This window comes from Ptychodera flava, chromosome 13 (genome assembly GCF_041260155.1).
Source record: "Ptychodera flava strain L36383 chromosome 13, AS_Pfla_20210202, whole genome shotgun sequence".
NCBI lineage: Eukaryota > Metazoa > Hemichordata > Enteropneusta > Ptychoderidae > Ptychodera > Ptychodera flava.
Genome location: NC_091940.1, coordinates 5,854,889 through 5,999,067, shown reverse-complemented (window position 1 = coordinate 5,999,067; position 144,179 = coordinate 5,854,889). Strand labels below are relative to the sequence as shown.

General features: G+C 36.0%; 3 protein-coding genes across 5 annotated transcripts in view; 1 reads left to right on the top strand and 2 right to left on the bottom strand.

Annotated features, from left to right (window-relative positions):
• The window catches only part of LOC139147226 (glutathione synthetase-like), a 20,573-nt gene extending 6,976 nt beyond the window's left edge, over window positions 1-13,597 (bottom strand). The window contains exons 1-6 of one of the 3 annotated variants that reach the window (XM_070718242.1): window positions 13,446-13,597; window positions 9,318-9,369; window positions 8,285-8,590; window positions 7,732-7,810; window positions 6,877-7,031; window positions 3,974-4,090 (exon numbers count right to left, since the gene is read on the bottom strand). In XM_070718242.1, the coding sequence (XP_070574343.1) occupies window positions 3,974-4,090; window positions 6,877-7,031; window positions 7,732-7,810; window positions 8,285-8,556 (623 nt within the window). In that variant the 5' untranslated portion in view covers window positions 8,557-8,590; window positions 9,318-9,369; window positions 13,446-13,597. Of the gene's footprint in view, window positions 1-3,973; window positions 4,091-6,876; window positions 7,032-7,731; window positions 7,811-8,284; window positions 8,591-9,317; window positions 9,370-10,853; window positions 10,877-13,410 lie in introns of those variants that run through there. The other 2 variants (XM_070718243.1, XM_070718244.1) reach the window with 2 other exon arrangements.
• A 10,665-nt stretch (window positions 13,598-24,262) lies between these two features.
• On the top strand, window positions 24,263-45,288 carry LOC139147225 (sphingomyelin phosphodiesterase 5-like). Its single transcript, XM_070718241.1, has 8 exons — window positions 24,263-24,630; window positions 32,198-33,124; window positions 33,989-34,064; window positions 34,305-34,451; window positions 37,791-37,880; window positions 38,482-38,735; window positions 39,608-42,007; window positions 42,148-45,288. The coding sequence occupies exons 2-7, from the start codon at window positions 32,264-32,266 to the stop codon at window positions 39,695-39,697; spliced, it is 1,518 nt and encodes a 505-aa protein (XP_070574342.1). The 5' UTR covers window positions 24,263-24,630; window positions 32,198-32,263; the 3' UTR covers window positions 39,698-42,007; window positions 42,148-45,288.
• Window positions 45,289-45,954: 666 nt separating this feature from the next.
• LOC139147246 (sphingomyelin phosphodiesterase 3-like) lies at window positions 45,955-143,251 on the bottom strand. Its single transcript, XM_070718271.1, has 6 exons — window positions 141,642-143,251; window positions 79,667-79,742; window positions 70,094-70,243; window positions 68,358-68,511; window positions 54,842-55,013; window positions 45,955-51,521 (listed from the first exon to the last, which is right to left on the bottom strand). The coding sequence occupies exons 1-6, from the start codon at window positions 142,986-142,988 to the stop codon at window positions 51,264-51,266; spliced, it is 2,157 nt and encodes a 718-aa protein (XP_070574372.1). The 5' UTR covers window positions 142,989-143,251; the 3' UTR covers window positions 45,955-51,263.
• Window positions 143,252-144,179: the final 928 nt, after the last annotated feature.

Here is a 144,179-nt window from a genome sequence, read left to right as displayed (position 1 = left end):
CTGGAGTGCGTTTTGGTACGGGAATTATGATGGATCTTTTGAACACATTGGAACGTGACTCGTTTCAATGACCAGTTAAATATCACACATAAGATTTCACAAAGTTCATCTTTACATGATCGTAACAGGCGAGGACAAATTCCATCTGGACCAGAAGCTTTCACGTTCAATGTACTTAAAGTGCGTCGGAGGTCCCCCAAGCATACTTCAAACGGAGGAGGCAGCGATTCACTTGTAACTGGTGGAATGTCGAAAGGACGGTCGAATCGCGCGTAAAATTCATTTAAACGATCCGGAAGGGTTTCATCATCCGTTGGAGCTGATTTTGACTTTGGTTTATACCCGGTGATTTTCTCAAAGCCTTTCCACAATTCCCGTGAGTCAGTTGCCAAAATATCATTTTCTAACTTGTCTCGATATAGACGTTTCGCATGTTTAATCGCCTTCACAACATCATATTTTGCCTCTTCATAGCTGAACTGTCGCCAGATCTGAAAGCAGCTTCTTTCGCGCGAAGATGGGTAGCTACGGTCCGATCAAACCAGGGTTTATCATTGGGATAAGATGTTACCAACTTCCTGGGAATACATAGCTCCTCGCAAAACTTGATGTAATCCATCGTGACCTCGGTGCACTCATCAAGGTCAGCTGCAGTTTCAATAAACAAGTCCCAATTCGTACACGCAAAACAGCCCTGAAGTCGCTGAATGGCTGCTTCTGTCCATCGAGGGACAAGGCGTTTTGTAGGTTTTTCACGTTTGAGTTGTTGTCTGTATGCGGGAACTAGATGAATCATATTGTGATCAGAGTTACCGAGAGGTGCACGTTTCAGAGACCGATAGGCATCTTTTATTGTCGTATAACAGTGGTCTAAGATCTTGTCATGACGGGTTGCACAATTCACGTGTTGATAGTATTTTGGTAGCCCTTTACGTAAATTTGCATGATTAAAGTCGCCTAAAAACAATGCAGGTTGACCCGGAATGTTTGTTTTCTTGTTGCGTAATTATAGCCGACAGCTGGTCAATAGCAACGTTTGAATTGGCATCTGGTGGCACATATGCAGCACACAAAAGTACAGATCCAATTCTCTGGGCAAATAAAATGGATGACATTTGATAACAAGAGTTTCCAACTCTGGTGTGCACGATTTGAGATAATCCTGGCATCAGTGCACCAAGCATTATTTAAAAGAAAACAGAGTCCGCCGCCAATAGATTTTTCCACTTCAGCAAATACACGATCCGACCGAAAGAGTGTAAATCCATCAGGCACTAGAATGGAATCAGGCACTGATGAATTTAGCCATGTTTCAGTAAAACAAAACACTGAGCAATCGCGATAGTCTTTCCTAGTGTGAATGAGACAAGATAGTTCATCAGTCTTATTTCGTAGCGAGCGTACATTTCCGAGGATTATACTGGGCAGTGGTGGGCGATTCTTACGCTTACGGAGACGCGTCAATACTCCGGCACGTTTTCCACGCTTCCGTGGTCGACGACTATGCGAACGGCTATGGGCAGGCTTCTGTTCACCAGCTGAGTTTGTGAGCAAAGATTTTTCGATGAAATTTTGACCCGAGATAAGTTCACCGCTCACCTCACCGCCGCTCTGGCGGAGCACCAGTAGTTCCTCTCTGTTGTAAGATAGCAGTCCGGATGATTCAATGATAAAGAAGCATAAGAACAGGAAAATTGTAAGAGCACGCAAAACCGTGTCGCCTTTGTTCGGCGCCATTGTTCAATTAGTCAACACAACCAGTGTTCTCCAAGGCGCCTTTTAAGTGGGCGGTGCGCCCACTTTAATTTCACGGCCGCCCAGATAAAATCTACGCCGCCCAGTTTAATTTTCGGCCGCCCATGCTCTTGAAACCCACCGTCAGCCTTTGTTCTGGGGTGGCGGGTTTGGTTCACGGCAATGTTTTTATGCCGTGCTTTTGTTTGTTTCTGTATTTAATTTCAATAAGGTGTTAATTTAAATCAATAAGGCACATTTTGCTGTTGTTGTATGTGTGAATTTGTCATTTTAATACCTCGTCAAGATATGTCACGACGACCATAGCGGAAGAAAGACCGCGAGAGAAGCTCGACCGACTTGTCAACCCATTCACACAATCACTGTCCCGCCACCAGGACGGTGACACAATAAACTGTGCAGTCACATCAAGATCTAAGTGTTGTCTCGATTGATTCTGCCGAATTTCCCCCAAAGAAAGTACACATTCTTTTAACACCCTCCACCGACCCATCCAAAGAAATTGTAAAGGACAGAAAAATTGATATAAAACCATAGTCAAAAGACAGCAAAAGTCAGCGACGATTTCTGCTCTTACTTGACAAAAAATTTGAAATCAAACTGATTACACATTCCCTAGATACAGAAGTGGCAATTTGGTGAAATTTCTGTTTGACTCACATCTTGAAATAAAAAGTAAACGTGGAACGAAGACATGTATGCTGCCGATCAACAGCGTAGCATGGCTTACGGAACTGTCTGTCACTGCACCGGCATGCGTTGGCTGCACGTAAAAGCAACTCAATTTTCCAAGATCGAACGGTCAGTATCTTGTGAAAACAGCAACATAGCAATGAAAATTGTTATAGTCAGCGGTAAAAACTCTTAACAGATGGAGCGTTACTTGCTTTAAACAAATGAAAATGCATGTGAAGAGAATAAAATCCCAGATCGCGTGCGTGAATGAAAATATGCCGTAAACAATGGCGGATATGACATCAGAGTGGGACTCTTCTATTTTGGTACCGGGGTGCGCATTGTCAGAGACCCCTGATAAACGTACTGAAAAACGTAGATTTTTCCTAGCGATGCTGTCACGGGAACTTCGATATCTCATTGTTTTACATCATTTGATCTGAGCAGTTTTACCAACTTTAACGGTATATTTTACTCTCCTAACCTTTCTTTATTTGAGTAAACAAGGGTAGGAGCTTATGCAACTTAGTGAGGATGTACTGAATTTTGAAAAAATCAGTGGGGGGGCTCTGCTCCATGAGTACACTGTTTTGTCAATTTTTGGTGAACACAAACTATATGTAAATATTATGCAAATGATTATGTTAATATTATGCAAAATGATTATGCAAATTAGCCACCGACTTAATTTTTTTATTTGTGGAGAACACTGACAACTAATTATGCTAATCCGTGGACTTATCAGGGATTTTACGGGTTGGTCAACATCGCGAAAGATAGGAATGGTTACTAATTAACATCACTATCTTTCCGATGTTGACCAACCTCTGATAAGTCCACGGATTAGCATAATTAGTTGTGTTGACTAATTAATTACAGCATGTGTGTATGAGAGATATACGCCCTTGCAATGGAGTGTAAAATAAATAAAGAGTCACAGAGGCTAGGTTAGGTTATAAAAACCATTTATTTTATTTATTTCGATCATTCAGAGCATGAAGAAAGAGGAGAAAATAATAGAGAAAACAGTGTGAAAAACTCAGAACTTATTGGGTCGCCTGTGTATAAACATAGATTATATAGATTGCAAAACTTTGAAAATTTTGACATGGTAGACACTAAGGTTTGTTTGATTTGCTACTCACAATTTTATGCAATTTTCAGTCTAAGGGACTTTTTTCAGTTCAATATATTCTGAATGATTACTACAGCAAGGCATCATAAATTTATGAAAGTGAAACACTTGTCATTATCTGACAATCATTCATTGATTGAAAGCAATGTTGTTTTATTCCAAATTCTCTCAGGGTACATAAATCTATCTTAAAATGCATTGACTTAACCAGAAGAATGTTGGGTCACACAGAACATCATTGCAGTACAACATTACACTGGAGGTTATTACAATTTATGAAGGATACCCTGAGATACGCAGATGACAACTCCATGATGACTTGGCCAAGTACTCTATAGGAAAATTGATTAATCATTGTGTTATTACCCTTATAAAAAAGATAAAAAATTACAAAGGAATAGTACATACTTTTCATTTCCATAAAGTTTCCAAGCTTCAACCAATCCTTTTGCCAAACCATCAACTGCTTTGTTCTCTGGAAGACTGGCAGCTTTCTCACTCTCTCCAATGTTTCGTAAATTATACCTGTGAATGATTAATTAAAGGGGCAGTCCTCAATACCTGCATCTCACAGCACTTGTTGACATTGGCGATGTATCTGATTCTAGCCCTTTTCTCCTTTGACAGTTGTGTCCGGTTAGTCTTATTGCTTAGATATAAAGCTTATAAAAATGAACATTACATGTACACTAGTAAAGCAGAAATCTAGCAAAATACATCCTCTGTAGTCTTGTTTCCTTCATTTAATCACCACAATGGCTATCACTTAGAGTGTGATACCCGTATTTACAAAGCTTAGTTATCATTATTATCAGTGAAAATGAGACTAAGTTATCAAAGTTTATCAATGAAAAGTACATGTAATAGCTGGTCATTAGCACAGACAGTGGTAACATGTAAATTACAGTAGATGGCTTTTTGATATTAGAACCTGACACAAGGTTTGCTCCAAAAATACCAAAAATCAAAAATTAACCAAAAGGTGGACAGTGATGTGAAAACAGAATATTTTCGAGCTTCACTCAACATTTTCATCCCACATTCAAAAATCCCCTTGTATCTGGCATTACAGCTTTAATCGAGTTGTTGACTTCTACCATGAAATGAAAATCACATATCTTCAAACTATTCTTTTCAAACAAAGGTAAAAACACAAACTTGTGTATCATATGTTGTTGTAAACAACTGAATTCAATTTCAGTACAGACTGAAATTGATTTTCTCAACGATATCACTGAATATGGTGAACAATGTGTTGTATTTGGAAAGCTAATATTTTGTAACTCAATACATTTGAGGGAGAAGAAGAAAAAAAATACTTGATTTCACAAACAAAACTAGTAAACAGGGTTCTCAAAAATTTTGAAGTAGGCGGAAAATTCAGAAAGTAGGCGGTTAGCTAATGTGTGCAACCAGGTTCCCTGGGGGGGCGGGGGGGGGGGGGGGGGGAGATAGTTCTAAGCAATTTCAAGCATTCTTATACAGTGTATAAAAGGCTATTCCAACATACACACAGGAGGGAGGGTTTCAGGGAGGGGGTCCCCTCCCTGAAAGCAAGAAATTTTTAAAATTTGAAGACATTTTGGAGTAATTTCATGCAGTATTGTACTGTATGAAAAACCATTTCAGCATGAGTGTTAAGGATTATTTTTAAATTTGAAGACATTTCTGAGCAATTTCATGCATTCTTATACAGTGTATAAAAGGCTATTTCAACATACACAAAGGGGGAGGGTTTCAGGGACGGGGGTGGGCAAGAAATTTTTAAATTTTGAAGACATTTTGGAGTAATTTTATGCATTCTTGTACAGTATTAAAGACCGTTTCAGCATACAGAATAATCATTATCATTGCCAATTACAACATATTTTCAAGGGATAAAGTTTTAAAAAAAGTCAGAAAAATTAATTGATATCACTTGGGCCTGTCAACTACATTCAGTTGACAAGGATAATAGCCAAATTTCACCAGACTGTTGTGTAGAATTATGTTTAGCTCATGACTTGAACAAACATTTTGAAATACATCATAGAATGGGGCCTAGGGTTTTCACAACCCAGGTAACGATCCGCTAGAATCCTGACCAGCCTGGCTGTACGAAGTGTTTTACTGATTTAAATACACTTGATTGAAGATACAGTAAAATCAAAGAGTTTATTCAATTCAATGAATTATAGGAACACAATTTTCAGTGATTTTAATTCACTGTACTAATTTCACAATAAAACGAATCCGCGAGCTGATTATTGATTTTTTGCTGATGTTGAATATAATTGAAAAAGAGAGCTAAATTTCAGTGTTCATGTTTGATAAAACCTCAAACTATAAACGACACTGAACGCCAGCCTGTACTACACTGGTAGTCAATTGTAACACAGTACACACAACGCGATATCGGTCAACCTGAAATTTGACACTGTGATCGACGTAGCGTTTCAAAAGTACGAAAAGTGAGACCAAGTAATTTTTTTATTTAGATTTGACCTAAACCTCCCATAACCAACAGACAAAGTCACAAAATCAAAGTTTTCAAGCGTCGACTTTCTCTTCCGCGATGCACACATGCACCACAGCCCCTCCACAAGCGCGATGTCGATCGACTTGAGTTGAATATTGACATCGTGATCGACCATGGATAGATTGACGTGGCGTTTCGAAAGTATGAACAGTGAGACTCAGTAACTTGTGGTCGCTTTAGATTTGATCAAAAACCTACCAAACCCATCAGACTAGGCCCTACTCTTACGCAGAAAACCAAAGCTCTCAAGCGTCGACTTTCTCTTCCGCGTTTGAGCGAAACAAAAGTCGGCTTCATTCGGAAATGGTCGGCTATTCGCGGGCATAACGTATTTGTATGTTAGTCCAATTTTCGGCTATACCCGATGTGAACGTCGGAATAATTCGGGCTGTGATCGGGCGAGCGAGGTTGACCTCGAGAGCGATGCCCAGTGTATAGTACAACACGTTCGCTGATCGCGGTACTACAGCAACAAGTTCACCGCGTAAATTGCTAGACTACATATAGCCACATCGGCACTTCTGAAATATTATCTGCGGCTTGCAAGACCACCAAAAAATCTAATTATTGTTATCAAAACCAGAATTTCCGGACCAGAGAGCGAAACAGTGCTGTAAAGTAGCCGGCCAAAATACGAAAGTAGCCGGTCAATTTGGCCGGCATCCGGCTAAAAAATGAACACGCTGATAAATGATCAAAAGTTGCAGCAACTGTCTCTTTAAGTGTGTGATATAACTCTTAAAATCTAAGTTATTGAGGCAATAAAGCAATTGTTTGATTTTTCTTTTCTCACCTGTGGAGCTCTGGTAGTTTAGATCCAAGTCCTGCAAAGCTACTGGCGATGGTATTGATTTCAATCTGACGTAGTTTCATTTCTTCAGCTGGTGTTTCTTTCCCCCTTGCAGTATCAAACATGTAGTCAGCCCGTAACATAGCGAAATTGATTGGCTGAAAGAAAATTCATAACTATCAAGTATTGAAACTGTAAACACACAATGGTGTAGAAATGATGATTTTTTGGGTTTCCTATCAAATTTACTTTTTGGATACTGTCCTTTTGGGGTTCTGAATTCAAAACCCTACAGTAGGCATGTGTGTAATATACTGATATTAATAAACATTGTTGCTGATTTTATTATTACAAATTGCCATACTTGTCCCCAGTTCATTTTAAAGATCTGTGATTAGTCACAACAATGTGTATAAAAAATTTCTACCAAATACCTGGGTGCCTTTTGCAGTCAAAATAAAACACAAGTTTCCTACTCAAACATGTCTCATACAAAGACAGACAGTCCAGAACAGACCCACAAATAGCATGTGATGCTAGCATGGGCACCTTTAGACACTAGCAAAATCAAAAAAGGCGAAAATTTGAACGCTGACCCCTGTTCACCTTTGACATCATGTGGAGATTTCCATCCAAGCTGAATTCAAAGGTTGAACAGGGACCTCTCTTAAAGGGCCAATCATGTCAAAGATATTTAAGTCTTAAAAAGTCCATTTTGCAATGTAGTCACTGTGAATTTAACAAGATATTGCAGATTAACAGGATGACAACAGGACGATGACATTAATTTCGTTTGATGGTGTAATTGTGAAAATAAATGAACTTTGTGTAAATTTAGGATATCCACTTTAAATATACCTGTGCAGGGTTTCCCTTGATGTGGACTTTTTCATAGATTTCATAAAGTTTCCTTGTGAAATCATCAACTTGTATTGCACTGAAAATAACAAAACAAAATGAATTAAAGAAATCATACATATAACATACATACATACATACATACATACATACATGCATGCATACATACGTTCATACACACACACATTCATACAAACAAACAAACAAACAAACAAACAAAATAAAAAAGTACATGTATAACTTAAGTAAGCCAGTTAGTACAAGGGAAGAAAGTATATATTAAGTGTATTGAGTAAAAGACCTGGGAATACGATATTCAATTAACCTTTCCACTGTTTTTAAAAACATCTTTTCCATGTTGTTTAATTGATCTGGACTGCACTGCACATCAGACCCTTCAAGACACTGGTAATGAAATGTTTGTTCATCAAATGACAGAGAAAGAGACTTTTCAAATTTTACAGAAATAAACCGTACAAAACTTGATAAAGCATATGCCTGTTGTCTCGTAGGAAAACTGAATAATAAAAGAGTGTAATTTTGATGATATTACCTTTTAAGAGCAGTCTCCAAAAACTCTTGATCCTGCGTCACTCCGTACATTAATAAATTGAAATCCTCCTGTGCTGCCAATGCTTGTTCAAATAAATGTTTTGGTACTGGTGATGGAAACAGGACATGGGGAGCATAGCTGATAACCTCGGAGGAATTTGGTTGCTCCCTGGTTCTCATGATGATTCCTTTTGTCAGGGCATAGTCTTTCCCTTGGGTGATGACGTCTTCCAAGAGATGCTGATCCACTGGAAATGCTACACAATTATCCATGGTTCACTGCCTTTGCTCAGGAAAATGACGATTCCTATCATATTTTGAGCAGAAATACCATAATTATTTTAACACTTTGACAATGCAAAGTAGACACAAAGTAAAGTTCAGAAGATTCATGACTGATTCTTTGCCTGATATTTACTGTAGTGGATTACTGAATGGATGTGATATGTTCCATATGCACAGCAGTAGCGGGTTTCTATTACTGTAACTAGCATGATCTATGCCGGTACAATAGAGATCACCAGTGAAATCTGTATCCAGAGGTCATGTCAGGTCAAGTAAAAATACCAAAATTACAGGTAATTAATGTTAATTAGTGCCAGCATGGCTGTGTTATTAATCTGTGACCTTTTGATTCATGTTGGTTATACATATGCAAATACTTTTGAAAGCCATCTTTTGTAGAAAATATTCGCTAATGCTGCAACTTGGCAACATACCATATATGTATTTATGAAAATAAATGTTTACAAATAAAATTGCAGATTTGTAGATTTTCACCAAAACATTTTCTGTATTCCTCTAAAAACATGGATTCTTCTGTATTTTTTAGATAATTTAGTTATGGCAAATTACACAATAAATATTGTATCTCTCTCCTGGATTTTAGGTAAACATGGTTAATTAATCACATTATCATAGTGGTGTTACTTTGAACAGCGTGAAACCACTGATGAGGGTGTAGATAATGTAATGTCTTGGAATTCATTCATTAGAATGTTGCATTGCTTTGTAAAGAGTTGTGCATATCTTACCTGACCAATTTTTCCCCACAGATTGTTGATTACTGTTTATTTCTAGCCGTTTCTGATCAAAATAGAAAGAGATAGAAAAGAAAAACAATAAAATATTCATTATAGGGCTCAAATTTGAAAACTACATCAACATCTCAATTTCTTTCATGGGCAATTTAGGTTTTCTTATCATGCACTGACCTTATTTGACCTTGGGATAAACAAATCAGTATTTCAATAGAATAGGGCATAGGTATCTACTAGTACAGGCTGACAATTGAGAGCTTTGGAATCATGGTTAGTCATGACCTTGAGAAAAATGCAAAGAAAAAATTGTGGAGCTGAGATTTTCTTGCAAATGTACTTGGAAAATTATCGATAAAACATTTCATTGGAAAAGAAAATGAAAACCATCATCTATGAGACTTCATTGAATTATTGTTTAGCAGTACAAAATCAGTGAGAAGTTTTTGTTTGTTTATGAAAAGGGAAAGTAAATAAAAGCCACTTTTCTTCTGAATAAGCAAGCATAGTTTACAAAATACCCCTGTACATTACAACTGAATTATTGACAGAAAAATTGCCATTATTGATATTCCCGGTGATTTATTATGATAATCCATCATAATATTAGTGCAGTCATATATCTGAAACATCAAAATTTTAAGGGAAAGCTGTTTGTGAAGTGACATCTTTGAAGTCAGCCAGCAGGCAACTTGAAAATGCCAAACCAATCAGCAGGGAGCAAACTTTAGTTATTTTTTTGAAGTTTTTGGAAAATGCATGTGGCAAAGAGTTGGCAAGGGTATCTTTTGTGGTAGGAGAGGGCAATGGGAGGTGGGGAGTGGGGAGATGGGGGAGCAGGGAGGTTTTCTGGTGGTGAATGGGGGGACTTATCGGCGGGATGGGAAATTTGCAGCTGGAAGGTAGCAGTGACAGTTATTATTTTCCCCATTAAATTTCAATTTTGTTCAAAATATCTTAAGGGGGCATATTTACATGGAAAGACACGTTCATGTGGGCAATGGTTACAATTTCTCATATTTGGCTGGATGTCTTGATGCCCCTGTAAACCTGGTAGTGTAATCAGGTGGTCACGTGTGTAAGTAAACGAAAGAGTCACTGAGATTTCTCAGCATAAAACAGTTTTCTTCTCCAATGAAAGAAGTGAAATGAAGAAGCCCCCTCCAGACACATTATATAGATAGTCAGCCTCTGAGCTTTACTGACTCTGGTTTTCTGCGAATCTTGCCTTTACATTTACCGAGGCCATTGGTCAACAGCTAAAGTGACATTACTCTTGCACAAGGTCAGGGACCGTGACTTAGGTCAAATTATGGAGTTTCTTTTACCTCCATGGTCAAATCATGGACGTACAAAAAAGACATGGTCAAATATACCATACAAGACTGTCATCACGGCTATTGACAAAGGTTGAGACGACCCAAACTAGCCAAAATTAGCCAAACCAGCATAAACCACCAAAACGACCCATATCATCAAGTAAACGACCTAAAACAAACATTCTAGGTATTCAGGGATACAATAAAACTCCACCTTCTGGAGAAACCGTCGACAGAATTGCGGGCAGCCATGTTGTTGGTACTATCAATTACCAAGTTGTGGGGCTCATTTCGATGACACAACTGAAAACGAAAATAACTTCAGCATCGTAACTGGGCTCACCGAAGGAGGGCGCTTTTTCAAAGCAGTTCTATCTTGCCATTTAATGCCATGTCTGCTGTGGGTAATATGTGTAATTGAAAAATGGATCCACTTTGAGTACATCCAGCCAAGTGAATGAAGAATTTTTTTTATTGTTTCATGTATTTTGAAGCACAAGTCTACTACATGTGTTATTCAGTCACCATGATAATTCAAACACCTCTATCAGGTGGATGCAGCTGTATTATTGATGATGACTTGTTTGTGAAAAAAATTAAAGCTTCAAACTTTTGAAATTAAAACCTTTATGCAGTTGAAAGTCCTGCGTGATGTTGATAATGCCACGTGCTTAGAGTCCGAGTCTACATTCATTATCTGTCAGCCTGCCTATGTATGTATGTATGTATGTATGTATGTATGTATGTATGTATGTATGTATGTATGTATGTATGTATGTGTGTGTATATGCATGCATGCATGTATATGTGTATGTATGTATGTATGTATGTATGTATGTATGTATGTATGTATGTATGTATGTATGTGTGTGTGTCGGATCTCCACATATAAATGTAGACATGCATGTTTCCTGTAATATGCCCTTGTATCAATATGGCCATGTGAGGGCGCTGTTTTTTAAAGCGACCACCCACTTAAGGTAAAGGGCGACGAATTCGGACGCGCACACGCTTTAGAACATTTCTGCGCAGATTTAACTCCAGTCTGCCGCAAATGCGTTATTTTGTAGCGCATGTATTTAACATCACCTGTCATTGTTGAAATTGCGCTTTTACTTAATTTTTTGACCCAGTCTCTTAGAAATACATGTGACATTTAACCTTGTCATATTTTAACCCCCTGGGAAGCTGGTTTGTATTCAATATGAGCGCAAAATTAACATTTGTCTCCCATTTACATGGCGCATATTACCCATTCACCTGGAGATATTGTAAAAAGTAGCGTGGTGACACCCTTTTATTAAAAGCGTAAACTAAATGGTATTATGTCAGGATTTTATTCGCCAAGTTTGGTCAAAATGACACCATTCAAAGCGACAGGAAGAAAGTTTGAAAATTATGTAGTGATATAATTTCGATATCGTCATTTTGTAATCGATACTTATGTTAAAATTTCTTTACAAACATCATGAAAACTATACATTCGATAGATATGGATCTTAATTCTTGGTATTTATTAAAATTAACTCATTTGCTAAGCGTTTTATAATTGCTTTCTTTAGTTTAAGTGAATTATATCATTTTTATTTATTTCTAACGACGCCATTTTAACGTCCGTTTCCATGGAAACGAGCGTGGTGACCCCCATTTTTTATTTCATTTTTGCACTTGCACAACTTCCCAGAATATTTGTGCAAAGTTTCAAGAAAATGACACCACAACCTAATTTTGACGTAATTCGTAGTACTTCACCTTAATCTGATATTTGCTAGATCTTCAACTTTCCATGTAACCTGCACGCACGCATATATATGTTTGTGTGCATGCATGCATGCATGCACATATATGCAGGTATGTGTATGTACATGTATGGAACCAGGGCCACGGCACATGTTATCTTAATATTTGGTTTGTAGAATTTATTCAAATAAATTAATGTTGGTATCAAAAAAAATGTGAATGAGCTGTAAAATGTAATAAACTAAAAACTTTGATCCCATTCCTTGGTAAGCCACTAAACACGACAACGGGGAAATTCCCTGTGCTACACTTTACGTTGTAAAAGCAGTAACAATCTTGCACAGCGCCCTCTATTGAAGAAACAAACCGAACCCCTTAACTCGTTGATGGCATGTATAGGAATTTGCAATGATCGAAAATGCCGGCTGGTTTTCGCCGTTTTTGGGGCGGTTTCTCCAGAAATCTGAGACATATTTCATCCCTGTGCTTATTTTAGGTCGTTTACTTGATGATATGGGTCGTTTATGGTGGTTTATGGTGGTTTGGCTAATTTTGGCTAGTTTGGGTCGTCTCAACCTTTGTCAATAGCCCTGTCATCACTGTGTGAGTCTCGCATAGCACATTGGCCCTCGATCGAGAACCTTTAACAGAACGATAGGAGTGTAGATAAAGTCAGGCCATAAATCAAATATTGTAGTTCGCCTCGTTATATGCAAAAATTAGCCCGTATGTTGCTCTTCCAAAAAATTGCACCGTCATCGATGACATGTAATTGTAAAGCAACGATCGCTTTGTAAGGTAACGGAAGAACATCTCACTCCTAACATCGACCATATGGAATGAACGTTACAAAAAGATGTAAACTAGACATATCAAATGATCGAACACAAAACTATTGAGGGATTCCCATGTACACACATGATACCTCTTTAGTTACCCTTCCATGCATACAACTCCCGGGTACAACTAGTACAAGAAGCACGGAACAGAAAGTTTTCCAGCCAGCTACAAATGGAGGTACCCAAGCTCACCGTGCTTAGTTGCTAAATACCAGACAGACATTCACCTGAACGATCAGTTACTTTTACAGTACATATCTTGCTTGTCTCACAACTATCGGCAGGCACTTTGTTCCCGGGGTGGCTTCATTCATAGTCAGCTGGGTCACATGTATCGATATCATGACCTGCTCGGTGAACTAGCCTGTGACCCCATTTGCGGTGGGTAAACAACACATGATCTTACCGTAGAGGGCCATGTCACGGATAGTGCATTCGTCGCGTGGAGCGATCGATACACCACACCGCACTCCACCCATATATTGATAATTTTTAATTGTATGCTCACTCTTTCTGAAAATCTTACAAAAAAATACAGAAAAAACAAATGAATGAATACCATACTCTAGCAACATCTCTCATGTAGTTTTATTTTCATGCAGTCAGCCAAGCAACACAAGTGACAGACTGTGCATGGAAGCACTTTCAAGCTGAAATGTTATAGGCCTACAGCCTATTAAATTCAAACAGTGTAAAACAATACAAACACGTGGCAAAAGGTGCATCATACTTCATACCCTCTCTTTTTTATCATCCTGAACAACCAAAGAAGACTACTTCGTATGAATAAATTGCATAACACATATGTCAACAAGTGGTAGTCCTATGGGACAACCATGTCCAGACTTGGTGGTCCCAAGGTTTGGTTGTCCCGGGAACAGGGACTGGGCCCCGGGACTGGGCCTACAATTAATTTAGACCTCTGTATCATGATAACCTCTACAGAAACATCTTTTAGGAATCCTATGGACAAAGTACCATGGGAATCACGTCTCCTTGTGTTCTGTGATTTAGAGAGCCGTCATTATTTACGGCGTCGGGGAGGGCGGGGGGGGGGGTCGGAGGATTTTCATCGGAAATTCCGGAATTTCGAGTAGGCCTAACCCCCTGCCAACCATGCTGAATTTGCGTAACCCCTTCTCTAACAGAAATGTAGACTGACACCCCCCCCCCCCCAGGTATTTGTAAAATTTATAAAAATCATACAGCAATCGCACAGACCTTTCAAGTCCCGGTGTAGTGCTTGATTATCATCGGTCATCTCATGACATTCTCGCAAGCCAGAGCATAATTTCCGCTCCGCTGACCTACGCAAAAAAAAAAAAAGAAAAAAAAAAAAAAAGGTAGCGCTAAGCTGTTGCCGTAAAGAGGCTAGTAGTTTACGACGATGTCTCATGACGGTTGATAAAGGTGAAACCAACAAAATGATGATGAGGATCATGACGAATCATGATGATAAGACATTGATGTGTGCAATGGTGCAATTTGACACATGTTTTTAAATATTTTTTTACTTAGAAAAACTGTTAGAACACCCCAAGGGGGAGAGCACGAGAGGTCCCCCTCACGCATCGAAAATTTTGAGAAATTGATGTGTGCAATGGTGCATGCAATCTGAGAGGCGTTTCAATTTATTTTGCACCAAAAATTGAGTAACTCCTCCTCTTTTCTCTCCAAATTTTTAGCAACTCCCCGTATAGCTTTCAATTTTTTGAGTGACCCCCTCAGATTTCTCCGACCCCAAGACCGTAAATAATGACGACTCCCTTATGTATTACATGCGACCTCTACACTACCGCTCATAAATATCTACGTTAATTATGCAAATTTATATGAGTCATGTTCATACGAAGAGAAATGAACACATTTTACTTGAACTCGTAAAGAAAACAATAGTTAAGTGGTTCGAGTGGGTTCTGGAGTAAAGTTCCAACCGTGGAGGTACGTGATCTTTATTTCCCTTGCAATCTACACTTGTCTCGAGATCCGTATCAGCATGGACGTAGTACCTTCATGGTGGTATACCATTGCGCCCTGTGCATTGATTTTATCAGGACGCACTTCAGGTTTTCGTTTCCTTTTGGGATCTTTCTAAAGATGAACTACAGGACAATTATCACCTCAACTATCATTGCTCGTATTTCGATACAAAATTTGTCTTCATTGTATCGTGTCAAACATCTTGAAACATTCCTTAAGTTCCTCAGTGTGCATGATACATACGTAGCATGGTGCACGTGTTGCAAAAATGATGGACACAAAATTATTCTTCGGAGTGTTTTTATTATAAAGTGACTCGTCAAAGTAAAAAGAACGTGACTTAACAGTATATAAGTAGCAGGAAGTATAGATCGCATGGACACCTACGGTCTTAGCCTAGACTCTAAACGGAGTGTTTTGGCCTTGTAGTTCTTTTGCCTTTTGCCTGGAGTGCGGCTAAGGGAAAAAGAAGTCCGAGGCCAAAACACTCCGTTTAAAGTCTAGGCTACTCCAATCTATAATTCCATTGTGACCTGTACTTCCACTTCGTATGATGCACTCTTCCTTTCGCTGCGATCTCACGGTTCATCAATGTCACCATAGCCTAACGCAGTTTAGTCTGTCATTGAATTTGGGTATCTCAAATTTCTACCATAAACGTCACCGCAGAAATATTGTATTGCGCGATTTTAAGTCACTTTTCGATCAATAAAAGATTGTTTTGTCTGGTGACAATTTCAAGTTCGGATTACGAAAGTCGCACGGTTTATTTTTACAGTCCGTGATGCTCTCAAGTTTTGTGAGTTGGATAAGATATCTGCATGGACTTGAGCTATTTTAAAAACGCAGTTCGTGTAGATCACAGGAAGTACAGACGCATGTACATCTGCGATACTTCACTTTCGATCTGCGATACTTCACTTTCCATTGCGCTCCATGCATAAATTATCGCTTTTATTAGAATGTAGCTTAAATTTCGTTTAAAATTGGCATCCTTAAAAAGATGGACGACAAACAAGCAATTATTATTCGTATTTTCGATTCAATACTTGTTTTCTCTCACCTCATAATTTTCAGTATATGTTTCAACATTCCTTCAATCACTGGATTTACACGGTAAGTAACAAGGTATTGCAAGGAACCAACTGGCACAAAATCATTCCTTTGAAAGTTTTTATTGCAAAGTGACGAAGAAAAACCAACAAACAATACACTTCTGCATGCCTTCAGTTTTTCTTCAGTGTTTTATTGGTTCTGCACATCATCTGCCAGGGCAGTTACGAACAGCTCAACTTTCCCCTCCAAAATTTAGGTCAAGGTCAAAAATGCCTAAAATCAGTGTATCTACCTTCGAAACATGTTTTGAGATGGTTTTGCGAAATTGATAAAATTTACCCGTTGGCGGCACCTGATCTGCATGCAGTCTTAAATCCTGCAAAGCATCATGCTTGTAGAAAATGTCCAGTACACGTAAGCTTATTCTGCTTGTCGACAGTTTATAACCATCATTTTTGTTGACAAATAAATTTTTGACCTTTAAATTCAGTTTTCTACAATAATAATACTCATTGTAAACCAACAGACTGTGTAGATAAGCGAAATACTGAGAAATTCGATCATCATGTTTGAGAAAATCGAATACAAAATTGCAGTTGCTCTACAGAACATTTTGACTTGAAAAAGCAGCCATTTGATTCTAAAGAATATCTAATTGTCAATATGTTACACGTACCGGTAATTAAAACCATATTGATACTTTAAGCTTGTCAAAAACATTGAGGGAGCTGAGAATTAATGGATCAAGTTTATCAAAGCATTGAGGGATGTAGTTAAGCCAATTTCATAATATTTTCACTTTTGTCACATTCGTGACCAGGGAAATTATAGAGCTTTAGTGTTTCAAATAGTTGAAAATGTCGTATTCTGGACATATTCTACCTCAGCTGTGTGAGAATAAAGTTCTAAATTGAACCCAATACTGTTTCCTGCCATAGTTTGGTACATGTAAGCTCAAGGGTGTTCTGATCACCAACTATTGAGCACATTTCAGTCACTAAAAACCTACACAGTGCTTGGAAAAGCACTTATTCAGTATGAACTTTCTTTGTTCCACGAAAGGACCCTATCGATCAAATTCAAATGAATGAAATTTTACAACAGCAAGAAGAATTCAGAACAAAATATTTGCAAGATCGATTGGGAAGTGACTGCCTTTGGTTAACTGTGTGGAGATTTTAGCTTGATAACACCAACTTGTAAAATCATTGATTGTTCTGAGTTGTCCAGTAACAGTAATGAAATGAACACAGTACTTGATTGTATGATCCAAAGGTACTTATATGTACTATTCGTTTGTTTTGTAAGTAAAGTCAGCACCCCTATGATAAACTGATTAACATTTTGCAGGATAAATGCATAATGCCAAAGTTTTTAGTATCTTTTTTAAATTGTAAACTTTAGTATTGTTTGTCACTTGAGATAATGGATATAGAGAAGGGAGAGCTCATAAACACTGATTGAATGATTGACAGTTAGTTATTATGGAAACTTTAGACTTTTTTTATAAACTTGGAGTTTCTTCTTCATTTCCATTGATGTATTCTGGGGGACACCGTTCCACAATATCTGACATGACACTGACATGACTTTGTCTCCTAATTGATGAAAGAGTTATACTGTCCTTTCTAAAAATTCTGCAGCACGACCACATTGTGAAAGTCTTCTTGAAAGCAGCTCTGTATTTAGAACTCACTGCATTGTAGATTAGTGGGTTAATGGCTGAATTGATGTACAAGAGAATGCTTGCTATAGGGTAGATTTCCCAGAATGCATCAATGTGCAGGAAAATAGGCCCACCTAAGTGAATGAAAATTGCTTGCAGATACAGCAAATGTTCCAAAAAGAGTAGGGTAAAGAAAATCAAAGTGGTGATTATCAAAAGTTTCACAACTTGCTTTCTTTCATTACAATATGGTAGTCCGAATTGTCCAGTTGTTACCATGACACCAATTTCTATAGTCTGTCGGCGCAATTTTAAAATAACAAACGTGTACAGAACAGATACAATGCAGAGAGTAATTACAAATGGAGTAATATGAAATATTAAAGTGGCTACGTACATGGCTAAGTTTTCATAAAAGCACTGCACGAAGAACACTGAAGAGGTAATGATGGCCAGTGTCCACACAACTGCAATTTGTATAATTGCTCGTTTTCGCGAGCACACTTTCTGGGCTTTTATTGGGTTGCAGATGGCATAGTAGCGCTCAATACTCATAATGCCGATGGTGAATGTGGAAGTGAACTGAGGAACAATGCTGAAAATTGTCCAAATGGCACAGAAGCAGTAACCCTGGTTCAGACTTGAAGTGTTAATGTAGAAAGAGTACATTTCCATTGGAATGGACACGACCAGGAAAGTTGTATCGGCAAAGCTGAGATTCATCAGATAATAGTTGACCACTATTCTTCTCATTGATCTGTTCCTTGACGTCACATACATGAATGCCATGTTACCAAGGATACCAAGCACCATGATTATCGGCAGAGATATTGTGTAGATGACTCTGGTGGTGTCAGATGGCATTGAAAACTTGTAACTAAGAAGGCTCTGCATGTGTCTGTCAGGTTGCGATGCATTCAGCATGTGCTCTTTATTGTGTTGGTACAACATTATTTCAAAGTTGCCAAAATTCATCATAAGCACTAGCAGGAGGGGACTTTCAACCAAAGGAAGTATCGCATAGAATACAACTTTCTGACCAAACCATTTCAAAAACCTGTCTTCCAAATCTGTAGATCAAATAAAGTACATCCATAAAAACATCCTTATTTTGATATTAAGCATATCAAAACATAGCAATGACAAATCATAAAATTGAAAGGAATTGATGCAGAAATTATTTTGTTTTGCTTTTAAGACATGTATAGTTTTTATGTGAATCATCAGCTAGAAATTTCTTGGTGATTTCTTTTTTTTTGTTCTGCTCATTTTCGAAATTTCAGTTGACCAACTGAGTAAAAGTACAATTTGAGTATGGTATCTTGATTAATCTTGAGGATATAACTACATGTCACATTTTGTGAAACAGCCTTGTACTACATGACTGGCCACTGCATGAGTTCATGAAATTACTGATCAAAGGCAAATGAGTATTCATCCATACCTTTTCCCATCAGCGTTTTGCAGATTTTTCATGTCTTTGCTGCACAAAGTCTCATCCGTTCGAGAAAGTGTCAGTCGGGTTTTTCCTCTTTTATAGTCTCGGGATTTTATGATCTCATTCATGGTTTGATTTATGACAGTAAAATCATAATTTAATGTAGAAAATCACTTTATATATCTTATATCATCAAAAGCTGCCTGCCATTTATAGTTAAAATTAATAAATGTTCCTTTTATTGACTTCCTATTTAAGTAACGTCAGTGATACGCAACCGGAAATTAAGTGTTTAAGCAAGCTCAATATCATTGCTTGTTTAAAGTGAAAAGACTACTCTTTCACAAATCAAATTTTGTGTGAAACAAGTGTTTTAAGTATCATTTAACGGAGCGAACTTCAAAATTTACCTGTGACCTTTGAAAATCGCTGTCAGGAAACAGTTACTTTTTACATTGTTGAGAAGTTAAAAGTGAGAGAGCATTTGGAAGTACCGACAGTACAATAATACATTCTGCATGTCTGTCCCTAACTCTGAAGTATACACGGGATTCTAGATGCTGAACAACCAAATTTTTGCAATTTGACAGAACGTTGCAGCACAATTATGTACATTGGCAATACATCTGGTGTTCGAGACTCGTGTCCTGGTTACGCAGTCCAAATCTGTAATTCTATGGACATAAATTCCGTTCCACTCATGCAACTGAAATTATTTGAAATCATTGATGCAAAAAAGTTCACACATATTTGCGAGCTGATTTATTTCGAAATTACGGTCACCGTAGCAGTTTAAAGGAGCCACAAACTTCAATTAAACAGCTGTGTGATCACTAATATAATCACACTAAACGCTGTCATTTCTTTCGTTCCAGTATATATTTCTTACTGTCATTATTTCTATCTCCTAATTGAACTTGAAAACAGTCATGCCAACACAACATATTGCGTACCCTGGGCAATGTTATTATTGACAAATGAATTCTAGTCTGTATTAAAATCAGTCGCTCACAATAAAAGTTTACTTTACACATATAAAGGATGTTTGACAAGTTAAACGCAATAAAAACACTAAAAAATAAATCAAAACTAACAGTTAATGGAGTTTTAACGAGAACACTAAAGAAGTCCAATATATAGGAAAATTTAGTATTCTATAGAAAGCATGTTTTTGTGAAAAAAAACTCATATTATTTATTATTGCATAGTTGTAGAAACTCTCTACTTATAGTGTTAGATCATGTCACGTGAAATCTTTATCAAAGACTAATTTTTGAGCCATGAGAGCCGTATACCTGCCTGATGCATGTCACGACACATGGAAAACACATCACGACACCAGGATATTCCCACCATAATCCATGTGAGAAGTCTGCAGGTGGATCCGACTTGGACTTGATTGATTGTAATGCATTTCCATGTAAATGTCCACACATACATGTGGTGCTGATTATGACCTTTCTTTGCACTTCTGTTGATCACAAGAAAGAGATAAATATTTGGAGTTGTGCTCTCACTGGTACGTCAAGAGTACTCAAAGCTAAAATCTCTTTCTCTATAAATATATAGATACAAATCCTCACAAGTGAATGTTTTATCTAATACCAAATGTTTGACACATATCATCAAGATGAGGAGGAATAACATTACCTATTTAAGACATAGCTACATGAAATACTGGAATATATAAAAGGGTAATTTTGAAAAAATGTCTCTTAAATGTAAGTTTCTCAAAAGGAATCAGAGAATATGACATCCATGAAGGTGATTTGATCCAGCACATCTAGATCAATCTATGACCATGAATATGCAAATGAGCTCATTATAATATGTCATGCTAATCAAACTTCCAGCAAGGGTCAATGTAAGTTAAACCAATGTACCTTACAAATTAGATCAAATTCAGTGCATTCACTTTTGACGGCTGGCTTAACTATAGAAATTAATTAAACGTGCAAATAAGCTGTTTCTCAATATGTAATGCTCATCAAAATTTCAGCATGAGCAGAACAATGAGTGACAAATGTACCATAGAAGTCCAATCACAATCAGTTCCTTCAGTTTAACTAGTTGTAAAATATGCATGATTCAGAATGTTAGAGAGGCATTTCCTGCCTATTCTCTCAAGATGTCCATTGCTACATTCTGACAAACTTGTTTCACTCATATTGTCTTTACTCACCTTTATATTCTTACTTGTGTATCACGATTTATTGAGCTATTTGAATATCTGATCATAGTGTTTAAACCACAGGCGTTATGTGGACCGATCGCGAGTGGTTTGTAAAAATGTAGTTTATGCTCCGTTCCGACGTTCTGATAAGTAGCCAAATCACAGGCTACGTATCAGTACGTCAGAACGTAGCATAAACCCACAGCATAAACTACACTTTCACAAACTACCCGGGTCCACATAACGCCTGTGGTTTAAACCGAAAGCTGTGGAATAAGCTACCAGAGGCCATTCGATCAACCAACATTTTTAATAATTTTAAATCGCAGGTCAAAACTTACCTTTTTAAAACAGCTTTTTAGACTTCTTACTGACAAAATGTTTTTTAAATTTTAAATTGTTTTACCTTTTTGTATATTTTTAGACTAGTGAACAAATGCATTGTATGTATTTTATTGTGTTGTGTAACTATTTTTTTCAGATTTTAACTGTACAGCGTATAGAGATGGTGTATTTCTATGTTATACGCTTTAGAAGAATAAATTATTATTATTATTATTATTATTATTAATTTAACATACCTGTACTATAAACAAGTCAAGTATTATGTCGAAAGCACATCATCAGTGTTCTTATGTTTATTTGTCCTTCAAGGTACGGAACAAAGGCTTAAACACTGTGGGACGAAGCCGTTTCAACCACATGCATTCGACTCAATGCAAGCAAGCCGTCACTGATGCAACCAGTTATTAACCTCTTCAGATTGTAATTTCTTCTTCAGATTTCAGCCATGCTCTGCAGATTCACAGGCTTTCGACTCAATGCAGGCATGGATGTACAAGAATAGATGTACATCCATGGTGCAGGCAAACCGCCACTGATGCAACCAGTTAGTGGCTGCATCAGTGACGGTTTGCTGGCATTGAGTCGAATGCCTGTGATTTCAACTCCCTGAGAAAATGAAACACGCTCTGAATGACCCTTAGATGAGGAGTCAGTACCCGTATGACGCAGACATTAGGGATGGGATGACACTCATCCTGATATACTGAGGAAAGAGAAAGCTTGGCAAAATGATGAAAACGTGTTGGATGTACTACGCATATAATATTATAGGTGTTAAAACAAATTAGTTCTTTTGCTTTAATACTAAAATAATGCCAAATGCAGTTGAATAACGTCAACTCATGGTCTCTTTTACAGTGACCTGTGGTTTCAAAATTTGCCATCACGGTGCACGAATTAAATTTGTCAAGGTTGTAGAGTTTAATGTATTTCCTTTAAAAAGTCATTTACTGTCAGACATGACAACTTCGCCATATTTTGCAACTGAAAGAATGTTCACCTATACAGCTATATAATTACATTTCACAAAACATTGTTTGAAACGTTTTGCCCTCCCCCAAATAAAACACAACGAAACCAAGGGGGAGGAGGGAACGGGGGACTACCATGGTAAGTACATGATGACTGTTGTCAACGTATTAGGCCTATGGCACTTATTTGTATGAGGGCTTTGATCTTGGAGGCGGAAGCGAGTCACCTCCGTGGCTTGATCTAGATGCGGCAGTACCAAAGACACAACCTTGCTATGCTTGGGCATCGCGCAAGCCGCACGACAGAGGCGCGAGGCCCAAGCCGCACTTACCAGCCCACCACTGCAGCTAAGGGAGCCGTTATTATTTACGGCTTGGGGTCACAAAAAAATTTGAAAGCTACAGGAGGGTGCTCAAAATGTGAGAGAAAGAACTGAAAGAAGGGGGATTAATCAATTTTGAATGCAAAATGAATTGAAACACTTCTCAGATTGCACCATTTCACACACCAATTTCTCAAATTTTTGATGTGATAGGGGTGCACCCCCTCTCGCGCTCTCCCCTTGGGGTGTTCTAACAATTTTACTTAAAGACACAAATTGAAAACGCCTCTCATATTGCACCATACTTCACCATTGCACACATCAATTTCTCAATTTTTTCCACAAAAGAAACCTCCTCTGACACTTTCCTCAACAGCCTATCCCGTGTTCTCTCCCCTGTACCTTCAAATTCTGCCCTGTCGGATATCTTCGTGAAAACCCTGCCATGATACAAATCCAACGTAAACAATACTGTAATTGTTGAATACTGGTTATAACGTTAGTTTTTATATCTACATTTTGTTGTGACTTTGAATTTTATTTTGTTGGTTTCACCTTTTTCAACCGTCATGAGATAACCGATGATACATGTAATCCAGCAGGTACACCAGGATATGAAGTCTTTAACACTTAGGCCTACTAAGCTAATTGCTGTATTTTTGCAAATTTTACAATAACATGTCTTGATATTTGACTTTTCTGAATTGGGGAGGGGGTCAGTCAAAATGTCTGTGTTAGAGAGGGGGTTACTCAAATTCATCAGGGTTGACAGGGGGATTACTCGAAATTTCAGTTTCCGATGAAATTCCTCTGACCCCCAACCGGTAAATAATGACGGCTCCCTACATGGAGACTGGGGAGCAGGTCGTCGTGGGGTCAAACTACCTTGCCAGTACTACCTTGATACCATACCAGTAATACAAAGAGAAAACCGCTCAATGTTTCCGTGGCATATTAAGTTGTGCGGCTAGCAAATATTCGCTGTACAGGTTCATTGCCAAGAAAACAGTAGAAACCCCGGGAAATCGACTTGTCCCATTCCCTATTTCTGAATCCGCTTGTATGACCTTGTGTGATTGTTGGTAACGACCTGAACTCTTTTCTAGAGCTAGTTCTACATCACGTATACTGGCCTACATGGTAGATATGGCCTGCTAAACATCAGTGACAGTGTATTAGTTTTTGAATTTGTGCGGCCGAAATAATCGAAGTGGTCCATTGCGCATTAGAGTATTACGTTTGTATTTGATAAAGGGTGTGACTGGACTCTGGAGCGGGTCACAAGAAGGGGTGTAAACGTACACGGATATCGCGGATATGTATATACAACTGTAGATTGACAGGGATACGTACATGTAGATCGAATGTACGAACGCGAAGCACTGCCACTGTCAGTCATGTCAGTGACGTCACGCCGTCCTAATGTACTTGGTAACGTGTAAACTTCACGCAGCGCACAGGTAAGCCCTTGGCCGACTGTCCTTCATGCATTATTACCTTTTTACTGGTCAGTTTGCAACAAAACCACATTCCACGTTGTTTGAAGGTCATGATTTACAGCAATCATGGTTCAGCGCGCGGTAGACAAGATGAGCCATGCCACATCAGTATGTAGCTTGCTCGTATTTGTGAGAAAACTCGCTTGACATACTACACAGTCGCTTGTGGTTCGATACACGGCGAATGCCGCTGCGCTGAGGCTTCCAGCAAGAGATGCTGGACGTCGTAAGCTGGGGCCGGACGGCGCGTCGCGTCGACGGTCCCGTCCGGTCAAGTATGCGTGTAGGCTTGTACTAGGGATATACCATTAAATATCACGGGGTGCGTGCATTGGGGAAACATGTCAATACAGGAGGACATGTTGTTGAACAAATTCCAGACCTTCTGCTTTTACGTATATATCACCATGATTAGCAAATGCATAAATGAACGTCTAAAGAAAAAGTATGTATGCCCTATCTATATTATGTATTGAAGGGAAAACACACACCATTTCAAATGGTTTATTCTTACTGTGAGCATTCAGCATCACTCGATAAGTGCAGTGTAGTCGAATGTCTGTCAAGTGTAGCGATGAGGGCACGGCCTTTACCACCTGGCTTTGTCCTTCCATGGATGTAAAAAATAGATTTTCCTTTGAACATCAAGGACAGCAAGCAGCTGGAGTTAAGAAGTGCATTCACACTCACAGGTAAATTATTGAGCGAGCACAGTGCGAGGTCGTTGTACCGGTATCTGTGCTGACCCCCATACAAAGTATCAGCTTGTGATCTACGGCTAATCTTGGTGCCCGACATCGAACACGGGTCTTTGCTTCTGTTTTGTGCAACAATTTTGTTTCTGGGACCGGACACATGGTATGAGACCGCTGTGCCTGCAGCTAAAGACATATATGGAACGTCTCTGTAGACGCTGTACCCACTGGTATGTGATATCACGGTTACTCTACGTGGGGTAGAGCATAGACTCGAGAGAAAAACTCTCGAGGGTCTATGGGTAGAGTAACCGTGGCGATATGGAAAATCTGATATTTTATGCTACAAATGATTAACTTGATTTGAAAGTCGGTAGAAATACATAACTTCATGGACTGAGTTGTTAAATATTTCCTGGTATATTGTTCAGTGTAGCATTACAAATACTTCCTCCATTAGATCCAAATTTTCTTTTCTTAGATTCCACATCATCATCATTGCGAAATTACAATCAGATCTCAATTCTCTTCTTCATCTTCATCACAGATCTTTTGTGTAGCAGCATTTTTTGCCAACAATTATATAATTACCATCTTTTTCTACCCTGAGCCTCCTACTTGCAAGAGATGGCACAATTTGCTCAAAATGTTTGAAAACTTCCTTTTCTTTGTATCTGCAATATGTTTGTTGTAGACAATATCTTCATTTTGCTGCGTTATTTTCTAATAAAACAGTTTTCCTTGTTGCTTCAGTCATGTACACAACTGTGTTACCTTTACTGCACCTGCTGGGTAAGGTTGTATGCATATGGCTCAAAATATATCGTACTTTAAACTCTAAGAGTCAGGTATCTGTGGGGATTTAGTTGAGTTTTTATGCAACTTAAATTTGCTCATGCTATATTCAGGCTGGTAGTCTCCCTCAAAACAGCTTGGCCAGGGAGACTACTACAGACTGGATGACGGTTTTAATATTACTGTCCGATCCTGGTATGTGATATCATGGTTACTCTACATGGAGTAGACTAACCGTGGTGAGAGAGCTTGGACATTTTTGTCAGCCTTTAGTTGGAAACTCATTTAGAGTAAGAATTAAACAGGTGTGCTATGTATGTAATACCACTTGGCAATTTTCAATGGCAGGGAAAATATATTTCAAAATTTTGACTAACAGGTTGTTGAATGAAATCAGCAATTCGGTCTAGGAAATTATTTCGGGAAGTTTGAAAACAAACATGTCAAGATGACATTGAAAGAGCAACTTTACTTCTGCCAGAAAGATAAACTATGACTTAGAAATGCCACAGTGCAATAATTTCAAACTTAAAACGTTCAATCATTGTGTCACCAAATAATCCTTCCTCATAACAAATCTCATCCAATTTTCCATTGACTTCTGCGTTATTAAATGTTAAATATGCATTCAAAACAATTATTGTCATTTGTCAATGTTTGACAACTTTAACAATTGTGATTTATGCAGTAATATATCAGGAGACAGCAACTAGTTGACCTTTGACCCTTACAGTGACCAAAGGTCCTTTGATAAGAGTGGAGGAGCAAAGTATAAGTGTAAACTGTAAAATTACAAAATGCTGTTGGTATATTTATTGTAACTGCCTATTGTGCATAAATCACTGATTGCATGATTTATCATTATTTTTCATTGTTGAAAAATTCTGGGTATATTTTAATTGGAAACAATTGAAATTAGTGTTCACTATGAAATAATTTCAGAATTAGAAATGATAATACTTAAGACCATTGTCTGTTGGTTATTTACATCAAAATGCTACAACTACTGGTATGCAATCTCTCTTTGACAAAGATATCTTCAGACAACATTAATATATTAATTTCAAGTCATAAAAACTAAATACAGTACTGCTGATGGTTATTTGATTACTGAAAATGGTTCTTTGATAAATAGTGATCTGTTCAGTTGATTTAACAATTATATTTTCCAACTGTTTCAGGTTGGCTTGACGTGTAAAATCTCTAACTTGATCTATAATCTTTGTTGATATGATTGTGTACTAAGCTGGTCAAACCTATTATTCATCTTTGATAAGCTAGCTGTTCTCAAAATGGACCAATCACTCTGGTTTGGCTCTTCCAATTTCAAATGCTGTTTTGTCGTGGAGAAGTATAGCGTTTTATAGTTTTAGACACAATTTTATAGATATCAACATGGTATCAACTCCTTGGATGAGAGAACTATTGCATGCAAATGTATACATGTGATTACTCACATCCATTCAAAATCTTTTCATGACCAAAATAATTGGGACAAATTTAATTATTTAATGTGCATGTAGATGATAGAAAGTTTCCATCACTCATGGAAACGGTTTGACACATGGCGCCTCAATAAGCCTTGCATATCGTGTCACATGCAATTATGTATTGGAACTTACATGTATACACCATGTCACTTTTTTGCCTGCACATGCATGTAGATTAAAATATTTCAATGTCATCCTAACAACAAAGATATCGTAGTAGACTATGATGCGCAAATGAGAAAGTAACACTGAGTTGAATTCTAGAATGGGACATGGCAACCAGGCTACTCTATGAAATGTAAACTTCATGTGTTAAAATTTATCAATTCTTCGCACAGTGCAGGGCCAGCTGAACCAATGACATCAATTTTTGAATATAGAATAATTCCACCTCATATCCAATCTTATTCTAGACAAGTCCAACACCTATAAATTCAAAAATAATACGTAGAAGCTTTAAATTTTCAAAATGATTCAAGCATTGAGCAAACTTTAGGATGGTATAGATCCCAATGACTGATGAAATTAATTACAGATTGATAATAGGTAATCTTTTACCATTGCAATAATTGTTCATTTATTCAGAAAAGACAATTTGGATATATGGTTGTCAACCATTTGGTCATCTGGGGATATTTTTTATCAGTACAACTGGTGGTATCTCACTGCAGGTAATTTGATTAGTTATGATTTTGGAAACAAATTAATTTGACATTATTGACAATGTAATGCTTCCACTAATCGACTCTGTGACGGTACTGGTGTACTGTTTTATTGTTGTGGTTGGCGCATGAAAGTAGTTAAAATTTTACAGTCATTGTATCATAATTTTCCTGTTGATGTAGCGGAGTATGAATTTAATTAATTCATATTTACCAATTCATCCATCTGAGTACTCTAAGATCTTGCTGGTCATTTTTGACTCTTCAAATTCTAGAATATAGATGCTGCGATGCCGCAGGTACATATAAATTGTAATGTTGTTTGGTTGTCAAGAACAAGAGCAGCCATCGGAAGTTCGCCCTCGTCTGATATTTTCCTTATGAGAACGCTACGCCCAATGCACTTATGTGTAGCAGAGATTCGGTGCTTTTAAACATTTGAACTTAGAAATATAAATTTTGTCTTTCCATCTGTTTCAGTGTACAACACATGCTACAAAATTGAATACTTGGACACTCCCCAAAACATAGCTGAACATTGTAGACTTTGCATAACATTCATGAAATATTAATTTCGATAGTCATTCAGGGCAATGACATTTAAAGATGTGACACAGAAGACATCATTCAGTCATTGCATGCAAGAGGGCTGTTCGTAGTTGCAGGTTGAATTGTACTAAATTTAGCTGCACGTGTGCGACATCAGACACTACTGCTTGAAATACCAGTGTTGCATGCATGGTTGTTGCAGCTTGTAGTCTGAGCCATTAGTTAGTTTTTCTAGTGTTCATGACAACATTGTCAGTCTATTATTAATTTTTTGTATCATTTTTACATGCACAATTTCCAAAAATGTGACGTAGATTCATGGACAAATATTTATTTTTACATTTAATAAGAGAACTTAGCAGCACTGACAAACAGCCGAATTGTATCATTCATGTAATTTTTTCTCAGCATAATAAGCTGGTAGATAAATACAATATCTCTCTTCGACAAATGATCATTGATGGCATCGGTGACATGGGGCCTTAGTTAGTGACAACTACCTATCTGACTTACAGATTGATATATGGCGGGTGCCACATGTGGGGCAGGATGCACTTACTATTTTCGAAACACCTGACATCACTTCTTGGTCTTTTGGCCAGAGGTCCATATATCTTTCTTTCATGAATTTGACTTTGTTTGTGTACCGTCTATTTACTGTCTGTTCTGTGCTGTTTTGTGTCCATGTTTACAACTATTGTCTTACAAATTTTGACCTAGTGTTATTGGATTATGGATTGGTATGATTGCAATTATTTCATCAGCTTGAATAATCTTACAGTTATGCTCAACGGAAAGTAGACGATGAGATTAAATGATACCTTACTCAATTACTAATTTACATCAGACACTTTATTTCTAAAACTACACTAGTACCTCACAATATTGCTTGCGAGCGGCAAGTTCTCAAAGACAAGAATAACAAATACCAGACCTAAATGATTCCTTAACATAACAGTCGCTTGCCTGCTTCTCTGCCGACATGAGTGCCTTATCTCTTTCCACTGGTTTATTGCCGTAATCTTATACCACGATACTAATTACACAGCGACAAAAGACAACTGTAAGTTGGCTGAAGCATGAAGTAACATATGTGCCTCTCAAAGAGATATATAAAAAGCAAATAATGAAACATCTTCATCATTCATGAATCAAACGTTTTGTCTGAAAAGCTCTTGCAAAGATATCTTGAGACAGACAATAATTATATGGTTTCTCTGGTTTGGCGAGTAAATCTTGTAGAGGATTATACAAATCTGTAATTGACCCTCATCAATTTTGAGCCATTGAATAACAGATAGACAAAGTCTCATTTGATTGGATATAATAAACACAAAACGTTAAACATCCCAATCAAATGTACTTGGAAGAGTATGCATGAGAATAGTTGCACCACTGTTTGACTGCTAGAAGAGATACACAGAACAGTGGACACATAGACAGTATTTCACATTAATCATCAGTAGCTTAGGAATTGTAAAGTTGGCGATATGGTACATAGCTAGAGACCCCCATGCGTGATAACATTGCCAAATTAAGTCAGTTGTATCCAAATGTTTTTGTCCACACTTATCTTCACTCTAGCACAAATTACAGAGTGGCAGTTGATTGTAACATTTTCACCACCATGGTTTGGCAAAATACCCATTGTTATCAATTGTAAGTGTGAACCTGTTTTACAAAGAATTAGGGGGGGGTTAGGTCGAGGCATTTTCATACAAAGAATTAGGGGTAATCAATTTTAAGGCATTTTAGTGTCAAAGAAAATGAAAATTGGCAAAAGCACTGAGAAGTCATGATTTTAAAGATTGAAAAATCCAATCTACTTGACACTTACTGAGCAGTGTCTCAACAATGTCGGCCGGTCTACCCCGGCGATGATGTTCATTTCAGCAAGAACTACAGTTGTCTTTTTGTCGCTGTGTAATTAGTATCGTGGTATAAGATTACGGCAATAAACCAGTGGAAAGAGATAAGGCACTCATGTCGGCAGAGAAGCAGGCAAGCGACTGTTATGTTAAGGAATCATTTAGGTCTGGTATTTGTTATTCTTGTCTTTGAGAACTTGCCGCTCGCAAGCAATATTGTGAGGTACTAGTGTAGTTTTAGAAATAAAGTGTCTGATGTAAATTAGTAATTGAGTAAGGTATCATTTAATCTCATCGTCTACTTTCCGTTGAGCATAACTGTAAAGGTTTAAAAGTATAATCTATATCACTTGCTATTAATATCAAACAAGAATTTCTTGTTTTTTTTCATCATTCTTCTTTCAAGTCTTTGCTGTTGTATTGTACAAAGTATTTTTCCAGGCTGGAGCCATGTTTCACCCACTGTATGCAGTATACTGTACTTGTTATAATGTCACTTGCCAGTCTTGCTGGCCTTATTTAACGGATGGACTTCTGTTTACTATATTTACAGGCAGTGGCATATGTTGCCATTATATCTGTATGATATCCTCTATTCATGACGTGTTTTCATTCATTTGCCATAGATTCGACTCACCTGTTTTCATGTCACTCAGTGTATGTTAAAAATAAATTTTCAAAGAGGACTTAAAGGTCATCTTTTGTGGGGGCACACCATTTTTCAACAAGCTAAACTGCAGTGTCAAGCATTTCTTGCAGAGAAAATTGTCTCATAAAATCATCGTATTTACACCTAGAAAGCTTCCACAAAATGTATTATAATTTTGTGACAAGAAAAAGACGGGAAAATAAAAAAATAAGAGTTCTCCTGTAAATTATGCAAATCTCATCTGCAGAAAGGAGTAACTTTGCTACAACACTGTGAGGTTTTGAGTGTCCAATATCTGGGTTGGACAAGAATTACTGTTGACATCTTGTGAATATCTCTGTACTGTTTCCTGTCCTAACAAATATCAAAATGTATTTGATGTGTATGCTGTGATGTCATTGGGAAATTATTAAGATTTCACTGGGCTCCCATTAGTGTTTGTAGGAAATTCGGAAAATGCCGAGTGGTATGGGTCAGTGTCAAGCGGTGCAAGGGACACTGACAGAAACATAATGTGTATTACAGATCAGTTGACTCTTTGTTTCTCATTTTGCATACTGACGTAGTGTTGCACCCAGTTTATGATAATTTATGTAGACACATATATATGACACATGCCTATAAATAGTTTATTACCAGTCATTTTTAGTGTGTTTTAGAGCCCAGAGGTGGTACTAAGTTCTGTGCAGGTCTGTAACATGGAAAATTACCATTCAGAAATCAATGGGCACACCATGACACTGCAACTGTTTTCACAGTCAGAAACAGCATTCATTTCTATGTTGCTCTCTTTATAATCCATTCCTTTTTTTTAATCCAGGAGCTGACCTAAGGAATCAGCTGGATTTGATCCCAGAGTGAGCCAAGTTCCGCTGTACTTGCCAATATGTCAACTAAAATCCATACCATGCTGGAGAAACAAAGGTTTCCAAACATTTTGCTGAGTATTTTACATGCAATTGCTGAACTATTTATACGACAAGCACTGTGGACAGTGGATAAACTGATGGTCTATTTTCATCCAGTTTCTGAAGAACGAAAAAAGCCAAATGTCCACATTCTAAAAAGCTCTATTCCAGTACTCATTTGGGGAGTCTTATTTATCCTCAGTGTTATTTGTGCATTGCCATGGTTACCACTGTGGCTTTTTCTCCAAAGCTGGAGGAGACCCTATCACATTTCTTACGGCAAAGAAAGGGCAAAATTTGAAGATGTGTCGATCAAGGACGAGTTCACCATATGCACTGCAAACTTGTGTATGATAAGTGACTTTATAGCCCGGATGAGCAATTTAAAAGACATTTCCAAGCGAGTCAATGAAATTGGAAAGCGGATCACTTTATCTCAGGGTGGTACCACTATGAATTCAACACAAGACAAAGCTAATGGAACTAAATTGACTAATGCAAACCCAAGCAAGTCTTTCAACCAGCACACCAATGCAAAGAACGATTTTCACTACGGAATTTCAGAAACATTTCCTCCAAATGTTGATTTTCTGTGTTTACAAGAAGTCTGTGACGATGGATTCCCTGTGGGTCAGAAGCTGTCCCAGCACCTCCATAGCTGTGGCTATGATTACATCCTTTATGACATCGGACCTTACCAATGGAAATTAAATCGGTTTCTTTTGAACAGCTGGCTTGCCTTTGCCAGTAAATATCCAATAGTTGATGTGGAATTTCGGCCATACACTTACAAATGCTATGGCCATAGCGTTGCATCCGTTGGCTTGCTACTTGTCAAGGTTAGTGTAACAGCATAACATTATGTTCAGAGTTCAGTGAAATATTAAAGTATGTACACACCCCAGTATTTTGCATAGACATTGTCTCCTTTCTTTCAATAAATTACTATGACAACTGCATTCGCTTCCACTATTTATGCAAATCTCAAATTTGGACACAGTACTTCTGGCCTGTCCCTTGAAGTCTTTTTGGTCACAGTACTATTCCATCTTTTATTGTCTATTAGGGTAGTATGCGCCTCAAAAATGAAAGAATTAAACTTATGCTCAACATTTGCTCAAATTTTTATCAGGCAAACTTTCAACAATTCTCTTTCAAACTCAGGAATAAACAACTAAAGGTCACCTTGCAAATTTTGCTACAATTACAACTTTTGCTACAAATTACCCAATATTTATCAATATTTTAAATTTAAAATGGCCGCCATCTTTGTGTTAACTCTGTGGGGAATAATAAAAATCTCAATTTTCGAAAACCTAAAGCAGGGTTCGAAAACCTAAAGCAGGGAAAATTTTTCTCTCTCCAAGAGCTTTAAAATGAACCCCCAGAAGTGGTAGATCAGAAACGAATTGTAAAAGTTTGGAAGTCCAAATATCTGCAGTGCCAGAGGTGCATTCTACCTTAAGCTAGACTGATATCTGACATTGATGGTAATTTCTGATTTAAAGCATACAGCAAAACAACATCAAATTACAGTTGTTGATCATTTCTCATTGCATTTCAAAATGAAATAAATAAAATCCCAGAATGGAATCCAATAGGCTAGCTAGGTGTGTTAGAATTGTTCATCTTGTTTCCACAAATATTTTGAATAGCAACAAACCTTTGATCACCAACACTTTACATGTCATGATTGTTTCAAGGTCTACCTAGGAAAAAGAGAAGATGGGAAATCTCTGGTTGGAATTATTGCAAATACTCATCTGCAGTCCTATGTTGGTAAGATCTGACTCCGGATTCATAGAATTTCCATATAACAATTCTATCTCTCAGACTACTGCTGTTTGCTAGACTATATTGCCTCATTAGATGTACTTCCCAAGCAACCAAGTAAGACTCTTATCAGGTTGTCTGATTGGTTGTCATGACTTTGCAATGTGCAGTGTTTCCTTCTACAACAGAATTTAGGTTTGGAGTAATTTCCTTCAGGATATGAAAACATACAAAATCTCTCCACAGATCCGGAGAAGTCTGATCTCCATGTGTACCAGCATGACTCCATATTGAAATGGGAAAAAGAATTCCGTGAGAAGACTCTCAAGTCAGATGAAGTTTGTAGCTTTAGTTTTCTGTGTGGTGATTTCAACTGTGACAATATGTCACCAGGTAAGTCCATGTATTGAATACAACTTTGTTACACTCTCCAAAATATATGAGAATGAGAGAGTGCATCGCATACATGTACAACTGCCTACCCATAATGTTCCATAGGGTTAGAGTATGGCATTTCATCGTGGCGGATGGCCGTTAGATTTCCTCTTGATCAGCTAAACAACCTATGACTATGGCATGCATATCTATCTAATAAATATTTCAAAAAGATAGAGTATTACAGTGTGAATACCGAGATTTGCATCATAATATCTAATCCAAAGTGGCTGATTTGTTTTTTGGTACTGATGGCACATTCACTTGCCTTTAATAGAATTGCTTAATCCTGGTAAATTTACAAAAAAATCATTAATTCTGGATCAAAGAATTATAATTATATTTCAATGTCCACTTCTGTAATACATATTCTGAAATATAATCAAAATCATCTACTTGAGGAGCTACTCTTCTTGTCATGCTTTTTATTTCAATTCACATCGTAAAGTGTCACTTTCTTGCTACCTTTAGACTTGCTGGTAATAGATGTTGTTTTCACCTTTCAGTTTTCCAAATGTTATTAGACAGGAAAGATCCCTCAGCTTGTCAGGCTAGACACAGTAGAGTAGATACCAGTGTAACATTTAGTGAGGGAAATGTTTATGTGAAAGGCAGACATAGGAAAGACCATTTACTGTAGGATATCGATCTGAAAGTATGAAGCTTGTCAGTTTCTGAGGTAAGGATATTGTAGTGAATTTTCTACGCTAATTTGAAAATACAGGAAGAAAGATGAGTTTTGCTTTATTTTAAATTGTCACAATAGTATGGAAGTGTATCTTAGGCACTCACTGTGATGCCTTGCATTTTGTAGAATTTCTACCTTCCTAAAAGTGGTTCAGGTGACTACTACAACTCAAAACAGGGATTTTGTTCATTATGGTGGATGACATGAAGATAGTTTATCTTGACAATGGTATTCTCAGAAGTAAATAGTAGTAATCAAGGTAGAACAGAAAGAATATGAGTCATGTTTTATCATTCTGAGTGAGTGAGTGAGTGAGAAGAGAGAGAAGAGTTAGAACACACAAATAAACTCATACAGATGCAAATTAAATGAAAAACTAAAGAGGTAATTACATTTGAGATCGTTCTTTCAGCTGAATAAGCTAAAATGTTCAAACATCTAGAGCTCGTTTACATCAAAAAGATATTGATAAGTTATCATTTGCGATGTATTTTGTTTACCACATCGGACGCTTACCAAGCTAAGCATCCAAGCACGCACTTATAAAATCAAAGGCAAGTTCTTGGATATTTCGTATTCTTGTGGTTGTTGAAAGTTGTGGTTGTTATCTTGTAAAATACAAGAAACAAACCCAGTATCATCTAAGTTAAATAAAGTAACAGCGAAATGTACATTAACCTTATCAAATACTGTTGTCCAAAAAGCATCTCTCAATTCAGTAGTGTCAATACAGGAAGTGAGCAAGTGGGTTAAATGATTTTCTACAGCACACTGACATTTCGTACATAGAAGTTCTGCTGGTAACACAAGAGCTGCTACAATTCTATAAATAGTAAACTGTGATGCGGGAGGCTACGTAATACAGTATATAAATAAAGAGGTTTGATATTTTTGTGTAGTTGAGAAAAAAGAGATAAATCTTCTCTTCCTTCAAGCCTTTGTCTCCAAGCAGTACCGGTATACTCTTTTTCATTAAGGTAAAGGACGACGAATTCGGACGCGCACACGCTTTAGAACGTTTCTGCGCAGATTTAACTCCAGCCTGCCGCAAATTGGTTATTTTGTAGCGCATGTATTTAACATCACCTGTCATTGTTGAAATTGCGCTTTTACCTAATTTTTTGACCCAGTGTCTTAGAAATACATGTGACCTATACCCTTGTCATATTTTGACCCCCTAGGAAGCTGGTTTTTATTCAATTTGAGCGTAAAATTAACATTTCTCTCCCATTTATATGGTGCAAATTACCCATTCACCTTGAGATATTGTAAAAAGTAGCGTGGTGACACCCTTTTATTAAAAGTGTAAACTAAATGGTATTATGTCAGGAGTTTATTCGCCAAGTTTGGTCAAAATGACACCATTCAAAGCGACAGGAAGAAAGTTTGAAAATTATGTAGTGATACAATTTCGATATTGTCATTTTGTAATCGATTCTTATGTCAAAATTTCTTCACAAACATCATGAACACTATACATTCGATAGATATGGATCTTAAGTCTTGGTATTTATTAAAATTAACTCATTTGCTAAGCGTTTTATGATTGCTTTCTTTAGTTTAAGTGAATTATATCATTTTTATGTATTTCTAACGACGCCATTTTAACGTCCGTTTCCATGGAAACAAGCGTGGTGACCCCCATTTTTTATTTCATTTTTGCACTTGCACAACTTCCAAGAATATTTGTGCAAAGTTTCAAGAAAATGACACCACAACTTAATTTTGACGTAATTCGTAGTACTTCACCTTAATAGCTTCCTTTACAATACTTTTCCATATTGCTTTTGGAGAAAATACCCTATTGCAACAAAATTCATCAAAAAACACGGAAGGTTGTACTTTGACAAAATTGTCGTAATATCAGGAAATATACATTTTCTAATATCTGAATTATCAGTTACAAAGCATTCCAAAAAAAAAACAGTTTGCAATTATCAAATACTTAGCTTCAACTGATATCAATCCTAAAGCACTTAAAGCTAAGTCAGTGGGTGTTCTGGGAGGTAAACCTTGGATAACTTTGGCAGCACAACACTGACACTTTTCAAGCATTTGCAGTTCAATATTTGTAATAGTCCGTAGCTCACATTAGTATGTAAGGCTGCTGGAAGACACTTCCGTGCTTACAATAGGATTGAGACCCTGTGGTCCAATGCTAACACTACGCAAAGATTTGTATAATTAAACATCATGATCTAGCTTTTATACAAGCTGAAAGTGTATGTTCCATTGTTGATGTGTTTGTGATTTGCATACAGATTCATGTCATTGACTTCTTCAAGACAACAGTTATACAGAGAAATATTTGATCATTCTGAGTGAGTGAGTGAGCGAGCGAGTATGTGTGTGTATATATATATATATATATATATATATATATATATATATATATATATATATATATATATATTATATATATATATATATATATATATATATATATATATATATATATATATATATATATATATATATATATATATATATATATATATGCTCATGACATGAGAACTATATTGTAACAAACAGCTCAGGTCATTTCTTATTCCTAATGTCTTTTTAAAAAGATTGTACTGTTTTGTTTCCCTTTTTCCCTGTGTTGATAGGTGAGAAAGGAAGTTGGACACATGAACTCTTTGATGTCTATCATGATGTTTGCAGAGAAAAACCCGGCAAGGATTTTGACTGGACAGTGGGTAAGTCAGAGTCTAGAAAATAAGGAATTGTCTTACTGTAATTATGTGGAAACTTGTGATCAGCATGTAAAATATTCTTTGGTGAACGAGAGAGCTTTAATGAGTTGGTCCTGTATCAAGTTGGCTCAGAGGGCATGCTCTGAGCATTTTCTTTCAAGTTTATTATTCAAAATGACCTCTCCATGCATGAGTAATAAGAAGACTAGATCTGCAGTGTGTTAGTACTATCTGAAATACTAGTCAGTCAATCTTAGATGTTCATGTCCAAAATAGGCGTACCAATATCTACCATAAGTGTGACTAATATGCTTGATAATCCTTATAACTTGGTCACTCCATTTCCCTGTAAACAGGTCCACTCTCAAAACTGAAAACAAGAGGTTTAGGCCAAACCATTATGGTGAAAGGGTTAAGTGTGATCAGCATGAAGAACTACTGTGGTAGTGAAGTGCTGATGACTGAGTGAAAAGGTTTTGATGCACAGCATATTACCAGTATAATAGTTTCTCATACCTTTAATTAAGTCAATAGTTGTCCCAAGTAGAGTTCAATTATTATTAACCAGTAAAATTATAAAGCTGATTCTGTTTTGTCACAAAAGGCACAGAGATGAGGCTTCCTAGTGTGAGAGAAGATGAAGTTTCCACTCCAGAGAAATTGAAAAAAGTGTTGGAGGACAAATACTTGAGAGCAAAATACTTCTTGGATGGAAATATTCAGATATCCATGACAGAGGAAATAAGCTGGACAAGTGGACCGGAAAAAGAAGAGTTCACCTCTGGCAAACGGAAATTATCTCCGGTTGAAGGGAGAAGGCGGATTGATCATGTCCTGTATGCAAGACAATTCCCTGTAGTGAGTTGTGCTATCAATGATTTTAAGTATGCTATAGTCTGAATTTAAGAGTTTTAATAGCAGTGGGAAACAGCTGACTTAACTCATAAAAAGTGTAATTGTCATTTATTTCAAGTAGGGTATACTTATTTATTAATGGTTATTACAACAGAAAGTAGACCAGATGATCATTCAGAAACATTGGAAATTTCAACATACTGAATTGTATGAAGTCAATGTCCTTTGTCAATTATGTATCTGTTGAAAAGTTTGTTAGCTTGATGAGATCTTTGATACCTGCATGATGAGAAGTGATCCACAAAAAATAATGTGCACTCTTCCCACAGTCAGACAAGATAAAGAAAACCAGACAAATTTTCTGATATCTTCTAGAATATATGCTAAATAGTATACAATGTACAAAGAAACAAGTTCATTGACAATGTACTGAACAGCACGACAGTGCTGTTTCTGTGGTGTCATTATGCATGCAAGCTCATTTCATTTAAAAGTGCCAATTACTGCTTTTCTGCCTGTCCCTTCCAGGGTTAGATGTATACTGCGGGAAGAGTCCGCAGTGCCACCTATTTGAAAATGACCTTTTCCCTAAGTCAAAAGTTGTTTGCACAAACCATAAATCTCAGCATGTCGTGCTTTGACGTTTTAATCATATCATGAACTATTAGCAAAACATCAAAAATAATTATTTTCTCCATTTGATATTCAACACATATCTTAATAGAAGTGAAGATGTATTTACAATATATATGTAGAGCTTGCCTTTTTCCCTATTGATAAATCCTAATTATTGGTATCTCTGCAAATTTATGTAACCTTTTTTTCACAAATACTCTAATAACATGTAGTATTCCATTTTGTTCTGTTTTCTATAGACGGTGAAGCAATATCTGTTTGTAACTCAGCTAGCTGGTTTGACAGACCACATACCAGCGTGTATGACATTCTCACCAGAAGTCAAGTAGCAAGCTGGATAGCCATCTGGAGTGACTGCGTTCCTGTGGGTCAGGTCGTAGGTTGCTGAGGGAAAAGTGAATCCTGTCTTTCATGAAAACAGGCAATACTGGCAACTGAAATAGCAATTTTCTCAGAATTCTTAAGGATTTTGGTTTACACTAGTCTTTAAAAGAATTTGTGTTAATTTACATATCACAGATGATTTACTGGGTATGTGTAAGTCCATTGTGTGAATTGGAGAGCCTATAAAGCAATGAAATGTGAACACTTCTTACAGACTTGTATCTTGATGATACCTTTAATTTTCTGAAGTGCGCCCTCAGTGGCCAAAATTATTTTATCTTCACCTTTTAAAGTCTACCAAGTGGTTTACATATCATGCATATGAAATTGATAAGCGTTAATGAAATATCCAAATGGAGTATTTACAAGATTTTTGACATGTAGGGAATATGACTTGGATACAAATGAAACATTCTCCTTCTGTTCCCTGATATGGCTATACTACTAAACGTTTCAAATTTCTCGTTTCACAATGCAATTTTAGAAATCATCAGTACTGAGTGGTGTTAAAAACGTCACAATATCTTTCTTTATTTTTACGCGACAAGAATGCATGTAAGTATTTCCGTATGAATTAATCGAATTTTGAGAAGTCTCTTTGATGTTGCCGCAGTTTTTGAAAGAAAAATGAAGATAATCAGGATAGTTTAGTTTCAGTTGCAGAGTTTACTTACTATTTGTTGATATACTGCAGAGAAATAAGAGATAACAAATACAATTTTTTTGGCATTAATTGATTGTACTCTTGGTAATTGAAAACACCTTGCTTCTCATACTTTTGTAATTTTCAAAATTGATGCTGCAATGAAACACTTTCATTACACTTGATCTCTGAATGTCCATAAAGTACTGTAAAACCAGGATAAAAACAAAGAGTGATATCCAGGTTTAAAAATGTGTAAAATATGAATTGATATGTCAGAACAAGAAGCAGCAGCGTTATTTTGTCCCATCTCAAATTACATGTAACTGTCTGTAATTTATAATCATACCATTTGGATAGATGGTGTAAAATGTTGTATTATTGGTCACTGGAACATTGATTGCAGCACAGAATAACATTTATTGAAGTGATTTCATTGTATTGTATATTGCTAACAAGCAGGGTGTTGATATTACTACATTCTACAGAACGTAGCAATGGTTTGTAAAAATCTCCAAGGATGGTGACATTTAGCTCTACCCAGAAGGCTCAGCTGACGATGTGATGTGATCTTAGTCACGACAAACTGTCGTCTCCATCCAAAATTCAATGAAGCAGTCACCAAAGACCAATATCCAGCAATGTTACCAGATAAACCGTGAATTATTTACAGAGAGTACACAGTGTGTATTATGCTATCATGTATGACAATGAAAGCATGGATGTAATGGAAGGGTATTTGCTGTTGAAATCATTCTGAAGAACCTAATCATTATTGAATACTATTTTAAAAGCAACTGTAAAATTTTGTTTCTATTCATAGTTCAGTTTGAATGAACATTGAAAATGAAGGAAAAAATTTACAATGTCTTTAGTGGAATGTCTTTAGCCAGTGAAAATAGGGAACATAAATTCCAAGTGAAAATAAAGTATTCCACAGTAAGCTCTTTTAGGAAGTGCAGGTTTTAGCAAAGCAAATATGCAAATGAATAGAGTTGAAGAAATTGCAAATGGCATTTATCAGAACCACTGTGAATTGTGACACAGAAATAGCACCTTGTTTTGATAATACTATCTTTATTAGGGCCTAAAAAATACATTATGCAGTTGAGATAGAGGGATTCAGATTGGGAGAGCAGTAGGGACATATTTACTTATAGCTTCCAAAATGAAATATGAAAATTTGGATACTATGGTGGTCGGCTCCATGAAAATCATTTAGAGATAAAAAATTTATATGAAAAAATTACATTGAATTAGTAGGTACTGGGAGATGAAGTTTGCTTAATTCAAATGGACAAGTTCATTCAAAACAGCAAACAAAATGGCAACTGATATTGGTGATCATTATAGCTGGTATAAATTTATGGCGTGCAGATTTAGATTTTCCAAGTGTAAATAAATGATGCATAATAGTCTGTAGTTTATATTTCATTCATGGTTGTGATGGATTACAAGTATTTGCTAATATGTAGATTTATCCAATAAATCAGAAATTCTTTGATCTGAGAAAATACAGCACTTGAAGGTTTAATCTGGGTCAGTTTAGGGATTATAAGTCTATTTATAGAATTACATTTATGCATCAACACATGTACTGAGTTCCTGATATGTGCAGAAGCGATGCAATCTGTGATACAACTTGCAAATCAATGAAACATAATTTTTAATGACAGTCATCAGAGGGAAATTTTTTGGAGTGTTCTCTATTCTGTGCAAAAAACACATGTACTGAGTTCCTGATATGTGCAGAAGCTATGGAATCTGTGATAAAACTTGCAAATCAATGAAACATAATTTTTAATGACAGTCATCAGAGGGAAATTTTTTGGAGTGTTCTCTATTCTATGCAAAATTCTGAAGTTTTTTTCTGCTATTATATTCCAATCCAAGTGTCCGATAATCATAGTTGTCTAAAGTGATTGCATGTGGATTGAAAATAAAAATGAACAGTGAGTGTAGTAAGCTGGGATGCTGGGAATTTCTTAGCTACCTGTCTGTGTCAGGGATTTAGTAAGGCAGGATCTCTCTTCTGTCTGGTTGTTGTGTTATAAGAACAGACTTTAATGGATGTCTTTATGTTGCCGGACTTGTAAAACATTAAAATTAATGTGATGTCCTTTTGAGTGTACTTTTTCTCTGTCAGATCATCCATTTTCAGTGCAGGAGTGTTTTGTCAGCTGCTGCAGACTAGCAGATTTACCAGTTTCATGTTTTATAAATTGTGTGTGAAGACAAATTTAGGTTAATAATTGGCATCAACACTGGGCAAAACACTGAAGTTCATCAGATCTATATGCTGTTACTGATAGAATTTGGGAAGGGAATTTGCTGTGGTTTCAGTAGCATAGCTGACTGGTTATAGGGGCACAGTCATTGTATTTTTTCTGTATATTTCCCATTAAATCATATCAATAGGAAATATAACACTTTCTTGAGATTAATCATGAACTCAATATTGTCTTGCATTAATATGATAGATTTTTCGTAATCACAAACTTTTAGAATTCTTTTCTGATCTACCACTTGTTGGCGTTCACTTTAAAGTTCTTTGTGTAAGAAAACTTTTCACCCTCTTAGTTGTTTGAAAATCGAAAGTTTTATTTTTTTTCTATTGAGTTAACACAGGGATGGTGGCCATTTTGAATTTTAAATAATGGGAAAGCATGGCCAATTTGTTTCTCTAGCTCCAAAATTTGCATGGTGACCTGCGATTTTTATTCTTGATTTGAAAGAAAACAGTTAAATATTCCTTGAGGAAAGTTTGAGCAAAAGTTAAAGTTTTTCATTTTCGAGCCACATACTACCTTACTACAGGTGATTGAAATGAATTGTCACCCAGGCTTGCTTCACATCAAGTTTTGTAGTTTGTAAATTCAATACCATTCAATACTGTATTTTCAATATCTACTGTGTCCCTTTTCTTAGCTAAGGTTATTGTTAGGCTGACAACTTTTCAAAAATGTTTTTGATGCTGGACAATATGACTGCTAAAACAACACAAAATTGACCAAAAATGTGTTCAAAAGAGAATGCTCAGATGCCTTATAGAGTGTAGCCAATCTGTCCGTGTAAACCAAATATGTTACCAGGGAAACTCATTTTCAAAATTCTGGCTGGCCCTTAATGTGAAAACCTTTCTGTACCTTTGTTGTAGAAAGATGTCAATAGTTTTGAAGCTCTTTGGAGTTTTGAAAACACTTTTCTCTTTTTTAAAGAATTTTTAAGGATACTGTTTGATCTGTGCTTTTTAGAGAAAACCGTAATACTTAATTATGTTTTATGTAGAAAGATATGGTATATGGTATATGATATGGTAAGTGTGGACTTATGTTAAGCTATTGCATATGTGTATGTTTGTTTGTAGTTATTAATGATTTTCATGAACTTGTCAATGTGGTATACATGGTGTTGGACAGTTAGGGCGCCTTCCAATCCTTGGAACTCAGTCCTCTAGCATAATCACCTTTTTTGAAGGATGTTCACATCCAATAACTTTAAAAGATCTGTTGGAAAGCAACACCGATTTGTATGGAATTTTGTAAAAATATGCAAGTGAATTTTCTCATATATACAACACATATATCAAGAAGTATTCGTGCCTTCAAATCACAAACTTATCTTTTCTAAAAATTTCCATCATGGTACTGTAGTTTTTACGTACTGTTAATGTTTTCCTGCAGGGCTATGGGATTTTTCAAAGTAAAAACTGATTTATATGAAATACATATTGTTGCCATACATTGGACGCTGCAGATCTCTTCCTGTGCTCGTAAACTTTTATTACGGAGTCCAAGAAATAATCTTCTGCAGTGATTATGTTATGCCAGTTTATGGGTATAAAGACATTGCTTAATTTATCAACTTTGATTAATTTTGCAGTATTTATCACCGGGAAGTTTTTTTTGTTTACTTTGAAATGCACTGTGCAGGCTGTCATTTTGACCGTAATGATTTTAATGCACAGAAAACTTGTTCCCTGTAGATGAAGAAAAATTGCATTAGACTTGTGTCAGTTTTGGTGAGCAACACCTATAGTAGATGTAAATAGGACAAGGCCTATCTAAGAAGTGAGTCGACTCTATTTGTTTCAGCATGGTAAAATTTGATCATACGTATTCTAATCCTGTAACAAACACTTCCAGAAGTGAGCATCGGGGAAAACTGCTAACTGGATGATTGGAAAATTGTCAAACAGCAGATTCAATTTTATTGTGTAATGGCATTTTATGTACTATTTCACTCAGGCACAGGGATAATCCAGTATGCAGTGAAAATACTTTGTGAGTATTCCAGTTGACTTCATTTTGTGATATATTTCAGAGATGAATGTCAACTTTGGATTAGGCAACATCGGTCTGTTGGATTCTGTATCAAACAGCTTACATGTTACTCCAGTCTTGACATTATGGTCATCTGAAATATTACATGGATGAAATGTCTAATCAAACACTGCTTGAGACACTCAACAGATAGATAACATTGTTTTCAAAATATACAAATCTATGTGCTACCTCATGTAAACTATCGTTCATTTTTATAGCTTCACATGTTTTTCTGTTTTAGTAATCCAGATGATACCATTCAACAAATGAAATGCAATGTTTGACACAGAGACAAAATTTTTTGTTTCCATTTCACGCAAACACCATCAGATTTTGGTACTTACTCCCATTGTTTTCAAAAGGGTGGGTGATGCCAAAGACATGGTGCTGGCAGTGAAAAGGGTTAATTATTGATATCAGATATAAAACACGTAAAACATTTCTACTACGAATATATGTAACTTGACTTGGAAATCTTTATGCAATAAATGAACTCTATGAATACAATGTCGTAATGATTTTTTGGAGTGTACACAGACTTTGGGAATAAAAAGTCACTTGTGAATGATATACTGACTTAAGTCCTTCCAGTGAATATGTTAATAGTTGCTGTTAAGAATGTGATTATAATTTTATGTTTATCAGTTAAACAAGTGCCAGAAATTGTCTAGAGAAAATTGATACCTGTAAATTTGACCAAGATAATAAATTCTTTGTGTTTTATTACAATGTAAATATCCACAATAAAATATTGTGAGTTGCAATATAAATTGATACCCACACCTGGCAAGACTTGAAATTGTAGATATTTGAATGAGATACAGAGAAATTGTTTAGTCTTGCCCACGGCGGTGGTTGCCTCATTTTCTTGATTTCTTATCACATTCCTACACTTGTCGAGTAGATGAATTTTTTGTACAAAGTATAGTACATAGAGTAATACCAGAGGTTACTTTGTGGAAGTAACTTATCTAGAATTACTGCTTTTGAAAGGTTTGTGTCAATGTGATACGGTTACACAAAAGCACATAACAAATTTCTGCAATACAAGACTTACATTAAATTGGATGCTCTTAGTCAGTCTGCAGGAAACACACACTACGAAAGCCAACGAAACAAGAACAGCAAAACACATACAAATTATGTTTGTTAATTACATGAAATCTGTCCAAAGTAACCCGTGAAGATTAGAGATTTGTGAGAGGAATAACAAACACAATGTGGAGTCAACTCGTGTAGCCAATCTCGCTTTATTTCATTTTCTACACATACTACTGGTGCAGAAAACCTTTTCAATATAGAAACCAACTGTATTCAGTATTTATATCTTAAATACATTTAAAATAAATATTTGTTTTGCAAGGTGTATTCCAAATTCTAGAATGTGCACATTGTATTATCTCAGCCAGTCTCTATCCTACATCTTTATAAAGTACATAATATGCGCATCTCATTCTTTTCTTATAATATATTAATACTGTATCAGAAAGCCAAACATATACATATATAAAGTTGACAGGAGTAAATGTTTTCTGTAAAGTCAAAAGGATTAGCTAATTAGTTTGAGAAGATAAGTGAAAACAAACTTCAGCAATCTGATGTTTTTGAGTGTGCTGCTACGCTGTGAATTCTTCAAACCAGTTGTGATGCTACAAATATGACATAACACACATCAATTTTCCTTAAAAAGTGTGGTGTTAACCTATCATAAAGGGGCTGCAAAACAAAAATCATCAGTGCTATGCTACAGGTATACTGGTGTGTAGGTAGATACAAATATATTCAGAGGTATATACAAATTCATCTAAGTTGACCATAGTCTACATGTGCCATCCTTATTTCCTCACAAATTATCATTAAATCTGACATCATAATGGGCATACTTACTCATAAAAATATTCCTCTTTATTTACACATGGCATATTCAGATCCTTGGGATTATTTCCGACACATTTAATCCCGCTGAATTGAACTAGGAGGTACAGCATTCTGTTTGTGACAAATAATTTATTGCATGCAGGTTATAATGACAGGTCTAGCAGCTCAATCAAAGGAACAGTAATTTAAAGTGCTTTGATGGTGAAAAGACAGAACTATTTGAATTAAAATTTTAATGATGACAAATTTCCTGTGAAAATACTGAAACAAAGTTAACATGAGCACTGAGACACAACACAGGAGTCTGAAATATATTTTTTGCCAACATGCACACTGTGCATGTCAGGTTTGGCATCAGCACAGACCAATTTCTCAGCACATGCACAATGACAGAGTTACAGCTGGTAGTTCATAAACCAGATATTTCAAGTCATTCTACCCATAATCCCATGCAGGGTCTTCTTTTCAGATTCATGGACTATGGCCGATGAAATGTTGGGTAATATTACTTTTCGGCTAGGCATGCTAACAGAGTATCCCATTTCACAAGACTTCTGAATCAGCAATTGACATGTTGCTTCATGCTTTCAGTCTGTCAGTTTATGTTGATTTGACATCCTATGGTACATTTTGCCAGTTTCAGGTAAAACGCGCCTCGGGGACAGATATTCTGATTCTCAAACTTTTCCAATTCTTTTCTGATCTACCACTTGTGGGGGGGGGGGGGGGGGGGGGTCATTTTAAAGCTCTTGGTGTAAAACTTTTCACCGTCTTAGTTTTTTGAAAATCGAAAATTTTTATTATCCCCATTGAGTTAACACAGGGATGGCGGCCATTTTGAATTTCAAATATTGAGAAATCTCAAGTTATTTCTCTTTCTGGTTCCAAACTTAGCACGGTGACCCCTGATTTTTATTTTTGATTTGGTAATGTAATGCTTGAAAGCTTCATTAAGGAAAGTTGGAGCAAAAAATTAAGGCTTTCACTTTCGAGGTGCATACTACCTTAAATGACCAAATTTACCGCATGATGAAAATCTGGTACAGATCAAAATATATGCTGTCAGACAGTGTTATTTTCATCATGCAAAGTGTGCAGGTTGGTGTGGCACTCTACCTGCAATGGAAGTACAATGGACATACATAGTGCATTGGACATGGAGGTATTTCAAGCCATGAAGCAGAATGTTTGTAAGACTCTGAAGTGGCATTAATGACTTGTAAACTCACCATACAGACTTTGATCACTGTAAAGTTGAAACAGATTATTCGCAAGGGAATCCATACAGTATGGGATGAAAGATTCTAAAGCACATGATCTCTATTCTACAAACAGAATGTTTCAATACTTACAATGCAAGTAATGACAGTTTTTTTATTTTTCACTGCTACTGTTGCAACATATAACCTACACAACATGTACAAAACTTACACCAAAGTTAGAAATGAATGACAATTTCAATAAATATAAACAACTGTATGTTTTATGCATGAGGCTTAGTGCTAATAAATAAATAAATAAATAAATAAATAAATAAATGCAGAATAAAACATCAACCTGTGAGAAGAAACGGGACCCTATTTTCTGACAATCTGATTACATTTTCTTTCAACGACTTCAAAACCAGAAAAAATATCTCCTCTGAATGAAATCATAACTAGCATTATTTTATTTTGTCTGAACAATCACAGCTGTATATTGTATACTGTTCACATGCAAAACTGTCAGGCAGTTGAAACCTATGATTTTGTGTTACTATTGTATCTGTGTGTCGTCCCTGTTTACAGAGAATTTATACAGAGAAATCTGTTGCATCAAGACTGCTGGGTTGTATGCTTTGCTTTTCAGTTGTAAATGAATATTCATGATGCAGGAAAAAACAAGGGAAAAGTATAAAGCTTCTGAAATATTTTTACAAGAGATGTCCACTTAACCATAGATAATGCACACAACTTTTAGTTGTGTGAAGGTACTTATTCATCAAAGAGTTTGAAATATTCATATTGGTATAGAGGGAGTGAAACAAAGTTTTGACAGATACTTCTGGTAACAGAGAGACAGAAACAGAGACAGAGCTTGCAAATGTACAGATATTCATATCAAGGGAATTGAGAATTGAATTTGCCCGGAGACTAACAAAAAGATCACTGCATCTATCTTTGTGTAGTCATTTAATATTAAAGAGTAGTGGAATATGGGTCTCAGTGGCTGATACAGTTCCCAGTTGACGTGTCCTCCTTTACTTTCTGAGATAAGATTTAAAATCTACAATGGAAGATGCTGCTGTCTTGGGTTTGATTTTCAACAACATCTTGACAATTTTAAGTGTTTTTGTGTGTCGCTGGCACAAAATTGCAGTAATTGAATTGACTCTCACTCACTCAAACAATTGAATAAGCGTTGGCTGCTGTCAGCTTTGTTCAAGTGAATACAGGTAATAATGGTTATTCTATTCAAGTTTTATGTGTAATTGCAGAAAATGTGTAGGATCAGTTCAACACAATGTAAAACAACATGTAGAAACATATGCCAGCTTTGAGACCGAAACTTATAAGTGTGACATACATTTTTACTGAGCCAAATGTAATTATCATGATAGGCAACACTAGCTTGAGCTGTCTGTCAACTTGACGTCACAATTGCTTGTACTACAAGCCAGGTTGAACATAAACATCTTTTGTGTGCCACTAGATCTGAACTGAGAGAGAGAGATTTTACTGATGAAAAAAATAAATTTTGGAAACCAAGATATAGAGGGAAGAGATGGCAGTCAGAATACTCCCATTGACAATTTTCAAAATGGCAACTCAGTGATTTCCACGATCTTAGAGTTTCAGCTTTCCACATTTTGCAAAATCTGCTTTTGAAATTCTTGGAAATCACTTTCGTGCACTTCGAAGAAATTTCACCGTTGCCTGTATCTCTAAGGCGGCGTATTAAAATGAGCATTATAAAAGCTGTCAGACACACATGACGGCTGACATTTGCTGTCATAGATATCAGACTCCTCCTGCCTTGTGTGCATGGCACTTTTTGAATTGCTGAGACATTTTTACAATGGGAAAACCTTCAACCACACTCTCTTGAAAATTCTCAATGAGTGCTGAGACTTCAGTTTTCACTTGACTGCACACTCCAGATCAACAGAAGGTTAATTCCCTGTTGTTGAATCCATCACTGTCAATTCTAAGAAATTTCTTTCATGACAAAAATCTGCTAAACATCCATCTGCCACTCAATTCAGTTTATGAGTTATATGTGAAAGGGAAAGTCCCAGTTCATATTGTTTTATCTATCAAAAGAGTTTTATTCAAACAGAGTAAATGATATGGCTGCAAGGCAGTCTGAGGAATGCATTTCTCAGATGAAAGAGCAAACAAATAACAAATTATTCCTTGTTTCGTGCACGTGAACCATCTGAGGTACAAAATTTAGAATAATACGAGCATCATCCTAATGTTTAGACATGTGTTGGATTACTGATGACAATATTTTTTAAATTTAGACCAAACAAATGTTACACTTCTATGCACAGCTACATGATGTAGCATGGCAATGGGGAGTACTGTGACTGTACATTTACAGGGTAGAATTTATCACTGACCTTATATGTTATAAATACATATTGTTCCTGCAACGTTATTATTACTGAGCCAGATAAAAACTTCATAGAATGTTCATCTTCTCATATCACTATTACATGACATGATGTGATCTTCTATCTGGCCATTATCAGTAAGTAAAACCACACAAATTATATTGGCTATGGTTGAGTATTATGTGGATTTTCCATACGAGTTCATTTGAGCAATATTTCATCACGGATACTGCAGGAAGAGGGGATTATGCCTCTTCTTACAAGTCCAGCGGGGATTTGCAATTATTGGGGGGGAGGGGGGTTGAGATCTATGATCCTCACAGATTCTCCATGTCACCACAACTTAAGGTCAATTTTTGGTGAAAACGTACCAATTGAGCAAACTACCATAACCTGATGCTGCTAGGCACTCAGAACACTACTGTTTTCTAAACATAACTAGATCTTTAAATTGTCTTTACCTTCACAAAATGTTAATGATAGCATTGAAAACTACTCAACAAAATTATGTTTTAATCATGGGTAGAATGGTCTGTTTGAAAGACATGTCAATGCACATATCTAGTGTATTACAATAATCAGCCAGTGGCTTGATTATATGCCATCCCATTGCATTATGGGACTAATCTTGATTCAGTGTTCCATAGGCAGGGCATGGCTTACCAGATTATCTGCAGGAGTCCTGCAATCTACCTGAAACAGCATTTAAGCGTGTATTTTTCTCCATTCTAGTTTGACTGCCCAATTTTAAGATAACTAAATGTCTGTTGAAACTGACTGTGGACTAATTTGGATGTTTTCTCCTTTGAAGTGTAAACACTATTTCATATCAATATGGTTACTTTCTACTTGATACTTATACATGGCATTACAATTGATAAGCCTACAGCAGTGGCCAACATTTAAGCATACACATGTACATGTTTAGTACAACATAACTTACATCAGTACTATCATGAAGTTGCCCTGGTATACACTGTCCTTTAATCCATAAAAAGCTAATTTATTGTTTTGTACCTTGTAAATCTACAAAATCTTCCATTTTGACATTGGCAAATGAAATAAATTTAAACTGTGGACTCATAAGTGATGTGGATATCTTCTTCATTATCATCAGCAGAGATGTGGTGTTCCTCTATGTTGCCGTTGTCATCACAAATTCTGTGTACAACGATGTCTTCGGGACAAGCCGTGACCATTGCTGCTTGTTGAGAGGTGTCATTGGATGACGGAAAATCTTGTTCAATACATGAGCAGGTCATCACCACTGGGATATGATCAGTCAGTGTGGCAAACTGACTTATGAAGTAATACTCCTCACAAGTCTGTCAACAAAACAAATAAACAAACATCAACAAGAATTCTTGTAAAGGGTCTGAAAGACCCATCAGCTGTATCTTTTTGCATTATAACTCACTGAAAAACACCATCCAAATCTTGAGAGAGATATTTTGATTCCTGTTATTGACCCACATTTCTAACCGTCCTATTGAAAAAACTGTAATAAGGTACAGCCAATGGTGCTCTAAAAAAACTCTAAATAAGTGGCAAATTGTCAGTGATAGATGAAGGACTCTGAGAGGGTGTGGTTCCATTCATATGCATTAGAACATTTTATATAATGGGAAAATAAGCAGCCAATAATTAGTGCAGCATATATCAGTCCATTTGGCCAGCATCCAGCTAAGAATAGAATGTAATGTTTGTAACTATCCAATACCTATTGGAATGTGGTGAGAACTTTTAACAGGGATACGATTAAAGTAACCTGGTATGGAAATCAATTTAAATGTAATTAATCATCGTGCTCTGAACACTTGGCTAACATTTCTTCAGTTTCAATTTTGAAATGCACAAGAAAGACTCTGGAATCAACCAAATACTGTAAATGTATTAAAACTGTCCCCACTGCAGTTTTGCTTAACCCTACAGTATTCTAAGACATACAGTAATACAGCTGTAACAGGGAATGAAATATGAAATACATGTATGGAGAGGTCAGTGAACATAACTATGTTAGGCCAAAAAAAATTGTTCTGTTCCAGTAACATGGTTTTTAAAATAGGGTAAGTAGGTAGCTAGGAATTTTCTTTTTCAAACTATTTTTTTTTAATACGCATTTTTTAGGGGTTGAAACCCTGCAAGCTGTTAACAGTTCTATCATGGGTTTGGATACTGGTTGACGTGTATATTTGTTTGAATGTCATAAAAACTGAACTGGCTGATTCTTAGTTCTTTGACAGGAAACAGTACTGTTAAAGCACAGTCAAGTTTCAGACCTGCTTGTCTTCGGTGATGCAAACTATAGGTCACCTGCCATCAGAACTTGAAATGCATTAACGGTTTTCTTGGTAGTTTCGTTCACAACATCCTCAAGCTCTTGTAATTCCTCAACTTCTTGCAGTCACTCACAACAAAAGTGAATGTACTTCAAGTTGAAGTTCTTTGTAGTGTCACCAACATGGATATTCATCTACTTGACTTCAAACTACGGCCCAGCCGCATCGCTGGCACATTCAGCTCTGATGGAGTGTATTTTACACTGAGAAAAACCAGTGGGTGGTTTTCCTCAAAATTTCTTCGAAAGTCTGTTTCTGATTCACAGCACACAACAACGATTTTTTCCTTGCCATGATCGCAGTTGCAAATGTAGTACCTGAGTACACGTCAAGCAAGTACGGAAGTATACATTGTGCATATCGCTTGCAGCCATATTGTCTGTAACGTATGTGTAACGATGATGACATCATACATTTCGCACTAGTTGTCTCGTGATTTTCTCTTAATCTCTCGCGTGCATGATTTTACAGGATGTTTTCTTTCTTTTTTACTTTCACACGTTTATGTAGCTCTAAAAAGTCTAGGGTCAGCGGGTAAAAATAGGGCAAGTTTGGTTATCAGAACAGCACAATTTTTTTTTTGCCTTACCCAGAAATAGTACCTTAGCCACCATGACTAAGATCTTATTTTTGAAGCTAACTGGATCACTGAAGATTCTCCGTGGGAGATTAGATCTCTGAATAGTTCTGACAAAAACTCAAAAAAGAAAGATTAAGATTATACAAGGTTGTAGTTTGGGGTATTACTCATGAAAAATGTCTATCATATTGAAGTTATTTCTTGTAATTCTCGTGTCAGAATTCTGTAGAATTGTGTTTCTGTACTCTTTCCTGATAAACTTGACCTTGTCTATGAGTATGTCCCTGAAATAAGTATTAAATACACAAACAAAAATACATACTTAATACCGGGTAGTACACATTACTGTCTTATCTTTTTCCTGCAAAAGGTAGACCACTTAAACTTTCGACCAAGAATTTAACATTTTTTTTTATTTTCAAGCAATGTGAACACCTTTTTGTAAAATTAAAAGGTTTAAAAAATTGCTGTAGTGGCCTGTATAGCTCCGCTGTCATATTTACGACAAGTTAGATATAAGGTGTGGGCCAGTTTTGACAAGTAAGGGAATTAACACTGATGAACATATATAATGATTTGAAAAATCTTCCTAAAGTCACTTCAAGAAACCTGCATGATTAATTTCAAAGCAATCAGCCCAGCGCAGTTTCAGAGTAGCAGTCAATTGTTGACTGACGACAGACAGACTGATGACAGACTATCAGCTCATCTGATAAGCTCAATGTTGCTGAAAGTTGAGCTAAAAAACTTATATTTAACACTTTTCTCTATGCAGATTTGTTTTCCCATTTTTTGATAACCACCTTCTATAGATCTAATGATGCATCTTTACCTCAATCCAACTTTCCTTACTGTAGCACACAGACTCACAGCTAATTACCACTTCATGCATTCAAACTGAAACCAATTTCATCAGTACAACGACAGTGTCTCTTTAAAATGGTTTGGAAAAGATTAGTTGAAGCCATAGGAAACAAGATTGAGCTTTGAGGGATTTGAACTGTGTTACCATAATGAGATATCACAAGGGTTAACTACATCCTGAGATACAAGCATTAGAGCCATTTTAACCTTATAGCCTTCATTTCCCTGTGTGCTTGCCTAATGTACTGCATTGTTTAAACAAAATGATGACAAAACCAGTGACAGCATTCTTAGGAATGCAGATGGATAAAGTAGTCAAGATAAGTCTTTCCACATCAATGTATTTTTTAAACAAATCATTTTTGCCAATACCAGGGCTACAAAAAATCTAAATCAACTGGCAGTCTATGCTACTCTTACCAAACTAAAGTTTAGAGTTTGATAACATTACTGCATGGGTATTCTGTGTATCGAGATAACATAAAAAAATTCCCACATCAAGTTTTTCAATTAGAAGGAGAACAATATCCTGTATTCATCCAGCCCAGAGCTCAATTAACATGATGAATGTTGCTGTGAGACAAATTAATGAAGCCTTTCAATTCCCTGTACCTCTGATTGATTTGAAATTGAAAGAATCTCAAACAGTTCCAGCAACATAATTGAAGGAGTCTTATACAGTTCCGGTAACATATACATAATATATTTATACTGCTAATAGAAATTGTGCAAGCCTGATCGTCCGGTGCATACCGCTGAAAACAATTTGGTAAACAAAAATTTTGTGGTTAGAAGTGTGATTGATGAGTGAATGACTAGCAATCAATCACGGAAAGAGAGTAAGGTCATTCATTGCTGTTACCTGTTTGCAGTGAGTTGTTTTATTACTGTACATCAGGAAATCAGTCCTCCGTCGACCATTGCCTTTGTATCTTTGGAAATCTCCCGTGGCTGATGGTATGCTGTTTTCTGAAAAGCTGTATGGTTCGATGTCTTCCACAAACATACCTCTTGAGTTCTGATCTTCAAGAATCCTGAAATTGAGTGGCAGAACTGATGAGTGCATGAGGATTTTGAGTTTAACCCTTTCACCACAATGGTTTGTCCCAACTCCAATGTTTTCTATGGTAAACTTGGACCTCTACACAGGGAACTGGGGTGAAGGGTTAAGCTGCTTTTAAGGCGATACCGAAGGATTCAAATTGCTAAGCAACGGTTGCTAAGGGTAATTTCCAAAATCAATCAAAATGCAAAGTTTTCATGGTTTTCTTTGCATAATAAAGATTTACAGAACCATACAATTCCAAAAGACGCAGGTTTGTCGCGCGATTGGTCAGTGACGTCACACATACACAAATTTTCACAGCTCTACTTCAAAACGTTTCAGCTCCTACAAATTTGCACCAAATTTTCCAAATTTCAGAATGTAACACATGAAATACCTGTTTAGAGCCCCTAGCATGGATTAGGTTATCTGTTCAAGTGCAAACGATTTTTGAACAGGAAAATATCTACTGTGTCATTTTGTGAAATTTTGAAGGGTTTTATGGCAATATCTCATAAACGGTCCGGAATTTTTAGAAACGCATGCTTATCTTTGTTCACATAATATGACTTCAATAATCCAACCAAAAGTCAGCTAAATTGGTTTACGATTGAGAGAGTTGAAAGGTTTTGAGCATTTTCAAAATACCAGGAGTCGAAAATCCATAGAAAACAATGGAACGGTAAGATTTTGCACGTGCAAAAGTGCGCGTTTGGAACACTGCCAGCGATAGCAACCAACACGCGCTTTGAATCCTTCGGTGTCGCCTTAAGTAAAAGTTACAGACTGAAAATGAGCTGTGGCAGCTGTCCTTTCAAATAATACTGTTTATGAAAGTTGGACACTTTTTACCCTGAGAATGTGGATTTCCAGAAAGCTATAAGCAAGCCATGTACTTCACAATACTTTAAATATTTTTGATGACCACCATTTCTTAAACACATTAGCTGAAAAAGCAAGGTGAAAGGATGTCTGAAATTATACCTTCTTCTGCTTTCAACATGAAGCCATATATCATTTGAAAATTAATCTTAATAGTTACAATTACAAGTGTTTCCTATGCAGTCAATGTTTTTCAAAATTTCAAAGATTTGTACAAAAAAATCAGATATTAAACATTAAATAGTTGATTTGTACAGTACTATTTCTATCACATATCACTGTAAGACTTAGCTGAGTACCAAAAGTTCAAAAGAAGTACAAATATACAACACACCCTGTTACTTAAGATGTGAAATTTGAAAGTTACAGGGTCTTGTATTTCATGTTGATGAAATGGCAGTGCCTTGGGGTTACCATCTGTGCCCTTATGAACTATTTTATTCTGGAACCATGACCTAAGTTTATTACAAGGATTTTTCAGAATGATCACAATCTGTGATCTTCAGCTGTGTCATTGATCCAGAGTATCACACAAACGTACAGAAATGTCAATTACTTTGTACATACATGTAATCATGGGGTGGTTTTGTAGATCTGGAACCATCTACAGTACAGAAAGCTACTGGGATATTATGCAAAAGCCGCAATTTAATACATAGCAGTTTATGCATGAACACATGTTACTATATCTTTCTCTTTCCCTATCTCTATATATCATTTTTATAGCTAATTTTTTTTGTTATTGTGATTATTATTACTTTTGACCACACTGTATCCACAGACAACAAAGTAATAAAGTTATTATTATTATTATTAACATGTGTATGAATTTCAGTATCATGAGCATGCCTATCAACTGACTCTGCAAAATTATTGTTTATTGTCAAAAAGTTAATTTACATGCAATGTTGATCAGCTTGATCTCAACATTAATGTGTAAATTACAAAGACACTATGAGATGGAATGCACCCCAGGGACAGATATTCTGACTCTCAAATAGTTACAATTCCTTTATGGTCCACTGCTTGGGGAGGGGGCGATGGGGGAGTGGAGGTTCATTTTGAGCTCTCTGAGGAAGAAACTTTTGGCTATGTAACAATCAAAACAAATATTTTTCCCTACAGAGTCACCACTGGGATGGAAGCCATTTTGAGTTTCAAACATTGGTAAATATTGCGTAATTTGTTTCTCAGCACCATTATTTGCAAGTTGAACCTTGATTTTTATTCTAAATTTTGAAAGGGAATGGTTTAAAGCTCCTTCAGAAAAGTGTGGGCATAAGTTTTAGTCCGCCCATGCATATGCTATATATTGTACATGATTTTTGAGGGTTATAGAAAAATTTTATGGAATAACAAATGTATGGTGAAAGATAGTAGAGGAAAGTGATGGTACTGTTCAAACAGCAAGCCTTAGAGCAGCACTTTTAGTTGCCCCCTTGAAATCATACAATACACAAATTTAATACCATCAATAACTAAAATAATCATCCCCAATAATTGAACATCTGTATAAAACTGTTAAAACTATACCAGGCTGTGTAGAAAATCTTGTGACAAGCAACTGAGAATTTTCTGACTTAGATGCAACAAAACTGCCTACAAATTTTCATGAACATCTCAAAAAATAGCACAACTATACATGATCATTGCATGGGCACCAAAAAGGTTTGTCCACAGTCCCTCCGTGGAGGGACTGTGGTTTGTCAAAGCACCCTAGTTCTGAAGACGGCATAATTTATTTACATAGTAAGAGATGGCAGGTAGCTCACAGCTGTGGCCATACCCTAAGTGATTTCTAAGCTAAGCTGAGTGGTTACTCAATTGCTGTTTTAATGAGAGTCAGACATTGTACATACTGGTATTATTAGTACAAGGGTACTTTATCAATAGTACAGTCACTGCTATAGTACGATGATCTGCCATACTTTGCATTCTGTAGCATTTAAAAGCAATAAAAAAGAAATAATTACTTTTGATTCTAATCCTACTAGTGTAATTTTCGATATGTATATAATTTTAGCATTCAGTTTTGATAGCTTGTTTATGCATATTGAAATAAAGTATCATCTTTGCTTTTCCCCATGATTCAAATAAATGATAAACTGAACATGGGTAATCTGGCTGTTCCTATATATGCAATAAAATGAGAGACAACACTTTATCCAGGTTGATGTATTGCAGTTTTTGTCTAGAAAATATTATCCATGGACTGGCCGGCATGATTGCAAGTATCACAGCTGTGGAGCTGTTTATTACACTAAGGATGGATAGAAGTGTTCTCAGTGACAGTATGAAGCACTTGTAAGGTGATATCAAACAAATTAGATTTGGGGATGAAAATCACCTGAGCCAGCATGACCTTGACAAAGCCATCAATTTTGATATGAAATCAAATCCTAGGTAAAAGCACACACTTCCATCTACCATTGCACCTACTTCAGTCAGAAGGTTTTGGAACACCCACAATACAGTCCATCTCACACTAAAGCATGCTTCTCTTTATTCAAAATGGGGCATTCAGAATTTATGGACATCACATTCATTTTTTTCCATTTTTTCAGGTCAACACAGGGATGATATCTGATAATCAAATTTTCCAATTGCCAGGTTTTCCCAGAGGATAACATTAACCATTACACACTTGAGAGGTTTTGCTACTCTTCCATAGGGGATTATATTATATGTCACAAATTTACATGGCAGGCGCCTGTTTCCCTTCCTAAACATCTAGTTACATTTTCTTCACGTATGCATATTATTGGTTGGTAGAATCCACTAAATGCACTATGTGTCAGGAGAATAAAGTGGTGTTTTTAACGTCCAATAATAAATTTTAATGATAATGCATAAATTTTACATTTTTCAATCCTGGATCAGTGCTAACATGTAATCAACTATACATGCAGACCGATGCAGTGCATTCAACATCTGCAATCACATTACAAACTAAGGTATTTGACCACAAGTTTAGATTAGTTGCAGGCTTGATCATTTAGGCTCAGTCTTATTTCATGCTTAAATATAATAATCAAAGTGATTGACATACAAATGTAACAATGTTTATGTTTAATATGATATAGACTTTGTCTGAAAAGCTGTGAAATCATATACTGTACACTCTGTGAACGTAGAGACTCAACAACTGACCTGTACATTTGTAGTGTCACTCCTACCCTGCATAAATGCTGAATTATAATTTCATACAATCATAGAAGCAGAGAAAACACTACAGAGATGTGAGCTTCACAATATTCTCATTAATCCTCTATCTACCTGGCTCCATAGACAAACCATAGAAATAAATACAACTTGGGAGAAAGACAACAATTAACCTGTCCTTGATGATGATGATGATTATTATTATTATCTATTGATTAAAGGTATACTGTCACCTGTTTCAATTTTGCCACAGTTACCATGGAAAGAGAAAATCTAACCAATCACAGATTTTAAGCGGGTAGCCGCTTTTTAAAAACAGCTTCCTCACATGGGCATTTTGAATACCAAGGAACGCCCCTTTGACCATATATGGACATATTTAGATTCAGGTGACTGTATAACTTTAAGAAATCTCCTGAGTTTCAAGTAACAAATTTCTGTTTGCAACAACTTATCCAACAGGCTCTGACATGATCCCCCAATTTGAACTGAATTTTCCGTATATTCTAAGTCTATGAACAGATTTTAATAGACCTGTCACTGTTAGGGTGACTACTTTTTGAGTTTACAGATGGGTAATATTTTTTAATCCACTTGTCCCTGGGTTTTCAAGAAGGATGTCTTATTGATTTTATTTAAAAGTGGTGACATAACAAATTGTGATAAGTCTGCGTTCACAAAAACGATTAGGGGGGGGGGCTGGAGGAATCTCGATTGAAATCTTATTTTTTTTTCAGATCCCCCCCTAAGTACCCTAAAAAATTTTCAAATGCCCCCCCTCTATATGGTCAAAATTTTTCAAGTCCCCCCCCCAACTATCACAGGCCCGCATATTTGTAAAGGATGTGAGCGCAGAAAAAATAAACATGTATTGGGCCGTTCTGCTCACAGGTGTTCAACACTACCTGTATTAGCACTTTGTATAGTCATATTCCCAAGGCAAGTTCTTTAAATGCATCAGTGAATTTTTAGATTTATTGGTCTAAAAGCCAACTTGAGTTAATCCAACTCTGGCCAGGTCAATTGCTCCTGTTGAAGAGCACACAAAATGCAATCATGAGAGAGTAGGAAAATTGTGAATTCTGGCTAATTGCCGTATTGCACAGTGACCTACCAAAAAATTGTTTCAAAACTACAAGACCTATATGAATTAGATGCTACTCAAAATTGACAATACCGGAAGGTTAAAATATTCCATCAAATAAATGTTTTAATCTCTGAAATTTTGGGTGTGATAATTGCAAATTTGGTTAAAAAATAAATAATTCCATTTGGTCACATATTTTTTTCTTTTAGTCTTTACTATATTTCAAAGTTTTACTTCTGTATCATTTTATAATAAGAGTGTGAAAATTTAGAAAATCAAGCATGGTGACTCCATCTTTTTTCTTTAATATTTGATTATTCTCATATGCCAGAATTCAAAAATTTCTCTGTTTTCTTCCATGTACATCAGAGTCAGAGCTGTCTCTGTCACTGTTCAGGTATGCAGTACGTGACAGTGACACTGCTGTAGCAGGGTAGTATCTGATAGTGACACTACCCGTAGGCAGTAGCTATATTAACTGTGATAATTTTGGCAATATTTTTGTTCAGTTTTACAACTGCGTTCTTGTTCTACTCCCTACAGCATGTTGAATTGTCCAGTATTGAGCTTGCTATCACAGCCTATGTATGTGTACCATGCATTTGTATCACTGACAACTGACTGTCAGTCTGGACTCCAATTAAATTATCACCAAATACATATTTATATTTATATATACAGGCTTTGTCGACAAACTAAATATTGTGTGTTTGAGCATGCTGTAGGGAGATAGCAAGAAACTGTAGTTGTTATATTGCATAGAAATATTGCAGAAATCATTAACAGTTGCAGCTTCTGCCCTGTTACGAGGCTCAAGTTTGTTTTTTACGACAAATCACACGTTTAGATTTTTTCGAGATAAAAGTCATGAAATGTGACAAAATGGTTCTAGATTTTGTTAAATTATTACTAACATTACAACATTTTGATGACATAAAAATGGTATTTATTTTTCATTGAATTACCTACAAAAACTTGGAATTGGAAAATGTAAAACTCAAAAGGGACCCAAAAATTTTCAAGTCCCCCCCCTACAGGTAGAGCAAAATTTTCAAGTCCCCCCCCTCCACTACCCCAAAATTTTCGAATCCCCCCTGAATTCCTCCAGCCCCCCCCCCCCCCTAAACGTTTTTTGTGAACGCAGCCTAAGTTCAGAGTAATGGGTTGATTTGAGGCAAAATTTCACAAACAGACTTTGATATCCAACACTGAATTTGAATTCCATCCCTAAATTATGCAACTTTAGTGATATAAACTAACAGTGCCACAAAACATGCTTTATCCATCCTTTGCTGTATTTTCTTGTACATTGATACTGCCTGTCCACACTACCCAAATATTAGGATGAGATTTCTGCAGTATTATGCACATCAGGTTGATAAGGAGACTTACGTGACAAGACGTAAGCTGCAGCCACCAGAGCAGTACCTGTTTCACTGGCACTTTCCATGGAATCCATTACACATGTACATGTGTGTTACATATGTCATTTGCCAACCATACGGAAAGTCTCACAACACACCGGATTATTGATATTAAAAAGAACCATAAGATCAAATATTGAGCTTTGCATATTTTTGAATGAAACAATAATAAACTTTGAATACAACAACAGGAGTATAAACTGATGCAGTGAATAGAACTAACTACTGGCAAAAGGACTCTTTTTATCTACAGACCATATCTTACCAACTCTGGATATATCTTTTGAAGTGTCAGCTTGCGGAAGATGATCATTGATACTTTTTGGCAGGTTGGTGAAAAGATACAAAAAGTATATAAATAAAAGTCATCAAACGCTAACAGTCATAGACATATTGCAACAACTTTTACTATATACTCTCTCTTGTTTGTCTAAGCATTTTTATATGGGAGATCTCACAACGGGAAAGGAAGATTCTTTTCACGTGATCTGTTGAGGTAGTGCCATGTTTTTTCATTTGAAAGTTTCCATGTTGAAGTCATTCACCTATAAATGTATCTAATTGTAAAACATGAATGCAATCTATATTCCGCTGTGTCATGAACAATCTCTGACAGGTACTTTTCAGTTAGTCAAACCCTTATGGGCACATGAAAAATAGTATCTAATTTCACTGTGACAAATAGGCCTGCTTGGTTATAAATCATTCTCAGCCATATAAGAGATTTAAAATTTCACTGGCTCCTACCAGTCAGCTGATTTCCTAAAGGCGTTATTGAATAAAACATGCCAAAGTACAGTAAACTTTTATAGCTCGCTGAAATTTTTCCAGGAGTATGTCAAAGGGCATAGGGACATCCTATCTTCTGTAAATCTTGATTGAATTCAATTCGATGTTACGTCAAACTGAAACCACTACAGCAAATGAGAATGGATGATCCTTTTCCAGCGTTCCTGTCTTGAATTTTGATTGCCTGCTTGTCGTAATGCATTTCAACCAATGGAACAATCACGACTCATCAATTTTTCAGAAAGATATTCCTTTTATCACTGATTGCAACATATATGTTACATTGATTATAGTACTACACGCATTTCAAAGATAATTCCTGTAAAAAACTTTATGGAGATACAGTATTTCGAAGAGATGACCCCTATGATTCTATTTTCTAATCAGTAAATTTTTAATGATCCAATTTTTTGCTTTGACCAGCTGCAGTGTTCTCCCTGAATAAGGTAACAGGGGCGTGGCGCCCTCTTGTAAATTCCGAGCGCCCCCTTGCCAGAAATGAAAAAGATTTATTTTTTGAAAAATAAAACAATGTACGGGGGAAAAAAAGTTGACAGTGATTTACAAGCAAAATGCAAGCTTGAGCGTCGATCCTGCAGGCTACAAACGTAATTCTCTCGATCTTGCAAATCTCGCGAGTTTGTGATGTCATCCGAGATCATAAGCCCATGTGCAACTCATTCATTGATGGCAGCCATATTTGCATGGCACAGGCCGTAACGTTAGCCACGGTCAGGGGCCGTGGTTAGGTAACCGACTCAGCTGAGTAAACATGCCTAGGAACTTGAGGGTAACCAAGGACAGCACAGTACTCTGAAGTTTTTATAGGAGGTTAGAATTTTGCTTGTGTATTCTTTCCCAAAGCAAAACGAACTATTGTTAGACTCGGTCGGACGTGTACGTGTATCAGGCTGAGAACACATAAGCGTAAGTGTTATGGTGATAATTTTGACATCGATGAATAAATGTTTGTCTGTCGCTATGTTTTCGTTTTCAAAAATATAATCTACATTGAAATCAGTGAACTGGAATAAAGTTACGGAACACTGTCTCAGATTTCTTTTCCTTTGAGCTTTTTTATATGAAAAATATCTGAAAAAATACTCCCCAAATGCCACCAAATAACACTTTTTTAATCTCTGTTTTTTAAAAGCTCCAATGGCAGGAGGGGGGACACCCCCTCCTGACCTCCCCCACGACCGCGTGTGGTTCTTCGCACCACGTCTTCGCCCTCTTTTAACAAAATCCTGGGGAGAACACTGAGCTGCAATATTACATTCACTTCCCAGATGAAGATGTTGAGATGTTGAGTTACAGTGAAAGAGTTATAGAAAGTTTTACTCCTCAAGGATGAAATCAATCATGATCAGATGCTTTCAGGGCTCTGTGTACTTTTAAGTTGTGTGGCTTGAATAGTACAAAATCAATACCAAGATCTATTGAAAGGACATCCTCAGTATTTTTTTATTATAAACCATACTTTACATAATGTATATTACTCTTTTTCTTTACTCATCTGCCAATATTTTCTAAGGCTTATGCATTTATAAGAAAGTTTCTTTATCAGTTTTGTGTTCTGCTTCAATACTGATCATAGCAATATTGCTATTGGAATTTTCTGATTTGAAAAGATCAAAACCAAATATACATGCACTGGGCAGCTGTACTATACATACCGTACAACATAAAACTGAGTATGAATTGTTACCATGACGAATGTCATGACTTTTTACTATATTTATAGTACCGGTACATGCCTAACACTTTTAATACAAGCTTGATTGATTGGCAAGATACCATAAAAGTCACTGACAGTTTGGTCTTTCACTTTCAATTCTTTTTACTACAGCTTTAACCTTATAATACCCACACACAATGTGCATTAAAATATGGAGGTCAAAGCTCTGTTTATCAGTTTCATTTCAATTTCAGTATAACCTAGGCCTGCCATTTTCAAATACATGGTTGGATTTCTATAGAAGAAAGAACAGTAAATGAAAGGCAGTATTAAGATACTATTGATATTTACATGCAAACTTCAGGCAGCTCAGACATTCAGCCTTATACTCTGCTGTCACTGAAACATCAACTAATCTGCAATAAACAGACTATTCTCTGTGAAGGCCTCACATAGGAAACTTTGTTATGGCAGGTGTGTTCAGCAGATTTTGTCTCAATGCATAAGACAAGCAGTGCCATCAGTTACAGACTTGCACTGACTTGAGGTAAAGTCCCATTTGCTATTATCTTTCTGAATTTTTTTGTAAGACAAAACCAACTCATGTAAAAATGCTTACTGAAGTGTGACCATAGAACATTTATCAAACATAGGTGATGAATGCACAACTTTGATTTTAACAACCTAATATATGTTTGAGTTGAAACTAAAATATGGGCGCTGGAAATTAATATATGGGCAAGTAACCTGAATTTAATCAACCAAATCCATCACAAGGGATTGAAATAGTGACATTTTCAAAGACACTATACTTTAATCAGGGAAATCTGAAGACTAGATGGCATTTTATTGGTAAGTACAAGTAAAATGCAAGAAAAATTACAGCTAATGAGGGTCTAACTATGCAATTAGCACTATGTCCTGGAAGACTTGAAAAGTTCCATGTGGTTTGCTAACTGACAAGTAGATTAAAAACCTTGCGTGATCACGCATTAAATGAAACTTTAGATTATTCAGCTTCTAGTATGAGTACTGGAATATAAATTTTTCAGAAATGTTGACAGTGAATTCTGAGATACAGAACGAATCATTAATCTGCATCTTTAACATTTTCTATGGCTATGAAATATCCAAGATCAATCAAATACATCATAAAAACCCACCTGCAGGCCTAAATATTTATGACCTGCAATTTTGGTTTACATTGAATTTTTTAAGAGACTGGTACTAGTATTTAATTCCTTTTCCGTAGGAAACATTCAACTATGGCCATTAAAGATACACGATTCAATATTAATAGACTGGGAAACGAATGTAAATTTTTGGCAGTCTTGCCTGGGGCATGAGGATGTAACTTACTTATCCTTTTTCAAATTGCTGCTTCACACTGTATATGTCAAATAAAAGCCAGATTTATATGAAGTAAGAGAGCCATAAATATTTTTTGCCTTAGTCTTTTTTTTTTCGTCAAAATTACAACAGTAAGGTTTTATCTTATTTGATGAACACAAAACCTGGACTTGCAATCCAAGGTTGAGGTTTGCTCAAGTAATGTACCGGTATATGCAAAATTTCAAAGGTTTGAAGGTAAAGAAAATATCTTGAAAATTATTTTCATATGATTTGGAACATGACATCTTGAATTTGTTCTCTCTCTCTCTCTCTCTCCCTGTCTCTCTCTGTTATTTTTCAATCCATGATTTCATTGCTGTTCTTGGACCAGGAAGTGTCTTTGCTTGATAAAGTATAAGTTTTGTCATGATACCTATTTCAATTGTCTACTTTGAAAAGTTTAAACTAATTTTATCATTCTCCTAGCATAATGTTGTTGACCTGGTGGAGTTGTATAATTTGAAAATGTATGTACAATGTAATTTTTGAAAGTCTCTTGTAGAAGATGAATTTCATCATATCATGAAGTGTAGTAAATATGTAGCATGTAGAAATATGCAGTCACATTTTCAGAATTTTGAACATTTGAGTGATAGGGAAAAAATTCCTTCATATTATGGCTTTTGAAGATAAAGTAGGGTAACTCTTTTAGTCCCCACGGACACCGTCCGGGGGGACTTATAGGTTTGGTCATGTCCGTGCGTGCGTGCGTGCGTCCGTGCGTGCGTGCGTCCGTCCGTTCACGCAGATATCTCAGAGATGCCTGGAGCGATTTCATTCAAACTTGGTACAAGGATTACTTCATATGTCATACAGATACACGTCGATTTGTTTTGTGGTACGATCCAATATGGCTGCCAGGCGGCCATTTTATTACGATTTTTTCATGTACAGAGCCATAACTCAGGCATGTTTCAACTGATTTTATTCAAAGTTGGTACAAGGACATTGACCAATGTCATAGATATGCATGTCAATTTTTTTTGTGATATGATCCAATATGGCCGCCGTGCGGCCATTTTGTTACGATTTTTTCATGTACAGAGCCATAACTCAGGCATATCACAACCGATTTTATTCAAACTTGGTACAAGGACATTGACCTATGTCATACATATGCACGTCAATTTGTTTTGTGATACAATCCAATATGGCCGCCAGGCGGCCATTTTATTATGATTTTTTCATGTACAGAATCATTACTCAGGCATGTTTCAACAGATTTTATTCAAAGTTGGTACAAGGACATTGACCAATGTCATAGCTATGCACATTGATTTGTTTTGTGATACGATCCAATATGGCCGCTGTGTGGCCATTTTATTACGTTTTTTCATGTCCAGAACCATAACTCAGACATGTATCAAGCGAATTTATTCAAAGTTGGTACAAGGACATTGACCAATGTCATATATATGCAACTCAATTTGTTTTGTGATACAATCCAATATGGCTGCTGTGCGGCCATTTTGTTATGATTTTTTTCATGTCCAGAACCATAACTCAGACATGTATCAAGCGAATTTATTCAAAGTTGGTACAAGGACATTGACCAATGTCATATATATGCACCTTAATTTGTTTTGTGATACAATCAATATGGCTGCTGTGCGGCCATTTTGATATGATTTTTTTCATGTACAAAGCCATAACTCAGGCATATCTCAACCGATTTTAATCCAAGTTGGTACAAGGACATTCACCTATGTCATACATATGCACATTGAGTTGTTTGGGAATGATCCAATATGGCCACCGTGTGGCAATTTTATTATGATTTTTTCATGTCTTGAACTACAACTCAGACATGTATCAAGCGAATTTATTCAAAAGTATTTTTATCACAGACCTAATGAAGAGGACTCTATCCTCTGAGGACCTGTAATCAAAGTACCCATTAACAGTGGGGACTGTGTCATCAACAATGACTTGTATGATATATTTCTAACACTACCAAATCTCCCCCAGCAGCAGCTTAACCCAATTAAGTGTGTAACGTTTTATTTTGTAACTTGCTATATCACACTTCCCGGTGTGTTATTGTGGAATAAAATTATTATTGTTATTATTATTATTATTATTATTATTATTATTATTACATTGTACGTATTATGCAAATTCAAAATTTTTGTAAATGCCTTCATTTTTTTAATGATGGCAGTGCATTCTTTTCACACACAATCAAGTAAGACCAACACAGTGGGAGACACTGGAAGTGACCTCTCTTGTAAGAGCAGGAAACGCACAATGACAAGTACTGGCAGTATTTTTATGTTAGGATCAGAACAGTCCTGATAACTCTTAACCCTTTCACCACCATGGTTCCACCCAAACCCATTGTTATCAATGGTGATCTTGGACCTGTATACAGGGAACTGGGGGTGAAAGGTTTAAATTCATATTCTCTCCCATTATTTGAATATATTACTACTTACAGATAGAAATCTATGACACTGACTGTATTATTCGAATGAAATACTACTAATATGACTAAATGTATAACACTGACTGTGTATTGCTGTTTTCATTGATACCTTAGATGGTGAAATTGGAAATGATTTTGGGAGTATATCTATTAAATATACCATTGGGAGCATATCTATTAAATATACCAGTATATGTGCTAATGACTAGCTGATAATATGACTGTAGCTGTAGAGGCAGGGTTATCTACTGGATTTCAGAGGTTCACTTATGTTAAAAGAGTTCTTGTAAAATTATTGATAAAAATGTATTGAACACATCTCAATATAGGGATATAAAATTATTCTAACCTTCAAAATGCATTTCGCCTTTGGGAAAACGTGACAATGATAAAATCTTTGTTACTATCAAAAGAAGCCTACTTTTTTCCCACCCCTGTATTCACAATCATGACACATTATATCCTTGATGGATATGTATTTGATTAGAACTGACCTTTGTAAGCCTTCCGGCGTGGCTACTTCATCTTCATACAGCATTTCTTCATTGAGTTCTGTGCCGACTGTCCAAGTCTGATCTAATCCAGCTGTCATTCTGCATGGATCAGAGTACTGTGACAACACCTGGTGGCTCCAGTTACTCATATCACCTGGAAATATTAGTAAAACATTTTAGTAAACACAAAATCACACAATCACATTATATAATTGAGATTTTATGCGGAAAATTTAAAAAGAATTATCTTTACAATTACAGTATTTCTCCTTGGCAAAATAATGTGAATTATATTGAATACCGTGATGGCATTAGCTATTCCTGGGACATAAATTCTTTACTTGTTGGTGATGTATGAAATATGCTGATTAATGGAAGTGAAATGTGAAGTAACAATAGATTGTATTGTCTGTTTGACAAATCAATTAAATTTTAATCCAAGTAAAATTAACTATTTCAAAGAATATACAAATCACAAATATGCTGCACTTTGTGGGGTTTTTTTTTTGAGGAAATTGAAAAGGTGAGAAGAAACCTACTGTATCAAGGGAGTATATCTGGATGAAAGACATCAATGTGTAGCATTACGAGTGAGAAATATCCTCTAATTTTTAAAAATAATTCTGCCAGAGCCAAAGAATTCACTTTATAGTAAAGATAACACTTTTATTAATTAAAGAATGACGTTGGGATTTATTAATGATTAATATAACTTCATTTACAAACTGGAAAACACCAGCACTTTCCAAAATTCAAAGTCCCGTTTCAAAACTAACAGAGCACATCATCTATATTCATTCCCATTCTGTATACCTGTATGTACGCTATAAAAAGTAATTCTAATACTTGATGTACTACAATCTCCATTGATTGATGACTGCATGATGTATGGACAAAACCCTTCAGCTTTTTGCACTGTAATTACAATATTGAAGGTATATACACTAATGTGTATGGTTTTGTATAAAAAGTAATTGAACCTTGAGAAAAGTGGTTGACCCTTGAAATCAGGGGTTGACCCTTGACACTGTTTCTGACTATAAATTATTTCTCAAAGAAAATGGTAATCAATGTTTGACTCCATGTAGATTTTCTCATTATAGAGAAGTTACACAACATTCTCACCAATGAATTATCATTAATATACCAATTGTTTCCTTGCAGAAATAATTAATGTAATTGCATGAGTGACATTAAACCAAAACTCTAATGATCAATGTCCATGATTGGATGACTGCATCAGACAATAACTTGGTAACAGAGTTGCTATTTGTACTGATGTTAATTGATAAATATAGGGTCACCTAATTAGGACCTTGTGATCTTTTAAACTGGTAAATTTCCACTCTCTCAGTACCTTCTCAAAATTTCTGAAAGTTACAAACCTACCAAGTATCAAGCTACCACTATTAAATGGGAATTTTGTTGAAGCAAAGGTATGTCTTCTTGCCTTTAAATTGTAGGGCAGTCAGAAAGAGGAAATATTTGCTTAAGCAGGATCAGTACCTATCAAGTGTAAAACGGAAAAATATGGCAACACTCCAGAAATGAAGTGATATGAAGATAAGGCCCTTTGAATATTTCTATACCATTTCACCTCATGTAATGATATATGTATACATTTGATAAAATGGTCCCACATCCTTAGAAGCATTATAACTTTATTCATAAATGAGCAATATCTTAAATGTAGGTTAATAGCTCAAGCTATGAACACTCAGGCAGAAATTCCTCACCTGGTGACATATTGTCAAAATTAAAGTCTCCACACAAAACATCAAATGCAATGATGTCATGTGGAAGAGTAGTTGATCTCGTCTTGGCCTTGAAATCATGCAACCACTTGGTTATTTTGTTCAGCTGGTTCAGCCGGATGAAACTCCTGTCTGCAATGGGAAGAAATCAAAATCAAATTATGTTTGTTGACTAAAGGCCCCTGAGGGAGGATTGTTGAGGCCAGACAGTTTTCAGGTTACCTGTGACTGGTTCATTGGTTATCTTGATTTGCTTAAATCCTGTACAAGTGAATTCCTCTGGGGCATGATAATCCAATTCTGTAGCTGATGAAGATTAGTTGATAATGAGGTATTTGACAATGCTTGAATGGTCAGAGTAATGAAAGCCATGCTATTGCCAGTGCACTTCTGTAATTGCTTCACTCGATACAAAGCAAGACTAGTGTAATGGTGCTGTAAAAACCATGGTGAAAATCTAAAATCTTTGTCTTTGAAAGCCAAAAATAACATGATCAAACAGAAATATTTGATTTTTAATTTTATGTCAATTTAATTGTATTAGATAATAAAAGAAATAGACTTAATTCTTACAGAACATTTACTTATCCAGACCAGCAATCAAACAGACATAGCTCTGCTGTTTAATATCTCACATAGTAAAGTACACGATAAAGCGAATAGAAATACTACAGTGATTGCCATGACAAATTTCTATTTGTACTCACAGAAAAACAGATACGATGAAACTTAAAATAAAGTAAAGGGCATGAAACACTGAAATGATAGTTCATTTCAGATAGCTGCTTTCTCCTTGTGATACAAGTATGAATTTGTGGATGAAGAATTTACTTTCAGCTCCAAATGTCAGGATATTATTCACACAAATGGTAGGAATACAGTGAAGATAATCATAATGTTGTCATTGTCTGTCTAATGGAATATGTAACAGCTTTGTACAAGCTTTGGGCAACAACAATATGTAATTTAATCCTCTTCAGAAACTGGAGACAATACAGGACTGAATAAGATAATATGAATTGTGTATAGTGTTCAGTATTTCCCTGGCTCAATTCACTGCATTTCAATGGGACTGCAATATCCCACACAAGTAGAGTGAATGAAGATTCCTTGTGAATCACTGCAAATGATCTTGTACATTATGAGTGATGAATACAAAGTGGGCACTTATGTCCCACTCATATAAATAGCATAAAATCAAGAAATCTCAGTGAATGCCCCTTCCCCCCCCCCAAATAAGACATTGTCAAAAAACATTCAAATCCACATTTTATATGTCTATATTTTGTTACATAATATTAAGTGATGTTTTATGTGTATTGCTCAAGAAAACCAAGCTTAAAATTTAGTATACCAAGGCAGTATTAGTTTCTTTCACAATAACATGTTAGGTTTACAGTTTCTATCAAAATCTATCTATTCAATCATTTTTCATTGAAGACATTCTAATCCTATTGTATTAGTAACAACCACTTTCCTTTATTTAGAAAAATTATATGGCACATTTTGTAATACACAAAAGTTATACTTTCTTGTAAAATAATTATTATCATAGTAAATAGATCTAGCTAAGTAGTATATGGTTTTGTTTTTAATCACCTTATATTCTGTACTGTACATTGAGGATAAGCTCTTTGTGCAACAGATTCCCAAGAAATCTTATTTAATGCAATATGTAATGCATACCTAGTGATCTATGAATATTCATTACTGTTAATAAGTTAAAGTCATTATCATTTAATTTACATACTTAGCAAAACTTGCTGACATAATTTGCATACATGAATACTATAATTATGTTGCACTTTCTACACAAGATACACTGTAAAGCTTAGTATGACATATTATTATGGATGCATACTGTCAGATAATCCACATGAGGCATTTAACAATGCTACCTTTACACATATGAAGGAAGAGTCACCTTGTGTTTACAATATGCTCTGAATGCACCGGTTGGATAATCAATATGTATCTACTACTGTACAAGTGTATTCAGCTGGTCAGCTACTTAATGTCTGACATCTTTGGACAAGTAGTGATTGATTACTCACTACTTACTAAAAGTTGCAATCAGTTGAGACCTTGATTTCCCCAGTGTTAGGAGTTTGCTTCAAACTCTATCCTCTCACTGATGCGTGAGATAATCACGGTTTTTGCATTCAAAGCACATCTCAGAATCAGAACATTATCACAAATCTCGTACAGAGTGACCTAAATTCAAAGACTTAGCAGGCAACTTCATGAGACTTCCCGACAACATTCAAGTACATTTTAATCAAAGTCTCCTTTATAAAGTTCATGATATATGCAGAAAGTAAGTGTCATGCATGAAAATGTAAGAAAATTAACAGTGGCATACTGCATTCTAAATGGTTTGGAGTGAAATATTCAGTGCAGGATAGCAATATCCTACTTCCAAACTACAAAATTGAATTTATATGTTTTTCCAGAATCTATGATGTAAGTTTATTTGAGCAGTTAGCATTGCACCATTGAATGTATCTTTGATTATTTTTGATATTGTCCAAACATTCACATCCTGAATAATGATTAACTCATGTATTGATGAATGATGGGAACCTGTACCATTTAGCTGGAAGTGCTCACTGCTTTCAAATCTCCTGACATCACTCTATTGTGGATAACCCTGATGACCATTTCTTTCATACCTCATCACCTTAGATTGTGTACCAGGTATCAGTGGTTACATCTCATATCACTAAATGCCTATGATGTGAATGACTTTGAATTCCAAAGAAGGGAACTGTACTGCATGACCACAAGTATGACACATAAAATACTAATAACATTCTCAGATGCTATCAGTGAGGGTGATAAAATAATTAAAACATGCACATGGCTAACAAAAGCTCATGACCGGTACATATGACGTCAAGCCCCTCCTTATCTCTTTAACACAAGTCATTGACAATGACATAGTCCCCACTTGTAATAGGAGTATTAGTCTTGATGGCCCAGGGAAATGTGGTCATTAAGAAGTATCACTGGAGTGTAATGTTGAGATCTATGGGCACATAGGTCTATATCGTTGTTCCCAATTTGAAACACATGAGGCATGTCTTAGTTATGGTTCTAAATCGGAAAGAAAGATCAGACCTCTAGCTGTATTGGCCAGCCAAGAAATACATAATGCTCATAATAAATGAGGTCCAAGATGTGACATCTTAAGGTCTAATATCCTATCAAAGTTGGAGGGTATAGAACTTGTGGTTACCGAGTTATGCATATATATGTATAATCAAGGTCAAAGGTCATCAAGGTCATGTGACATTTTGGGGGAAAAAATTGTATTGCTAATTAATCCCTCTATGCCAAAAATCAGACCTCTAGCTCTATTTGCTTGCCCAGAATTAGATATGTGCATAATTAATGAAGTAAAGCGTGTGTTGTCATAAGGTCTCCCATCCTACTAAATATAAAGGACATAGCACTTGTGGTTATTTATTTATTGACATAAACTTATATTTTAGGTAAAAGGTCATCGAGGTCACATGACATTTGGTCAAAAAATTTCTATCCTATAGTTATCCCTATATACCAAAAATCAGACATCCAGCTCTATTGGCTTGCTCACAATTAGATATGTGCATAATTAATGAGGTACAGTATGTGGTGTCATAAGGTCTTCCATCATACCAAATATGAAGGGTGTACCACTTGTGGTTACTGAGTTATGGACAAATATGTATATTTGAGGTCAAAGGTCACCAAGGTCACGTGACATTTTGTCAAAAAAATTGTATTGCTAAGTTATCCCTATATACCGAAAATCAGACCTCTAGCTCTATTGGCTCGCTCAAAATTAGATATGCACATAATTAATGAGGTACAATATGTGGCGTCATAAGGTGTCCCATCATACCATATATGAAGGGTGTAGCACTTGTGGTTACTGAGTTATGGACAAATATGTATATTTGAGGTCGAAGGTCAACGAAGTCACGTGACATTTTGTCAAAAAAATTGTATTGCTAAGTTATCCCTATATACCGAAAATCAGACCTCTAGCTCTATCGGCTCGCTCAAAATTAGATATGCACATAATTAATGAGGTACAATATGTGGAATCATAAGGTATCCCAACGTACCATATATGAAGGGTGTAGCACTTGTGGTTACTTAGTTATGGACAAATATGTGTATTTGAGGTCAAAGGTCACTGAGGTCACGTGACATTTTGTCAAATATCTGAGATATCTGCGTGAACTGATGGATGAATGGATGGACGAACGAACGGACATGACCCAATCTATAAGCCCCCTGGACTTCATCTGTTGGGACTAAAAACTGTGTCACTGCATCCTTTTTGCAATATGAATACGATGAGAAACTAAATTTTTATTTTGCTTGGCCTTACACATGGGAGGCTATGGACAATTGCCTTATACATGGTAGTCTATGGACGTGTAAACTAAAAAGTCCTCTAACACGGCCAAATTTGATCGCATTGTGAAACAAATCAACGTGCATCTGTATGGGTAGGGTACTATCCTTGTGCAAAGTTTGAAAGAAATTGACTGGGGAATGTCCGAGATATCTGCGTGAACGGACGGACCGACGCACGCACACACGCACGCATGCACGCGCGGACACACGCATGCATGGACATGACCAAACCTATAAGTCCCCCCCGGACGGTGTCCGTTGGGACTAAAAGTTGGAAGTGCAAAAATCCAACAACAAAACCATATATGATTCAAAATTTGCAATACCCCTAACATGGTAAACTGCTGGAATGGGTTTTGAAAATTTAACTGCAGACAGTTTTGTGAATGACAAACATTTAGAAACAAATCTGAACTGTGTGTGATTCAGTCAGTGTCACAAATACACCAGGGTTACTTTGGTGTAGCTATTGCATAGTTTGTGAGAGTGTGCATGACAACTGAAAAAAACAGCTAAAATTCCCTTCCCACAATGCAATGATTTTCATTTCTTATTTATGTACAGCCCCTTACATCTCCTGTATATCAGGTTATTTATGTCAGTCCATACTGGTTCACCTCTAATATTTTCAATGATTAAGGCTGACTTACATAGATGTAAGGTTAAAAGCAGAGAAATGTGCTTCCATCATGATCAACTGATATCAATTCAGCTATCTTTCTAAATCACAGAATTTAAGAGAGTAAGCTCTAACCAAACAATTAATTTTGACATTTTAGGTGTAAATTAACATATACCTTCTACGTTTCATAGAAGCAACAGACACAGAAGTTCTTTCAATTCACCACATACTGGTGATCTTCTGGGAATAGCTTCATATTTCTGATTCAATGTGTACGTGATATTTTCTTGGATAACAGTAAAAGGAAAAATTTACGTTAATGGTGTTGGCAGAAAAAAGGTCAGAATTTCAAAGTTTCAGATTTACCTTTGCACTGAATGTGATAACGTGTCCAGCATTTGACACTTTAATTGAATGAAGTCAAAATCTATGAATTTTATCTCTCTCATTAGTATGCTCAAAATGAAATGCACTGGTGATGGAGTGATCCTAATCTAATTTTTATAATTAAATACATGAACAAATAAATGTATGGGCGGCTGCGATACTCAATTTATGACTCAACTCACTCACTGGGCTTATGACAGGCTGCAAACACAGCAACTGAATATGAACGCCCTATAATTTGGCATAGCAAACAATAATTCTCCCTAGGCACTTCTAGCAAAATGAAAATGTCAGAGAGTGTTAGATGTAAGTTCAACAACCGTATCAGGTTGTCATACTAGGGGGCTGTTCCTTGTTTTCACATCACTTGTCATCAACTTTTCCTCAAAACTGTAAGAAAGACGAGACAGACTAGGCCCTGGATGGACAACTATCCTCATTAAACACTTTTGCAGTTCCTAAAGACACGTCAATTAATGACAGGACATCTGAAAACATGCATTAGACCTTTGAATGTGTGGAAATCATGTCTTGCCAGTCTAATCTGTAGTGTTACTGCAGATTTTACATGGAGCTGGCATGTGACATTATGAGAAGGACAAATCCATAAAGGAAATGCAATGTGTTGGCCAGCACCATATATTTTTATAGAATAACTCTCAGACTGTTCCATCAGAGCTGTTACGTGAGAAATCATTTACAGCCTGTCTCCGGATTTGATTTCAGGTTGTACTTATGCTGCAAGGTTTGAATTGACAAGATGCTAAAGGTTTGTGTATGTTCACTTTTCCTTGTGTGTATTCAAGTTGATAGAATGTCTAACACTAGGCTAGACTGTAGAACATACCAGGTATACCGGTACACAGTGCTCAATATCTATTTGCTATAGCAAGTTCAGTGACCTACTGGTACTATTACGGGTAGACCATGCAGGCATAGCATCCAATCACCTTCTTTCACTGGATACAGCAAAAACCCATTGCAGTTTGTAGCTTTTTTCACCTCCCAATACAGGACAAATACGATGAAATTCATTTGACTTGATGCTATTCATATATCTGAGGTTATCGCATCTGAAGTAATCTTTCTGTTCATTCATTTTGGTAAATGAAAATGTAAAAATTCTGAAATGTGTTTCTGAGGAAGCTGCCGGTTGAAGCAAATCACTTCCTATTGTATGCAGTGGTAGTGATGGATCCAAATCTGAGCAGGGTTTTAAACTAGCTTTCTCAGAAATGATATTACATTTTTTATTACTTTCTCAATGTCCCTTTATCTGTGCCTGTCAGAAAACCATGTCCTCCAAAGCTATCTGATATTAAAATACTGCCATGGTTACTAAGTGAATGGTTGAAAAACAGTCAAAATAGTCAGCATAGATGTATTTCAGTTTGAACAATGCAGAGTCTGAAAATAGAGCACTTCTATCTGGACACTCCATCTGGGAGATGCCGTGCTTTCAGTACTCACTTTGTCTAATCCCAGACACTATATCCTACTATCATCATGTTATACACAAACGCCTGCCTATTCTCTGAAATTGGCATTCATAGAATTAAATGCAAAACTATTACCCAGCAAATTCTTGTTGATACTGGACTTGAAAGATATGACAACAAGACTATACAAATGGCTCTACCCAATCAGTGGTAAACAATAGAAATAATTTTGTTAATGTGAAACCTAAATTAATGAATATCATATTTGTAACCAGGGCTCCCCCTAAGTCACCAAAATGATTAGCCAACTGATTAGCCAAATCAAAAATCTTGTAGCCACTTTGAGCAACTTTTAGCCAGTTTATGATCTCAATTAAGCGTGGCAATTACAGCTTTCTCCGCATTCTGATAGTTCCTAATTTTACAAATCGATCTCCCTTAAAAATATTTGTTCAGTTTGTATTGAATAATCTGTGTTTTTATGACATTTCTAGGATAGAAATACTTTTTCATTTCAGATGGTAAACTTTTACCACCAGAAATAAAATAAGGTATCAATTGAATTCTAAAAATCTGGTAGCAAAGTGAAGTGTATATTACAACAGGTACAGAACATTTCTACGGCATTCATTTAGTGTTCACAGTATGATAGCTTGTCATAAGCTACAAGCCTCTCATGCGGCAAATTTATGCAGTCTTCCATAACCAAAATGTTTCAGCCACAAGAATAAAAAAAAATGGTGCAGGAGAAAGCATTTAGTAGCACACTGGCAGTGTAGATACAATTGGCCCCGGTGTTACTTGTATGTGACAGTTGTGATCAAGCAGGCTGAATAGCATTTTGAGTATTTTTCTTGAGACCAAAGGGTTTAGCCAAACACAACTCTTGTAAAACAAGACACAATGATATATGTTCATTTAAATTACTCACTGTTTGAGAGTATACATTGTTTTAATGATTATGATAACATTTTAACACAGATATATTTTCACTTGATATTTTGATATCATCAAGAAATGTCTAGTGATGTTTACTTCTACATCATTAAACTGGTCGAATCTGCAAAAATATTAAAATAATTCAGAATCACATTATTTCTTTTATAAGTTATAGCAGTTTGAAATAGACCGAATTAACAATTTTAATGAATTGTTGCTTTAATGATTACATGCAAAATTGCAATTCACAAATGTGATGATTTGACAATGGATATGCTTACTACAATTACTGTTGACAATATCCCTTTGCAATGACTCTTAATAAATTTAATTTAAAACTGACAGTCAAGCTGAATGCCATTTAACTATTGACCCACCCTAGGTGGCTCTTTTGAACCATAATTGTACACTTAAGGGGTCTTCATGCATGACGTCACATGATGAGATGACCTAGACTTGACCTTTCAGAAAACCTCAATTTTTCTCCTCTTCCTTTGCATTATTGCTCCGTTTGTGAAATTTCCCTTTTAAATTACGGTTTTTACTATCAAACTGAGTAGTTGCAGGCCAAATTTTGATTCTAGCAAAGTAGGTAAAACTTCTAGATAGACTGAAGGACGAACGGGACTCACGGAGGCAAAACAAAGCCTCTATGTACCGCAGACGGAACGCAACAATGTCCGCTCCACGTACCAGGGAACTGTAACTTTGTAGAAAGGAGAGTAAACTGTTTCAATACATTGCAACTTTGTAGGAAGGAGGGTAAACTGTTTCGACATCTTACAACATTTTATTGTTTATAGCTGTATATTTTTGTTGAGGTGGCACCTGGGCAGGAAAAATTCATTAGCCACTATGTTCGCCAAACTTGAATTTTTGTAGCCATTTTTAACTTTCTTTCGCATTTGGCTAATTGGCGATCGGGTACATTGAATTTTGTAATACCCGGTATGTAACTAACTGCATAGACTCCCTAAATTCTTTTAGAAAAGAAAACTCACCTCCACACAGTGAAAGATTAAGATCACAATTATACAAATAATTTGTGCAACCTGTATCGGAGTACTGAATGTGAGTTGGCTATATTGAATAGATTGCAAAACGAAACACACACAAAACAACCAACATTTGAAAGTTTACTAATTTATGTTCAGTACCACACATGTAGAGCAGAACAAGGTGTAAATTTTCCAAACAGAACCCTTATCAATTTCACATCATATTCCCTTTCTAAGAAATACTAGTATGTTTATCAAAATTCTTCAGCAATTCTTAGGAATTTCAATACTGAACAGGTATACTGCTGTTGCCTATTTTGACGAAACTTGCCATGAAAAGTAAAATTAACACGTATCTACAAAATAGATTAGAAATCAACAATGAGAGTAGAATTAAACTTTCAACACAGTAGAAAACTGTCTAATCTTGCTAGAAACCTTTAGTCTATCGTTGTTTGTAAATTTCTTTTATACACAATCCCACTGGACCAAGTGCATCATACACACTCAAAAAGAAGTATCACATTTACTGTACTGAAAGTGATGGCAGTTGATCATAAACATGAGAATAAATGACACAACAAGAATTATGATATACAACAATCTTATTACACTTTACGACAAACACAGATATTGTGTGTGTGGTATGTATTCAATGATAATGCTGCCCATATCTGATGGTACAGAGAAATATTAAATCAAGTCCCTGAACCAGATAACATATACCAGTAGATGACATCATTAGTTGCATAGTCCTTACCTCTTCCTGACTGCAGTTGAGTCACACCTATGTATCCGACTATTTTCTCTTTATCTCTTGTATTGCCAAGGTGAACCTGGAGATGAAACATATGTTGAATTCACATCAGCTTTGTTGTTTGGGCCGGGAAAATCTTTATTTTTAGTTAACTGAAAATCAGTTGAAACGAAAATGAAAGATATGTAACTTCAATACATAAGTGATGATGACTATGTTTTTAATGATGTTTGAAAGAAAAAACTCAAGTCATGATGTTGTTGGTGTACAGTTCAAATGTCCAGGTATAGCATAATAGGGTAAGAATGAAACAGCTACCAGCTGACATTGTTAGATTGCATCACTTCACAAATTTACCGATTAATGTCATCATGATATCTCAAGGAAACAGATTCTGATTAGCATTCTAAGTGTGATTTTTCTGTTTCCGTTTTATCTTGTTACTTCTGTACATGTCTATAAGCCCATGTTCTGTACATTTATTTGATAAAATAAGGGTAATAACGTTATCCATCTATCTATCTCATTGTTCTGCCAAATGTGAGAGAAATTTGAGTCATGTGTGATATGCTTGCATATGTGTGATATGCTTGCATGTACATGATAAATTATGATCTTAAAACCCTCTTTCACACTATCTTGTCATAAGAATGTTTGAAAACAGCATGCCATGCTTTCATTTTGACACAATATTCAAAGTGATTATTTTCAACTCATTCAGTCAAAAAATGCTTGACCTGAGTGACTGCTAAACTCTTTAGGGTTAAAAACAAAGTTGTGACCAACAGAATCAATCTTTGTAACATACAGTAAAGTTGATGCACATTGACGATCTTTGAAACAGAATTTGTTAGCACATTCAGATTTCCACGAGGACTGAGAATTCACACATGCAAAGCTTTGTCACTGATTGAATTCAAACTCTCCTTCCAGCTGAAATTAAATTCACAAACAGATCCCTCAGATGATCAGCTCTAAGGAGTCAATAAAGATCTCCCAAAGCTGCATGTACTCAGAATGTACAGCTACCTTTCATCAATAATGCACTCTCTCAAAGAGTTCCTCACCGGTAGAAGATTACTTTGTCTTGTAATGATCTGAATGGCCACAGGCTCAGAATTCTGCCCAGGGGAATAGAAATTCTGTTGTAATACACTCAATAAAGTGCCCTGAACAGAATGGAACATCACTTAGAAATACGGATTCAAAGCCTGTAGCTTCTTGGATGGAAAGTGGGTCTTGAATATATTTAACACACTGCAACAACAGCATATATTCTTACAATTTCATTTGACCAGAGGATATTTTGCTGGACAAACTGGACATATTACACACAGTATTTGGAGGAGGCTGATGACCAGGCATAAGTACAGACTTCATTTGCATGTTTAGTACTTTATTAGTTTTGTACATCTACAATTTATGTTTCCTTATTAATATTTCTCCCCCTTTTTTCCGTACACAACTGATACACAAGTTATGTACCGTAGATAGAGTATAGTAACTCATAGTTCAAGGATTGAATAATGCAGGAAACGGTTTCTTTGCCGTTGACATCAACAGGGCAGTAGGTGACATACTTTGCTGATTATGTTTTTCTCTCTGAAGGTCTGCCCATACTGCAGATAATTAGGAAGTATCGAAAAGAGCAGACAAAAGGTCAGATGGCATAAATCTCAGTGTCATCTGTAATTCAGGGGGAATTGCACTCCAATGGTTTCACAATTTGACTTATTTTAAGACCTGTTGCCTTTAATTTTGATACCTCCTCAAGGAAATTCACCTTAATTGGGTTCTGTTTTTAGGTAAGGCCATGGTGATTATCTCCCGCAGTGTGAAACATATCAACAATCTTATTGGGAATCATTACTCTTACCTACAAGGTAACTTATTACAGATACAGTTATCAACATGATTTTCAAGGGTATCATTGATCTGTTCATGAATCACGTCAATAACCATGCTATATATGGCTCACAAGTTTGGGGGGAAATCTATTTTTATGTAGGAAAAGTCTTGTGCACATGCAGTTCTTTCAGCATTATTCATTCATTGTTTTGAAAAAAATCAATGAATGCGCCTATACTGCTGATATGTATGTGGTGGAGGTAGAATGCACCTTGGGACATATGGTATTTGGACTCAACCTTTTTCAATAGTCTTCTGGTCTGCAACTCGTGGGGGCTCATTTTAAAGCTCTTCAAGTAAGGAAAATTTTTAACATCTTATTTTTCAAAAATCAAACATTTTATTTTTCGCCAGAAGTTAACATGGGGATGGCAGCCATATTGAATTTCAAATATCAGTAAATGTTAGGCAATTTCTCTAGTACAAAACTTTTCACTGTGACCCCTGATTTTAATTTCTGATTTGGTAAGAGAATGGTTGAAAGGTTTCTTAGGAAAGTTTGAGCAAAAGCGTTAATTTTTCACCTAAAGGTGCGTACTACATTAAGCTGTAAATTACTAAAATACAAATGAACTGCTCTGTGCCATGATTATAACACAGCTGTTAGCTCATTCAGTGACTATGGAAGGCGCATGAAATGACCAAGTTGGTGGTGACGGATCAATTTTAAGGGTGGCTGTTTGCTTACTCATTGCTTTTGGACTAAAACTACTGGAAAGCATATAGACGTCTGCTGCCTGATTATTTTTCTATGATCTGTCATGTCTCCTTGACAATTTGCTTCCATGTGATGAAACCATACAAGTACCATGGGTACTCCACCAAAAAACACTTATTAAATTAAAGTCAGCGGTATAACCTCAATGCAGTACTACTCACAAAACTAGACTGGACAACAGACTGTTTTACTGTAAAAGCATTAATTATTCACTGTGATTTAATTTCGTTATTTTCACTGAAACATAAAATCTGCTTAATCCCACAGAAAATGTTAAATAGCAATAAAATCTGTTGTTTTACTGGCAAAAACAGTCAACTTAAATCCTGATGAAATGCCTTAAACATCAAAAAATACAAATTAAATCCCCATGAAATTTAATGATTTTACAGTATTATCCTGGTTGAGGAAGGTTTTACAGGACTGGCATGGTCAATTATTGTTTACTATGTAAAATCATAAAATACTCTTTCCATGACTTGGTGGCCATTTATTCAGCCTACTTGTCTTTTAGAATTGTGTGTGTATGTATGTGTATGTGTATGTGTGGGTGTATGTGTGGATGTATGTGTCTATGTGTGTGTATGTGTGTGTGGGTGGGTGTATGTGCTGTGGAGGAAGAGGATCATCTACTGATACTGTTGTTGCTGGGGATTTTGTTCTCTCGTTTGAGAATTATGACCAGACATTTTACCTAAACAATCAGCAAATTGATTTCTTTATATTTTTGTATCTATCCATTTAACTTTTTAAAGTTTCCAAAGAGCTGTGAACAGCACACAACATGAAGAGAGCAATTCATCATCATGTAATTTGACTGAAGTGTACCAAACGCCTGACAGAGGAATGGAAAATTTGAAGAACTATGCTACATATGGTGTGATTAGAAGGAAGTCATTGAAAATTACATTCATTTGGTTAATAGGAAGCTGGCCAATTGCTGCAAATTGATCTGAGGGACAATATCTAAATAGAATAGGATTGTAGCAAAGCTGTCATTTTGTTGCTACTCTAGCTGAAAGCCTACAATGAAATGGCAACCAGACAAGTAATGACTCACGCTGATTAAATGAAATTTTTCACAAGTTACAATGAGGATTACAGACGGGATGAGATAGTTCATTGACAAGTCCTATATCTAGCTTGAAATGAGGTCTGTGGCTTAAAGAAGTACTGAATGTGTAAGGCTGATTGGAAATACTGTCAGTGTATATGTATAAAAGTAGGCAGCATAGAAGGGTAATTTTTATAATGGCATTTCTATCAGCCCATGTCGTGTTTGAAACGCTAATAATAATAATAATAATAAATCAATGTAATTATTAATGATGGATCCCAACTTAAAGCACACCATTGAGCAAAAACGTAGCCTTGTGCTTAACTGACAATGAAATTCATTCAGGCAATGCTTAGTAATGACTTTAGACATAAAATGCAAAGCCTTCGCTGTTCAGCCATACTGGATACCTAGCAATACTCAACTTACAACTTGCATTGTGACCAAACCTGTTTTATAATTCTTCAAAATATTTCATTGAATTAGCCATGATAGAACAACACATTTAATAACCAAACTTAGCTTGAGGTTGGCATCACTATTAGGAATTCGTATTCATTAACAGTATACCTACAGTAGATGGGAAATGATGAGGTGTGATTGCTATCACTCCATGCAAGATATGTTGAAATAAGACAACTAAATTTAAAATTACAGATATCAATTGAAATTTTGAGGCACATACATGGTAGACAAAACCACTCTGAGCTTCAACATGAATGAAACATGAAATAAGTCTCTTGATCATCCAAAACTTTTGAAAGCTGAAGAATATCACGAATATATTCAACTATATCTCAAATGTAATGTCTGATTTGTATTCACAAAGCTATATCCTCCCTTGGGCACTCTTCTTAATATGATGGGCGGCATACCTGAATGCACTCATGCAGTACGTAATGGGTACATGCCTTTATTGCCAAGAGCTGTAACACACCCATACAAAGAAGAAATTAATGCCATATTTTACTCTAGAAGCCAAGCAATGTAGTTCTGAATTTTAATTTAGTAGTCTACTCTGTCTGTTTTGATGTATGGTGAAGGGATATACATTCTTTGATTCTTTAACAAACCGACCAGAAGAAATGAAAATGTTGTGACTTTTGAAATACATGATGACATGTAAGTGGCATACTGCTGTTGAATTCATTGAATTTAATGAGAATTATTCTCATAATAATCTTGCAATGAAATGCATCCTTTGAGGACAAGTTTTAGATTAATTTTAATAAGTCATTGTTAAAATCTGATAAACAAAAGATGCTGAACTGTTTGAGTGATATGATCGAACAACAAAAAACTGCTTTTTAACCCCAACATGTCATTTTCATTTCAAGACAAATATATACCCCGGTACTGTTAGATAACTAAACTCTGAAGAACTCCAGAAGAAAATAATCTTAATGTCTTCATTTAATAAGTGAATGTCACTGAAACAGCACTAGTTGAAGTTGAAAATGCTATTTAGTGCACTTTTCAACTACAGTACTGTTACGGTAACATTATATTTTTCATCTTTTGTACATATTTTTCAGGGTGCCTGAAAGCCACATGTTTGTAAATTGCAAGAGTTTATCCAAGTTTTAATTGTTGATAAAAGCTCTCACCTATCTGACAAACAAGGAATTTACCACAATGTAATACTGCCTAATTCATTGTTTGTTGATGGTGAATTAGGTTTTTAAAAATCAAATAAATGATATCACACACAGTGGTTTAACAGTACAACTAATCTTGGCCTTTCTCTCTGTCTTAACAATTTAAAATGAATTTGTTTATTTTAGACTCTGTAAACCAACAGCATCATCTTGCCTGTTGTCTTGAAATTTGAACTACAGATAGAAACCTACATTACAAGGAAGAACTCCACTGTTAGTGTACGGCAGTGATGAAATGACCATTTGTAAGCAATTGTATGCTGTAATTGGATGTCATGAAAGCTAAGGATGTCGTATGCAGGCAATCACCACAAGTGAAGGTTAATATCTGTGATCAATTTTCTATTTGTTGTTCTTTATGCAAATTTCAACATTTGTTCTTGTATTTTAAATTCAAGATCATAAGTGTAGCTTTTAGTTTGAAACCTAAATGTACATGTTGATACAGATACTAGACTACAGTATACCCCAGAGGCTACTGTCTCAGTGAAATACATAATGTGTTCTTCTCAGTGGATTATAGACAACTATGATTCTGAGACATGATACATTCTATATTATCCTTGAATCGATGAATAGATAACAGATATGTCCCAGCCACTTCAGAATTGATAGCCTGATGAGAATTCCAATTCAGAAACACATAATGGTGTATTCACAGATATATTATGAAATTTAACACGAATTACAACCCACTTCCTTCTTTAACAGACCACTAATTAACAATGATTAAATCATTATCTCAACGTCCATGCAACTTAATTGAGATTTTCAGTACAAAAACAATGGGCAATGACTCTCAGGATACGATTACCATCAACAAATTATACAGATCCTTCCCACTACAATAGAAGAAGTTGACTGAAATACCAAATATCACTTCTTTCACTTTGCAAGCATGAGGGCCTTGGGGAAGCACTTAATGCGATGTCATGTCAAAAAGGTGAAAAATATTACACCTACACCTTTGAATTCCTTTGTGGACTGTATATTTTAGAAACACTATTTATAACACCAAATGTCATCATTACAGGAGAGGATTGATTGGAACTGTCCACCTGAATGAAATTCAAGACAAGTGTATAAGCCCTAATTACACTCTGGTGGGGAATGTTTCATAATTAACAGCAGGAATGGTAATTGAATGAAAGTGGGTTTGACAGTGAGAGTATTACATCAGATTCTATAGTTGAATGCTAAATCTGATTTGGTAAATGTTCTGACATACAGTCACCCTGGTCTCAAACAGCAATGTAGATATGTTATTATTTTCCCATTGAATGAAATGTTGGAATTAGATCCAATCTTTGCCTGTAATCTGCTAACTTTGCAAAATGAAGTTTTCGTTTTGCTTTTCTGATCACAAGTTAGGTAACTAAGCAGTTGATAAAATTTGCAATTTCTCTAATCAAATCAGTTTGCACTTTTCATTTTCTGGATTTTTATCCAATTATACTAAAAGCTATGGTTGTTGTGACAATATACCACATGAAGTAAGATTATCAGTTTGTAAAAGCCTTGGAGATATTGCAAAAGTAGATCTGGCCTTGCTAAATCCTTTAGGTTTGAATAGATGGTCTGGATGAATTAATTGCTCTCAGTGGTTGAAGCATCTCACCATCTGGACATAAAATTTAAACCCCTCAGTGCTCTACTGGCCATTTGCCACAGTCACATGCTTGTAGTCACATGCTATTACCATTTAAAGCATACAGTATGTAAAATTTACACACAGAAAGAAATTGGGTTGAATTGTGTTGAATAGTCAAGAATCACAGTCAAACCTCAGAAAAGCCATGATAAATTTCCTGAACACATCTTTCTCCCTTAAACTTTATATTATCTACCTTCAAGGGTATATTAATTTCCAACTATGTACTTGACAAACCGCTTACAAAACATGCTTTGAGAAATAACAATACTCAATCTAGGGACTTGGTTTATTTCTGCTTTTTTTGGTTGAATAATACTGTGATTCAATCATGGTCAAAGAATAAAAAAATACACCATCAACAAATTCATAACAAGACTACATCATTCATACATTTCATTATTATCTCGAGGACACGCCATTTCTTCACAACAAGAATCTTATGCAAATTTACAGTACTCACAAAAACAAAGCTTTTACTGAAGCTTTAGATGTATTTCTGACAAATTTTTTCTGTTTGTAAAACAGTTTCTTGTTTTACGCGCAAAATCATTTCATAATGTCAAGTGTTCCACTTTGATAACACAGCTGTATGTAGGCAATATTTGATTTAACAGGCATGACCAAATTTTAGTCCAAACCAGAATTCATTTACCAATGTAATTAATATAATATAATATAATATAATATAATATAATATAATGTAATATAATATAATATAATATAATATAATATAATATAATATAAAACAATATAATGTAATACAATATAATATAATTATGCTGAGTTGCTAATACATTATCTTTCACTACACCTACAGAGAAGCATAAATGTAATTGTTCAATACAAAACAAAGGTGTTGAAAACATTGTCAACGATTCCAGCAATTGTCTCCTTAATGAGGTATCAATTAAATTGTGAAAAAAAATATTGTTGTTCACAATGTGTTGTGTTGCCAAGTTTATACTTTTGATTTTAAATTTCACTACGATGGTTTGGCCTCACCCATTGTTATCAATGGTGATTGTGGGCCTACTTACTTGAAATTCGGGGGTGTGGGGGTTTGTGAAACAAAAATCGTGAAAAACTATCAAAATTGCAACTCTTGTCCCTTTCAATTTCATACAAAGTGAAATGCACTCTACTAGGAGGTGAAATTTTTTACAATGACATCTGAGGTATTTGGGGCAAAAGGGACTAAAAAGTACAGATCACATCATGACAACATGCTCATTTCAATCACTATGTTAATACCCTTGAGGATTAAAAATCATATTTCTGGGGTAAGCTGTACTATTTCCACACTTTCACATTTTCTCAATGACAAGAAGTCAAGGAAGTACATTGTTGGATGAAAACTTGCATTTCTTGCCGAAGATGAGTGGTGGAATTATCTGCTTTTTTGTGTGGGTATTCAAACATAAAATATTAATAAAGAGCCACTCAGTCAAAATCTATGCATTTCATTTCCGTGAGGTTTAACTGTTTTCACTCATTAGACTTCACTAAGGCTTGTATTTGAGTCTTCAACAGATTATTTGTTGTACAAATGCGATAAATCACTAGCTGAAGACTTGCAGACCTGCTTTGTATTTTCCTGTACTCTTAATATACCGGTATGAGTATGCTAAGGTAGAATACATCCTAATTGTGAGTACAGACTAAACTACCGTAGTGTTTGTTCATAGAGTTCAAAAACAAACAAAAAAGTGTGCGAATGTCATTCATTGTCATTGATCGGTGAGAAAGTAGCAATCAATCTGGTTTAGATGTTAGTATGGCAAAAGATCTAATAGGAGTTTAATCCTCTACATTTGCAATGCCAGCTTTGGTTTTCATGTGATCCCTAAAACTGATTTAGCAAGCATACCATGTAAATGAATGTCTCTCAACTTAATATTTAATGTCTGGATGAAGTGGCCATATCGTGATTTATACCCCGGTAGGTTTGAAATATATGCCAACACATTCTTCTCTGTAGTTCATATGATAGCTGTGTGTAAAAATAATGTACTATAAACTAAAGGTTCTCCTGCAGATGAGATCAGGTTCAAAAGTCAGATATAAATTGTTGATTTGAGAGACTGTGTGTCTACTAGACGTCATTATAATCATTGAATATTTGCCAAATACACATATTTTCTCACTTCCTTTACCAATATACCTTTACCTATAGTTTCTCTTGCCCTGCTACACTTTTTAAATTTCAATAATATTTCTATGATGTAAATCAGTGTAAATTCTATCTTCAGAATTACCAGGGCATGCAGTATTTTGGTTTTATTGACAAAGACAGTTTGATGAGAGACAGTTATGCTGCTGCATTACCATGTGTACCGTATGTCAAAGTAACATAACCTTAATGTGCTCCAATGTATCAGTTCAAACATCATAAAAATACCGCCTTCATGAACTTGTCCCATAAATCACAAGTACAAACCTAGCATCAACAAATGTTATGACAACATGCATCTCACCATGCATTTATATTCAAAAGTGCATGAACTACGTTAATCTTTTTAACCATACTGCCTTATTTTAAAAACTCACTGTACTATGTTTTGTGAAAATTTTAAGGCATAAGGGTAATAATGACAAAGCATATACATTGCAATAAAAGTAATATTTACAAAAAGGTAACCTCATCTATAATGCTTTGGAATTTATTTTTTGATATTAGTGACTTATACAACAAGTGAATAAATTAGAAATACATCCACAAAGCATTGTGCAGTTAGCTGAGACTCACATAGCTCATCTGGCTCCTTCTTAGATCTGACAAAATTGAATTATGCAATGTGTCTGTGGCTATGCAAGCATATCCCCCTAGCGTTTGGCTATCGAATCTATCGTACTCCTGAAGATTGATACCAGTATGTTGCAAGTAGTAAAATGCAGTCCAACCCTTCATTTTCTGCCATGATGCCTTAAAACTATGTCAATTAAAAAAATATGCAAGACATTGTTGTGATTGTCCAGAAACACCATGGAATACATCACTTATGCAGGAGACTTATACCTACAGTAATGTGATTTTGTGCTTGTGATTTGATCAAGTGATGATGTTTACCATTGATAGTAACATCACTTCTTTCAGTTGAACATTCATATCTGTGAGTGGATTATGGCAAAACAGCACATATCTGGCATATAGTACCGTATTGCACATCTGACTGTGCCAATGACATGATAGATATTGTGTATGAATCATGTCACATCTACCTCATTATTGAACACTGACATTAAACGTGCATTTAATTGTGATGTTAACTACACTAAAACAAGGCAATTGTCTGCTTTATGCTAGTGCAAAAAAGGAAAGGGAAACAGCTATAACAAAATTGTACAATGAATTGTTGTACCAGTATTCTGTACTGAGAGAATATACATGTATGTACAAAGCAAAAATTTCACAGAATTTCAAGGGTAGGGTTGAACTGCATTGCTATCAGTGTGTGGTAGGGTTTAATATCCCTGCATTTTTCTTAATTGTAGTGCATATGGCACAATTTTATCCCTTTTCCTGCCAGACTGTATCACTTCCCCATCTGCTAATTAACAGTAAAAAGCTGTATTGAGCCAAACCTAGAGTATTTTCACCTACTTGGCTTGGTATGGTGTAGCAGCTTTAGTCCATAAAAATCATGTTACTTTGCAATATATGCTTGCAGGGGCTTTCAAATGTTTAAAGTTTTTGTTAAAATGTACCATATAGGACATGTTGCACTTCATTAGTTTTGACCAACTTGACCTGATGGTGAAATATGAACTTGGCAGGATAAGAGATCATGATAGTACATCTTATCATGGCAGAAGAAGAAGAAACTTTTGATTTCTAATGTTCCACTGAGTTTGAAGAAAGTTCACTCTTCTGCCTCAAAATCCACAGAAGGACAATCAGCCTATCATCATTTCTTAATACCACTGCCACGCTCTGACACAATATCACACACAAGAGGCCAATTACAGCAAATGATACCTCATGATAACAGCCCAAAACCCCTACACGACACACGATGCTCAAATATATATATCGCAAGTATGCTGAGATAAGAAAATTGCTGCGTGGTCATTTTCTACCATCTATGAAAGTAATCTACATCAATAATTACCAACTTCAATCTCAATCCAAGGCTAGCTGTAATCCCAACACACCCAACTTTCATGTACAAACAACAATAGTTTATGATATGGCTTAACGGTACCTCTGCTTTGCTGAATTTCAAATAGGATTAAACTACAAATATGTTGATGATGAGTTTTGTAATAGTCCTATTTCATAGTCTATACTTTCGTCCCCAGTTTGTTGCAGAAGGGAAACATTTTGCCGGCAAGCAATTTTGAACAACTTTTCCAACAGAAAATTTGATGAATTCAATGATTTCTTCAATGTGTCTGTCTGTATATCTTTACTGATGGAGTTTGCCGTTGCCTGTCATTTTCTTTGGTCAGTATATATTAATGTTATGATGTAAATGTTCTATATTAAGTATTTATATGTTCATGTGAACTTATATCACCCTGACAATATTTTAAGTACCCCTTTGAAGGGAAGTACCAACATAAACATACAGAGGGAATATGGTCTGCTGAATGCATTGGATGGAGGAACATTGATATGACGATGAGCAGTCAGTCTTCAGAGAAAATAGAGTTGCATCATTACAGTGTTTTGGCTAAGGGCAGTAAGCATGCAGGTAAATGTTACCGGGTTCCCCAGTCATTTTACTGGGGTTCCCCTTGGTATATCAATGCAATTAGATTAGGGGACAGCAGAAATGTTACAAGAGTTCCCAAATCATTTACCAATATTCCTTATTCCTTTTAGTTGGCAAAAACACTGCATTATTCAGGCTAGTTAGCATAACAAGTATATGAGATAATTCTTGTCACTTTGGACTGTACAGAAAATGGGTTTGACACTGAAACAAAGGAATAAAAGATTTGATTTCATTTTATTATTTTGGATATTATGATCAGCTCAATTTCAAAATTTCCTTGAAAGGGATTAACACCGGTAGTTACTGAAATGTATAAGTGAAGCAAGCAAAGGCTGAAAGAGTTTTATGTGTTTGGTCACTTTAATATTTTTGCTCATTGTTAAAATATTTCTACCCAAGACTATGTAAAACCAACTTGTATGTAGATTGTCAACATTCTGAGATCTCTAGTGCTGTACTTTTAGAGATTTGACCCTCCAATGAATAAACTCTTTAACTCATCAAGCCCATCTATTCACATGCATTAGACCTAAAATGGACTTCCATGCAGTGATCACACTTTACAGCAAACTGAAAGCTATCACAGTTCATTAGTCAAAGCAATTTGCTTATCAACTTTAGGTCAACATTGGATCAAAGTTAGAAGTAATGTAGTAGTCAAATGTCATTAGCTCAAAGAGTCTATTTTAGGATTAGGTCAGGGTTAAGAGTTTAATTGGTTTGGACGATTGTGAAATAAAGCCCCAACATTTAATATCAGTTGACAGTTACTTCCTTACAGCTTCAATACTGTGTATATGCTAGACATTCATTTAACTGAGACTGACTCCACTCACTTGGCTTTTTCTGGCAGCAGTTACCATCACGTTCACCACATGATTTGCGGGACAGCCTCCCACTCTAACACAACAGTCTGCTGAAGTTTATTCCTCCAATTTGTTCTGTTTTGATATTTATATGCCAACATACGTACTTGGAGCAAATCTACATTTTCCTATTCTATTGCCTCATTAGTGCCTTAGAACCATCCACGTGCCTTTGAATTGCCCAGTGTTATGCGCATCAACACAGACTGCAAGTTAAATTGTTACTGTAGGCAGTGACTTTGAATTGGACTGAAATTGATGTCGACATCATCATGTACACTGTACGTCTAATTTCATACCACACAACTTGCTCATGTGAGAGGCAAATTATTGTTTCAGAAGGTACTATCAGGTATCTCAGAACTACATAATATGATGCTGTATGTCACAATACAGCGTTGACTTTGTATCTAGAATTGGATCTGTAGTTTTTGAAAAGTTAGCTATATCATGACCAGATGCAGACAACGTAAAAATATATGATTGAAATAGACTGTCAAGCAGTGATTTGGACAAATACAGAATACAAGACTACAGTGTAAAGTCTGAGAAAGAATTTATATATTGATTTGTGATCATACCGCTCACCAACACATGATATCAGGTGTTTATAAAGGAGCTGGGAACAAATCAAGGCATGTGTGGCACCTGCGATATATCAATGGAAAGTCATTGTAAGAATTGATATTCTAACAACAAATGTCATGTAACTCATTCAGTAATTGCTGTTCGCATGTATAAGACATGACTTTGTAATCATTTCTGTAACATCTGTGCCAAACTTTAATTGGTGCAGTTTGAAGGCTTCATCCGTTTGCAGTCTTCATGTCTATCAGGATAACCCTCTGCGCATGTTGGAAAATTTATCACTACATGCTGCAAGTAGTATATTTCCTGGCTATGGAAACTAACCAGTCCTAGGTTTCAAATGGAATGTACATGCAGCTATCTTCAGAGGCAAATATTAGAAACCTGACATCATTTAGTCCAATGACTTTAAATTTATGAAAATACATCTCTATTCAAATGTTTGTTTTATTGCTTAACTGCTCAGTGCTACACATGAGTTACTGTAGTTAGAAGATTTATGCACCAAACTTCAGTGACATTAAGTCAACACAAAATTGCCTGGAATCACGTAACTATGTGATTTACAAGTTGAGCATGGAACACAGAAAAGAGTCAAAGCAAATAACCTATCACAGGGGAAGCATGATAGATATTTAAAATGGAAAAGTATGATTCTAATATAAATCAACCTACAGGTATTCCCAGAGATGGAAATTCTGTACATAGGCTTTGTGTATCAAATCCACAATGATTTACTTCACTAGCAATTAAAGTGGCACATATTTCTGCATTAAGTAAGACTTGTAAATAATTACACCTCCCTTGATGTTTTTTGTACTAGACAGGGTAATCTACATTATCAATAATGTTCCAGCTGTGGTTGATGCTACATATATACACAGGCTGAGGGAATCATTCAACGAACAAACTAAATATGATATGCTTGTACTATGCAATCTTACCGGATTATTCGGCCAGACTCTTTATATTTAGAAATTTTCAAATGCACTGCATTTGGTATAGACTTCTAATGTAATACTACTGATAAATTTTCATCTAATGACTCGTGAGCCACTGAGCAGCCAATAGAAAAACATTGTCAAAAATATCTTTTCACACCCAAAATAGCAAATTTCATTATAATTTTACGAACATTCAAATCAAATTCATCCTACGAAATCAGCAAACCAAAACTACTGGATAAGTTTCTGAGATTACAGACTGAAGGACTGAAAATGATGCAATATTAAATATTGTTTGTGAGAAAAATTTCCCACAAACTTAAAACATTTCACTATACTTCCATTACGAGGTCATCCCTTCTGACCTCTGACCTTCCAATGAACGTCAAAGGATGTACATGTAGGCCATGATCTTTTTCTAAAGGAGCCATAAGATGATGAATGAATGACTGACAATAGCCTCTGAAGGACGACCACCTATAAAACAGCTACATGTAAGATTCATTGACATAAAAGCTCAAAATATCACTGTTGGCTGTACCTTACAGCCATCTGTAATATCATATGTGACAAAAATATGAGGGGCTGAAAAGCATGGCCTTGTCATTATTACTTATTTTAATAATTTTCAGAATTCATGGAAACTGTACTGCTGTAAATGCTCAAATACAATAAAAATTTGAACACTTTGTAAATATGTGGTACTCCCATATTTGAAAAGCATGTATGCATGCATGAACTTACACATCTTTTACACAATGCTGACAACACATTTTCATCCTGTGCACAGCTAAGCGAGACATCTGCTTCCATATGGTGTGCAAATGCTGTTTTAGATGAGATAAAGTGCTGGCTTGGAAAAATGTCAAGGGAAGTACTAGTCTCTCGGCAAGAATAATCAAGGCTGAATTTTGTACGGCATCTGCTAATGTGTTCCTGATAAATCACAGGACACATGTCTACTGCATCATTTGATGTCTTGATCAAAAGAAGTTGAAGATGCCAAACCCTTTTTCCAAAATTTGTTCTCATCATTCAATATAGCAAGCTTTGCTGATGCTCATACAAGGAATGGTGAAATTTGAGACAGTATTAACACTAAGCCTATATCTATAGCGTAATTGGTATACCTGAAATTTGAATCTATCTTCTTCATATTTGCAATATGAACGTTAAATTCAAATAGGTGAAAGTTGAATATCTGGAAATGCATTTCAAGTACTCCCATCAAAAGTTTTTTTTGCAGAATTTAACACTTGATACCTTTTACCTATTTCATATTTTGATTAAAAATAGCATGCCAATACCATGATAATTTACATGTGGGGGAGAGAGAGAAATTCTAGAGCTATGGCCAGTAGTGGTAAAAATGCACGTTTCACATTGTTGAAGCTATCGTGCTATGGGGAGTTGTATGCCATTGTACATTATAGAACCCAAACGTGTAAGGCAAACGTGCATGACTAAACACTGTAAAAGTCTGCACGTTAGACATTTTAGACACGTTAGGTCCGTACACGTTAGGTTTGCACGATACACGATAGGTTTGCATGATTGGCATGATAGAAATTGGAGTCATGTGGAGAACCTAAAATGACGTACACGTTAGACATTTTAGACACGTTAGGTCCGTACACGTTAGGTTTGCACGATACACGATAGGTTTGCACGATTGGCATGATAGAAATTGGAGTGACGTGGATAACCTAAAATGACATACACGTTAGACATTTTAGACACGTTAGGTCCATACACATTAGGTCTGCACGATACAAGATAGGTTTGCACGATTGGCATGATAGAGTTAGACCTTACCGTGTTTGTAGGCCAACACGTGAATCTTGAGACATATCGTATAACGTGCCGACCTAAGATTTACGGAGCTAACGTGTCTAAAATGTCTAACGTGTATGTCATTTTAGGTTGTCCACGAGTCAAAGTCTATCATGCCAATCGTGCAAACTTATCGTGTATCGTACATATACCTAACGAGTACGGATCTAACGTGTCTAAAATGTCTAACGTGTATGTCATTTTAGGGTCTCCAGATAAGTTGAATGGTACAGTCATGATATACACGTTAGACATTTTAGACACGTTAGGTCCGTACACGTTAGGTTTGCACGATACACGATAGGTTTGCACGATTGGCATGATAGATTTTGACTCATGATGAAAACCTAAAATGACATACACGTTAGACATTTTAGACACGTTAGGTCCGTACACGTTATGTTTGCACGATACACGATAGGTTTGCACGATTGGCATGATAGATTTTGACTCATGATGAAAACCTAAAATGACATACACGTTAGACATTTTAGACACGTTAGGTCCGTACACGTTAGGTTTGCACGATACACGATAGGTTTGCACGATTGGCATGATAGATTTTGACTCATGATGAAAACCTAAAATGACATACACGTTAGACATTTTAGACACGTTAGGTCCGTACACGTTAGGTCTGCACGATACAAGATAGGTTTGCACGATTGGCATGATAGAGTTAGACCTTACCGTGTTTGTAGGCCATCATGTGAATCTTGAGACATATCGTATACGGTGCCGACCTAAGATTTACGGAGCTAACGTGTCTAAAATGTCTAACGTGTATATCATTTTAGGTTATCAACGAGTCAAAGTCTATCATGCAATCGTGCAAACTTATCGTGTATCGTACATATACCTAACGAGTACGGATCTAACGTGTCTAAAATGTCTACCGTGTATGTCATTTTAGGGTCTCCAGATAAGTTGAATGGTACAGTCATGATGTACACGTTAGACATTTTAGACACGTTAGGTCCGTACACGTTAGGTTTGCACGATACACGATAGGTTTGCACGATTGGCATGATAGATTTTGACTCATGATGAAAACCTAAAATGACATACACGTTAGACATTTTAGACACGTTAGGTCCGTACACGCTAGGCGTGCACGATACACGATAGGTTTGCACGATTGGCTTTTTTGGTCACGTTAATGTCTAAAATGAAAAAATCCCGACTTCTGGCATGGATGGAAATTCTAGAGAATGGGTAACTAAACTGCTCCTGTTATATAACATAAAATGTTTACAGAGTGTGCTGCATTCATATAACCATACCTTGAACAGAAAAAGTGACATATAGTTGTTTATTACATGCCTCGTATATCGAACGTCACGCGCTCCATAGGATTCATGGGTAACTCGTCGGTGACGTCACGGGCCGCACAGTCATCATTGGACTGAAAGTGAACTGGAACTATTTTCAACTTGACAACTTTTTGATGTAAAAATGTTGAAAGTTCATGTTTTGCAAAGGAAACCCTGTTTTTGGAAAATTTTGCAGAAAAAAATTGATAACCCGCATAACAATAGTTTAAATATATCATTGCGCCATTCGATGATGAAAATCGTTCCGTTTTTAAAAGATTTTCGTCTAAGATGGAAATAAAGCATTTGATTATCATTTGCAAATAAACCTAAATATTTTGAGGGAAAATTGTGTGAGAGAGGCATGTAATAAAAAAATTATAGCCCAAACAAGGGACTATGTACCCTCGGGGCAGGAGACAATTTGCCCTCCTTACGTCGGGCAAATGGTCACCTACCCTCGGGCACAAAGTCCCATGTTTGGGCTATAATATATAATATTTGCTGGTCATGCAAGCTTGTTTAATCCTTTGAGTGCTGAAGTAAATTTTTGTTGCCTGTATAAAAAAATACTGCAGAAAATTTTTTAAGTTGCAAACAATATTTTTTTCAGATTTTCCCTCAAACTGTATAAAAAAAATATTGCAGAAAATTTTTAAGTTGCAAACAATATTTTTTCAGATTTTTCCTCAAACTCTATAAAAAAAATAATGAAGAAAATTTTTTAAGTTGCAAAAAACATTTTTTTTCAGATTTCCCCCCCAAATTTTTATCAAAAACTCATGCCAATGAAGTTACATCCATTTGATCCTAAAATATCAAAATAATTGTTGAAAAATTCATAAAATTGGGTAAAATGTTGCAAAAAATTTTGGTGGGAGAATTACAGCACTCAAAGGGTTAACACTGAGATTCGTGGGGCAATGCGTGTCCAAGATGTATGATTATGAGTGCCAATAATATAATCAGCCACAGTCTACTGATTCTGAATGATTTTCAGATTTCATATTGTCAGAGGTTAGAGTTCATAAGCATGAAATGGGGAGTCAAATATAGTACATGTGGATTGATAAAATGGAATGAAATGAATTGTGAAATGACCAATTTGAAAGCCAATGGGAATATCTCTTCACACGTCTCACTGTCACATACTGAACGCCTCACTGTTGTTTTCAATACTTGTAGTAGGCTGAATGCAAACCATCATTTGACTGAAAATTGACTTCAACCATTTCATCTATTGCCTGACATTAGGCATTTTGAGTGGATCAGAAGGCTCTCAAACTGCTGGCAGGATATGAAAAAAGACCCACCCCAGTAGTTTTTGAACTGTTTACATATACCCTGAGTCAGTAAATGGTTTGAAACACAACTGTGTATTCTTCATCATGAAACTATTAACAATAGCTACAGGCAACCATAACTGATTAAACTACATTATTTTGTGATTGTGAAGTAGCTGGCTTTGGCTACTTGTAAAAGACACTAATGGGATTTTCTATGTCAGCTTTTAACTACTTGAATGGATGCAATCTGCCTGCTTTTAAATCCACACTCTTCCTGCATTGCACTCATTGTGGTTACACAAACACATGTGTCATGATTCATAAATATTGGCAAGATGATTAGTTTTGGAAGCAGTACTTTGTAGGACTATTTCTTGCAGCTGGATGAAAAATATTATAATCCAGGATATCTGGTGATATCAATAAGTATGAAGTCTGAAACTCTTCAAAATATTCATTCTACAGCATAGAATACTTAAAGACATGTATTTGAATAAAAACAAACAAACAAATAAAGAAACAAATATATTGTAAATTTTCTTAAACTCTTTTTCATTATCATCAAATAAATAAACAATATAAATAAATGCATAGTAATGAAACTCATAGTCTATGGTAGCAACAGAGTCACATCTATGGCACCTTTATAATTTTTCTTTGAATCTGAGTCTAAAATATGGATCTGTTAACATTAAAATTCCAAACTCAGTAAACATTTACATCTGTATGATCTTGTAAGTTGTGTTCATACTCACAATAAGGCCAGTCAACACTTCAATGAAAATTATGCACAGAACAAAGAAACAAAGCACAAAAGAACACTAGCTAAATCAAGAACTTCCTCTGGGGTGCCTAGCCTGCTAGGGAAGTTAATTAGATGTAGAAGAGTTTATTTGAATGGCATTCAACAAAGTTAATTAATGAACATATTTTCATTTGGTCTGAAGGCTGATGGCAATCACATTTTGCTGAATTTATGGTGCAGTATGTATCATAGACCTCATGCATAAGTTGTTGTGTGTTGTCTTTGTGTTTGAGTGGACAGAACTCTCTCAGTGCTGGCATATCCACTTGTATGCATATGAAGATGGAAATACAACAGCCAATGTCTGGCATGGCCAGTAGATTTTGTCCAGCCTGATGCAAACATTTTTTGTAGTCATCAGTATTCCATTATACAGATATTTTATGTATATCAACTACAGCTTCTTGTTCTACTTCTAGAAAACATATTGAGATACAGGGTTTTCAGCTTGTCAACTCGGCATTTACATAAAGTGCATTGTTATTGCTTACAAGTTATTCTGGTCCAGATCCATCTTGTGGCATATGCTACATACCGGTATATATACCATGGTGCTGCACTGACAAGCTGAACAGCAGGTGATTCAAAATGTTTTGGGGGGTAGAACAAGTAAATGTAACATGTCATTGACTCAGACATACAAAACAAAAATACTGAAAATTTCATCAAAAGTTACAGCTAGAGGCTCTTTAACAAGTTGATTAGAGTCTTCTACAATGAGCTGTCTGCCTCCTGAAATAATGCCTACACAACACATACCTTGCAACGTGATGTTAATTTGTTTTAACTCCAGCATGGACTTGACACAATCAACTGGCACTGTTTCTTATACCATCTGTGACTCTCAATTTCTTTCTTTCTGTAGTTGACATCAATAAATTATTTTACAGAGTTCAGTGCTATGTAAGAAGATCTTAAAAACCAAGAAAGCCTGAGTGTAATTCAGACATGAATATACAATTTTTACATCACACTTCAGAACACCCCTCAGGGCCTAATTCACAGCCTAAATACGACACATGAAACCAAAATCCTATTAATCTAACAGCTCTAGAAAAAAACACTTTCATTACACAATGGTAAATGTCTGTCTGACTTTCTGTGACTCATATTGAAATGTCTGTTGCTACAGTTGAACATTGTACTGACTATTTGTAATCCTATCTCACCTTGTTTGTCCTGCTCAGATTGTCAACTCATTTGTCCTGCTCAGACTGTCAGCTGACATCACCATCAATAACCACAAAACTGTAACTCTGTATCTGCTGCGGAAATTACATACAAGTCACAGTAATGCTGTTTGTAATAAATAATCTGATTAGCAGTCTTGAGTTTGGCAAAATATCACCTTACAGGCAACATCCACTTTGGTGGCAATGCTCTATTTCACAGCGTACTCACTTCAAATGGCAAGCTTTGATTTTGTACCAGCAGTGCTATCGAATGAAATAAGCCAAAGTACCGTAGGTTCTTCACAAAATTTTTTATCAAAACTAACACTTGCTGTTTGCAGATTGATCAGTAACTATGTTCAAATGCTTTCTCGTAAATCTTACAGCATATTTGTAATGATTTCTACAGTGTTACTGATGAGAAACTTTGGTTCCAATCTGGTGTACTTTGAAATGGTACCTTGCTATGATTGATACTTCTGGGTTACTTTCAACATCTACAGAGTCCATACACTCAAAGTCACTTCAAGTTCAAAGACTTAAAAGGGCTTCTGCAGAAACTTTAAAGGACTTTTTGAGGTTCACAATACAATTCTTCATATATCAATTTTACGTATCATTTAAAATATCATTTCACATAGTTTTTACCTTTATCATATTAAAGGTGGTCATCTTGTCATTTATCAATTATCAATTCATTTATCAATTGTCAATTATCAATTTTCCAGGACCTTCCAGGAGACTTTAAAATTCAAGGACTTTTATCAACTTTCCAGGAGTGTATGGTTCCTGAATCTAAGGTTCCCTGACAACATTATAATCAACTTTATAAAGAAAATACAAGTGAACTATTTTCAGAGAGCAACTTACAAAGTAAGGATTTTGATTTCGCCTGTCTCAGAGTTAGGCCTCAGATGTAAATACATAATGATCCATCTTGTGGCATATGTAGAATTGTCTTGAAAACCTCACAGAATTACTTGAATACAAGAAACTACTCCGCTTAACGGCCTATCTCAATTTCATGTTTTTGATTTGCTTGCACACAAGATGTTTGGACTCCGGTATGCAAGATTTCTCTTTCTCTTCATAAAACATATAATATGTCCTTCTAGAAAAGTGAGTCTCCAGAAATCAACACAGGTGTGATAGCAAAGCCCAACTGTACTGTGTACATCATGGAACTAGAGCCATTAAGGGTTTCCCTGGAGGGTCTCTGTGTATTTTTGGCTGTGATCAAAACCTCAACTGATTCATTTCACTATTTTCTGACGTGGTTCACACTGAGATGTGCAAGGAAACATTTCTATTGATAATCTTAGTGAAAAGCCATTTGAGAATTGGTTTCACAGAGATGTATGGAACACCAATTATATATTTCATGTCTTAATTGCAACAAGGCTTTTTTTAAAAGTCCAGCTAAGTTATTTTGCAAGCTTGAGTGAGATATCTTTTCATTTTGATTTATTAAACATATAAATGAAAAAGCAAAACAAGATATGATGACAAAGAGTGACACCGTATGTGGAACAGAAATCTGGCCAAGAGATATACCACACCTTGGAAGCTGTTCTCGGTTGTATAACAGTTACTGTCATAACTGAGTAAATTATTGATTCATACAAATGCTAGAATGTGAGGTTTGAAATTCACAGTACTTTGTTACAAGAAAAGCAACTTGTTCCTTTCTGTCAGGTAAAATTCACATAAGAACTTCATCAAATACCCTACCACGAACTGACATTTTCAGTGACAAGTAATAAACTTTTTAAATAAAGAAATCATTGATATGTAATTTGATAGGTGAAAACAGTACCGGTAGTTAATTTCTTCATTCATCAATGCAAGTGGCACATATACACAGGCAAAAGCACGAAAGTAACAGTATGTAGTATTTGGACTTGTTTTCATTTTTCAGCTCAAGCATTTTGAGGTATCAATTTCATTGATATACAATGTGAATGTCAGCCTTTTTCAAAAACTGACCAACATATAAATATAATTACTCTATTTGTGATTCATAAATCAAGTATCTCCGATAAGTATGACATTAATAGCAAATTCAGCAATGTTGCACTATACCTAAAATGTAAATATTAATAACATACCAGATTGAGTATACTGAATTTTTTTATTACTCTCACTAATCTTTGATATACATGCAGATTTATGACTGGCACATACAAAAAATTTTCCCAGGTCAAATTTTATGGATGCAGAGGAAAGGTCATTTAGCTTCTTGCAACCACTCAATTTAATTCAATGGATGTTATTTATGATCACATAAAAATGTAAAGGACAAAGTCATTTCCATTAATCTTGAAAGCTACTATCAAAAGAGCTGTCACCAAAACATACCTACCATTCCAATTATCAAACAGACATGCCGTCCTTCTCATCTTCGTTGCCTACCTTAACTATGCCCTTCAGCCAGCAACTGCTTTCACAAACTGTAAACCTGACAAAGTCATTTCCATTAATCTTGAAAGCTACTATCAAAAGAGCTGTTACCAAAACATACCTACAATTCCAATTATCAAACAGACATGAGACTTCTCATCTTTGTTGCCTACCTAAACTATGCCCTTCAGCCAGCAACTGCTTTCACAAACTGTAAACCTGGCTTAACCTGTTCACCCAAATTTCCCTGTAAACAGGACCAAACTCACCATTGATAACATTGGGTGTGGACCAAACCATGGTGGGGAAGGGGTTAAAATACATCAAGATTATATACTTGACACTAATCACATCATGTATCAACATTATTTGAGTGCATGGTTGATTTTAAAAACATTTAGGTATCCCTTTTTTTTCTGACTGTGAAAAAACTGCACAAAAATATCTACCTCCATCCATCCAAAAGCGGACATTTGTACAGAAATGAGATTGTAATTGTACCAAAACTTTCACACCAGAAAATAAAGAACAAATTAGATCATTTTTATATTAAAAACGCTATTTAAATGAGGGCAAAGGGTTTATTTCTCTCTGATTCAATTTGAATAAAGCTGTCATATTGTCCTTTGTCAACTCAATAAAATCAACTTCTCACCAAGGCGTCCACATCACCATGCCAGCATCCCTATCAGTTATTAACATTTTACTAAGGGTAATATTGACCTGTCCATCTATTTGAAGTAACTATGTGGCCTTAGGTTGAACAACTTGTCATAAAACACTATATCTTCATGTTTTTCTCTCTGTAAGTCACAGTTGCCCGATATTTGATATACAATTTCACAGAAATTTACTACACTGTTAGTAATACTGCAGAAAAAAATCACTCATTACAAATTATATATTGCATCCTCTGAACTTCAAGGAATGTTTATCAGACTCATATGTGTTTTAACTTGCAAAGTTATTCTAATAAACCCCTACTTTGATGAATTCACAAATATGAGTCTCTGATTTGTCCTCATGTCTTCCTTTTGGGGAAGTATGGGTTACATCAGTAACTTTATGTTCAAGACGTATGCACCGCTGTCTCTTTCACTTTGTGTACGTTTTATGTGCAATGATAGTATCAGGTGAAAACTGCTTCTAGAATCTGGAGCAAATATTCATGACCTGTTGATGTACGTGAGAGAGGTATAACAGAGCTTGCCAAAGACACATCTGCCACAGAGATGAAATAGAAGCTGGCAAAAAAACACTTAACCCCTGTCCCCTGTTTTGCTTTGACTTTTCGATTGACAGACATTGGTTAATAAACCATTTAACAAACTTCTTGGAAGTTTAACAGGGGCCAACAGCTGTGACAGATGCAAAGCAATCATCTTTGTGATATTATTCTTATTTTATTTGTCAGACACGTTATAACAGCAACATAGTCATACTGGTACATAATAGCTCACATATGCTGTAGGCTGAAAAATGCCTTCAAAACAGATATTTCATTTTCATTTCTTTGTAAGTCCAAAAGTATGTTGTGTTTGTCATTGTTCTGCAAGCACCATTTCCAACAAGTGTGAAACGTGTATGTAATCATTATAATGGGCTAAACATCAAATCATATAACCTACATACGTTGGTAACCTACATAAACCTTTATTGTACTTTATGATCAAGATCCCAACTGGGATACGATTTCAATAAAGGCTTACTTTACTTTACTTTACATTGGTAACAAAACATTTTAAAGCCAAAACATTCAACAACATTGCCTTTTGTATGTGATGGACACAGCTCTGTATTGTTCAATGCATGTTCTCTTATACAGCAGCCACACGGTGTTAGGGGTGTGATTTGCCGTGTCTTTAAGAATATCAGACATTATTTCTTTGTTGTGTGCCTTGAGGTACCAGTACACTATCTTTACCACTGACTGTAATGTGCTTGTGGTAGTTCATTTCTTGATAATTGTTTATTGTAAACTTCTGACCTCTAATGTATACAGACTTTATGTATACATGTACTGGTTAGTGTTTTTATTGTTTCTTATTTCTGATTCTTTTTTGATTGTTTGTTTGTTTCTTTTAAATGGAACTATGTTTGCCTGAAATAAAGAAAATAATAATGATAATAATAATAATAATAATTACAAATGATTTGAATTAACAATTGGGAATACTGTTAATCTTCACTATAGGAGAGATGGTATATTTCAAGTACATTATAGATATACTGGTCACTATGTATACGTACAACTTATGATTTGAATTAACAATTGGGTATGTTTGTCATTTCAAATTAAGAGATGGTACATTTGAAGTACATTAGATGTAGCCATATCTCAGCAGGATCTCATTAAGGCTTCATTGTCATGTACACAGCTAGGCTTGACCAGACTCATCGGTGCCATCTAATCAGACCCATCCACTGAAAGACCAAGCAACACAGTTGTTGCCAAGTTTCAACTCTTGCTTTAAAGCGCAGTGGTCGTCGCGCTGCGTGTGCGTGATTTTTTTGTTGATAAACATAAATTTTTGTAAACATAAGTCTTCTCAACTTCAATAGGAGTGAGATGGGAGCAGTCCCCCACTTTGTTAAGGCTTTGTAAGACTCAACATCATGCAATAGTAAAATATTAAGATCGGAAACGAACTTCAGTGGTGTATTTCTATCGATAAACTCGTGTAGAGCTACGAACATTGGGACACTACACTCAGCACATTATGTCGCTGAGTTTACTGCACGCAGACACAGTGAACAAATGGGTTTGATCGCGCGCGTTCACACTGGTTGTACACAATGCTATGTACAGTACAGTGAAAATACATAACTAAAATGATCAACAGTGCCTATATATGTAGACCAGCAACAAGCACAATGCCTAACACAAAAGTTACACTCAAGACCATGATCGGCAAGCCAGAGCAGGACACGGGAGATGTTGTTGGGAGACGGTCACCGCGTTGACGTACACGGATATAGAGAATCCGGTCCCACACGTACCGGCCCGCGACGACTTGGCCCACAACCAACTGTTGATCACCATGTCTTCTCCTAGTATTACGTGGTAAGAAATAGTAAAATGACAGGAAACAACAGACAAAACGAGCGGGTTTTCGCGGCATTTGGCAGGAAAATTGCACGGCTACACCGTGCATAGACGTATCGAGAGATCCTGTGCCCCGGTCCTGTGCACGGTCATGGCAGTGATCCAACCGCTAGCTGGTGTAGGCCTACCGGTGCTGGGCAAACTTCGTTGTTGTACCTCCTGATTGCCGGGTAGGTCTGAATCCTCTTTCAAGTGAGATAACCCCCACATAACAAGAAGACCTATGAAAGGTCCTTCGCTTGACTTGATACCTGTACTCGGAATTCTCGTTTGCACCCCAAACGGGGTAAACTTTGTAGTTGAGTTGGATTCTCCACAGTCGAGTGTAGCGCGCCGTATACCCGGGTTGACACGGACGTTCATACAGACCACGGAACGGAACAGATGCAGAGATGCTTCTTGCTGCAGCGGGCATTGCTCTGCGAGCTGTAGATTTCTGTAGTTTGGGTTGTTGTCTTTGTACTCATGTCGGGCCTCTTGAAATGAAAGCTCTCGTCCTTGCTAGCGATGTCGAAAACTAGCGCCCGGTCGTTAATAGTCTGTTGGCGTATACATGCGTACACATGCGTACGTCTAGCTCATGGCTCGAGCGATAACAGTAGCCGAGCCCCAATCAACTGATTCAAGAAAATCATGAGCAAATGTGATCTCGATCCAGCGCGCAATTATTGTTCAATATTCAGCAGATATTTAACTTAGATTAATTGACCTTTTATTGCGTGTTACATTTGGTTAGTTGGTATGCTTGTGACAGATCAGCCGCCATTTTAACAAGCGGCAATATCGCAAACATTAAAATCAACCCGTAACATGTGCGGCGTTCTTGGATTTGTTTACAACAGAGGGGGACCCCCTCAGGAGGATGCGCAGCGCGACGACCACTGCAACTCTTGCTTTAATTTAAAAATACTTGGCACTAGACACTGTAAATTTTGCTAATTCGCTCATAGGAGATACTGCTGAGCATCTTTCAAGTTTGATTAATGTCAAAAGCAAATGAGGTTCCCAAATGTTCTACATACTCGGTATGTGATAACATTAACATGTTTAGCCCATTTTAGCCCATATTTCATTCTTCTCTGAGCAGTGGTTATTTGTTCAAACGTTCATTGGTTACAATGTACTTGTTAGTTGGTACAGTAACACTCAGCTATTCAAACACTTATTTTTCTGAAATTCTGTCTCAAAAGCGAGGCTCATCAGTTTAACTGTTGAGGCGAATGTTTTCAACTGAGGTGACAGACGTATATGAAGGCTTTCAAACAGTCTTCAAGTTCCAACATTAGATTTCACACTTAGTTACTATAATCAGCATAAAAGTGACGATGACAGCAATAGATGTTGACATTCTGTGTGAGTGTTGGCCTATAGATTTAAGTGGCGTCATTTATGAGATATAATGCTAAAATGGACTACATTCAATGATAAATTATACACATGACTGGACTAAAAAGCCCACATTATATCAACAGTAATGTTAAACATACAATCCTGACACTTGAAAGTTAAATGGATTAAAAAGTAGAAGTGAAATGGTCGTGTGACTTCATAGTTTTCACTCAATGTACATGGTCAAAAGTAAAGCCAAACAACAGCTTTGATTTCAGGATTTGAAAAGTACCGGAATGCTCTCATGTCCACACTTTAAATGCACAAGACAATGTGTAGCAGAACTCATAATCTTTTACCGCCAACTATAGATATGATTTCTCCTTCGTGAGTCATACTTCTGCCCACATTTACAAATGCAAATTAAACGTAATTTGCTGTGGTGAGATGATAGCTATCAAAATATCAAAAGTTCAGTGCGTGGGTGGAGGGACAAATTCCTCCAATACCCATACCTAGTGACTGCTAATGAATCTCTTTCTATCTCAATGTTGTTTTCCAAGTTTATTGCACATAGCTTGCAATTACATGTTCCTGTTTTTTTCAGCTATATCATAAACTACTTTCCACCCTAAAGAGGTACAAAGGACTCCTAGTGCCGAGTCAGCATATATGGAAAGTCTTGCAGCAAGACAGAATATGCCCATACAGAGGAACCATAGGCTGAGTTAAGATGTAGAAATTCAATTGTAGTCAGATACGCTGTGGCAGAGGGACTCTGCCACGGCTGACCTCATCAGCGTATTGCATGAAATATGTAAAAAATTTGACACTATTGCAGTCTTTTATCCTCCAGGTGTACATGGATAATTCGTTTGAGAAAAATGGTGGTTATTTTCAGATTCTGGTAGAATTCTGACTCAAAACTGTTAATGGTAGGTACTTCCGCCTGACGGGTGACATTATTATTGTTTCGCCCTGGACAGTATTTTCTGGAAACATGTTGGTACAGTTTTACAAGCAGTGGCTACACTGGGATTTGGAAAGACAGTAAAATAGCTTGGAACCTAGTTGCTCTTTCTTTTGTACAGTTATATGATTAGATGGTATTGACATACTATGGGGAAACCTGGTAACATGATTCAAAAACCCCAGTAGAATTCACCCTGGTAAAGGTACCAACCACACATGAAAGCACTGTTGAGTGGATGAGTTTGGAAAATTGAGTAAAATCCCAAGAAGAGCGATTCGTTTCTGGAAATTAAGAGAAAAAAGATGGAAAACATCTACCGGTAGTTGAGGCTGAAAAAGCCAAAAAAAAAATGCAACAGCTGTGAATCACACTGTAGAGAGCTGCATCAATTATTCTTTGACAAAGCACGATCAAAGTTCTTCTCGGACATTTTGAAATCAGTGTCATATTTGAAAGCCTTACGGCATTAGCAAAATGGCCTTATTTGTGGCTGCTGTCATAGTAGATGCATATATGATGTAATGGGATTAAAAATCTCATGACAGTAATTATAACCTTCAACCCATATGTACCTGTACAGCAGTATTAATGTATACTTCCAATATCCAGTTACTGTAGGATTATTAGATACTTTGACCTTTCTTGAATACTCTCACACCATAGAAATGAATAAATTTTGTCTGTTCTTGCTGAAGTGGTTAGTTTTTGTTACTGCTGCAATACAAGCAACATCAGCAATTTAAATAATTAAAATGAAAGAGTGTAAAAGTGTTATTAGCTTTATCCAGTAAAATTGGTAGAATAAGTCATTATTAATGACAGTCCCTGCTAAAGTTGTTGACAAACAAACCATATGTAAAGAGTTTAACGATATTGCAAAAATTCAGATCAGACACCATGTTGCACAACTTCAAAATTAAATCAATTGTCACAAATTACCATACAAATATATGCGATTGTTTGTTTTACCTCGCGTATTGCTCAGTTTATGGGGCTGAGTTGTCGTTCGCTCCTGAAATTTTCGGAAATTTTGACGGTTTTCTTGGGTTCGCTGATAATGTAATCGAAATAACAGACTCCGCTCTGACCATTAACTTTTATTTATGGGTGCGGGCTTGAGGAAAGCCAAATTAACGGGCTCAGCAAACCTCGCCCGTTAATTTTTAGCTTTCCTCTCGACCTTGCCCACAAAAAAACTTTAATGGTCAGCGCGTCGCCCGTTATTTCTATATTATATTACCATGCCCTGTCCCATTGCACATTGGTCAAGCTGAACCACGTGACTGCCCACAAATACACACTAATGGTTTGTTTTCATGCCCGTGAATATGAATAATGTTGTAAACATAGTAACTTTACGGCTAAAACGAAAATTGGTATTTTTTTCAAAGATCATAATCAACCACAAAATAAAATGGAGCATTTGTGGGCCAAGTTTAGACGCTTTTTAAAAAAGCTCTCCGGATTTGCAAAATTTTTGCAGCGCGTGAACTACTCACTGACAGGTTCTTGGGGCCCGTTGTTGTTCGCACGGGGAATTTTCGTAAATGTTGACAGTTTTTTGGGGTTCCTTGATTAATTTTTGGCTTTCCTCTCACCCTTGCCCATAAATAAACCTTAATGGTCAGCGCGTCGTCCGTTATTTCTATATTATATTTGTACCAAGTTTGAATGAAATAAGCCAAGGTGTATCTGTGTGATGAAGTCAATCCAGGCATATATGGGAAACGAACACAGTTAGAAAATGGATTGAGGAATGGACGGAGCCCAATCTATGAGTCCTCCTGAACTTTATTCACAAAGATTAACAAATAAAATCAACAGTTACTGTACATGATGTCATAGACAAGTCACCTCATCATTTGATGATAGCAGGCACCAACATTTCCTTTGCTACATTTATTTGAATTTTCTAGATACACTGAATGACATATCTTAGAAAATTTGTTTCTCTCTTATTAGAGTTCACAATTACCATTCTGAAATTACCAATCTGTATGCTTAATCTTTGAGGAACTTGCATGCTAAACCATCATCCGAAAGTTTCATTTCATATGATTAGAACATCTTTTCAGTGACAACAATCAGTCTGAATGAAAATGTTCCTTTTTAAAGTACCATTAAACCAGCTATCAGTAATCAATTTGCTCTTGAATTTCTCAGATTTCATGAAATGTAATGGGAGGTAACACAAATGCAAATTTAGGGATGCACCATTATATCTTAGGAGAGGGGTGGTCAGGATGTGCAACTTTTTTTACATCCTCCAAACTTTGACATATAACTTTTTTTGCAAATTTTACATAGCATACATATATGTTTTTTTACATTTGTACACTTTTCTATTGGCTGACCTTCATTTAAATATTTTTTCCTAGTTTCAATATGATTTAAAAATTTCAGCAATTAAACATCAAAACAGGTCAAATAATCAGTATCATTCAAGGTAAAGATATAATTTACCAGGTCTAAGAAATATTATAAAAGAGAAACTGACAATATCAATTGGGTCATCTTGAACCACTAATTAGTGGTGGTACCAGGTGTCTGCATATGTTATCCATTTTTGACCAACCCCTTCCAAAGATCTGATGGGTCTTTTCTTTGTAAAAAGGATTTCCCAAGACTACAAAGATTATACATCTCCCTACGGCTTAATTAATTGAATACCTCCCTGGAAAAAGATTGCACTTCAGGTGGTCAGATGTGCAACTACAAAACAATATTTCATACACACAGAACAAATTAGCGACATCACTTATTTTCTTGCAATGTCTCTGCCATGATATGGGCATTTATCAAACTTAACTGACAAAAAGTACTTTTTAACTATCAACATCTTGAAGTATTATCAGGAGAATATTGTCAAACTACTTTATCTGTTGGTTGAGCAATTCAAAAGTTCTAAACAGTTATCAGCTTCACATATTTGATCAAATCAGTGACAGTACTGAACAAGATAAGAGATGCATGTAATAATGTCTCTACAGGAGGGATTTTTGTTCACATACTTCAGTACATACGTGTTTTATCATTTTGATTCTGTTATGTTTGATAATTGTATGATGTCTTTTTGACATATGGCTGAGTTGGTATAGATCATTCGGACTACGTTAAATGTTCAGCATTTGATTTAGAATTAAACATAACGGTACACATCATCTGCATAATGAAATACCAGTCTATAATTTGTGGAAACCTCCAGGAAATGCTAATACTTTAAACAGCTTATTAAGGCAGTAGAAACTTGGATGACCCACAATAAACTTCAGTTGAACGACAACAAAACTGAAGCAATGGTGGTCATATCTCAAAGATCATCTCCAAAATTAACCCCTACCTCTATGCGTGTCGAGAATTCTGATATTCAATTTGTTAGAAAGTGAAAAACCTTGGTGTCACACTTGACTGTCACTTGAATATGTCGCTTCATGTTCAAAATATTTGTAGAGTCGCCTACATCCACCTCCGACATATTAGTTCAATTCGTCACTTACTCACTGTGGAAGCCACCAAAACTTTAATCTGCGCACTTGTACTTTCGCGCCTGGACTATTGTAACTCTCTTTTAGCTGGTTGTCCCAAATATTTACTCCAAAAGTTGCAGAGAGTGCAAAATGCTGCTGCACGACTAGTGTATAAGGTCAAGAAATCGGACTCCGTCCAACCTCTTTTGTGTTCGCTACATTGGTTACCAATTACAGCTCGCATACAATACAAACTTTCAGTAATCTGTTTCAATTCATTTATTGGATCTGGGCCGCAATACCTTACAGACCTTCTTCAACAGTACTGTCCCTCAAGACAGTTGCGTTCTTCCTTTGATACTCGTGTACTCAAAGTACCTCGTGCTGTCACGAAAAGCTTCGGCGAAAGATCATTTTCCTATACTGGTCCTACGACTTGGAATAGTTTACCTGCAAATCTCGTCATACTCAGTCTTTAGCATCATTTCGTTCTACTCTTAAAACACACCTTTTTAAATCTCACACCTGATGAGAGTTCTTTTGTAGCCATGCGCCTAGAGCTCTGCGAGATTAGGCGCACAATAAATATCCTTTATTGTACTTGGGCCTCAGCCCAAGTACATTGTTTTCATTCCGTGGGAAAAAACTGTAAGGTATAACCATTTCTTGCTGAGACCAGGGAGGGCAAAATGTCTTGGCTTCATCTTTCTTGGCATAATAAATGGCGTAATTATGCTAACTTAATGGAAGTGCTGCTCTCAGCCAGTCATGAATAAGTGAGATGTGAATATAAATGCTTCTCTATCTGAGTTTTTGCCACAAAATCTTCTGAATATAATCAAAATGTGCATCGAAATGCAACAATTAATGCACCCTCCGTTTCCTAAGCGATGGCACGACCCTTGCTACACCCACTGGACGAGCCAAAGTGGGAGGGGTAATTTCAGTTTGGTCGAACAGGAGGGCTCGAGACCAGAATTTAACATTTAAACTTGAAACATGTTTAATCACTGACAAGATGTGGACTAGTGCTAATCAAAGTGAAAGTTTGAAAAGGAAAGGTTTTATATCCCGGACACAATGAAAAACATTACGACTGGAAACTGTACCCCAGTTGAGAATAGTAATGCCCACAGCTATGGAGAACACTTATCCTTGAGCTGAGAAAACCAGACCATCATTTCGAAATAGAGCTGCAGATTCGAGAAGCTCGTTCAAAATAGCTAGGTACACCCCATAAAGGGGTGGTTTCGAGTTTTGAGGGCAAATTTCGCCTCCTTCATATAGAAATCGTACGTTTGTTTTTCCAGGAGAACACACCATTTGACACAAAATTGCATGTAGAGGGGTCGCCAGTAAGTACGTGGTCAAATCTGGCATAAGAAACAATATGAAATGTTGGGTAAAGCCAGTCCAAAATAAACTGATTTGAACTTTTGTGTTTTGTAATTTATACCACTGCAGTAACACTACCTTTTTTTGACAACATCACACAATGTAATACGTTTTGAAACTGAATACTCCGACGTATTCTGTGTCTCCTTTGCTAACAAATACGGTATGCCGATTACCATGTAAGGAGATGATAACGTCAAGACAGATTTGCAGTGCATTTGGTCCTGGATGGTGCACGAAGTTTTGTCGAGGTAGCTTGTGTATTTATTTCCTAAATGGGAGAGATTAGGGTCGATCTAAACGAAGGCCGAAGAATGTTATGATACTCTAAGCGAGCTGAACTCTAACGCGAATGGTTGGATAATTTGGAGGATGTCTAGAACCGGGGTCTAGAATGATCTCGTCTCATTTAAGATTATTTGGCGGTCAGTATTGAATTTCAACTGCGTCACAAGTTTGCGAAATGAGTATTCCGTCGAACGGTCAACGAACGATGTGTTTATAGAAATCTGGAGACATGGCACATCGCATTTTTATTTTAGTATTTTATATTTTACAAAAGATTTAAGAAGCAATGATTTTGTCGAAAATTCTGAAAAAAATATAGGAAGATTTGATCGCGAACACATTTTCACTTGAGGTCAACTAGCCCTGCCTACGATGCTGTGTGTTCCGCTACAGCTAATCGCCCCGCTCACAGCCCTGCAAAGACCCGTACGTAGGGTCGGTGACTTCAAATCCATTTTGGGATTTCACGTAAAAAGCCAAATTACTGCCGAAATTCAGCGTTCTTGGGCCCAAGTCGTATCCCAGCCTACCTCAGCTACTCGATCGCTTCCAAAAATGACAGTCTTTTATTCACTTCTCGTAAATAACCGTCGATGTCGGCAACTCTCTCGCTAGCCCTGCGTACGATGCGTGTTAGCTGTAGCACATAGCATCGTACGCAGGGCTAGGCAGGGTCAACCGGATGCGCTATTTTGCGGGTTGCGGGCATGAAAAAATGTGTGTTTTTTGATATCATTTTCGCCCTTCTCACACTTCAGATTAGTTCAACCGCCGATAAAAGCACAATTTTCAAAATCGTTTTCAACGCCGTTTCAAATAATTTTATTGTGGTGAACACGATTATAGTCCTAGGAAACTTTTCAAAGTCACGCTGGATCAAATGCTTGAAGGGGGCATACCGGCATGGAGCGACTATCATACTGCAGGTGCAAGTCATACGTTCATGATATTAGGAGATAAATTATTGAGAGCTGCAGAACACAAACTCATCCAAAAATATTCCAATTAGATCGATTCCTGAAAATAAGGCAACGCACCGGCGTGTTTTTCCCACTGAAATTCTCGCGTAAAATGTTAGCAGAATGTCGTTCTCTGAGGTCGCGACCTCGCTTGAACCGAAACGGCAAAGTAAACTAAGTCCTTTGTTGTACGTCTTTTTCTTTTTAAAGATTTCATGAAAAATACACGGCATTTACAATACACATCACTTCTACGCTTTTTTAAGTCAAATCTTTCCTTATGCATTGCATTTAACTAGGCATTGTTTAATTTTCTGTATGAGTTGCCCTGGAACCGAATTGTGAATGGATGCATTACAGAGAATTTACTTCCTATGGCCTGATACTAGAAATGTAACAATTTTCATTCCGCGATAAGTGGCGACATTTCCGAGGCGCGATTTTTTTTTGTCAGTCTGGTATTACGTATATTTCTCACTCACATCCATGGCAAGAAAGAAAAGTGATTCAGATCCCTAATTATTTGTAATGGCCAGGCAGCTCGGAATAAATAAATTGGTCCTCGGAATCGCCGCTTTTAGTTTAGCAGATTTTGATTTTTTTCAGAAACATGACGTATTTTCACCCATTTGGTTTGGTCTGTTATAGCATCTTTAGTCCCAAAAATCAAGTTTACAGCATTGATGTTTTCAACAGCCTTAAAATATACAGTATTACGTTAAAATACACCATATAGTAGTGTTTCATTAATTTTAACCATCTTGACCTGATGGTGAAATATGGACTTCGCAGGAAAAGGGATACTGTACGATAGACCTGATCATCATTATTGATAATAGACACATTCTAAAGGTTTTATTTCTTATATACTAAATGCCATATTACATATATTAGAAATCTAGCCATAATTCTAAAAACCCGCAGCCCGCAGCCCGCAACCCGCACTTTAGCAGATACCGGGGTCAACATGGGGTCGCAGCCATGTTGCCTCAAAACTTATTTCTGTCTGCACTCAAAACTCAAAAATGTCGGATATGAACCTGAAAAATCGATGCAATTTCGTCAAAATTCGGCGAAATTTCAGCCTATAGACAAAATTTCATCTAGGTAAGGTAAATTTACTGAAATTTGATCGACAAATAATCCTGAGCTTGAACGTGACAGCTCGCCTTCTCCGGAAAGTCAAGTATCCAGCTGCCCATACACAGTTGCCCATATGGCCAGGTTTATGAGATTGTTTTCAAGCGAGCGAGCCAATAGAGCTAGAGGTCTGATTTTTGGTATATAGGAATAACTTAGCAATACAATTATTTTGACAAAATGTCACGTGACCTCAATGACCTTTGACCTCAAATAGATATATTTGTCCACAACTCAGTAACCACAAGTGCTACACCCTTCATATTTGGTATGATGGGACACCTTATGACACCACATATTGTACCTCATTAATTATGCACATATCTAATTCTGAGCAAGCCAATAGAGCTGGATGTCCGATTTTTGGTATATAGGGATAACTATAGGGTAGAAATCTAAATATGCCCATCTAAATATTAGACATCTACCATCGAGAACAAAAGAAATTTGCTGTAATTTGAATATTTAAGGAGTTTAAGCAATTTCCACTATAAATAAAGAACCCCTGCCTCAAACTCCACAAAAGTTGCTAGACATATTTTGCCGTTGTCATGCCATTGCTTCGTTTAATAACCAGTTAATCAAATGCCTAATTGACAGGAGGAAATTCAAGACCATATTTGAATAGTAGTATATATTGTCCTCAAAATTACTCTATCACGGCCCAAGTACTCATTGCCTTCAGCAATACTGCCTTGTTATTATTATTATTATTATAAGAGTATTTCATTTCATGGAACTCTTAAGTTTAAATGCTTACTGAGACAGTATAAGGGTATTTCTTTTATTTTCATTTCAGAAAATGAAAAGGGAGTGGCACTGTTCCACTATGAATGCTCATGCTTGTGAGCATATTATTTCTCATTTAGAAATCATTTTCTGATCAACAGATCATGCAAATGAGCTACGTCACTCCCTGCAGATATATCTGTAGAGAAAACTTCCAGACACAGTTAAGTTGAGAAGTCAAACTGTTTCCATGCATATTAAAAAACATAACTAATGTGACCATATGAGCACAGTGTTCATGTAAGATTCTGCTTGACTTAAAGAAGACATTCATTCCTGAATACACGATTGGTTTGGGATTGATTCTAGAAGCCGTTCTGAAAGATGTGTACGATATTCTTAATTGGCAAGAGTTCAATTTAAACTGCACCTTCACCAATTTTCACAAGCCATATCCAGACAGACAAATTGCACTCCAGGTATGACCCGACATTGATAACACCACTAATGCATTTCACAATAGATTGCATGAACCTGACATGTTCATTGTCCTCATTTCACTGTATCTCTAACTTCTACTCGCACTGTCATCTGCTGCCTCCAGACCAATTCTGTTCATCTGATTATCTCTACTAGTACTACCATCACAACTATCATGTTGTTTAAATACTTGATCTGCAAAACGCAAAAGCTGTAGACCTGCAGTTTTAATTTTGCCCATAGTCACAGTGCATGTCAAATGATCAGTATTAACATCACGCAATAATTCAAAAGTTTGAATTCTCTATTCATTCTGCCAAATACTTTTTCTCTCACAATTATTTTACTTTTCATGATTCTCCCAGTGTTTTGGACAATGGAGGCTGACCTAAATTGGTACCTGCTTGCCATTACAAATTTACACAGTATTGCATTTAGTACATCAATTCATATTTTATGCGGATTGATACATTAATCAAGCATCTTTAAATAAATGGAGGAGTGGATGGACCCACTGTTCTACAGGTATATCCATTCTATAAGGACATGAATTCTGGTCTAACTCTGAAGTGCACAATCTCACTATCTGTAATCATTACCAAAGACAACTGATGTTATCCAAGCTTTCAAAACATTTATGACGTCATATTTATGATCAATGTTATTCTCCATGGAATTCAGGGATTAATCACAGCATTGTTATCACATTGAAACCACAGATGTGTCTCTGCATTATAGCCCACACTTGATATCAATACCTCTGAGGAAAAATAAGGTTCAGCAAAGATCATCCATTACTTTGGTTTCGATTGCTTGTTGCATGATGACAATTCCTACAAGATGATCATGGGTAGAGATAGGGAAATTCAAGCAGCCTGGCCTATTTTCATTGATCTACGCAGCCTGCACAGTTTGATATCAGAACTAGTTTGGAAGTTATCACCCTGGCTGATCAGGGATGGTTGTATTGCTGACGAAAGAAACCCATCATCCATCATGCTGCAGTGCAGACATGGTTGTACTGCCTATACCAGAGATAGAGATCTGCCAACAAAGCGAACAAAATTACAGACTTGTATTGCCTCAGAGAGATAAAGCTTCGCAAATAACGCCGGCACAATCACAGAGAGGCTTCTATTACTTCAGTGAGATAGAGGTTGGCAATGGAAGCTTGCACAATTGCATGCTGAAAGTAGGTTTTTGTGTCTTTATTTGCATAACAAATATCCAATAGATATCTCATGGCTGCTTGGCTGCTGTAATGTAACCTGAACAAAAATATTGGAAGAATAAGTACTGGTAAGCTATCCTTTCTTTGCTGTACAGGTAATATCAGTACTGCCAAAGAGAAGAAGAATGTCAATTACAGTGAATCAATAATTAAACTATGATAACATTCTCTCTTGCCAATGCATCTCTCTAAAGGGCTCTGTAGTCTATTGGTAGTCATTTTAGCTCCATTATATCTTTTTCTCGGTCGTTGAAATCATTTGATATAAATAATTTGACCTTCTTTTTGATAATAGGCATTTTCATTGCACAGTACACTGTGGAATACCTTGCCATTCTAAATTCTTTAAATTTTATTATTTATTTATGGGCAAAGGTTTCTGCTGTTTTATGTTATTTTTACAGCAGAATGTGTTGGATATAGCATCAGTGCAATAAATATCTCTCCTGCATCTGTTTTGATGTATTCAAATGTAAATTTAAAGTGCTAATCATTATATTTGATGACCTTTAGAGTTATAAGTGCTGTCTAGTTTCAAAAGGATCCTACATGCATGTAACCTACCATTTCAAGAGGCTCTGATATACCACTGTGTTTCATTATACACAATATTATTTCATACTCTTCCTGACTCCTCATCATATGATTTCAGTCATTTAAGAACAGTGGCTAAAATCTGCCATATTGGATTTGTTTGAAAAACAATACTTATCAGAGTGCAGCTCCCTCTACTTGCACTAATTTGGAAAGTAATCTTTCTGCATCTGAAGAGCTCTGAATAAAGGTGTGAACCAATGCACTGTGCATATTCAATGTTCATGTCACAAATTTGCTTATAAAAGTGACAGATCTTTTTATTTGGACAGATCAAAACTTCACAAGATCAACCACATCTCTATAACTCCATTGCATTCACTGCATTTGCAGTGATTTACAGAACAAGTCTATACAAAATTCTAGTTCTGTCGAGTTGGGCATCACAACATATTGAAATGAAAGGCAAGAAATAAATATGTAATTTTGAAGAGAAACTGCACAAAAATGTCATATTAAGTAGATCAAGTTGCATAATTGAACTTAGCTTTATAATTTATATATAAGTGTCCTTGAGATAATTTGAAATGCATGAATACCAATCTAGTATCTACACAGGTTAAGTGGGTTATCTCAAGACTGACAATCACCATATACTTGTTTGAAAGTGGGATAAAAACACCTATGGATCAGCTTCTTTGAGATTCTCTCAGTAATAACAGTTCTCAACCTTTGAATTGCACACACATATGGTCCTAATTACATATTTAGGATGGAAAGTTGCAATTTACTCGGACAATGTTTGGTGACCAGTTACCATTAGAACATGAAGACTTCTTATGAAATTTGTACTATTGCATTCACTGACCCCAATCTTTTGTTGTAGTAGTAAAAGTAATGTTCGACATGTATCGCAACAGGTTAACTCTATTTTCAAGTCTCTTCACAAGTCTTCGTTTTCTGGTGAAGTGTTACGCTGTTGAAACAATATACTTTCCGTTTAACGAGGAACATATGTCTCTTTAGATTATTGAATTTTGGTGTTAAAGAATTGAGCATCATAAATTCAATTATATGAAATAACATGCTGGTGTGTCTTTTCTACTATCTACTATCGTTTCCCTTTACAGTAAGCTGATGTGTACTTCTTTGCTAAACTGAATATTTTGACCTTGGATTTGAAGATCATATTATGATACTGCTTTGTTTGTACACATGACAAACAAGATTTCCTCTAAAAATTGTCAACTCACTCTTATTAAATAAGAGTGAGTTGACAATTTTTAAGCAATAATATTCTGCAGAAATCGTCTCTTCAGAAATTGGAGATGAATTTTTAAGACTTCTGAAACACTATGCTTCAAACAAAAGCGTCTGTACAGACTTTGAATCAAATGGAATTCATAATGTCAAACAGTTTGTATGTGTAGTTAATGCCAATCAATCAATGTGATAAGTGAAAAATGATGAAACATTTTATGACAAAATTGGGAAAAAATGATCAAAAAATAAAATTTCACCAAATTTGTAGGAGCTCATCCCTACTGCAGACAGATTACAATCTGTAGAAGAATTATGAGAAGGGAGCAGCTTTATGAAAATGCTCCAAGTACTTCCAACAAAGGACTACACACTCATCCTTTTGAGAATCTAAATTTGCATCATTCGCTTTGGAGTTGCAATTTTCAAAAAGCTTGAAATTGTATGATTTAGCTTACAGCAGCAGGTTTCCTACTGGTGGTGCCCTTAATATAGGAAATCTATTTCCTTCCTTTCAATGTATATACCCCAGTGTACCATAATAGTAAATTACTGTGACAGTACAACTGTCGCTGTACAGTAACTGTAACTTACAATATTGCTACTCATGCTCAAATACTTCTACTTTTTTATTCATATGTAGATACCATTTAATATGCAATCTCCATGTGCCAGTATATGGGCCAGAGGACTTTAAATGCAATAAATATTGCGCAATTCAAGTATCCTTGACTTGACTTGTCTTTATAACACTTCACTTCTGATTTGATTTGCTAATTCTTTGCAACGTTGCAGTTCTCAGGATGATTTGTATTTCCATGTTTAATTAACTGTTTTCCTCACCATTTCTTCTGATATTAATGTGCGGAGAAAGTCAACATAATTTTTAACACATCTCATATTACCCACAATGCTGTGCTTTGGTTTGTCACTACTTGTTCTGCTCCACTGCAAACTCAAATAAGGTATCAATGGAATTACTGGCTTTGCTAATTTAATATGTGTACACATAGATAATTACAGACAAATCTCTTAAATAAATACAGAAACACTTTGATGTAACTGTTGATGACCAAATAACACAATGTATTGACTAGGTAAATAAATTGCTGATCTCAAAAGAGGTGTTAGAGTGATTACGTCAAATGAAAAGGTAAAGAGGTGGTCACCGTATGTCATAGAGAGTCCTTGGTGTTATTCCCAAGTTGCCCACACATCCACATGCCTTGAAAAATGCAAGTGGTGAATGACGCATTTAAATCAAAACTTGACAGTGTTCCCATAGAGATAATTCTGTTTACATTTGGTTACCAAAACACTTCTCCAAATACAAAATATACATTTGCAGTGCTTAGAGGAAAACGTTAAATTTCACTCAATGTTTTTCTGTTGTTTCGCGTAACATTCAGCTTGCATTCTTCTGAATTACATCAGTCTCATACATGTATACAGGCCTGCTGATGTGCAGCTAGACTTAATAGAATTTGTGCATTCTGGTCAGTATTTGTGAAAAAACATGTGAAACATCTTACAGCTTGTCAGCAATGGAAAGCAAAGCTGTAACAGGCTAGGCAAAAACCTTTATAAATACCAGGCAGTGAAAGGAAGTAATCAGAGAAATGGAAAAACCTTCCCAGAGCATTCACAGTTTCAAATGCTATTTTCTCAGTTATTTTTTAAAGTGCCTGGCATGCTCCAACACTGAAAGCTGATTTCTTTGACCCAAACTGTGAAGCTACTATGCAGTCCCTGCATCAAAGGTTTCGGTCAGGGGAAAATCCTTCACAGAGAGGTACACGATATAGACTGAGTTAATGGCGAAATGGAAGCATGGAACAAACAGCATTTCTAGAAGGTGAATGAATGTCTTTGAAGAAGACTAAAAGTTTATTGAGAATTTTCTTCACTTACTTCAACCCATTCTCAAAGGTCAAAATCAACGAAAACTTTCACAGTAGCTATAAAACTTCCCATCATGTAACTCACTTCTCGAAAGAATACACTGTATTTTATAAAGTATGCAAGACAGAATGACAGAATTTATAGCCAAGTTTTCCAGATTGTCAAACTGCTGATGAAGGATGCATCTTGGTCTACTTTTACCAGTGATATTGTGGTAGAACACCTAAAGTATCACTTTTCAAATTGAAAAGAAAATCAATACACAATGTTATCAATCCTGGTTGATGTTTTTACAACAAATTGAACCTTCTTATAATTCCATTCATCTAGAGAGCCATATTGACGTGCAGCGTTTTGTATTGATAGCACGCTTTTCAGCTCACAGCTGTTTATATACTGCGTAAACATGGGAAAAAGATGAACCTGGTTCCTCAAAAATTAGATTTGGTTCAAGTCAGTGATTTTGTAAGATATTCAATTTCAGCAAGTTATTACGTATAGTGTTACTTTTATGAAAACGCTTTGACCTGGATCACAGTGCAATACGATCATATGCTATCTTCACTGAGTTGCATAAAAGCGTGGTATCTGCAAATATGTGGAGTAAACACGATGGGTCAGTTTCAACCATAATAACTCCCCTACATTGTGATAACTCTACTGCATCGTATTAAAAAAATTATTTTATTCACAGACTTGTAACAAGTCTGACACAAAGTGTACACTGGATGACAAGAATGATGTCTGTATGTTTCTAACTAAACATTGATAGACGCCTTACAGAAATAGATTTTGGTTAAAAACCCGCAGTGAGTATCACATCATATGCCTGACATAATTATTTACATTTTTTTCCGCTTACTTTAAGCTTCAAATTATATTTAACCTGTTACCACTGTTCAGACAAAGATTTCAACTTATATAGATGATGCCCCTTACAGCAATGCCTGAGGGCAGGTGGGCAATTGCTATTAATTGCTAGTGCTTGATATGCCAGTCAACATTCTCCCAGGTGAAAAATTCACACATACTATTTATGCAGCTTTCTCCATACGTACATGCTATCTATACAAATATGTCAATTGTCATAACTGTCATACTATTGGCATGACCTTCATCAGAATTTTAAACCACCTAACATTTAATTCCTGGAGTTCAAGTTCAACAAGACCATATATTAGTGACTATATACTTAAAAACAAAGTAGGATACAAATACAAAGGTACGATGACTTTGTACAGCTGAACATCTGATGTGGTTTTTCACTTGTACATTGAAATATTGATTTACTTGAATATGTAGTTGTAGAAAAACTATCGTACCGATTTATTGCTGTTAAAGCATTCCTCACTTTTAAATAAAGGTTGTACTTGTATACCGTATACTGTTTTATGTGCTTATTTTCCAGATTTGAAGTCTAGCATGTCATCCATCTCTGGTCAATTTATCATTGCATCAAACTCCCAACTCTGACATCCTTTTAATTTCTCAGATCAAATGTAAAAATGCACTTTTCAAACATGAAATATTGCTATAATTGTTACAATGGGCATGGCAGCAGCACCAGTGGTCGTTGGCTTGACATGGGTTGTCTATAAGCATAGTGCGTTAAGGAATGAAATTATTGCAGAACATGAACTGGTTAACATGTCATATTCTTCTTCTCAACAAAACTTCCAAATCATATATGATGAAGTTTGTGAGCAATTAAATGTTTAAAACATAGGGCCAATGTCCCTGAAGCTACTATAGACATGGATACAAAATTAAGTATTTCCTGAATGTATGAAATTATTTCACTAAAGTCATCCTAGGGACCTGTATAACAAATATTAAAACTGTCTGACCAGCGATTTTGAAAAACCAAGCGACTTAACAGTCGACAGAGCTCCCATGTGTTATGTAGAGAATGACTTTTTGTGACAAGTGTTGATGACAAAGATGGATATCTTTGATAGCTCATTTCAGGAGGCCCTGACCAAAGATGGCAAAATTAGCTGCAAAAAATACAAAATTGAAGATTTCATTATAATTTCAATATATTACATTAAGATAAACCCTAGGAACCTGTATACCAAATATCTAAGCTATCAGATGAGTAACTTTTGAGAAACAAAGATTTTGACCAAAAATGGCAAAAATTGATCCCAGAAATACAAAAGTTGAAGATTTCACCACAATGTCAATATATCACACTGAGATAACCCCTTGGAACCTGTATACCAAATATCAAAGCTATCAGACAAGTAGTTTTTGAGAAACAAATTTTTTGACCAAAATTGGCAAAAATTGCGCCAAAAATACAAAATTGCACATTTCACCACAATTTCAATATATCACACTGAGATAACCCCTAGAAACCTATATACCAAATATCAAAGCTATCAGACAAGCAGTTTTTGAAAAATAAATTTTTTGACCGAAAATGGCAAAAATCGTGCCAAAAATACAAAATTGCAAATTTCATCATAATTTCAATATATCATATTTTGATCATTCCTATGAACCTGTATACCAAATATCAAAGCTGTCAGACAAGCGGTTTTGATGAAATAAATTTTTGACAAAAAATGACAAAAAATTCCTTAAAAATACAAATTTGCATATTTTATCACGATTTGGAAAAATCTGAGTTGGGTCATCCCTAGGGATCTGTATACCAAACATCAAAGCTGTCTGACCAGCGGTTATGAAGAAGATGTTTTACCAAAAATGCCATTTTTTTGCACTAATTTGCATGTTTTCAACAATATCAAACAAATAAAAACAAGCGACCTAGCGGCCGATATAGCTCCGCTGTGTTTATGTAGAGAATAACTATTTTTGAGACATGCTGATGAAGAAGGGTGGAAATCTTTGATAGCTAGATGCAGTGGCCAGAAAAAAGTGGCTAAAATAAGCTGCAAAAATACACAATTGAAGATTTCATCATACTTTGAATGTATCACATAGGATCATCCCTAAGAACATGTCAACCAAAGCTATCTGATGAGTAGTTTTTGAGAATAAATTTTTTGACCAAAAATGGCAACAATTGCCTCCAAAAGTAAAAATTGCAGATTTCATCATAATTTCAAAAGATCAAATTAGTTCATCTGTAGAAACCTGTATACCAAATTTCAAAGCTGTTAGACCAGTACTTTTTGAGAAACGCATTTTTTGACCAAAAATAGGAAAAATTGCCCCAAAAATTCAAAATTGCAGATTTCATCATTATTTCAATAAATATCATTTAGTTCATCTATGGAAACCTGTATACCAAATTTCAAAGCTATCAGATGAGTAGTTTTGAATATACACATTTTTTGACCAAAAATGGCAAAAATTGCCCCAAGAACACAAAATTACAGATATCATCAGAAATTCAATATATATTACTTAGCTCATCTGTAAAAACCTGTATATCAAATTTGAAAGCTATCAGACCAGTACTTTTTGAGAAACACGTTTTGACCAAAAATGGCAAAAATTGCCCCAAAATTACAAAATTGCAGATTTCATCATAATTTCAATAATTATCATTTAGTTCATCTGTAGGAACCTGTACACCAAATTTCAAAGCTATCGGATGAGTAGTTTTGGAAATACACATTTTTTTGACCAAAACTGGAAAAATTGCCCCCAAATTACAAAATTGTAGATTTCATCATAATTTCAATAACTATCATTTAGTTAATCTGTAGGAACCTGTATACCAAATTTCAAAGCTATCGGATGAGTAGTTTTGGAAATACACATTTTTTGACCAAAAATGGCAAAAATTGCCCCAAAAATACAAAATTACAGATTCATCAGAAATTCAATACATATTACTTAGTTCATCGATAGAAACCTGTATACCAAATTTCAAAACTATCAGACCAGTACTTTTTGAGAAATAAATTTTTTGACCAAAAATGGCAAAAATTGCCTTAAAAATGCAAATTTGCATATTTCTGCACAATTTGAACAAATCTGAAATAGATCATCCCTAGGGACCTATGTACCAAATATCAAAGCTATCTGACTGGCAGTTTTGAAGAAGAAGATTTTTAAAGATTTTTTTACCAGAAATGACAAAAATTGCCTTAAAAATACAAATATGCAAATTTCGCCACGATTTGAACAAATCTGACTGAAGGCACCCTAAGCAAACTGCATATCAAATTTCAAAGCAATCGGACAAGCGGTTTCAGAGAAGAAGATTTTTTTACCAAAAACACCAAAAAATGACCCAAAAATACAAATATGCAAATTTCACCACGATTTGAACAAACTGAAGTGAGGTCACCTTAAGTGAACTGCATATAAAATTTCAAAGCAATTGGACTTGTGGTTTCAGAGGAGAAGGCAATTGTTGACGGACGACGACGGACGACGGACGACGACGACGACGGACGACGACGGACGACGACGGAAAATCAACCTATTTGATAAGCTCCGCGTCGCTGACAGCGGAGCTAAAAATACAGTTTCTCATAATAGTATTTTACATCCACACAACAAATATCAAATCTGCAAGTACTGCGGTTCTCAAGATATTTGAGTGGACGGACGTCCTCACAAACGGATATACATACATACATACACACATGCATACAGACTGATGACGGACGCCGGACGGATACCCATCCCAATAGCTTCTATAGACTATAGTCTATAGTAGCTAAAAATTGAAAAATCAACATTTCATCTAGTTTTGTTTGATTGTGATTTTTCTCCCAATTCTGTTGATATCACGACGACTTGACAATCATGCTACATTGCAGCCAGACAGTCACGATATTGACCTGCAGGTATATCTATGTGGGTGTGAAATCTTACATGAAGATCTACTCACGCATTTCTCTGGAATGAGATCAAGATAGAACAGACATACACCTCTTGGTAAGCAAAACAACAGATAACTGCCTCCAGGCGAAGTAAAATCACAAAACCTACACATAAAGGATCTAGCAAGGTTTAAATTTTCTATCTGCTTGATGACATTGCAGCTGCTTTTCAGATTCTACTCTATTAAAATCTTTAATACTGAGGCCAAGAAAACACACAGTAGCGTCAATGACACTTTGCTCACATTTGGTTAGATGTGAGGGTATTTACAATATTCAATAGCTTTTATGGGTCTTTGATGTAATAAATCACTATATGCATTTGAACACATTTTGATGGCCCGTCCATCAAATATCAAGGCCAAGTATTAATGATTGGTAACTGTTTCCAATGGACACACACATACATTATGTAGCCTGGTACATCAACATTAGTGATACAATCTACCATACCAAAGTAAAGATGTCCTCTGTACATGGAATTAATGTAAACAATATTTTGTAATTCATCAAGCAGTAACATTTAAGAATTTACGAAAAAACTTATTTCATGGGCTTGGAGGTCTTGGTTGTGTTTTTATACAAATCATCACCAACATGTAAAATTCTGACTTGCAGTTACTGAGATTTTCATCAAATTTACATTTATGTCACTCATTCATAGTCATACTCTTGGTCAATGAGTACTTTATTTGAACAAATTTCAGTTTACAATTGAGCATGCATCTACACACCAAATACAAACTTAAGGTGAAACAAAAATACAAATATGAAAATTTCACCACAATATGAACAAACCTGACAAAGGTTAACCCTAGGATAATGCTTACCAAGTTTTACAACAATTTGATAGATGAATTTACAGAAGATCTTTTGATCAAAAATGGGAAAAATTGCCCCAAAAATACAATTATGAAAATTTCACTACAATTTTAATAAATCTAACTAAAGTCACCTTAAGATACCAGGATACCAAGTTTCAACCAAATTAGCCTGTGATAACAGAACTATAGCAATTTGCAGGATTTTGTCTTTTTTAACTTCATTTACATATTTTTGACACTGACATGTTCATTTGAACAAATTCACATCTCCACCCCTGGGTGCAACAGTACACTAAATACTTACAAGATGGTTTGTGCTGCAGCCTTGGAGTTTTTGATGTGGACAGACATACTTATATGCCGGTACATACAGAAGTACAGACGCCACCCACTTGCAACAAAAGCTCTCTTTGGTATACATATACCAAGTGTGAGCTAAAAATGATAGATATTTCTAATCCTGGCTCGTTTATGAAAATGAAGAAGTGATATGTTTTTTAAAATTTGGGGGTTTTTTTCTCACCTGATCAAACTACCTACACATGAACAAAACAGGAATGTGCATATGCTTTTGTAATTCTGACAAACGGCAAGATGATGACACTAAGTTCAAAACTGTACAGTGTGTAAATGTGATATTAATATTTCCTACTATAGGCAGCGCGCTACCATTTCTCGTATGTACATATTTTAAAGCTAATGTGAATAAAAGGGCTGATGTGGTTACTCTAGATCAACGCGCATGAGGATGAAAAACAAAAACCCTTCCTTCTTTGGCCTAATTGCATAAATCATTACTTTTCCAATATTTTTACTATTTAACACAAATTATCAGTTTGTAGTCAAAGGCCAAAAAGACCTTGCCTTGAATCCAAAAAAGGGTTACAAATACTGTTATTCACCATTTCAATTATACTTAGAACTTAATTTACAACTGGAAGCAAATGTACAAGTATACCGCCTGTACAGAATCACAACAGACTCTTGGGGTAAGTATTGCAGGCTGTCACTTCACTGCATATTTGGAGCATATCTAGCTAGTCGTAACAGCTGATATTAATATAACATCTGTGAATACTGCAGTGTAGACATACACCTTGTACCTGCCTTGTTTATAGAGTGGGAAAATTTGAAATAAAATTCAGTAGGTTTTTCCAACTTAATTCACATTGATGGAAAAGTATGCCATGAACACATGTTCCACTGTGTTTAAACAATAGTAATTTACATAGAAATTTATATATGAAGAAAGAAATGGCAATATTTCACAATTGCTCCTTTATATTAGTTATACTATAACCCATAAAATGAAAGATACAGCAATGAATAGGGCGCAATCAATTTCAAAGATTGTGAATTCTAAAATGGCCAATTTGTGATTTAGTCTTAGACTAGTACTGTGTACATATTAAAATCTTTTCTTCTAATCGAGCATGTGCAATCTTGTGTACATAAATATGTTATTACTTGTATTCACAAATGGCCCCTGTAATCAATGTTGACTACAATAAATTATTAACAATATTCTCAAACAACCTGTGCAATCATAAATTGGAACCCATAAATTACAGGACCTGGTACTTCTTTATTACAGTCTGTTTTAATGTATGATGGTTGAATTTATTTGGTGTAGGTATAATATTTATTCCCTGTCTCGCAGCCATTTTTACATATGCATGAGGCAAGGTTAAAGTAATATCCTAATTATTAGCATACATGAAGAAGAAAAACTATAAATCATCAAATTATCTTTGTTAATTTCTATGCAAAATCAGCAGAAAAATGACACTGCTTGATTGTCAATAATTTATCACTTTGAAAAACAGGAAATATTACTCCAATTACTGATTCGTCCATCATAATTATTCACTTGTTATAAAACCAACAAGCAATCTATTTTCGATCACTATGGTAAGTACAAATAGAAGAGAAAATTCTACAATTAACCTTGTCTGGAGAAAATTGGAAATCAAGCTCACGCACTGTCGTGCTGTTCTTTAGTATTTGTGAAGGGAAAGCCAAAACTGTAGATGCGGCACAGGCTGATGAATAATGAGAAAACAAAATCCAGGCATCTTATGCTAGTCATGTATGTAAAAGATGACACAAATGATGGATTCAGCCCCTATCATGATTAACGCATGAAAGCCAAAACTAGGCATACAATATCGATACATTCATCTTTCTAAACAGACACATGCAATCTCTTTTCAATTACTGTGTTCAAATACACACAAAAAGATTAAATTCTACAGTTAGCCTTGTCAACAGAAAATTACAACACAAGCTTGTTACCCAGCAGTTCACTAGTTATCAAGACAGAAATTCTGTATGGATACTGCACAGACTGATAAATGGTGAGTAAATAAAATCTGGGCATTTCGTGTGGCTAATGATGAAAATTTGGCCCCAATGTATTTAAGAATAAAAGCTCTAAAATTGGGCACAATATCAATATTTTCACTTTTCACTATCACATAATATAAAATGTAAGCAAACTTACTAAATTTATTTTTATCCTAAAACCAAACAGATGTCCTGCTTCTAGTGTAAATAAAACCATACTTCAGTCATGCATTACACATTTATAAAATTCTCAGGTACAACATGCATAGGAAAACAGCTATTTTGTACTTTATGCTTTAAACTCCTTTGAACAAAGAGATACAAACTGTGTGACTCTGCTGTTTGTTTAAGCATTTACTAAATCAACAGTATTCTAAGATTATTTATGTAATTTGCTTGCAAATGTTCTGCTCTGATACACTTTTAATGAAAGACTGTGAAGTCTTGCTCCAAGACTAAACATGCGCCATGGTACACTTAGGTAGTACTGCCTTCAAACTGCTTGACTTACAATTAAAATGCTCAAACTTCCCCAATGAAACTTTCAACCTTTGTCTTTCAAAATGGATAATAAAAATTAGGGATCACCGCACAAAGTTTAGTACATGAGAAACTGGCCTCTGTCCCTACTGGGAAAAAATAAAATTTTCAATTTTCGAAAAACTAAGACTGCGAACATTCTTCATATTCCAACAGCTTTAAAATGAGCCCCTAGGAGTGGTTGACAAGAAATGTAATGAAAAAATTTGAGAGTCCAATTATCAATCCCTGAGGCGCATTCTACCCTAAAGAACACTTCACAAATCATAGCCTTGTCTTTTCTGCAGCAGGTAATGTTTGAATCCAGGTACTTTTTGAATGTTTTACATAGCCTGCCCCATACCTTTGAATATTTATATCAGCTGATACTTTACAGAGAGGTACTGTTGCTTATAAATACATCTGGCGTTGCAGTCCAATCTTTCATTTGGAATCCTACGCTGGCGCTGAGGTGGAAACCAATTTATTAATGCAAAGCACAGCGACTGTGTAGAGTCTATGAATGACAAATGTCTATATTAATTCTACTGCCAAGCTCATACATGTACACAATCCATAGCATTTGCCTTGTGAACCTCAAGTCGTGATCGGCATTAATAAAGGTGGCATAATACATGTTTTTAACTCTTACACCGACTGGACAATAGAAAAAGACAGATACTGAATTCAACAAGTAGTAAATGCTTAAACTCCTACTATCAAATACTGATATCATGGAGAATATTAGTACTCACTAGTATACAATTTGAATGGCTAAATAGGATTTCCACAATCTTTCTATGTTTAGGCTTTTCCTTTAAACTATCTCAACCATCAATAAGAACCTCTAGCAGTATCTGCATGAAAGTTTACAACTCGACACTTTTGCCTGTATCTAGAATAAGTGACATCATTGGAGAAGGGATGGGGAGGTGGCTTGGAGCACAACCATATAGGGACACAATACAGTACTCCTATCATACCATACTGGTATACCCTTCATCGACTTCCCATTTTGCTTTGTTTTACGTTTAGTACAGAAAGCAATGAAATGTAAACAGTGACACAGTTTACATTTTAACTGCCCTTCTTCCCTGAAGCAAATTTGATACTTGCATGATGACTGAAAACCACAGGGACCAATTGCTGTAATATGGCAAACATCTATGGCTTCTGACTTTGTTGACTGATCACATTCATGAATGTTTGTGGTTTCTGAGAAGCCAAACAACATACAGCCGTAACAAATTCATTTGGTTCACAAAAGCCCAGAAAATTAATGCACATAGATCCTGTGGGAAAATTACCAGATAAATTAGCCGTTAAAATAGAGCTAAAGTAATAGAGCTAAAGTAATTGAATGTGGTATTGCAACAAATTTAACAGAAAGTCAAATTTAAAAAATCATTATTGTCATACAATTTGATACATTAGCAATTTGAATGCAACTCTATTGTTTTCAATGTGATTGCCTCTACACATAGCCAAATTGGCAAAAATAGAAATTCAGAAAAAGAATTTATAATTTTTTTCTAGCCTAATTGGTTTGTCATTTTATGTACTGAACAGAGGTATGGTAAAAGAACATGTCAAGTTCTGATGAAGTCATAGAAAATATGAAAATAGATATTCTTTGGCAACAATTCCTATACCAAGTCAGATTTAAAATCAGTTCCATGTATACATCAATTTTTCCTATTTATTCAATACACCTAGTTGAAAATGTTGTTGAAAAGTTGTTGAGATTGTACTTACAGATATTTGTGAGATACAATTAAGCTTTTGGTTATTTAATTTAACAACAACAATTATAGTGAAAGAATAATTTTCAGTAACTGAAAAAATATCAAACATTGCAACTACTTATATCTTTGAATCAAAAACTTCATCTGCGACAGTTATTTTGTTTCATCATAGGGTGAATCAATTCATTGAAAATATTGCTCACTTGTTTCTCTCCAGTGACATTTACTCACTACACATTGTCATCAAATAACTGGGTATGATTCATAATATATTCATTCACCATCCCTGTTGCTTTGCTTGAAAAATCCAGGGAACAACACAAATTTGGTTTGGCCATATGCGGTATTTTCTCAAAATCTGCCAACTTTTTGAAATTATTTATAGACATACCAGCAAAATTAGCAAATCTTTTACCACTTTATATGATTTCATGAATTTTCCATACTGACTCACTGTTCCATTTCTTTATGGAAACATACATTAAAGGGATGCAGTCGTTGGAACTGTGCTCAAAGGTCATATGGGACCCATACGACCAATGTGAATACTGTATCCAAGATACAATGGTGATTGATGCAAGTTAAAACATGTCTGTTATAATCTACATCGTATAATTTAAATGTTGCAGCTATGATAATGAGGTACATCTAGATACCGTGCACGAAATACTATGTTTGTGAACAAGAAACTCGCACAGGCACAGTTCCAACGACGGTTTCCCTTCAAGGGGACACATCAGCATTCAACGAAGTGTCTCAAAACAAGCCATTTAATTAAGCCAAAACAAAAATGCTCCTATATAAACATCAGTACAATTATCATCCACAATTTATGTGAATCCTATTACTATTTGCCTTTACATTTTCATAAATCATAGTTTTTTCCTTTCACTCTTTCCATTTATGACTATAATTTTTGTAAAAAAGTTTTGATAATTTCCTGCTTGCTAATCTGTCATATTTGATATGTTTTCATATCCATATACATCTGAGCACTTTGTCCATGTTGATTGTAAATTCATCAAAGCTTAATTTCACAAAACTCTATACACGACAATAGCCTGATCTGATCACTGACAATACTAGAAGTAGCTCTTACAAGATTAATTTGGATGCGTCACATGTGTGTTCGTGACATTTGTCAGCATATGCCTGCTGCAGCACTGCAAACATCACAGTATAGCCTTGGAGGCAGCATGATAGAGTTGTTATGGTTGGAAGGATCAATTAGTGAGAGTATCAAGAGAATTGGCATGGCGACGGTGTGTCTGCTACATCAATACAAGAAACTGTATCACTTCACGTAAGTTGACAAAGTCATAACTGAGAGTTATCTTGATCTTTAAGTGTTCTTTTATTCAAAAAATGAAAGTTTTCCTTGGACATGCAACTTTTAGTAAACAATTCTTTTCGTAATATTTTGTCCAGCTGTTATTATAATAATTTCTGTGGATGTGTTTTGTTAGGCTCTTGTAACTCCTCTAGTTGTTAAAGTCGTCCCGCGATACAATAAATTCATTCATTCATTCATAAGAAATTTCATGGGGTAGAAATCTCATGTTCAATTTTCAAGACATAAGGATAAGTATATTATGCAATCTTTCACCAAGAAAAGTCTGATTATCCTGTCCCTTTTTGCACCTTGGAAAATGGAGCCTAAGTTTGCAATATATATTTACATAGATCAGGGCTCGAAATACTTTTTTTCAACCACCTGTCCACTGGACAAGTCAAAATAAAAAGTACCTGTCCCAGTGAGAAAAGTACCTGTCCAAAATGGTATAATTTATTCTAAGAAACTATACTAGTTTCAATTCAATTCAATAAACTCATGCCTGTATCATATGCAAACTGGCGAAACAGCGGTGTCAAGATAGCTCTAAGAAATTTGAGACATGACCTTAGATAAATCAATATGGCTGCCTCCTGTAAACAGTGATTAGATATTATCGAATTTTCTTTTACTTTTTTCTCAGGATTTTGCGTTAACGGAAACGCTGTTACAGCACAGGGAATTGAGTAATCTTCTTGTTGTTGTTGTTGTTGTTGTTGTTGTTGATGGTGATGATGATGATGATGATGATGATGTTGTAGATAATAAAAAATATTAAAAAACAATGTGTCATTCCTTGCTTTTGTTTGTCGATGTTGTAGATAATTGTAAAAGAAAACCGTAATCGTGACCAAAAAACGACGTAGGTCGCCCAATGTCACTCATGTCCGGACAGGAGTGACGTTGGGCGACCTACGTCGTTTTTTGGTCCGATTACGGTTTTCTTTTACAATTATCTACAACATCGACAAACAAAAGCAAGGAATGACACATTGTTTTTTAATATTTTTTATTATCTACAACATCATCATCATCATCATCATCACCATCAACAACAACAACAACAACAACAAGATTACTCAATTCCCTGTGCTGTAACAGCGTTTCCGTTAACGCAAAATCCTGCGTATTTTACGTAAAATAGTCTGGATACGCAAAAAAAATCATGACTGCGTAAACTAATTAATACGCCTTGAGAAATGCCGCCCCATGACACGGACGTACTTGGCTCACACTACATTGCCTCAACGTGGTTCAATGCAGGACAAAAATTGAACATATGCACCTGCTTGATATTGCAACATTTTAGACTTGAGCGGACGGCAACTCTTTATGAAACCTTATATTTCATCATCACAAAGCATCATGTCAATCAGTTCTGTATAGACAATGACACTATACAGATGCAAAAAATTCGAGAATCCATCGAGTCTACGTTATTGGTAACACAATACAGTTAATCATGGTCATTAGGTCGCATGTTATTTGGAAAGTGTTTACGGGTGACGATTTACACTCTGTAGGGTTGCATCTTGAGAGCTCCCGCTGGATTTGGATCATTATCTGCTTTTTGTTGGCCCTTTGAAAACACTAATTTCACTGTCAGAAAGTATTTTCTTTGAAACTTTGAACATGAAGTCATTAGGCTGCTCAACGATCATATACGAGACATGCATCACGGCATTGCAAGCGTTCAGCTACTATACCTTGAAGCCCCCCACGTTATTGTTTTTTGTTAATAGAGCATGCGCATTAAAGGAAACCCCCAAGTTCGACAGAAAAGACTGCCCAACTCACTTCAGATACCGATTCTCACCGACACCGTACGAGTTGTTGATACATTTTACGCAAATAAGAACCAAGTTGCGTAAAATCGTACGCAAGTTTCGAAATTGTAACGGAAACGCTGTTATATAAATTTAAACTTATGAATATTTGCTGTAGTCAATAGGTTGAAATACTGGTTGCAGGCTGAAAAACCTACCTGTCCACTTGGACAAGTACTTTTCAAAACTACTTGTCCCAGGCCAAATTTCACTTGTCCGGGACAGGCAGACAGGTAATATTTCGAGCACTGATGACACTATACAGATGCAAAATATTCGAGAATCCATCGAGTCTACGTTATTGGTAACACAATACAGTTAATCATGGTCATTAGGTCGCATGTTATTTGGAAAGTGTTTACGGGTGACGATTTACACTCTGTAGGGTTGCATCTTGAGAGCTCCCGCTGGATTTGGATCATTATCTGCTTTTTGTTGGCCCTTTGAAAACACTAATTTCACTGTCAGAAAGTATTTTCTTTGAAACTTTGAACATGAAGTCATTAGGCTGCTCAACGATCATATACGAGACATGCATCATGGCATTGCAAGCGTTCAGCTACTATACCTTGAAGCCCCCCACGTTATTGTTTTTTGTTAATAGAGCATGCGCATTAAAGGAAACCCCCAAGTTCGACAGAAAAGACTGCCCAACTCACTTCAGATACCGATTCTCACCGACACCGTACGAGTTGTTGATACATTTTACGCAAATAAGAACCAAGTTGCGTAAAATCGTACGCAAGTTTCGAAATTGTAACGGAAACGCTGTTATATAAATTTAAACTTATGAATATTTGCTGTAGTCAATAGGTTGAAATACTGGTTGCAGGCTGAAAAACCTACCTGTCCACTTGGACAAGTACTTTTCAAAACTACTTGTCCCAGGCCAAATTTCACTTGTCCGGGACAGGCAGACAGGTAATATTTCGAGCCCTGTAGATCTGCTTTTTTTGGCATGCAGACAACTTTTTGTTATGTCTCCGAAAGTTGTATTTGAAGCAAAACATGAGGCGTGTTGAGAGTACATCAGATGAAGAAACTACGGTACCTAGAACCACAGTCCATCCACACACAGGGGACTGTGCTAGAACACACAAGTACTTTAATACTTCAGTGTTCAATTACGTGACATGGTTAGCTTTAAGGTATGCATGCTCCCTTTGTTAGATTTTCTATTTTACAGTGTAAGATGATAAATAATCTTATCACATTCTGTGCTGTGGCGCATGAAATTGGCAAGGCTAATGAGACACCAAGGATATTGCTATTCATTCCAAGTTATGTACCTCAGAGACCTGCTGTCTAGACAACATTCTCTCTCCTTTTTCTTGAGAAAATGATGGTGGCAGTGAAAAATTGGTCTTTAGTCAAGTAGTTGGAGGTCAGGTTGGAAGAGTTACATGCCCTTTCAATACAGATCTGCAGAAGTACAGGACAATAAGATAATGAAAGCTCTTTGAAGATATCCGCACAGTAGTGAGTGATGAGAATATGCTCTTTCAACACAATTCTTGACAAATTGTATGGAATTAGATCACTGCAATTAAGACCCATTAGTGGGTCATTGAAAGACTTTATCAGTGATATTTAAGGTAAAGGGCGACGAATTCGGACGCGCACACGCTTTAGAACATTTCTGCGCAGATTTAACTCCAGGCTGCCGCAAATGGGTGATTTTGTAGCGCATGTATTTAACATCACCTGTCATTGTTAAAATTGCGCTTTTACCTAATTTTTTGACCCAGTCTCTTAGAAATGCATGTGACCTATAACCTTGTCATATTTTGACCCCCTAGGAAGCTGGTTTTTATTCAATATGAGCGCAAAATTAACATTTCTCTCCCATTTACATGGCGCATATTAGCCATTCACCTGGAGATATTGTAAAAAGTAGCGTGGTGACACCCTTTTATTAAAAGTGTAAACTAAAAGGTATTATGTCAGGATTTTATTCGCCAAGTTTGGTGAAAATGACACCATTCAAAGCGACAGGAAGAAAGTTCGAAAATTATGTAGTGATATAATTTCGATATCGTCATTTTGTAATCGATACTTATGTTAAAATTTCTTTACAAACATCATGAAAACTATACATTCGATAGATATGGATCTTAATTCTTGGTATTTATTAAAATAAACTCATTTGCTAAGCGTTTTATACTTGCTTTCTTTTGTTTAAGTGAATTATATCATTTTTATTTATTTCTAACGACGCCATTTTAACGTACGTTTCCATGGAAACGAGCATGGTGACCCCCATTTTTTATTTCATTTTTGGACTTGCACAACTTCCAAGAATATTTGTGCAAAGTTTCAAGAAAATGACACCACAACCTAATTTTGACGTAATTCGTAGTACTTCACCTTAAGATCCTCATGTGCATTGGACAAAATACATGGTTACATACAGTATGCTCATTAAATGATGATTGAGGCACAGCACAATAAAATCCCTAAACAATTGATAGTACATATTTTGATAAAATATTGCAGAAAGTGGTCAAGAGAGAACAGATTACACCGGTAGGTGAAAGAGAACGGATAGTATTAAACATCTATCATCTGAACAACCGAATTTGCATATGCTAAAAAAGCTGTACAGAATGTGTGTTCTGTGACACTGACTATTTCAGGGTGCCCTATGTGCAGTGCATTCTTGGGGCAATGTGCATCACGTTTGGACAGACTTTCAAAGGACTCATTAGATAATAGATTAAACCCGGAATTCGAACGGACCACAGTACAAACAAAACAATGTGCACAAACTCACACAGAAATATGTATACTTCCATACATTTTTGTACACATATGTTTGTTTATACTGGTATCACATGATCCAGAGTTGCAACAAGGAATTTTAAACCAGGGGACACTCTGTCCGACTACTATTTATTTTGGGGGACATTTTGCACATGTTGGGGACAACATGCGTCAGTAGTTAATCAGATTTTGTATTATTTTGCAACAAATTAGTTTCACAAAACAAAATTTAAGATTCTGGGATTGCTTCACTATGCTTGAATTTCAGGCAAGTAATTGTAGCAGCTGGTATTGGATATCTGCCACCTATCAGAGAGCTCAGTGGGACTGAGCAAGTTATAATATCAAGTGCTGCTTCAGTGTTTTAATTACTTATAATCACAGCCCCAAAAGTATGGATATATAGGCCTCGAAATAATCATGCAAAACAAAGGTCATTATCATTATCAGATATTACTTGCAGACTACATCTGACACAGTCAACTTGTGAGTGTGCCCGCAGTGACCGACAGGATGCGAGAATACGGGACAACAGATTCGAATTGGGGGACATTGTCACAAGGGTGCGTCCTGGCTGCAACACTGGTGATCTTTTTGGTGTACTGAATCTGTGGAACACAGCTATTCGTTTTTCTTCTGGAGTAGAACCATTGTTAGAATATGTCTGGCACTCTGTATGTGTAGCTGCATGCATTCATCACATCACAAAACACCACAAAAACATAAAAAGAGCAAAGTCTTAGCATATTCACTTTCTCAGAGTTCATTATCACATATATTACAGCAACAATGCAGAAGTCAAACATGAACACAATTGTGAGATTTCATGATCCTGGGTGTTTCATTTGACTGTTTCTGCTATGGAATTTCAGTCACCGGTTGTTTCTCTCACCATGGCATCATGTTCTATATTTTTTGTATTTTAACTAGGCGGGCCACTGTAATGGAAAAAATGATCTCCATTTATTAGCAATTCTGCTTGTATCCTGCACTTTCCAGCTTTCATCTTGGGAGCTGGATAATAGGAATGGAGTTCTTTATAGAAATGTTAGTAGTTTGTTTATCATGACTGCATTCACATATTTATCACTGAATTAAGGCCCATGATGGAACCTTGTTGCTTTTCTCTGCTTACTGTGATAAACTAATCATTCACCTTCAAATACAAACATGAGGAAAACTATAATATATACAATACAATATGTATGTTTTGTACATATTGTTTTGTATATATTGTGTTCTTGTACTGGTATATATGCCTGTAAGATATATCTATATATCTGTATATATTTATATCTATCTACAGTTATTTATTTATTTATTTTTTTATTTATTTATTTATTTATTTACAAAATCATGGCTAGCCCCTACAGAACAAGTTCATATACTTTACTATAACTGAATTATATTATAGAAGGGATCAAAATCAGAAGTGCATTGTTTTTTTGAACAGAAACTTCTCCTTTTAAGTAGTCTTCACTCCAGCAGAGGATTTACACTCCGTTACCATGGCTACAGTCAGTGAAGTGATGATTCAGAAAAAGCCTGGAGCTGTCGATGTTTGGATGAAAGAGAAGTTTTCTCATTGGCTAACTGAATTAACCAATTTCATGGAAACTGTGCCTGGATGTCAGAGAGATGGCATCATTATCAGAAAGACTGCTGGTTTTATTTTTTGGGAGGACTGTATAACTTCGTGAGACTTACGAATCGTCTTTTCACACTGGGCAAATGGTCACTTTCAATCGGGCATGTTTACATTACAAAAATTGCACAATCAAGTGAACACAAAAATTCAACTATTATATTATTTCACGAATCCAATAAATTTAATAAGTAATACTTATACCGACCATCAACAGTTTTATCTCTAAATGAATAGCTTTTACTTTCAACGTACCTTTTTCGGCAGCAAAGAATGTAAACAATTCACATAGGTTAAAATAGCACAGGATATTACTCCTATGCAAAATTTTATACATTTCTTTTCTAATCATATAATGAAATTATTAGGGGGCACATCAATGCCCATTATCATTTATGATGCTATGTTGTAATATCCCGTGTAAAATGTCATGTCAAGGCAGAGTCACTCCATCACAGTGCACATGATGAACACCCATTGAAATTCATTTGTGGTTCCCTCAATCAGGAAAATGCTAGGTACAGAATAAATCAATATGTGCAACCTAAGTACATACCGTGTTCACCTCATTTTTTCCTCTCCGATGATGACACATACTACAGACTGACAGACAAGAAGTTTTAACCAATACTTTCAGTAACAGTCAAGTTTTATAAACAATCAAACTGACTTCAATTTTAGCTTCCACCTCTATGTGCACATAGCCACCTGAAGTAATTTTGGTACACATTACAAACTGTCGACCCTGACGGGACAAGTCAATTGAATGCTCTTCTTAGCGCTGACCTCAACCCAACCAAGTAATGACATTTGACAGTCTACTTCCTGCAGGGTCCACTGTTTCTTGATGCTAATTTGCAGGTATACTGAAAGTATTTTGCTTACATGTACTGATATGCTGCTATGCAACATGTATACCCCCACATAGAAATGAGTAAGCAGTAAAGAGTAGGTCCAAAGATTAACTCCAGAGACTGGCGAAATCTTACATATATCATTTCGTCAGAATGAAATGAATGCACGTTTACAGATAGATATTCAAGTTCAGAAAAATCATGGCTACTATTCGGAAACAAGGTAACCTTGCTGGACTACCCGAAACTGAAAGACTGTAAATTCCGCTATTACAGTATAATTTATAGTCTTTCATATCAAACCTCACAAATCTTAAGGGACTCACTCAGCAAAACTGTGTGGTTCATTATCAAGACCGCAATTTCCAAAACAGATTTATGACTTTAGATTCATATTACACATGCACGTTATAGATTACAGCCTATACAGGAAAAAGACACAAATTCATGGCTTGATTACATATGTTCATATCAAAATGTTTTTATAGCCTTCAAAATGCAAGATTTATCAGACTTTGAGTTCTATGTATAGATGAAAATTTATGTCCCTTCATTTGTTGTACATCCCAGCGAACAACTCTTTAAATATAAACTGGCAATGTGCACTAGACGTGCAATAAATCATAACAAAATTGTTCATGTAATTTGAATGGTATATCAAGTCATATAGGCGTCCCAATTTTTTTTCCAAATATTGAACTATACGCATCACATTCAGGGAAGTAGTCTACACTACTCCTGCCTAGGGTTGTTCAAACCTCATAAAAGTGTTTTGCTCATGCTTCACTCACAACATCCATCGTCGCATATTGTTGATGAAAAAGTTATTTTTCAATATGCTTATTTCTTATGTATATGAGAACTGAAGTTTTCAAAATAATTCTTGTTTAAAACTGGAATTATCTGATGGAAACTTGTCAATATTTTATGAGTGTGGCAGGCTATTCTTTGATCATTCAAGAAAAAGTAAAAAAGTTTAAGACTTCATTTTTTATAAAATCTGGGCAAGTTTCGGGCCGACTCGCAGCGATTTCGAAGCTGTTATCCAATTGGTTGGCAGAATCGTACCGTTATAATGAAATAATACAAATAAACTCCTCAAGTTGCTGTGAATAGTGGCAATCGACCAATCAGATATAACCTTGCAAACACGCTGCGAGTCAGTCGCAAGTTTCACTATACGTTTACATAGCGCTGATCGCAAATTACATCATTTTCCTTTCATTAATATGCAAAAAATAAATAATTGTCCACATTCTCTGCAAGAACGACACAAATCAAATCTGCTACTAGTGTTACAATGAATGGATACTGAAGGTCAGACTAATTCATGGCTGAGACTACAAGCTGCAACAGCAGCTGTACATGCGCGGATGCATCAACAAAATTTGTCCGAATTTCAAGTAGTAGTGCCCTAAGTCGCACGCTCGCAGCTATATTTAGTAACAAACCTGAAACCCCGATCAGAGATATTATAAAGAAAACGTTTTTCTTTTTATAATTTGAGATTGACTCTACATGTGTTTTTCCCTATTGTTGTAAGTATAAATTCCATTTTTGTGCAAGAAATGGTAGTATAGATTAACTTCACAGCCTTACCTTTGCCATCAGTAATCCTTTACAAATCAGTTTATCTTCTCTGGCAGATTCTTGAAAGAACTTGAAATCTGCATCAAGTATTGGATATCTGCTGGCTATCACAAGGCCACTGTTAAACATGAAGAGGTTGCTGTCCCATGAATTGATACCAACATCGTAAATAATGTGGCTGAACCAAGGATGGATCTTTTTTATCAATGTCTTTGCAGCATGAGGTTCATAAACTTCCTCAAAGCACATGAAGTCAATCTGTGGGGGGAAATTTATCTCAATTGAGTGGTTGAAGTTTGTCAGTGCCTCGTTGAATGTCCTGCTATCCTCTTTGATGATTGTTGGTGAAAAATCCCCATAGCTTGGTTCCTCACTGAGGCTCAAGCCACATGCGTGTAGTGAAATACTGGGGTTTGAATCCACAGGTGCTGACTCTGATCCCGGATACTCTGAATGGGTTGTTGACCGGGATCCATTATGCACTATTCCCTCCTTTACACTGGATGCACTCTGGGAAGTCCGCATGTTTAGGCTCTCTTGCACATAGGCACATTCTTGAGAGGTGTCCGAGTAAATACTGTCATAAGTCTGGCTTTTGCCAATGGCATCACCATTACATCCCACAATATTGCAAGCTCTCCCATTGGCAGGAGATGCACAATTCTGTCCGGTTACATGATTGCTATAAACACCCGCAGGCACTTGCATATCTTCATTTTCCGGACTCTGTATACCGTTAGTGAAGCCCTTCATAATCTGTGTTTCCGTGTTCGCTAATACAACCTCAGAATATTGATAATGGTTCTGCATATTCGTAAACGAAGAACTGTTCCGCACGATTTCATTATCTGAGGGGGACTCAACGAAAATTTTTGGTTTTGGTCTCAGTTGTGAATTGGCCAGTCTGTGACCAATTTCTTTGGCCCGCCAATCGGTACACTCTAAATTATTGATGCGAGCTATTGCTTCAGGTAAGAGTCCCAAATTTGCTGTGCCGATACGAAAAGACCTCTTTGAAGAAACGTTCGTCCAATCTTCTAGAATATGATGTGATTCAAAGTAAGAGTAAATATAGGGGTGTCGATAGCGCTGCATTATGATCCACGCGCAAAATCCCAACAAGGCTGTCGGTGTGAAAATCATAAAGATGACGAGGTACGTCGGGATGAGAATGACCAAATACACAAACCTTTCGTAGCACGGATCCTCGTCTCGATTTGCCACTTCGTCGGTTGTCGACACGCAGCACGAGATCAATCTATTCAATGACCAGTAACACGGGTAGATCAGAAACCACGAAAGACGATAGAGAATATTTACGCACCGATTATCGAAAGCGGCTTCGTAAAGAGCCATTTCGAGTTCGTCGCGTGCGAGCGTTTTCCTCCTGAACTTGAGTGATCGATAGACGGTCTCCCCTGGCCCTGTCGACAATCAGTATACTGAGTCAGTGATGGTTTGCGAGCCTGCACAGAAGAAGAGGAGCGCAACAGCATTCAGTCGTTACTCTACTCAACTGTAAATCCCGGTCGAAGACGATGCAACAATATTTGACTCTTTGAGGAGATATCAGAGGCAGTTTCCTGAGACCAGCACTTGACTTACTTCCGACGAATACCCACTGTCGCTTATTGCTGTAGTGCGCATTGCGCCGCGATGTTGAGTTCCCGCTTTCCGTCTGACTCACCGCCCGTTCAGCCAGTGTCTACAGACTGTTATGAAAACGGCAGACGACAAAACCTATTCACGCTGTGCGATGTTTACCGTCACTCACCGAGGAGAAGCAACATACACATTTCGATAGCTATAGCATTAAAATACTAGAAAATCCATACGCGATAAACATGTGCTAGTACTCACGGAATCATTGTAAGGAAAGCCAAGGTGCGGAACGGAAAACAAGTTATCGTGATTATTATGATGATGAATCCGATGAATGAATGAGTACGAGTACACCGTTCCCACGTCCAATAGGGCCGTTCAGAGTTTACGTCACTGTTCTCTCATTAATATGCAAAAATAAATATTTGTCCGCATTTTTAGATTACGCTTTTGAAAATTACGCATGCAAGAACGACGAAAATACATCTCAGGGGGCGACTGCTAGTGTAACAGTGAATACTAAAAAACATATTCACGACTCACAGTACAAGCTGCCAAAACAGCCACGCATGCAACATTGATAAAATTTGTCCGCATTTCAAGCTGCGTGTCCGATGTCGCGCGCGTACAGCTATATTTAGTAACACACCTGTAACCGTGAACAGCGCTATTCAGAAATCGCCATATTGAAGAGATCACGTGAATACCATGAGTCTTTGCGAAGAGAAAAACTATTTTAAACATTCTTTTAAAAAAGTAATCATGTATTGAAGACCGATAACGACATGCTACCTGCGGCTTGTAAAAATGAATTAAAAGATACAGAATTGACACCTAAGAGTTGTGAAATAGTTGCGGCCGGCGAGTTGATAATGTAAAAGTTATCATCACCAGACTTTTCTTCATCCCGTATGAGGGCGTTGCGCGAATAGAGTGCTGCTGGTT

What these genes read in the sequence shown, in the direction of transcription:
- LOC139147225 (XM_070718241.1), top strand. Translation starts at nt 32,264, where the DNA reads ATGTCAACTAAAATCCATACCATGCTGGAGAAACAAAGGTTTCCAAAC. An exon ending in TCATCTGCAGTCCTATGTTG is followed by an intron (nt 34,065 to 34,304) that starts GTAAGATCTGAC and finishes ATCTCTCCACAG; the next exon opens with ATCCGGAGAAGTCTGATCTC. An exon ending in GGATTTTGACTGGACAGTGG is followed by an intron (nt 37,881 to 38,481) that starts GTAAGTCAGAGT and finishes TTGTCACAAAAG; the next exon opens with GCACAGAGATGAGGCTTCCT.
- LOC139147246 (XM_070718271.1), bottom strand. Translation starts at nt 142,988, where the DNA reads ATGGCTCTTTACGAAGCCGCTTTCGATAATCGGTGCGTAAATATTCTC. An exon ending in TCAACTGCAGTCAGGAAGAG is followed by an intron (nt 70,244 to 79,666) that starts GTAAGGACTATG and finishes TTCCCATTGCAG; the next exon opens with ACAGGAGTTTCATCCGGCTG. An exon ending in ACGCCGGAAGGCTTACAAAG is followed by an intron (nt 55,014 to 68,357) that starts GTCAGTTCTAAT and finishes ACTCAATTTCAG; the next exon opens with GATTCTTGAAGATCAGAACT.